The 116,911-nt window shown below is 51.8% G+C and overlaps 7 protein-coding genes across 12 annotated transcripts; 1 reads left to right on the forward strand and 6 right to left on the reverse strand.

Moving 5' to 3' along the window:
- Positions 1–2,025: 2,025 nt before the first annotated feature.
- Positions 2,026–5,646, reverse strand: LOC105941519 (cocaine esterase-like). Its single transcript, XM_058674837.1, has 8 exons — positions 5,556–5,646; positions 4,828–4,888; positions 4,487–4,745; positions 3,982–4,080; positions 3,575–3,715; positions 3,075–3,219; positions 2,582–2,702; positions 2,026–2,146 (listed from the first exon to the last, which is right to left on the reverse strand). Exons 1-8 carry the CDS (start codon positions 5,644–5,646, stop codon positions 2,026–2,028), a joined length of 1,038 nt encoding a protein of 345 aa, XP_058530820.1.
- A 6,843-nt stretch (positions 5,647–12,489) lies between these two features.
- LOC101516741 (cocaine esterase-like) lies at positions 12,490–35,773 on the forward strand. Of its 3 annotated transcripts, none has more exons than XM_058675066.1 (12): positions 12,490–12,607; positions 30,270–30,474; positions 31,344–31,482; positions 32,098–32,231; positions 32,314–32,572; positions 32,976–33,074; positions 33,341–33,481; positions 33,590–33,670; positions 33,837–33,981; positions 34,364–34,501; positions 34,809–34,881; positions 35,317–35,772. In XM_058675066.1, exons 1-12 carry the CDS (start codon positions 12,532–12,534, stop codon positions 35,501–35,503), a joined length of 1,677 nt encoding a protein of 558 aa, XP_058531049.1. In that variant the 5' UTR covers positions 12,490–12,531; the 3' UTR covers positions 35,504–35,772. The 3 variants fall into 3 exon arrangements, with proteins under 3 accessions (XP_058531049.1, XP_058531050.1, XP_004583976.2); XM_058675067.1 differs by lacking the exon at positions 30,270–30,474 and adding an exon at positions 15,864–16,068 and having other exon boundaries at positions 12,492–12,607; positions 35,317–35,773; XM_004583919.4 differs by lacking the exon at positions 12,490–12,607 and adding an exon at positions 27,384–27,524.
- Positions 35,774–45,683: 9,910 nt separating this feature from the next.
- On the reverse strand, positions 45,684–73,271 carry LOC101516256 (cocaine esterase-like). Of its 4 annotated transcripts, none has more exons than XM_058675058.1 (12): positions 73,114–73,271; positions 63,174–63,378; positions 51,411–51,546; positions 50,657–50,790; positions 50,314–50,572; positions 49,803–49,901; positions 49,407–49,547; positions 49,220–49,300; positions 48,875–49,013; positions 47,419–47,556; positions 46,903–46,975; positions 45,684–46,489 (listed from the first exon to the last, which is right to left on the reverse strand). In XM_058675058.1, the coding sequence occupies exons 1-12, from the start codon at positions 73,187–73,189 to the stop codon at positions 46,300–46,302; spliced, it is 1,671 nt and encodes a 556-aa protein (XP_058531041.1). In that variant the 5' UTR covers positions 73,190–73,271; the 3' UTR covers positions 45,684–46,299. The 4 variants fall into 4 exon arrangements, with proteins under 4 accessions (XP_058531041.1, XP_058531042.1, XP_058531040.1 ...); XM_058675059.1 differs by lacking the exons at positions 63,174–63,378; positions 73,114–73,271 and adding exons at positions 52,440–52,644; positions 64,200–64,304; XM_058675057.1 differs by lacking the exons at positions 45,684–46,489; positions 46,903–46,975; positions 47,419–47,556; ... (5 more) ...; positions 50,657–50,790; positions 51,411–51,546 and adding exons at positions 57,383–58,160; positions 58,549–58,621; positions 58,981–59,118; ... (5 more) ...; positions 61,683–61,816; positions 62,386–62,527.
- On the reverse strand, positions 65,755–69,587 carry LOC101531655 (cocaine esterase-like). The gene is made up of 10 exons (XM_058674796.1): positions 69,535–69,587; positions 69,277–69,432; positions 68,931–69,193; positions 68,427–68,521; positions 68,039–68,179; positions 67,852–67,932; positions 67,491–67,635; positions 66,874–67,009; positions 66,346–66,420; positions 65,755–65,959 (listed from the first exon to the last, which is right to left on the reverse strand). Exons 1-10 carry the CDS (start codon positions 69,585–69,587, stop codon positions 65,773–65,775), a joined length of 1,332 nt encoding a protein of 443 aa, XP_058530779.1. The 3' UTR covers positions 65,755–65,772.
- Positions 73,272–78,499: 5,228 nt separating the features above from the next.
- On the reverse strand, positions 78,500–85,682 carry LOC101531429 (cocaine esterase-like). Its single transcript, XM_058675060.1, has 12 exons — positions 85,551–85,682; positions 84,037–84,241; positions 83,078–83,216; positions 82,361–82,494; positions 82,020–82,278; positions 81,522–81,620; positions 81,123–81,263; positions 80,935–81,015; positions 80,592–80,736; positions 80,039–80,176; positions 79,498–79,570; positions 78,500–79,069 (listed from the first exon to the last, which is right to left on the reverse strand). Exons 1-12 carry the CDS (start codon positions 85,642–85,644, stop codon positions 78,883–78,885), a joined length of 1,695 nt encoding a protein of 564 aa, XP_058531043.1. The 5' UTR covers positions 85,645–85,682; the 3' UTR covers positions 78,500–78,882.
- Positions 85,683–87,134: 1,452 nt separating this feature from the next.
- Positions 87,135–98,438, reverse strand: LOC101531176 (cocaine esterase-like). Its single transcript, XM_058675061.1, has 12 exons — positions 98,349–98,438; positions 92,662–92,866; positions 91,640–91,778; positions 90,890–91,023; positions 90,549–90,807; positions 90,045–90,143; positions 89,655–89,792; positions 89,468–89,548; positions 89,121–89,265; positions 88,571–88,708; positions 87,932–88,004; positions 87,135–87,511 (listed from the first exon to the last, which is right to left on the reverse strand). The coding sequence occupies exons 1-12, from the start codon at positions 98,386–98,388 to the stop codon at positions 87,325–87,327; spliced, it is 1,638 nt and encodes a 545-aa protein (XP_058531044.1). The 5' UTR covers positions 98,389–98,438; the 3' UTR covers positions 87,135–87,324.
- A 6,739-nt stretch (positions 98,439–105,177) lies between these two features.
- Positions 105,178–112,694, reverse strand: LOC131482283 (cocaine esterase-like). Its single transcript, XM_058675068.1, has 12 exons — positions 112,555–112,694; positions 110,069–110,273; positions 109,077–109,206; positions 108,612–108,745; positions 108,272–108,530; positions 107,758–107,856; positions 107,383–107,523; positions 107,198–107,278; positions 106,835–106,979; positions 106,297–106,434; positions 105,804–105,876; positions 105,178–105,364 (listed from the first exon to the last, which is right to left on the reverse strand). The coding sequence occupies exons 1-12, from the start codon at positions 112,628–112,630 to the stop codon at positions 105,178–105,180; spliced, it is 1,668 nt and encodes a 555-aa protein (XP_058531051.1). The 5' UTR covers positions 112,631–112,694.
- Positions 112,695–116,911: the final 4,217 nt, after the last annotated feature.

Raw genomic sequence — 116,911 nt, forward strand, 5'->3', positions numbered from 1 at the left:
AGATACAGAAGGCTCAACTCCGCAAGCCATGCAGTAAGTGGGTAGATCACGGAATGTTTTGTGTTGGTGGCTAAGATGTGGGAGGATGACTATGTCCCATGTTCTTGTGCCTTTGTTGGCCCCCACGCTCTGATTCCTAGCCCTAGCTCCCTGCTGGGCAATGGAGATGGTTCAAATGATTGGGTTCCAGCTTCCCATGTGGGAGACCTGGATGGGGTTCACAGCTCCCTGCTTTGGTGTCCAGGCTTCCAGGTGCATGTGAGAAGTGTCTCAGAGGATGAGAGCTCTTGCTCCCTCTAGTTGTCTTTCTCTCCTTGCCTCTACCTCTCAAAAAGAATTGAAAAAAAAAAAAAGCCAAATGATCTGAATAAATATTTATAACACAATATGTATAGAAGGCTAACAAATATGTATGGATATATATATATGTATGTGTTTGTTTAAAGATTTATTTACTTATTTGAAAAGCAGAGTTGGAGAAGGAGGAAGAGACAGAATAAGAGATCTTGCATCAACTGGTTCATTCTCTAAATAGTCAAAATGCCCATGGCCAAGCCAGACTGAAGACAGGCCAAAGGCAGCAGCCAGGAGCTACTTCTGGGTCTCTCACATGGGTGCAGGAGGCCCAAGCACTTGAAAGACCATCTTCTGCTGCTTTCCCAGACACATTATCAGGGAGCTGGATCAGCAGTGGAGCATCCAGGAATAGAACCGAGACACTATATCTACAGGACAGCATGCCTCAGTACTGGTCCCCAACAAATATATTTAAAATGTACTCATATCACTAATCATTAGGAATATTAGGAAATCAATACAGGAAATCTGATAAAAGAGAAAGCCTGTCAATTGTGGCAGGGATAGGGAGAAAGTGGACACTTCTATAAGCTGTGAAATGTGATGTGACATTAGAGACCTCTTGGGAAACTCTGTAGAAGTTCCTCCAAAGCTGAAATTATATCCAGCATTGTGGTGTAATGTGCAAAGCCACTGATTGCAACATGGCCTTCTGATGAGTGATGGTCCTGTTCCTGCTGTTGCACTTCAGATCCAGCTAGCTCCCTGGTAACAGCCTGAGAGAAGTAACAAAAGATTTTCTATATATTTTCAATCCTGGTACCCCATGGTAACTGGACGAAGTGCTCGGTTTTGTTTAGGCTCATACATCATAGTTGAAGTTATCTGGGGAGTGAGCCAGTGGATGGAAGATCCTCTCTCTCTCTCTCTCTTTATCTCTATAAATGTCTTTAATTTTCAAATCAATCAACAAAGGTTTTTATAAAAGTGAAATTGAAGCTACCATAAACTCAAGAATTCTTTTCTGAGTAAATATAAAAAAACCACAAAAATGAAAATGCACTAGAACAGGTGTCAGCATTCCACCTTTATTGAGGTGAATAGTCTTGACCCAATCACTGCAAATCACCAGGTGCATGAGAGTGCATCAGGGTTACCAGGATGAGTATTTTTCAGCCATAAGGAAGAGGACCCTTTATCTATGGCAACAAGGAGGGAACAGGAGGAGGCCACTCATGGCAGCCTGAGGACATCAGGACACAGCAACTCCTGGTGCCCAGGTCCTATTTTGGTCACTTAGAGACCTGGGGTTGTAGGGTGTGCTTGGAGGAGGAATAGGGCTACTGCACCCATGGGTAGGCAACAACCCAAGAAGCTCCCACTGAGTGGGGAAGAACTAGGGCTGGGAGGATAGCAGACAGGTGGAGCAGGAGGTGTGAGGGCAGGAGCGGCCCAGGGCCAGTGTGAGATGAGGAAGGTAGGTTTCTGATGGGCGCAACCTCACAGGGGTGGTGTTGAGTACAACTGGCACAGGACACCCAGAGTATTCAGGGCAGGGAACTCTGGGCAGCAGATCTTACACAAAGATGTGCCAAAAGACATGGAGGGCAGCTGAGTGACAGCCCGTGTGTGGAGCCAGGGTCACCCATTAGACATGAGCAGCTACAGCTCTGTGTGCCCTTGCTCAGTCCCCATCAATTCCTGTATATCTGAGGGGAGATATTTGATCTAGAACTGACGCCTGTGGGCCTTCAGGGCCCGGCCCACTGCAGGCTGTGTGCTCAGTTGCAGATACTGCTCCTCCTGGTCCAAGACGGGCCAGTGTGGCAGGCCCTCGCCATTGGGGTTCCTATAGACAAGGAAGAATCAGGAAGAGGTTAAAATGGGGACTGTGAGCCTTTAAACTCTGAGAGCTGAGCGCCCTAGCTAAGTACAGGCCAGTCCACCATGAGGGTCAGGAGCTATGGGGGATGGGTTTCCAAGTTCGAGGAGAGCTGCTTCCTCCCCTGGTGTCAGCTCCACATGAGGACTTGCTAAGTGGACTCTGTAGTCCTTCATTCCCAAGGCAAGAGCCTGAGAACAAGAGCTCTTAGCCAAGTGCAAGACACAGGTATGGGTAGATGAGGAGAGTGTCCCTGGTTTCCAGGACTCCTGTGTGTGACAATGAGCCCTGCCACTGGGGAGAGTGCTGTTACCTGACTAAGTACACTTGGCTGCTGCTGAGTTCTCCAGAGGGAGGGTCCCAACAGCCCTAGGGAGGTGGGGATGGTGTAGGGCGACTCACCCAGTGCGAGCAAAGTTGGCCCAGTACTTCATCATTCTCCTGCTCAGCAGCTCCTCCTCAGTGAAAGTCATGAAATTGGGTGGATGCTGGAACTCATAGAAGTAGACAGGAGCATGGGAACCTGGGTGGCAGGTGCACAGGGTGACAGTTGGTTCCCCTCTCTGGGTTTGCACAACACAAGAGGACAGCAGAACGATGCCCAGTCTGTCTGACCCAGAGAGTGCTAGTGGAGTTCAGGGGAAAAAAGCAGAGCCAGGTTCCTGTGTTAAGCCTTGGTCTTGCACTTTGCAGCTGGGAAATATTGACACAGTGTATTTCCTCAGCCCTGCTTCCATCTCATGAACTAGCAGGAGTTGTCTATCTCATGAACTAGCAGGAGGCCTACTGAGATGAACGATATGGCAACCTGGTGTGGAGGAGACCAGCCATGTTAAAGACAATGACAGTTCTGGGCAGAACCCTGCCCTTGCGCCTTAGCCACAGATGAACTCACGCTGAAAATGTGTGACGTGGAGCGCAGGCATCACGAAGAGGGCATCAGTCATCATCTCCTGGTACTGAGCCATAAGGGTTTTTGGGTGCTTATTGTCCCCCAGGTACTCATTTACCAATGGCTCCTCTATGCCAGGAGGCAGCATCTAGCACAGGGGATAAGGACAGAGTCAGAGACAGCCAGATGCCAGGGACAGAGGCAGCTGATATAAGTCCCAGATAAAGACCAGGCCCGGTGGTCACCTCCTACCCAAGCCCAGAGGTATTTGCCTCGGTTACTAAGTTTTGAGGGCATGACCCTTGGGACCTCACCCATTCCTCAGAATTTTGATGTATTAGCATCTCCACTGCTGCTCTGTCCATTTCCTTCTGGAGGTCTCTGGTTTCCAAGAACTGAGTGGTGAGCAGAGGATCATGGGTTGTGGGTGATTGGGTCATGAGTTCTATCATCCTGAGGCCTGCCTGGGAGATGGGCTGATAGGGAACTCGGTCTGGGCTCACCTTGGGGAGGATCCAGCCATACTCATCATTGTTGACACCAATGATGCTGGGGACAGGTTGGAAGTCAGCAGAGGCCAGCAGCTCATAGGGGTGTCTGGGCAGGAAGATGCCATCCACCACCGCAGAGATGAACTTGAAGGCCTAGGGACAACCGGGGCAGTGGAGAAGGTTTGTGGGCCAAACGTTTTCTTGAACTACTCTCTCATACTTGGCTTACCACTGTGGGCTTAAATCACCAGCCCACACACACTCGCACTTTAGAGCTCCCGTGACTGGCTTACATGGAGTGTCATGCCTGCCCATCAAAGGCTGGGAGGACAGGAAGGCATGAACATGAGTTGGTAGCCCAGGGAGTTTGAAGGGCACCAGAACCAAATACCCCTTTGTACCAGTGAATGCGGTCCCACCTTGGTCATCTCCAGCATCTCCTCTTCACTCTTGGCTCTCAAGCAGCCCACCAGGGTCTCAGAGTCCACCTGGCCACAGCCAGACAGGTTGGCCACCACCTGGGAAGGGAGCACACATCGGTTCTGGAACTCCCCAGAGGAGAAAAAAGAGGGTGCCTAAGGCCCAGCCAGAGGCAGGAGAAGAGTTCATGGGTGCACAACAGCAGCCTGGCTGTCCACTAATCAACCTCCCTTCCTGACTTGGAGCATTTTGGCCTCAGTAAGCTGCACCTGCTTACCTGGCTGCAGACAAGGTGGACTTAGAAGGGCAGCCCAGAACAGTCTCAGACTCTACCAAGGCACAGGTATATGGGTTCTGACCCTAAACCCCTCAGCCATCCCTGGGGTAAGAATTGCTGAGGCACCTGATATTCAATGTGTGCCCAGTCAACAGAGACAAGGGCAGAGGCCCTGAGAGAGGCGATGATGGCTGTGGGCCTGGGCTGGGCCATTGGGGGACACTCACCGAGGAGATCATGTCAGATGAGCTGGTGATCATCCCAGGCAGCACGGCCACCCCACTCTGCATAATGGCTCTATGGAAGAGTCCTTGCGACATGGGTGACAATACATGTGAGGACACGCTTACACCACCAGCAGACTCTCCAAATATGGTGACCCGGTCAGGGTTGCCTCCAAAGTGGGCAATGTTCTGCTGCACCCAGCGCAGTGCAGCCACTTGGTCCAGGTAGCCCCAGTTGCCACTGGCGTGCTGGTCTCCAGTGCTGAGAAGTAGGCAGGGACAGGGATGGCAGGGCTATGCTGGGGCCACTCCTCCCTCAGCACCCAGCCCAGGCCCAGGCTCACCTGAAGAATCCCAGGATGCCGAGGCGGTACTGGATGGTGACCACCACCACGTCCTCAAAGGCTGCCAGGGCAGAGCCATCATATAGAGAACCCATGCCCGTAACTAGCCCACCTCCATGGATCCACACCATCACCTGGTAAGAGCAATATTATAAGGCTTCCCATCTTCTGAACTCCACTTTGCCAACACCTCTTCTAACATGTGCTTTGGATTGTGTGGGTTTCTGCACAGTCAGCAGTTTAGAGAATGCTAGTAACATCCTATTCATTAGCCAGGGACCCAGGTGTCAGGTGTGATCAGAGTGTTCAGACCTGCCATCTTTGTTTCCCACCATGTTCAATGCTTTCTCTGTCATCCCCAGAACCCACTGTGGGGTAGAAAGGAAAGGGTCGTCTCTCTGATCATTTACATGGATGCTCATTAAAGTGGCATTCGTTCGCATGGGCTGGATCTGTGGTGACGTTAAGTGCAGTCTTTATTCCCCTGATATTTCCTTCTGGGCCTGATGAGTTAGGTGTCCTGGGCCCACCATGCCCACACATTCTGACCGCACAGCAACCAGACCTCTAGGACCCAATGCCCAGGGCTCTCTGGCCAATCACTGAGAGGCACTTCCTGGACACCAAGTGAACGCCCTCTCACCAGGATCTATGACATCTGATTCCACAATCACTTTGTCTTCTCCGTCCTCCTGCAGCCAGGAAATATCCTCACTCCCTCCTCCTACCGCCACTGGCCTCCCAGGCACGGGCAGGTGTGTAGATGCTGAGGTACAGGCAGTCCTCGGACATGGGGATGGACATCAGGGTCAACGTCATGTTCAGTACCTTTTCCATTTCCTTTTCCATTACAGCAAGGTCCTGTGAACACCTGGGACCACCAAGGCAGATGCTCATGCAGGATCCATGCCATGGCCCAAGTCAGAGCCTGGGTCCAGATTTGCTTCTGGGTCACTCAGTACCTACCCCTCCACCTTGCTCACTCATGAGCCTGTCGTAATGTCCCTTCCAGCCTGGATGCAAGTCTGACTCTGTGGGAAGCTGGGTTGGCATTGATTTCCAGGGACCATCCAGGCAGGTGGGGCTGAGATAGCACACCTGACTCTCAGGGACTCTGTGGGAAGTCTTGCCTGCAGGTGTTGACCCCAGTGCTGTGTCCCTCTGCACAGTCAGGCCCAGAGCAAGGACCTCTCACACATGTGTTTTTTTTTTTTAAAGATTTATTCATTTTATTACAGCCGGATATACAGAGAGGAGGAGAGACAGAGAGGAAGATCTTCCATCCGATGATTCACTCCCCAAGTGAGCTGCAACGGGCCGATGCGCGCCGATCCGAAGCCGGGAACCAGGAACCTCTTCCGGGTCTCCCACGTGGGTGCAGTGTCCCAGTGCATTGGGCCGTCCTCGACTGCTTTCCCAGGCCACAAGCAGGGAGCTGGATGGGAAGTGGAGCTGCCGGGATTAGAACCGGCGCCCATATGGTATCCCGGGGCATTCAAGACGAGGACTTAAGCCGCTAGGCCACGCCACCGGGCCCATGTGTTGTTTTTGTGCATGCCTGTCCCTTCCCCAGGGAAGGCAGTGTGATGGCCCATGTCCTGGGATGCTTATCATTCCTACACATTTTCCTCCAGCTGTGATTAACACACATGTTCCTTGGTTTACTCAGTGTTGTGCTCAGCCTCCACTGGTGCCCATTTCTGGGACCTGCAGGACCTGGAGGAGCCAATCTAGGGAACTCACCCATGAGAGCACTCCCCCACCTTAACAGGGCAGCAGAGGAATGAGGTAGAAGCTGAACTTGGGGAGCTGATCTTTGCCTCCATCTTCAGCACCTGGGGCTAAAGGCCTCAGAGTCCTGAACCAAGTCCCAATCCAAGAGCATGACAGGAGCCTGACAAGCCCACTGGAAGTGTTGCTGTGGGAGTCCACAGCACAGTAGGGCTATCACCTGGTAGCTGTGGATGGAAGGATAGTCAGACCTGGTCAAGCACTCAGAGGCTCCCAAACACACCCCAGACCTGATGCTACCCTGGGTGGACCCCTGGGAAAGCTCACATGGTTGGATGGGAGGTGCCATCCCTCACTCCACTCCAAGCTTCGGCAGCTTCAGGAGGTGCAAGCGCAGTGGCCCCAGGAGGTGGTTTGGCAAAGGGAATGCTCAGGAAGGTGTGGACTCCCACGTCAGTGCCTTCCACGTGGACCAGGCTTCCTTGCACCTGCCCAGAGTGTGTGGTCCTGATGGGGCTTGTGGGGTCCTGGCCTGTGGGCAGAGAGATGTGATCATGAGTGCTCCATGACCACCTGCATCCCTTGATCCAATTGCTCCTGCAGCTACCTTCTTGCCATCCTCAGCTAGCCTTGTAAACGACCCGGGTGCACATAAACTTACTTTACGGATTTTTGGTTGTGCATTCCTGATTCCATCCTAATGAAGTGATTCAAAAGAGCTCATCTGTACTGACCAAAAACTCATGTTGGCTTCCATAGCTATGGCTGGGGTTGCACTGAATGTGTGAGAACTGAGGTGACCACCTCTGTGAATGCCATAGGAAGCCCAGGATATAGGAGCAGTGGACACTGTGTGTGAGGCCCTGAGAACCAGAAGGATCCCTGGGGAGGCATCCCAGACTGCGTGGGTGCCATTGTAGTCAGGAGAATTGTGAGGCATCTGGGAAAACATGATGCCACCTTGCAAAAAGAACTTGAGCATCCTCAGCTTTCTGGAACAGGTGCTCCTGGACTCACTGCTGCTATGGAGACTGCCAGAGGACCAGCACGGTGGCAGCCTATCTCAGAGACATCCAATTTTTGCAAGGTTAGAGACTTCATTATTTGTGTGGCTGTGCAAAGGAGGTAAGGGTTTTTCCTTCCCATTCTCCTTCCCTCAAGCTCAGGGAAAGGGCTGGAACACATACACAGAAGCAGAAGCTGGAGTCTGAGCTCTATTAATGTCCTTGGGATTTTTCCACCTGAGTTGGTAATGAACTTGTTTGTCTGTCCCCACGCCGATTCTTATCAAAGGGGCCCCTGCAAGGTAACTGGAGTGGGGACTACAGAAGCCCCAGTTGCCAATCCTAGAGCCCTTCTCAGATGCCTGGCCTTAACTCTTCATCTGCCCATTGAAAAGGTCCAGTACTGGAGCCAGCCTTCTAGAGTAGCAGGTTAAATCACTGCTAGCACCACTAAATCTCGTATAGGTGTGGATTCCAGTTCTGCCTGCTCAACTTCCAATCCAGCTCTCGCTCTGCTAACACACCAGGGAAAGCAGTAGTAGGTGGTCCCAGTGCTTGGGCCCAGGCACCCATGGGGGAGACTCAGATGGAGTTCAAATCTCCTGGCTTAGGACTGGCCCAGCCCTGGCTGTTGGGGCTGTTTGCAGAGGAACCAGCAGATGGAGCTCTGTCTCTCCCCCATCTCTCTGAAACTTGACCCTTCCAAAAAGTAAATAGATCTAAGAAAATATAAAACTAACCAAAGTCCCAGGACTCTGCCATTACCATTGCAAAATCCAACATGCCAGCAGCAGTCCACACTCTTGCTTCTTCTGGGCTCATCCAACAGGATCCCTTCCTCCTTGCCCTTGCTTGGTCTCTCCCAGGTGAACAGGACATTCTAGACAGAAAGATCAGCCCCACTCTGTGGCTCCCATTAAAACAATGTGTGGGGCAGGTTTCCCTCTCAGAAAGGACACAGTGTCCCTGGGCATCCCAGGAGTCTAGGACCACAGGTTGACATCTGCAGATGCTGCCATCCTGGGTACCAGCAGCAACACCTGCATAGAAGCTGCCCGTGTCCTCCATGTGATCTCATCCAGCTCCAACTCACCTATCACTAATGCAACATGAGTGTTGTTTTACCTGCTCTGGCACCCTGTGTTGAGGGTGCATGATGGAAACACATCAGTACCTATTCAGTATAGAGATCATTTTTTCTGTCTCTATTCAGTCTGCCCATTGGGTTCATTTAGTAACTACTGAGCCTGTGCTCCTGCACTTTGGTCAGCCATTGACAAGCCAACAGGAGGGCACTGTGGGTCACACACTCTGGTCCTACCCAGTCCCAGCTCCTCTACAGGAATCTGCAAGGTGACAGGCCCTCAGACACACGCCCACATCTTTACCAAAAGAGTCCAGGTGAACATTCAGCTTTGGCCTGCGCCTCAAGGTCACAAGGTTTCCCCTCCCTGGTGCCAAGCCTGAACTTCCTGACCAGGAGTCACCAAGCCTCTTCCTGACAGGCTTCCTCGACCATCAAATGGAAGGGTCCTCTTCCAGCAGAGTCAAGGTTTACACACCTGGAAGGTTTCTTCAATTGGTTTTTAAAGATCTGTTGTATTTATTGGAAAGGCAGAGTGACTGACAGAGAAACAGATCTTCCATTCGCTTGGTCATTCCCCAAGTGACTGTAACAACTAGGGCTGGGCCAGGCTGACCCAGGAGCCTGCAATTGCTCCTGGGTCTTCCACACAGTTGACAGGGACCCAAGCACTTGGCTTGTCCTCCACTCTTTATTACCAGGCACAGCAGCAGGAAGCTGAATTTGGAAGCAGAGCAGCCAGAGCTCATATTGGCTCTCTGATAGGGGATGCGAGCATCCCAAGCAACAGTTTAACTTACTGTGCCAGCAGTTGTCCCCAAGGATGGAAGACCTGCCTCTCTCTCTCTCTCTCTCTCTCTCTCTCTCTCTCCTTTTCAAATGTATTTAATTAAGTAAAGAAATGATTACAAGTTCACATGTGCCTCGGGTTTCAAATCAGATTCACACTTGGCAAGTTGATGTGTTTTTTAAGCTCATGGTTTGGGGATACAATTGGCTTCCTTACCATTTTTCTCCTTCAAGTGCAGACAGTGGTGATTCGAGTGCCTACACAAAGCTCACTGCTCCATTCCTAAACTTGCAATTCCCACATCCAGTCAGAAAAATTTCTTTTTTTAGCAAATGTTATATTCATTTACTTTTTATTTGAAAGGCAGAGTATCAGAGAGAGAAGAGACAGAGTGATGGGCAGACCTTTCATGCACTGAACACTTCCCAAATGCCCAGTCAGAGCTGAGCTGATCCAAAGCCAGAGCCAGGAGCTTCTTCCAGGTCTCCCACAGGGGTGCAGGAACCCCAGGCCTAGGGCCATCCTCTTCTGCCCTTTCAGGCCATAAGCAATTAACTGGATCAAAAAGAGGATCAGCTGACACCCAAATCGATGCCCATAAGTGATGCTGATGCTACAGTTTAAGCTTAGCCTATTGTGCCATGATTCATTCCCCAGAGAGAAATCATTTGTCTGCTGGCCTATTTCCCATTGCCTACAGCCATGGTGCTCTGAAGGAAGCTCAGACTCAGCTGGGACCTCCCACATGGGTGACAAGTGTGCCAGCATTGGAGCTGTCACCACATCTGCAGCCTCCTGCCACCTCATGAAATGGAGAAACACAGGGGCAGAGCTGGTACTCAGACACAGGCACTCTGCTGTGGGACACTGGCTGCCCAAGCAGCACCTTCACTGTGGGGCCACCTATGCACTGTGCTTTCAGTCCTGGAGTGGCTCATGTCTAGGGTTGCAACCACTTTTCCTATGATAATGACACCTGTAATGACTCCAAGAACAGTGCAGTTGGTTTCCAAAGCAGTTAGACCGTATCCCTTGCCACTTTCTTACCTTTACTCTTAATGACCTATTGCCATTTGTCTTTTTTTTGCGTGTGTGAGTTTTGATTTTCTTTCACCCTTCTTGCCACCTTCAATCCCTGCCTCTTTTTTCATTTTCTTCTAACATGCTACTCTACTGAAGAACCAAATGGACTTCCAGGTTTCTTTGGGGAGTGTGGCACCACGTGGGTTCTACTGATGGTGCTCCTGGGGGTAACTAGGAATCATTCTTCTGTCCCTCATGTGTGCTCTGTGCATTTGTAACTTTATTCTAGAGGCATCTTTGGGTTCTTGTTTTAGGTTTAAACTGCCTTTGTTGGCAAGTTTGCTACACAGTGTTGTGTATTCCCAATAAGAAATCTGTGGTGTTGCTTGTATCACTTCATATTACCAAATACATCCTGTAGCTGTGGCCATGTCAGCAATGTGGAAGCAGCTGCCAGGGCAGCCCCTTCCTGATCTTGCCTCTCAGACTACCGGTGCCTGTTGCAGACCAGGCATCTGCCACAGGAGATCCAGGAGCTGATGGGGGATGAGCAGGAGCACACAGAACTGCACCTGCAATCAAGGCTGTCCAGACTCAAGGGCCAGCGACCACTCATACCAGCAGAAGAACTGGTGGCTGCATTCTTCATTCGTGTGTTGCCCATTCATCTGTCTGTTCAACAGATGTGTGCCAGGGAACTACCACTTTATAAACATGTGTACCAAGGAGTGGCCATGACTTGTGACCACTCTAGGGTGAATCAGCACATGGGACTTCTTTCTCTCTGCCTTTCACAGATACAAAAAAGAAATCTTAAAAAAATATGTAAACCTGAGTGTGAATGTTCTCTGTGGCTGACTTCTTTCATTCAACATGAATACCTCCATGTAACCTCATAGCCACAGATGAGAGAATTTCATCTTGATGGGTGAATAACACTTCGTGGTGTGTCTGTGCCACAATCCCTTCCATATTCATCGCTCAGGAAGCTTGCCTACAGCTGGTGGTTCTAGAATAAACACTGCAGGACAGGTTTCTCCCTGATGTCCTGTTTGCACTTTCCTTGGATACTGCCCAGTACCAGGAGTGTGGATCACATGTTAGATGTAGATCTATTGCGTAAGGGTTGAGCTCCCAGCTTCTGGCCTTGCCCTGGCTCAGACCTAACCACTGGGGGCATCTGGGGACTCTCCTTCTCAGAATCCTAAGTTAAAAAGGGATAAAATACAGGCCCGGGCTGGTGACCTAGTGGCTAAAGTCCTTGCCACTAACATACCAGGATCACATATGGGCCCTGGTTCTACTACAGCAGCCCGACTTCCCATCCAGCTCCCTGCTTGTGGCCTGGGAAAGCAGTTGAGAATGGCCCAAAGCCTTGGGACCCTGGACGCACATGGGAGACCTGGAGAAAGTTCCCCCTTCCTGGCTTCAGATCGGTGCAGCACCAGTCGTTGCGGTCACTTTGGGGGATGAATTATCAGGGGGAAGATCTTCCTCTCTGTCTCTCCTCTCTGTCTCTCCTCTCTGTATATCTGACTTTGCAATAAAAATAAATAAATCTTTTAAAAAATGATGAAATACATTAAAAAGAGGAGATATGAGCAGGATTAGAGAGACTGTGAATGAGCAGTGACAAGCAAATTTGTCCTTAAGCCAGGGAGAAGCTCCAGAGTTTACTCCTGCACCCCCAGAGATCATCCCATGTTCCCATCTCTAGGGATTCTCACACCTCTGCTGTGAAGGTCTCTTGGCTTCTCCAAATCCAGTCATTTGCTCTCTCCTCTCTCTTGAGGACAGTGAGCTCAGCGGCTCCAGGACTGAGGGGAGGGTCACGGAGCAAGCAGGGACAGGGTTGGGGAGGCTATGTTCACATTTGCTGGCTTTTGGGTCTGCACCTGATCTCTGCCAGGTTAGACGGGTTTCTCTAAATCCTAATCAAAGTAACTCAAAGGTTGCCTCGCCCGCTCCCTGCCCAGTACAAACTCCAGCTTGGGAATTGCCATATTCCTCCCCTACAGCACTCAGGACAGCCTCTGGGGCACACAGCGGCACACACGGATCTGCCTGGGAACATGTGGCGGCACTGGCTGTGCTCCCGGCTTGGCAGCTTCGCCTGCGGACTCATGCTGCTCCTTCTTCCAAGCCAGGGTGAGGCTCCCACGGGTGTCCACAAGGACCTGGGTCAGATGGGCAGTTACAACTGGAGAGCACTTAGGATGGTGTGGACAAATGTGAGGGTGGGTGATGGTGGGATTCTCCTCCTTGTGTCCCTGTGTGCCCAGAGGCAGGGAGAGGATCATGATTTCCAGGGACCTGAGGGGCTGAGGCCGTTTCTGCCTGTGTTTGTGGCTGACCTGGGTGCTGCGTCAAGGTGCTGCCTGCAGGTGCTGTGAACATGTGGTTAGGGCTTCTCTCACTGCGGTTTGACTCTCAGGGGCTGCTGTTGGCCAGAAGCCCCCAGCGACCTCTAAGGGGCTCCAGGCAAGACCACTTGCCCTGGGAGCACAGGCAGCATGAGGCTGCAACTGGTCTGAGGGGCCACAGAGTTCCCCAGCCCATGACTTGTCCTGGGGCCAAAAGCTTTTTTCCTTAATTATTAGTTTTTAATTTGTTTGTATTCTCATATGAAAGGCAGATATAGAGAAAGAGGAGAGACAGGGAGAGATATGTTCCATTCTGTGATTCACTCCCCACAAGGCTGCAGCAACAGGAGCTGAGCTGTTCTGGAACGAGCAGCACAGGGATCATTGGGCTGCAGCTGGTCTGTGGGGCCACAAGTTTCCCCATACACCTTACCTGGGGAAAAAGGCTTTGTTAGTTGGTTTGTTGTTTTGCTTGCTTGCTTTCCTGTTTATTTAATTAGGCAGATTTAGAGAAACAGGGGAGGAGAAGTTAAATTTTGTGGTTCACTCCCCAAATGGCCAAGGGGCGAGAGCTGAGCCGATCGGGAGCCAGGAGCTTCCTCCGGACTTCCAGATGGGTTCAGGGCCCAAGGACTTGGGCCACCATTGACTGTTCTCTCAGATGCATTACCATCCAGCTGGATGGGAAGTGTGGCAGCCGGAGATGCTGGTACCACAGGGAGAAGCTTAGCCTATAACACCATGGCGTCAGCCCCACCCCCTCCCCACAGGCTTGTGTTTGAGGCAAAGCTGAAAGTGCCCTAGCTTTACCAGGGTTCTTGGATCTCTTATCAGAAGCTCAGGCTGTGTGGGCACCAGGCTTGCCTTTGTTTACAGCCTTAACGCTTTGGGTTAAAGGCCTAGTCTCCACCCTTTCAAGTTAATCTGCCAAAAGGGATCCATACTCCTCCCCTGTGTCACCTCAAGCCCCACCTCAATCCAAACCCCTTGCTGAAATTATGCCCTTACTTGCCATTTGCCCATACTCTCCAAGGTGACCCAGTCCTTCCTGAAGGAAGAGCTACCTGGCCTTCCACTTGGCTCCATCAGTCATTTATGTATCCATTTCTTTAAGGGTTCACTTACATGAAATATAGATACACAGAAGTGTGGGATGGTAGAAAGGGAAGGAGATCCTCCAGGGGCTGCTTTACTCTCCAAAGGGCCATGGCAATTGGAGATGGGCCACGTGGAAACCAGAAATCAGAAACTCCACATGAGTGACAGGGACCCAAACATTCAGGCTGTTCTCTGTTGCCTTCCCAGGTGCATTAGCAGGGAGCTGGATCAGCAGCACAGGAGCTGGAACATGGTAGGCACTCTGATGTGGGATGCTGCTGTCACAGGCCACAGTTAACTTGCCGGGCCACAGCCCGGGCTCCAGGACTCCAACATTACTTCATGTTGCTTCCACATTCAGGAACAATATGCCTGTGTCTTGGTACAGACATGGAGTCTCCAAGAGCTATGAAAAGGCACAGGTACTCCCTGGAGGACCCAACTTCCACTCCCCTGAGACCACACAAAATCACATCCTTGGCCCTATTATGAAGAGCATGTAAGATGTTTGTTTTTTTTTTCCTGGAAATTCTTATTCTTTAAAGAAGCAATGAAGAGACCAGTGTTGAAGGGCAGAGAATTAAACAGCAAACTGCCTGGACAACATTCATATGACTGCATGTTTCAGTCCTGGCTGCTCAACTTCTAATCCAGCTACCTGCTAATGGACCCATAAAAGCAGGAGAATGTTGCTTAAGTGCTTGGGTCGCTGCCAGCCACGTGGGGCACTGATTGGAGTTTAAGGCTCCTAGCTTCACCCTGGCCAGCCCCAGCTGTTGTGGCCATTTGGGGGATAAAGCAATGAATGGGAGATTCTCCTACATGGCTTTCGCTCTCTCTCTCTCTCGTGTGTGTGTGTGTGTGTGTGTGTGTGTGTGTGTGTGTGTGTCTGTAACTACTTATCAAACAAAGAAATCTTCAAAAATAAGAAGGAGCAATTGATCACTCATATATGACAGTAAGAGGATGCAATGCATAGGTGTGTCTGCCTCACACATAGACGAAAATCTATGTGCAAATCTGCATACTAAAACTCAGGTGGAAAAATCCCAAGGACATTAATAGAGCTCAGACTCCAGCTTCTGCTTCTGTGTATGTGTTCCAGCCCTTTCCCTGAGCTTGAGGGAAGGAGAATGGGAAGGAAAAACCCTTACCTCCTTTGCACAGCCACACAAATAATGAAGTCTCTAACCTTGCAAAAGTTGGATGTCTCTGAGATAGGCTGCCACCGTGCTGGTCCTCTGGCAGTCTCCATAGCAGCAGTGAGTCCAGGAGCACCTGTTCCAGAAAGCTGAGGATGCTCAAGTTCTTTATGCAAGGTGGCATCATGTTTTCCCAGATGCCTCACAATTCTCCTGCCTCTAATGGCAATACAATGGAAAATATTGGGAAACTGATATAGTGAATGAAAGCAATGTGTGAACACAGAGTACAGACATTGGGTATTTTCTAACTATTTCTGGTATGAAATGTTAGTTGACTCTGTAATTGCTGAAGCCACAGATAGGAAGTGATCAAATACTATGAGAGGGGAAAGGTGTCTAATACTGTGGCCTTCCATTTCATCCAGGCTGGGCGTTCCTCCCTAGGGACCATTCACAGTGGTTTCCAGGGCCTCACACACAGTGACCACTGCTCGTATATCCTGGGCTTCCTATGGCATACACAGAGGGGCCCACCTCAGTCCTCACCCACTCAGCACAACCCTGGCCCAGGCTCCAGATGTCCTCATGGTCTTGTAGTCACTAGGATAGGCTCTTTCTGATCATTTATTTAGGATGAAATGAAGAAGGCTCACACAGGAATGTGTAAAGTGAGTGTGTGCATCCAGTTCCTGGGAAAGACTAGGCTGAGGTCGGCAAGGAAGTGGTTGCACAAGCACTGGGCTCAGGAGATTGCAAGTGGAAGGGGAGCCCTACCTGATTGTATCTCTCTGCCCACAGGCCAGGACTCTGACAGCCCCATCAGGACCACACACTCTGGGCAGGTGCGAGGAAGCCTGGTCCATGTGGAAGGCACCAACGTGGGAGTCCACACCTTCCTGGGCATTCCCTTTGCCAAGCCACCTCTGGGACCACTGCGCTTTGCACCTCCTGAACCTGCCGAAGCTTGGAGTGGAGTGAGGGATGGCACCTCCCACCCAGCCATGTGAGTTTTCCCAGGGGCCCAGGGAAAAGCAGGTCTGGGGTGTGTTTGGGAGTCTCTGGATGCTGGGCTAGTCCTGGCTGGCCTTCCATCCACAGCTGACAGCTGACAGCCCTACTGTGCTGTGGACTCCCACACTTCCAGTGGGCTTGCCAGGCTCCTGTCAGGCTCTTGACTCAGCTCTTGGGACTTTGAGGCCTTTGGCTCCAGGTGCTGAAAATAGAGGCAGAGACTCAGCTCCCCAAGTCCAGCTTCTGCCACATTTCTGTGCTGCCCTGGTGAGGGGGCGTTGTTCTGCGTGAGCTCCCCAGGTGGGCTCCCCAAAGCTTATGGGAGTCCTTAATCCATTAGCAGGTCATGCAAGTCCTACAATGGAAACCAGTCAAGGCTGGCATGGACTGATCTAACACACAAGTCAAGGACATTCACCAAGGACATGTGTGTGCATCACAGCTGAGGGCTGTACAAGAGTGATAAAGCTCCCAGGACATGGGCCATCCCACTGCCTTCCCTAGGGAGGGGACTGGCATCCACACACCCAGCACAGGTGTGGGAGACCCCCGTGCTCTGGGCTTGACTATGCAGAGGGACACTGAGCTCAGCACCTATAAGACTTCCCACAGAGACCCTGAGAGTCAGGCGTGCTACTCAGCCCCCACTTGCCTGGAGGGTCCCTGGAAGTCGATGCCATCCCAGCTTCCCCACAGTCTCAGACCTGTATGTTGGTGTGAATGCCCAATGGCGCAGGCTCATGAGTGATCAGTGGTGTAGGGCAGAGAGTATGGAGAGGGCCAGGGGCAATTCTGTCGCAGGCTCTGGCTTCAGCCACTACATGCATCCTTCACTAATGTCTACCTTGGGTGGTCCCAGGTGTCCACAGGACCTTGCTATGGTGGAGCAGGAAGTTGTGAACATGACGTTGACCCTGATGTCCATCCCCATGTCCGAGGACTGCCTGTACCTCAGCATCTACGTACCTGCCCATGCCCGTGAGGGCTCCAAGCTGCCTGTGAGTGGGAGGCCAGGGACAGCAGGAGGAGGGATGATATCTTCCCGCTGCTAAGCCTAAGATGAGAAAGCCTAAGATGGCTGTGGCATCACATGCCATGGATCCTGCTGATAGGCTGTTACCTTGGTGTCGAGGAAGAGCCTGTTCCCTGGGTGGGCAGATGTGCACTGAGTTTGGGGTCCTAGAGGTCTGCTTACTGCCAAAGGTTAGAATGTGTGTGCCATTGTGGGCCCAGGATACCGGCAGTACCTTAGACCCAGAAGACACAATCAAGGGGCGAAGAGTTGCACTTAGATATCAATACAGACCAAACTATGGAAAGGGGGGCCACTTTGATGGACACCCATGTGAATGATCAGAGAGACATCCCTTTCCTTTCTACCCCACAATGGGTTCTGGGGCTGACAAAGGTAAACATTGAACATGGTGGGATACAAAGATGGCAGGCCTGTGCCCTCTGATTATACCTGGGTCCCTGGCTCAAGGCCAGATTATACCATCTCTCCAATCTGCTGGCTGAGTAGGAATCTGTACAAGCCAACATACAGGTTAGAAGAGGTGTTGCCAAAGTGGGGTTCAGAAGATGGAGAGACTTATGATATTGCTCTTGACTTAAAAGGTGATGGTATGGATCCACGGAGGCGGGCTGGTAATGGGCATGGCTTCCATGTACGATGGCTCTGCCCTGGCAGCCTTTGAGGATGTGGTGGTAGTCACCATCCAGTACCGCCTCGGCATCCTGGGATTCTTCAGGTGAGCCTGGGTCTGGGCCAGGTGCAGAGGGCACGGAGGGTGCAGTGACCTTGGCACAGCCCTGCCATCCCTGTCCTTCCTACTTCTCAGCACCGGAGACCATCACGCCAGCGGCAACTGGGGCTACCTGGACCAAGTGGCTGCACTGCGCTGGGTGCAGCAGAACATTGCCCACTTTGGAGGCAACCCTGACAGGGTCACCATATTTGGTGAGTCTGCAGGAGGCATAAGTGTGTCCTCACATGTGCTGTCACCCATGTCGCAAGGACTCTTCCATGGAGCCATCATGGAGAGTGGGGTGGCCGTGATGCCTGGTCTCATCACCAGCTCATCTGAGACAATCTCATCAGTGAGTATCCCCCAAAAGCCCAGACCAGGCCCAGTGCCATCGTTACACCTCTCAAGTCCCCTGCTACTGTCTCTGTTGTGTGGACGCATGTGGACCACTAGGCACCTCAGCACTGCCCACCCAAGTGACAGCAGAGGGAATCAGGGGTCAGAACCCATAAACCTGTGCCACAATAGAGTCTAACATAGTTGTTGGGCTCTATAAAGGTGCCCCTCTGAGTTGCAGCTTTGCTCAGCTAGCTAAGTAGGTCAGCTTAACTGAGACCGAGATGATCCAGTCAGGGAGTGAGAACTAGTGGGCACCCAGACAGCAACTGTGTGCCCAGAAGAGCCCGCTCTTACCTCTGGCTGGGCCTCAAACACCCTCCTCTCCTACATTGGTGTCCAGCCCATGTGCTCCCTTCCCAGGTGGTGGCCAACCTGTCTGGCTGTGGCCAGGTGGACTCTGAGACCCTGGTGAGCTGCTTGCGTGCCAAGAGTGAAGAGGAGATGCTGGAGATGACCAAGGTGGGACCGCATTCACTGGTACAAAGGGGTGATCAGCTCTGGTGTCCTTCAAATTCCCTGAACTCCCAGCTCATGTTCATGCCTTCCTGGCCTCCCAGCCATTGATAGGGAGCCTTGGCCAGTCATGTAAGCCAGTCATGGAACCCAAGAAGTGTGTGTGTGTGGGAGTTTGAGTCCACAGCTGTGAGCCACATGTGGGAGAGTGGTTCAAGAAAAAATTTGGCTCATAAACCGCCTTGGCCCTGGTTTCCCCTAGGCCTTCAAGATTATCTCCGGGGTGGTAGATGGCATCTTCCTGCCCAGACACCCCTATGAGTTGCTGGCCTCTGCTGATTTCCAACCTGTACCCAGCATCATAGGTGTCAACAGCGATGAGTATGGCTGGTTGATACCCAAGGTAAGCACAGGCCAAGCACATTGGGAAATTGTCTCCCAGGTAAGCCTCATGGTGCCAAAGTTACTGGCACCAATCATCCCTAACTTCAGTTTTTCTGCTTACTACTCAGATCTTGGCTGCTGGAAACCCACAGAGGGAAATGGACAGGGTAGCCATGGAGAAGCTAATACACCAAACATCTGAAGAATGGGTGAGGTCCCAAGAATCATGCCTACAGAAACTTAAAAACAGAGGCTTGGGTAAGGGGTGACCCCCAGGCCAGGTCTTGATATGAGAGCTATGTCAGCTGTCTGGCTCCTTGGCAGCTGGCCGGCCCTGATTCTGTCTGTGTCACCATTGCTAGATGCTTCCTTCTGGCATAGAGGAGCAGTTGGTGGATGAGTACCTAGGGGATAATGAGGACCCCAAGACCCTCATGGCTCAGTTCCAGGAGATGATGGCTGATGCCCTCTTCATGATGCCTTCACTCCATGTTGCACGTTGTCAGTGTAAGTGCATGCGTGGATAAGGCCTCACTGGGCTGGGGCTCTGTCCAGAACTGTCTTTGTCTTTAATTTGGCTGGTCCTCTCCACACAAGGTTCCCATGTCATTCATCACAGTCTAAATTCCTGCATGTTCAGGAAATGGACACATCCGTGAGAGGACAGAAGAGGAGCTTCCAGCTACAAAGTCCAACACTAGGACTTAACCCATGCACTCCCACAGCCCTCTCCCCGGGAATTTGCCAGCACTTCTAGATCAAGCACAGTGGGCCTTGCTCTTCTGTCCCCTTGGATAGTGTGGGAAACCCAGGGAAGGAGAAGCACATGTCTCCCTGTGCACCTGTCACACAGGTTCCCATGCCCCTGTCTACTTCTACGAGTTCCAGCATTCACCCAGCTTCATGAAGAACTTCCGCCCACACCACGTGAGGGCTGACCATGCTGATGAGCTTCTCTTTGTCTTCAGATGCATTTTCTTTGGGGGAAAAGGTGAGGATTCCTCAAGCTAGAGGCAGATGAGGAGCTTAGCTCTCCTCTGGGTGTACTGTGTCCACTGCACATATGTCAGGGCTGAGGCTCAGATGGGATCAAGCACCCCAAGTCTCACAGCTCCCAAGACTGAGCCAGGACTGCATTGTGAGTGCTCCAGACCTGGCTCCCTCCCCTCTGGTGGTTCGTGGATGAGTGTCTAACCTAGACCAGACACACTGGTGAGTGTGGTCATGGTAGGGCAGCAGGTCTGGGCTGGCGAGTTGGTCAAGGTGGGGCATCAGGCCTGCACTGGCCTGAGCTGACCCTGTGTCTTTCCCCGCTACAGTGACTTTCACTGAGGAGGAGGAGCTGCTGAGCAGGAGGATGATGAAATACTGGGCCAACTTTGCTCGCACCGGGTGAGACACCCCACCTCCCCCCCACCTCCCCAGTTCTGTGGGACCTCCCCCATGGAGACCTCAGCAGCAGCCAAGTGTCTTTAATCATGTGACAGTGCCTCCTTAGTGGCAGGGCCCACTGGCACTCCCAGGGCTCCTGGTGACCAGGAACAATCTCCCCATTCAACCCACCCCGTGCCCTGGACTTGGCCAAGACCTATTACTCTCAGACTCTTCCCTTTGGAGTGAAGGATCACAGTCCAGTTAGCAGGTCCCCACATGGAGATAACACCAGGGGAGGTGGCAGCTCTCCTATACCTGCAAACTCATACCCCACCGCTCTGGATCTGCGTGATAGCCTGGCCTGGCCCTACCTGGGCACTCAAGTAATGGGGGTAAGAGCTCAAAGGACCAATGGGCCCACCTTCCTGACCTCTCTTTTGCAGGAACCCCAATGGCAAGGGCTTGCCATACTGGCCTGTCTTGAACCAGGAGGAGCAGTACCTGCAGCTGAGCACACAGCCTGCAGTGGGCCGGGCCCTGAAGGCCCACAGGCGCCAGTTCTGGACCAAATATATGCCTCCAAAAATACAGGAATTGATGGGGGCTGAGCAGGAGCACACAGAGCTATAGCTGCTCAGGTCTACATGAGGACCATGTCCCACCCATGGGCTGTCACTCGGTACACCCTTGTGGAGGACCTGCTTCCCTAAGGCTCCCTGCCCTGTCTGCCCTGGGTGCCCACCAACAGATAAACTCAACAGCGCCCCTGAGGCTGTGTAGTAGGTTCCCTTGGAAGCACACCTTCATCTCCCACTGCCCCTGGGTCCCCTGCCCTCATCACATCCTTATCCTCCTCCTCCCTACTCCCTCTACTCCCCTCCCAGCCCAGTCCCTGACAACTCAGTGGGAGCTGCTTTGGGGGTTGTTGTCCACCCCTGGGTGTCAGAAGCCCTCATCCTCCTCCTACCACATCCTACGAACTCACATCAGTAAGCAGCCCATAGGGGACCTGGGACTGGAGCCACTGTGTCCTGATGTCCTCAGGCTGCCAAGAGTGGCTTCCTCCCATTCCCTCCATGTTGTCATAAATGCAGGCTCCTTTTCCTTACAACTGAGAAAAGATCATCCAGATAACCATGCTACACTCTCACGCAACTGGAGACTTGTGGTTCAGGTATCAGGAGCATTCACTGCGTTAAACACGGAGGTTCAGATACACCTTCCACTGTGTTTTTGTTTCCATGGTTTTGGATTTTTACCCAGAGGAGGAATTCTTGATAGTATGGTAGCTTCAATCTCATTTTTATAAACCTTCGTGAATTGATTTCAAAATTAAAGTAAGTTACACAAATGAAGAGAGAGAGAGAATCTTCCATCCACAGGCTCACTCCCCAGATAACTTCAACTATCATGTATGAGCCTAAACAAAACCGAGCACTTCGTCCAGTTACCATGGGGTACCAGGATCAAAAATACGTAGAAAATCTTTCGTTACTTCTCTCAGGCCATTACCAAGGAGCTGGATTTGAAGTGGAACAGCAGGAACAGGACCAACACCCATCAGAAGGCCATGTTGCAGCCAGTGGCTTTGCACACTATACCACAATGCTGGATATAATTTCAGCTTTGAAGGAACTTCCATAGAGCTTCCCATGAGGTGTCTACTATGTCCCATCCCATTTCACAGTATAGAAGTGTCCTTTTTTCTCCATATACCTGCCGGGATTGACAAGTTTTCTCTTCTATCAGAATGACTGTAATGATTTCAATAGCTCTAATAATTAGTGATATCGAGTACATTTTAAATATATTTGTTGGGGGCCAGTACTGAGACATACTGTCTTGTACATGTATCTTTGGTTGTATTCCTGGATGCTCCACTGCTGACCAGCTCCTTGATAACATGACTGGGAAAGCAGTAGAAGATGGTCTCAGGACTTGGGCCTCTTGCACCCATGTGAGAGACTTGGAATGAGCTCCTGGATGCTGCCTTTGGCCTGTCTTCAGTCTGACTTAGCCATGGTCTTCATGGCCATTTGGGAAGTGAAACAATTTATGTGAGATATTTTTCTGTCTTTCCCTCCCTCTTTCTATAGCTCTGGCTTTCTAATAAAATAAATGCTTAAGCACACTCATATACGTATATATAAGTTATTTGTTGGTCTTCTATATATTTTGCTGTTGTAAATATGTATCCATACATTTTGACCATTTAAAAAAAATCTATCCATTTGAGAGGTAGAGTCAAGGAGAGAAAGATGAATAGAGGGAATGAGAGCTCTCATCCTCTGAGTCTCTTCTCACATGTGCCTGGAAGCCTGGACACCAAAGCAGAGAGCTGTGAACTCCATGCAGGTCTCCCACGTGGGAAGCTGGGACCCAATCATTTGAACCATCTCCATTGCCCAGCAGGGCGCTAGGGCTAGGAATGAGAGTGTGGGGGCCAACAAAGACACAAGAACATGGAACATAAACTTCCTCCCTGCATCTTAGCCACCAACACAAAGGCACTCCATGATCTGCCCACTTCCTGCATGGCTTGCTGAGTTGAGCTTTCTGTATCTGGACAAGTCTTCTTTACCAGGGGAACAGTGTGATAATGAGCCTCTCTTCCCCCCTGCTGCTTGTGTCTTCACAGTGCCGATGATGTTCTTGTGGTGTGAGCCTTCTTAGTTAGATGGAGCCCCACTTGTGTATGAATGCTCTGATTGCTTGTGCTTTGGAGTTTTCCAAAAACATTTTGCCCTACTTGAGGACTTCAGGTGCTACGAATTTAAAAAGAAAACAAAAAAACCAAAAACAAGTTGCTGAATGTTGCCCTTATATTTACTGCTTGTAGTTTCATAGTTTCAAGTCATCCATTTCTCAGATAGAAAGAAAAAAAAAGTTTTGAGTGATTTTCCTGTGTGCTTAAAGATAGGGATCAAATTTCACTCTTGGCATGTGACTATCCAGGTTTCCCCAACACAGTGTATGTCGACAATGTACCATCTCTGAGATAAGTTCTTGGCATCTTTGTCAAAAATATGTTCCCTGGAAATATTAGGTAGCACGATACACGGCTTGCCCTACTGGGCACCAAGCCTGGGCACTGTCACAGGCCCAAGAGAATGAATCTTCAGCCAGGTTCCTGCCACCTCAGAGGGAAGAATGAAAACAGAAGGATCCTAGGGCACACAAGCAGGATTGACCAAACAAAAAAGAGGACAAAAGCTGAGTGAGGGCCACTCCACACAAAGAGGTACCCATCCTGACTGGCCAGAGAGTCCTCTGGGAGCAAATAGAGGAAGCAGCTGCCCAGGAAGGAGTCCCAGGCACTGTCATGGGCACATTGCCATCTTATATTCTTGTTCATGAAGAAAAGGTGGTGCCTCAGTAGAATAAACAAGCAGTAAGGGACCTGCACCTGTGGGACAATTCCTGGCATTTGTGGTGCTGCCCTTTTCCTGGGTCATCAAGGTGTCTCCTTCCTGATTGTGATGAGGCACACATGCATCTGGGCATGGTGGGTTAGACCGACTGACTGGAAAGGAATGGACTCACAGGGCAGGGCTCCCAGATCAGCTGTGTCTATTGAGTTCCCTGCTTGGATGACAAGCAGGCTTCCCTGTCAAGGGGAGAAAAGAACTGGTGTCAGTTCTTGTGTGGGGACACAAGAAACACTGGGTTCCATCAGCACCAGGCAAGGAAGGACCACAGGGAGTAGAACAGGGAGGACAGATATTCTCAGGGCCCAGAAGTAGGGAACACCAGTGTGGAACCTGAAGCCTCGAGGGTAGGAGCAGTCGCAGCTCCCAGCCTTAGCTCCGAGGCCTCCCTTTCACCCAAGTGAAACCTCAAGTCCAATTCTTGGTCAGTAGCTTGTTAAACCTCCTGCTTCCTCATAAGGCCATCTGGGTTGTCTAATCACAGCTCATGGCTGCTTGCAGTCTATTCTGACACTGCAATCGGCCGTGACTCCAGGACTGCTTTCATGTAAGATTTACCTTGCCCCACCCCAACGGAAACCTCGACCACTCCCTGCCTCTCTGCCCAGGACAAATTCTGCCTGGGCTACACCCTGCTCTGTCCTCTGAACTCTGGCGGAACTTCTGGGGGCACACATGAGCAGCACACACAGAGACCTGCCTGGGACCATGAGTCTGCACCGACTGTGCACACGGCTCAGCGCCATGGCCTGTGGGCTCCTGTTGCTCCTTGTCCCAGGCCAGGATGAGACTCTGGTGGGCAGCCATGGGGACCCTGGTAGGATCTGGAGTAAGAGCTCCAGTCAGTGGGAGGGCCAGTGCCTGTGAGGTGGTGGGAAAGGTTGGTGGGTGCAATAGAGACACCAAGGGGTGAGCCCAGCAGGAGGCTCTGAGTGAAGCTGGTCAGGGTCAGCCTTGGGACAGGTGCAGGGGTGGATTCTGAGGCATTTCCTTCCCGTGACTATGACCACACTAACGCTGACAGTCAAAGGAGAGTTGTAAACCTGGCTTTCAGTCTCTGCCTACCCCCATTCCTACCCACATGCCTCATCTACTCCTTCAGTGTAACTGGATCTGGGAACTACAGAAGCCTCAGGTTCCAATCCTAGAGCCCTTCTGAGACATGAAGGATCCCACTACCCCATGCTGCTGTCTCGGGCATAGGTGATGGCGCCCTATATGCCTAGCCTTGTTATCAAAAGCTCAGGCCATGTGTTTAAGACACCAGCGGTGTGTCCTTGATCCTTTATGTGCTCATTCAGAAGGCCCAGGACCAGAGCCAGCCTTCTAGATCAACAGGTTAAATCATTGCTTGTAGTGCTGCATCCCACATTTGTGTGCATTCCAGTTCTGCCTGCTCTTTTTCCAAACCAGCTCCCTCTGCTAATGCACCTGGGAAGGCAGATGGTCCCAGTGGTTGGGCCCAGGCACCCATGGGGGAGACACAGATGGAGTTCCAAGTTCCTGGCTTAGGACTGACCCAGCCTTGGCTGTTGGGGCTGTTTGGAAAGGAACCAGCAGACAACTCTCTGTCTCTTCCTCTCTTTGAATCTCGACATTTCAAAAAAGTCTAATGGAATCATGACTCCTTATGAAGGACTATACTATTGTAATAATATGTGAAAATCAGGGAATTTTGGGTGTAGGGGGAAGATCCCAGGACCTACAGAATTGTACCATAAAATTCAAAATAAATTCTAAAAAGTAAATAAATTTATAACAAACATTGTAAAAATAGCCAAAGGTCCCACACTCTGTCCCTGCCATTTCCCAATAACCTGTCAGCAGCAGTCCACACTCCTTCTTCTGGGCTCATCTGACAGGCTCCCTCCCTGCCTGCAGTTGCTTGGTCTCTCCCAGATGACCAGGATATTCTAGGCAGAAGGCTCAACCCCACTCTGTGTGGTTCCCATTAAAATCATGTGTGGGGCAGTTTCCCCTCTCAGAAAAAAACAGTGTCCCTGGGTATCCCGGGAGTCCATGACCTTATGCTGACATCTGCAGATGCTGCCATCCTGGGTACAAGTAGCACCTGTGTAAAAGCCATCTGTGTCCTCCATGTTTTCCCATTTCAGCTCTAGCTCACCTATCACTAATACAGCATTACATTGTTTCAGTTTCTGTGGCACCCTATGTGCCATTTTGCCTGTATGTATTTTTGCAACTGCAATCCAACCACTGTGTATTCTTCACCTCCTACCTTTCTTACACATTAGTGACCATTACTGTCCTCTCTACTGTATGGTACCAACTTGGTTAGCTTCTAAAGTGAGTGTAGACCCAGTGCTGTGTCGCAGTGAGTTAAGTCAGTGTCTGTGAAACCGGCATTCCATGTGGGCACCTGTTCAAGCTTGACTATTCCACCTCCGATCCAGATTCCTGCTAATGCTCCTGGGAAAGTAGCAGATGAGGGCCAAAGAGCTTGGACTCCTGCATTCATATGGGCTCCTGCCCAGCTTCAAACTGGCCCAGCCACGGCAGTTGTGGCCCCTCAGGGATGAATCAGCAGATGGAAGATCTCTCTCTCTCTTTCCCCCACTTTTTGTAATCTTGCTTTTCACATACATAAAAAACAAATAAGCAAACAAAAAGACACGTAAAAGTAAATGTGAATGTGCTGTTTGTCTTTCTGTGGCTGACTTCTCTCATTCAACAGGGAGCCTTCCATGTAACCCTGTTGCCACACATGATAGAATTTCATCTTGATGGATGAATAACACTCCATGGTGTGTCTATGCCACAATCCCTTCCATATTCATTGGTTAGTGAGCTTGACTTCACTTGCTGTTTCCACAAAAAAACGCTGCAGCACTGGTTTCTCCCAGAAGTCCACTTTGTACTTCCCTTGGATGCTGCCCAGTACCAGGAGTGTGGATCACATGGTAGATGTAGAGCCATTGCATAAGGGTTGAGTTTCCAGCTCCTGGCCTGCCTTGCCCTGGCACAGACCTAACCACTGGGGGTCTGTGGGGGCTCTCCTTCTCAGATACCTAAGCAAAAAAGAAAAAAGAGAGAAAATGAATAAAAAGGAGCCATGACTGTGGTAGAGAGGAGCTGTGAATTAGCAAGCACAAACAAACTGGATCCTGAGCCAGCAAGGAGCTCAGAGTACTCAGGGACAATCACTCCTCCTGGGGCTCACTCCTGAACCCCCAGAGAAAATCATCCCATGTCCCATCTCTGGGGATTCTCACACCTCTGCTGAGAAGGCTTCCTGGCTTTTCCAAAGCCAGCCTTTTGCTCTCTCCTCTCTGTGAGGACAGTGAGCTTAGTGGCTCCAGGCCTGATGGGAGAGTCTCACAGAGCAAACAGTGACAGGGACAGTGTGGTGGCCATGTCCACATTTGCTGGCTTTTGGGTCTGCACCTGAGTACTGCTGGGTCGGTCAGTTTCCCTTAAACCTCAAACTCCGCCTCTGTGATGTTCGCTCCACCCACTCCTTGCCCAAGCCAAACTTCAGTCTGGGCAATGATCAGCTCTGCCCAGGGGCACCCAGGGCAGCCTCTGGGTCACACAGCTGGGAGCACACACGGACCTGTCTGGGACCATGGGACCCTACCAGCTTTGTGTGAGGCTCAGCGCTATAGCTTGCTTCCTCCTGCTGCTTGTCATCCCAGGACTGGGTAAGGCTCCCGCGGGTGGCCTGGTGCTGGCAGGAAGGGCGTGGGATGATGGGATATTACCCTAGATCGCTGTGTGTGCCCAGAGGCTGAGAGAGGATCATGGCTCCACTGAGTCAGAGACAGAGAGAATGGAGACTAATAGAAGGGGAGCAGCTTGTGGAAGATATTCTGGGGGAGTTTCCTGCCTATGTTGGTGGCTGACACAGGTGCTGTCCCTAGGTGCTGCCTTCAGGTGCTGTGAGCATGCGGTTAAGGCTTTTCCCACTGTGGGTTGACCATCTAGGGCTGCTGTTGGCCCAGCTGAGATCCCCAGCTGCTTCTGAGGGGCCCAGGCAAGGTCACTGGCCCTGGGAGCACAGGCAACAGTGGACTGCCAGTGGTCTGAAAGCTCACAGGTTCCCACAGTCCATGCACATGCCCAGGGGGCCAAAGGCTTTTTAAAAAAATGTGCTTATATTCTTTGAAAGGCAGATTTAGAGAAACAGGAAAAAAGACAGGAACAGAAATCTTCTGTCCTGGGATTGATCCACAAATGGCCACAAAGGCAAGAGTTGTGTGATCTGGAGCCAGGAGCTTCCTCCAGACTCTCATGGGGACCAAGGATTTGGGCCACCACGTAACTCTTTCCCAAGCACATTAGCATCGAGCTGGATCAGAAGTGGAACAACCTGGCCTCAAACCTGCACATTTGGAATTCCGACACACTGATGGCAGCATAGCCTATATCACCCTAGTACTATCGCCCCCCCTCCCGTGCTTGTGTTTGAAGGCAAAACTGACAGTGTTCTGTGCCTGCCAGTGCGCTTGGATCTCTTATCAGAAGCTCAGGCTGTGTGGGCACCAGGCCTGGGTATGCTTTGACCCTTGTGCTCTGGGTCAAAAGGCCTACTCCCCACACTTTCCCAATCTAATCTGCCAAAAGAGATCCACACTCGTCCTCCCCTGAGACACCTCACTCCCCTATTCCCCTCAACATCTCACTGAAATTCCACCCTTACCTACTCTTGCCCTACTCTCCAAGGTGGTCTTTCTGGAGGATAAAGTACCTGGCCTTTCTGATGGCTCTGTTACTCATTTATGTATCAATTTCTTTAAGGATTTACTTACATGAAAGATTGACTTATGACAGTAAAGGAGAGGTAGAAGCAGGAGATCTTTCAGTGGCTGGTTCACTCCCCAGAAGGCCGTGGCAGGTGGAGATGTGCTACGTGGAAACCAGGAATGAGAAACTCCACTTGAGTGTCGGGGCCCAATCACTCAGGCTGTCCTCTGCTGCCTTCCCAGGTGCATGGGCAGGGAGCTGGATCAGAAGCAGAGGAGCTGGGACTCTTGTGGGTGCTCTGATGTGAGATGGTGGCATCACAGGTCACAGTATTTCATGCTCGTTCCACATTCAGGAAGAATACACCTGTTTCTTGGTGAGGGCACAGTCTCCAAAAGTCTCCAGATTTTCCCTGGAGGACCACACTTCCACTCACCTGAGAACAGCAAAAAATTGCTTACTTGATCCTATTATGATAAGCATATAGCTCTTTTTTTCTCCTAAGCACATTCTTATGCTTTAAAGAAGCAAAGGAGGCAACAGCATTACAGTGCAGAGCAAGCATTCCATATGAGTGCATGTTTGAGTCCCAGCTGTTCCACTTCTGATCTGGCTAGCTGCCTATGTACCTGTGACAGCAGCAGAAAATGATCCAAGTCTTGGGCCCCAGACTGATACCCATGTAGGACACCCAGATGGAGTTTCTGATTCCTGGCTCCACCCTTGCCAACCTCAGGTATTGTGACCATTTGGGGAGTGAACCAATGAATGGGAGATTCTCTTTCTCTTGCTTTTGTTCTCTCTGTGCATGTGTGTCCCTCTCTGTGTAATTGTGCCAATGAAATACACAAACAAATCTTCAAAAATAAGGAGCAATCGATTGCTCAAAATCAGCAAACCACCATGTATGACAATGATAGTATATAACATGTATGTGTACATATGCACGCACAGATGTACAAGCTCTAGATCCAAATCTGCACACTCACAGCTCAGGTGGAAAAAATCAAAAGAACATTAACTAATGCTCAGACCCCAGCTTCTACTTCTGTGTATGTGTTAGAGCCCCTTTCCCTGAGCCAGAGGGAAGGGCAATTGGAAACAAAATCTTTTGCCTCCTTTGCACAGCCACACAAAAAATAAAGTCTCTAACCTTGCAAAACTTGGGTGTCTCTGAGATAGGCTGCCACCGTGCTGGTCCTCTGGCAATCTCCATAGCAGCAGTGAGTCCAGGAGCACCTGTTCCAGAAAGCTGAGGATGCTTAAGTTCTTTATGTAAGATGGCATCATGTTTGCCCAGATGCCTCACAATTGTCCTGACTACAATGGCACTCAGCCTGGGGTTCCCTACCCAGGGACCATTCTGGTTCCCAGGACCTCATACAGAGTGCCCACTGTTCCAATGTCCAGGACTTTCAGTGGCATTCACAGAGGTGTTCACCTCAGTTCTCGCCATTCAGTGCAACCCTGGCCTCAACTACGGAAGCCAACATGGGATTGTGGTCATTAGGCTGGACTCTTTCTGATCATTTCATTAGCATGGAATTGGGAATACCCACTCAGGAATATGTAAAGTGAGTGTGTATACATCCGTGTCCTGGATAAGACTGGGCTGAGGACAGCAAGGAGACAGCTGCAGAGGCAGAATAGCTGGTGGGGCAGCAGCTGGGCATACTTCCTTAATCATACCTCTCTGCCCACAGGCCAGGACTCCACAAGCCCCATCAGGACCACGCACTCTGGGCAGGTGCGAGGAAGCCTGGTCCACGTGGAAGGCACCGACGTGGGAGTCCACACCTTCCTGGGCATTCCCTTTGCCAAGCCACCTCTGGGGCCACTGCGCTTTGCACCTCCTGAACCTGCCGAAGCTTGGAGTGGAGTGAGGGATGGCACCTCCCATCCAGCCATGTGAGCTTTCCCAGGGGCCCACCCAGGGTAGCATCAGGTCTGGGGTGGGCATGGGAGTCTTTGAGTGCTGACCCAGGTCCGGCTGCCCTTTCACCCACAGCTACCAGCTGACATCTGCCAGTCTTCTATGTGCTGTGGACTCTGATGTGAACACTTCCAGTGGGTTTGCCAAGGCTCTTGCCAAGATCTTGGTTCAGGTCTTAGGATTCCGAGGCCTTTAGCGCCAGGTGTTGAAGATAGAAGCAGAGACCCAGCTCCCCAAGTTCTGCTTTGCCACATCCCTGTGCTGTTAGGGCACTGTCCTGGGTGAGCTCCCCAAGTTGGATCCCCAAACGTGTAAGAGTTCCTGACTGCCACAGTAGTTCCTATGGTCGCTGAGATAGGCACCAGTGCAGGCTGGCACAGCACTGAGCTAACTCCCGTTCCAGAAACAGTGCCCAAGTTATGTGTTTACATCACGGGTGGAGGCTGTCAGGAGTGATAGGCTCCCAGGATGTGGGCTATCCCACTGCCTTCCCTTGGGAAGAGACGGACATCCACGCACTCGACACCTGTGTGGGTGGCCCCATGCTCTGAGCCTAACTGTGCAGAGAAACACAGCACTGAGGTCAGCATCTGCAGGTAAAACTTCCCACAGAGACCCTGGAAGTTGGTGCAAAAGTTCCCTCAGAGACCCTGAAGTTGGTGCCAACCCATCTGCCCTGCAGTCTCAGACCGGTATCCAAGTGGCTAGGGATGTAAGGGTGGACTCATGAGTGAGTGGGGTGCAGTGGGGGAGGGAAGACAAGGTCAGGGTCAAATATGGTTTCATGTTCCATCTTAGGCCACTGCATGGCCACTGCACTAACATCTGCCTTGGGTGGTCCCAGGTGTCCACAGGACCTTGCTATAATGGAAAAGGATGTAGTGGATACAACATCGACCCTGCTGTCCATGCCCATGTCCGAGGACTGCCTCTACCTCAGCATCTATGCACCTGCCCATGCCCATGAGGGCTCCAAGCTGCCTGTGAGTGGGAGGCCAGGGGCATCTTGGAGAGGGAAGACATCCCCCGCTGCTGGAGGATGGAAAGGAAGAGATGACTGTGGCATCACGTGCCATGAATCCTAGAGAGATGCTGCTCCCTGTGGGGTCTAGGAAGTGCCTCTTTCCAGGTGTGGGCAGCTGAGCCCTGGGTTTGGGGTTTCAGAGGTTGAGCTGCTGCCAGAGGTCAGAATGTGTGGGCCTGGTGGGCCCAGGACAGCTGCAGCACCTCGTGCCCAGGAGATGCCCTCAGATGACTGAGGGCTGCACTTGATGTCACCACACACCCAACCCATGGGAAGGGTTGCCACTTTCATTAGCATCCATGTGCAATGATCAGAGAGCATTTCTTTCCTTTCTACCCCTCAGCGAATTCTGGAGTTGTCAGAGCAAGTGTTTAACATGGAGTGGGATTCAAAGATTGCAGGCCTGGGCAGTTTGATCACACCTGGATCCTAGGCTCAGGGCCAGAATCCTGTCGTCTCTCCAAGCATCTAACTGCATGGGATTCTGCACAAGTTAAAGCATGGTTCAGAGGATATGTTGATAAATTGGGCTCAGGCTATGGGAAAGCTGATGATATTACTCTTAACTTACCAGGTGATGGTGTGGATCCACGGGGGTGGGCTGGTTATAGGCACGGCATCAAATTATGACGGCTCTGCCCTGGCAGCCTTTGAGGACGTGGTGGTGGTCACCATCCAGTACCGCCTCGGCATCCTGGGATTCTTCAGGTGAGCCTGGGCCTGGGCTGGGTGCTGAGGGAGGAGTGGCCCCAGCATAGCCCTACCATCCCTGTCCCTGCCTACTTCTCAGCACCGGAGACCAGCACGCCAGTGGCAACTGGGGCTACCTGGACCAAGTGGCTGCACTGCGCTGGGTGCAGCAGAACATTGCCCACTTTGGAGGCAACCCTGACCGGGTCACCATATTTGGAGAGTCTGCTGGTGGTGTAAGCGTGTCCTCACATGTATTGTCACCCATGTCGCAAGGACTCTTCCATGGAGCCATTATGCAGAGTGGGGCGGCCGTGATGCCTGGCTTCATTGCCAGCTCATCTGAGATGATCTCCTCGGTGAGTGTCCCCCAATGGCCCAGCCCAGGCCCACAGCCATCAGCGCCTCTCTCAGGGCCTCTGCTACTGTCTCTGTTGACTGGGCACACATTGAATATCAGGTGCCTCAGCAATTCTTACCCCAGGGATGGCTGAGGGGTTTAGGGTCAGAACCCATATACCTGTGCCTTGGTAGAGTCTGAGACTGTTCTGGGCTGCCCTTCTAAGTCCACCTTGTCTGCAGCCAGGTAAGCAGGTGCAGCTTACTGAGGCCAAGATGCTCAAGTCAGGAAGGGAGGTTGATTAGTGGACAGCCAGGCTGCTGTTGTGCACCCATGAACTCTTCTCCTGCCTCTGGCTGGGCCTTAGGTACCCTCCTTTTTCTCCTCTGTGGAGTTCCAGAACCTATGTGCTCCCTTCCCAGGTGGTGGCCAACCTGTCTGGCTGTGGCCAGGTGGACTCTGAGACCCTGGTGAGCTGCTTGCGTGCCAAGAGTGAAGAGGAGATGCTGGAGATGACCAAGGTGGGACCGCATTCACTGGGACAAAGGGGTGATTGGTTCTGGTGCCCTTCAAACTCCCTGGACTACCAACTCATGTTCATGCCTTCCTGTCCTCCCAGCCTTTGATGGGCAGGCATGACACTCCATGTAAGCCAGTCACGGGAGCTCTAAAGTGTGAGTGTGTGTGGGCTGGTGATTTGAGCCCACAGTGGTGAGCCAAGTGTGAGAGAGTAGTTCAAGAAAATGTTTGGCCCACAAACCTTCTCCACTGCCCCGGGTGTCCCTAGGCCTTCAAGGTCATCTCTGCGGTGGTGGATGGCATCTTCCTGCCCAGACACCCCTATGAACTGCTGGCCTCTGCTGACTTCCAACCTGTCCCCAGCATCATTGGTGTCAACAATGATGAGTACAGCTGGATCCTCCCCAAGGTGAGCCCAGACCGAGTTCCCTATCAGCCCATCTCCCAGGCAGGCCTCAGGATGATAGAACTCATGACCCAATCACCCACAACCCATGATCCTCTGCTCACCACTCAGTTCTTGGAAACCAGAGACCTCCAGAAGGAAATGGACAGAGCAGCAGTGGAGATGCTAATACATCAAAATTCTGAGGAATGGGTGAGGTCCCAAGGGTCATGCCCTTAAAACTTAGTAACCGAGGCAAATACCTCTGGGCTTGGGTAGGAGTTGACCACCGGGCCTGGTCTTTATCTGGGACTTATATCAGCTGCCTCTGTCCCTGGCATCTGGCTGTCTCTGACTCTGTCCTCATCCCCTGTGCTAGATGCTGCCTCCTGGCATAGAGGAGCCATTGGTAAATGAGTACCTGGGGGACAATAAGCACCCAAAAACCCTTATGGCTCAGTACCAGGAGATGATGACTGATGCCCTCTTCGTGATGCCTGCGCTCCACGTCACACATTTTCAGCGTAAGTTCATCTGTGTCTAAGGCGCAAGGGCAGGATTCTGCCCAGAACTGTCATTGTCTTTAACATGGCTGGTCTCCTCCACACCAGGTTGCCATATCGTTCATCTCAGTAGGCCTCTGCTAGTTCCTGAGATAGACAACTCCACCAGGGGACAGAAGAGGAGATGTGGTGGGAGCAGGGTTGAGGAAATACACTGTGTCAATATTTCCCAGCTGCAAAGTCCAAGACCATGGCTTAACACAGGAACCTGGCTCTGCTTTTTCCCCCTGAACTCCACTAGCACTCTCTGGGTCAGACAGAATGCGCATCTTTCTGCTGTCCTCTTGTGTTGTGCAAACCCAGAGAGGGGAACCAACTGTCACCCTGTGCACCTGCCACCCAGGTTCCCATGCTCCTGTCTACTTCTATGAGTTCCAGCATTCGCCCAACTTCATGAAGGACTTACGGCCGCCCTCCGTGAAGGCTGACCATGGCGATGAGCTTTTCTTTTTCTTCAGATCCATTTTCTTTGAGACAAAAGGTGAGGCTTCTTCCTTCCCCATCGTGGGGATGCAGAGCTTGGCTATCCTGAGGAGGTTATCTGCCCACTGCATGGATGACAGGGTTGAGACTCAGAAAGGATCAAGTACCCCCAGTCTCACAACTCCTGGGGCTGAGACACGACTGCAGCATGAGTGCTCTAAATCCTAGCCTCTGTCCATCACCCCAATGAATGTCTGGCTAGAGTGCAGAGCAGTGAGCCTGCACTGGTGAGTATGATCATGCGGTGGGCAGTGGGCCTGCCTTGCCCTGAGCTGACCCTGACCCTGTGTCCTTCCACGCTGCAGTGACTCTCACTGAGGAGGAGGAGCTGCTGAGCAGGAGAATGATGAAGTACTGGGCCAACTTTGCTCGCACTGGGTGAGTCGCCCCACACCATCCCCACCTCCCTAGGGCTGTTGGGACCCTCCCTCTGGAGAGCTCAGCAGCAGCCAAGTGTCCTTAGTCATGTAACAGCATTCTCCCCAGTGGCAGGGCTCATTGTCACACACAGGAGTCCTGGAAACCAGGGACACTCTCCTCATCTACCCATACCTGTGTCTTGCACTTGGCTAAGAGCTGTTGTTCTCAGGCTCTTGCCTTGGGAATGAAGGACTACAGAGTCCACTTAGCAAGTCCTCATGTGGAGCTGACACCAGGGGAGGAAGCAGCTCTCCTCGAACTTGGAAACCCATCCCCCATAGCTCCTGACCCTCATGGTGGACTGGCCTGTACTTAGCTAGGGCGCTCAGCTCTCAGAGTTTAAAGGCTCACAGTCCCCATTTTAACCTCTTCCTGATTCTTCCTTGTCTATAGGAACCCCAATGGCGAGGGCCTGCCACACTGGCCCGTCTTGGACCAGGAGGAGCAGTATCTGCAACTGAGCACACAGCCTGCAGTGGGCCGGGCCCTGAAGGCCCACAGGCGTCAGTTCTGGATCAAATATCTCCCCTCAGATATACAGGAATTGATGGGGACTGAGCAAGGGCACACAGAGCTGTAGCTGCTCATGTCTAATGGGTGACCCTGGCTCCACACACGGGCTGTCACTCAGCTGCCCTCCATGTCTTTTGGCACACCATTGTGTAAGACCTGCTGCCCAGAGTTCCCTGCCCTGAATACTCTGGATGTCCTGTGCCAGTTGTACTCAACACCACCCCTGTGAGGCTGCGCCCATCAGAAACCCACCTTCCTCATCTCGCACTGGCCCTGGGCCCCTCCTGCCCTCACACCTCCTGCTCCACCTGTCTGTTATCCTCCCAGCCCTAGTTCTTCTCCACTCAGTGGGAGCTTCTTGGGTTGTTGCCTACCCATGGGTGCGGTAGCCCTATTCCTCCTCCAAGCACACCCTACAACCCCAGGTCTCTAAGTGACCAAAATAGGACCTGGGCACCAGGAGTTGCTGTGTCCTGATGTCCTCAGGCTGCCATGAGTGGCCTCCTCCTGTTCCCTCCTTGTTGCCATAGATAAAGGGTCCTCTTCCTTATGGCTGAAAAATACTCATCCTGGTAACCCTGATGCATTCTCATGCACCTGGTGACTTGCAGTGATTGGGTCAAGACTATTCACCTCAATAAAGGTGGAATGCTAATACCTGTTCTAGTGCATTTTCATTTTTGTGGTTTTTGATATTTACTCAGAAAAAAATTCTTGAGATTATGGTAGCTTCAATTTTACTTTTATAAAAACCTTTGTTGATTGATTTGAAAACTAAAGACATTTATAGAGATAAAGAGAGAGAGAGAGGATCTTCCATCCACTGGCTCACTCCCCAGATAACTTCAACTATGATGTATGAGCCTAAACAAAACCCAGCACTTCGTCCAGTTACCATGGGGTACCAGGATTGAAAATATATAGAAAATCTTTTGTTACTTCTCTCAGGCTGTTACCAGGGAGCTAGCCGGATCTGAAGTGGAACAGCAGGAACAGGACCATGTTGCCATCAGTGGCTTTGCATACTACACCCTAATTTCAGCTTTGGAGGGACTTCTATAGAGTTTTCCAAGAGGTCTCTAATGTCATATCCCATTTCACAGTGTAAGTGTAGAAGTTTGCTCTTTTCTCCATATCCTACCAAGATTGACACATTTTCTCTTTAATCAGAATGGCTGTAATGATTTCAATGGCCCTAATAATCAATTTTAAGGAATACATGTTGATGTTTGTTAGGAGCCAGTACTGAGGTGGAGAGTCCCGTAGGGGTGTTGATTCTATTCTTGACTGCTTCACTGCTGATTCAGCTCCCTGCTAATGTGCTTGGGAAAGCAGCAGAAAATGGTCCAAGTACTTGGGCCTCCTGGACCCATATGAGAGACCTGGAAGAAATTCCTGGCTCCTGGCTTCAGCCTGGCTTCAGTCTGGCATAGCCCTGGCTGTTGTGACCATTTGGGGAGTGCATACTCCTTTTTTCTGCCTCTCCCTCTCTCTCCAGCTCATTGTTTCAAATAAGTAAATAAATCTTTAAACTCAGCACACATAAGATATTTGTTGGCCTTCTGTATATTATGTTATTGCAAATATTTGGCCATTTTTCAAAACAAACAAACAAACAAACAGACAGACAAAAAAACAGAAAAACTCTCCGTTTGAGAGGTAGAAGCAAGGAGAGAAAACAAATAGAGGAAAAACTAGCTCTCATTCTCTGAGTTACTTCCCACATATTCCCGGAGACCTGAATGCCAAAGCTGGGAGCAGCAAAAATGATCCAGGTCTCCCACATGGTGTCTAGGACCCCATCATCTGAACCATCTCCATTACCTAGCAGGAAGCTAGGCCTAGGAATCAGAGCGTGGGGGCCAACAAAGGCACTAGAACATGGCACATAGTCATCCTCCTCACACCTTAGCCACCAACACACAGGTCTACTGCGATCTGCCACTTCCAGCTTGGCTTGCTGAATTGAGACTTCACTCTAGACACACTTTCTTGCCAGGCGCACAGTCTGAATGCGTGTCCTCTTCTAGGCTGCTGCACCTGTGGGACACTTGCTGGGGTTTGTACAGCCCCTCTTCATGGAGTGGCAACTGCCTTTGGCCACCAAGGTGTCTTCTTCCTCATCCTGATGAGACACACGTGCATATTGGCATGGGCGAGTTAGACAGGTTGGAGAAGGGATGGACTCACGGGACAGGATTGCCAGCTCAGCTGTGTCTGTTGAGCTCCCCTGCCTGGCATGACCAGCAGGCTTCCTTGTCACTGGGAGAAAAGAACTAGTGTCAGAGCAGAGTGGGCATATGGGAAACACTGGGAAGGTAAGGGTGGAATTTCAGTGAGGAGTAGGGGGCACAGGGGGCCCATGTTGCCACAAATAAAGGCTCCCATTCCTTAAGCTGAGAAAAGATTATCCGAGTAATCATGTAACAATCTCATGTACCTGGTGACTTACATGGCTCAGGTACCAGCAACATCCACTGCATTAAACACGGAGGTTCAGATACACCTTCTATCGTTTTGTTGTTGTTGGTGGTTAAGATTTATTTATTTATTTATTCATCGGGTAGTCAGATATACAGAAAGGAGAGACAGAGAGGAAGATCATCCATCGCTGATTCACTCCCCAGGTGGCCACAAAGGTCGGAGCAATCAATCCAAAACCGGTAGTCTGGAACTTCCTCGGGGTCTCCCATGAGGGTACAGGTTCCCAAGGTCTTCGGGTTATCCTCGACTGCTTTCCCAGGCCACAAGCAGGGAGCTCGATAGGAAGCAGGACTGCTGGAACATGAACCAGTGTCCACATGGGATCCTGGCATGTGCAAGGTTAGGCTAGGCCACTAGGCTACCGTTCTGGGCCCATGTTTTTGTTTTTTATACTTAGTTATCAATTCTTGAGATTATGATAATATGCTACTTCATTTTTTTTAAAAAAATCTTTGTTTATTGATTTTAAGCTAGAGTTATCTATACAGACAAAGAGAGAGAAAATCTATTTACTGCTTCGTTCCCCAAATGACTTCAACTGTTTTAATGGGCCAGAGCAAAGTAACGAGCCAGGAGCTTCATCCACTTCCCACCAAGTACCGGGGCAGAAACTCCTCAGAATTCCATGTTGCAGCCAGTGGTTTTCCCCACCACACCATAATGCTGGCCCTAATTTCAGCTTTAGAGGAACTTCAACAGAGTTTCCCATGAGGTCTCTTCTATGTCACATCCCACTTCACAGCGTAGAAGTGTCAAAAGGTGCAGTCAGCGAGGGTTGCCTGCCAGCTGCTTTTCCTGTGCAGCTGATTGCTTCCTTTTCCTAGCTCAGCCTTGTCAAGGACCTGTATGCACACACACTGGCTTTACAGATTTATGGTGGGCCTTCCCCCATTAAATACTAACAAAATGATCAGAAAGAGCCCATTTGTAGTGACCACAGGCCCATGAGGACATCTGTAGCTTGGACCAGGTTTGCACTGAGTGGGAAGAACTGAGGTGGACACCTCTGTAAATGCCATAACAAGTCCAGGACATAGGAGCAGTGGACATTGTGCGTCAGGCCCTGGGAACCAGAATGGTCCCTGGGGAGGGATGCCCAGCCTGGGAGGGATAGGAGGCCACAGTACAGGACACCTTTCCCCACTCTTGGTTTTCAATCACTCCCTGTCTGTGACCTCAGCAATCATAGATTTAGCTAACTTCCCGTACCAGAAATCGTAGGAAGATACCATGTCTGTATTGAGTGATAAATTGCTCTTCCTTATTTTTGGAGATTTATTTGTCTGTTTAATATGCAGAGTTAAAGAGAGAGGGACACACAGGAGAGAACCAGAACAAGAGAAACAATTGTCCATTTGTTGGGTCACCCTCCAAACGGCCACAGCTGCTGGGGTTGGCAAGGGTGATGCCAGGAATCAGAAACTCCATCTGCGTGTCTCATGTGGGTGGCAAGGGCCGAAGCACTTGGGCCATTTTGTGCTGCTGTCATGGGTCCATTAGCAGTGAGCCAGATAGTAAGTGGAGCAGTCAGGTCTCTAACATGTACTCATATGGAGTACCAGCCCCACAGATGGCAGCTTGACCCTCTGCCCTTTAACAATGATTCCCCCATTGCTTCTTCAAAGGATAAGAATTTCCAGGAAAAAAAAAACTTACATGAGCATCATAATAGGACCAAGGATGTGATTTTGTGCGATTTTCTGGGAAGTGGAAGTAGGGCCCTCCAGGGAGCACCTGGGCTTCTTTATACCATGGGGAAGTTCTGTGCCTGTATCAAGAGACAGCTCTATTATTTCTGAATGTGGAACCTACACAAAACTCTGTTGGAGCCCTGGAGGCAGGGCTGTTGCCCAGCGGGTTAACTGTTTCCTGTAATGCCAACATCCCACATCAGAGCGCCCATGGGAGTCCCAGCTCCTCTGCTTCTGATCCAGCTCCCCGCCCATGCACCTGGGAAGGCAACAGAGGTGATTCTGAGTGCTTGGGCCGCTGTCACCCAGGAGGAGTTCCTGATTCCTGGTTTCCACGTAGCACATCTCCACCTGCCACGGCCTTCTGGGGAGTGAACCATCCCCTGGTAGATCTCCTTGTCCTTTTACCTCTCCCTCACTTTCATGGATCTATCTTCCAAGTAAGTAAATCCTTAAAGAAATTGATTATAAATGACTAACAGAACCATCTGTAAGGTCAGGTAGCTCTCCTTGTAGGAAGTATTGGGCCATCTTAGAGAGTATGGGCAAAGGGCAGGTAAGGGTAGAATTTCATTGGGGGCAAGTGGAGAAGTCAGGGAGAGGGCACGGTGGGTGTGAATTCTTCTTGGCAGATTAGATTGGGAAAGAGCGGGAAGTAGGCCTTTCACCTAGAGCATCAAAGGCAGGCCTGGTGTTACACAGCTTGAGCTTCTGATTTGAGACCCAAGAAACCTGGCTGTCAGCTTTGCCTTCAAATACAACACTCTGAGGTGCTAGCAGCATGGTGTTATAGGCCAAGGTTCTACTCTTGTTGCCAGGATCCTGTATGTGTTTGAGTCCTGGCTGCTCCACTTCCTGTCTAGCTAGATGCTTATGTTTCTAGGAAAGCAGTGGCTGGTGGGTTCCTGAACCCACATGGTTGTCTGGAGGAAGCTCCTGGCTCCTGATCGCCTCATTTCCTGCTGTTGTTGTCATTTTTGGAGTCAACTGCAGGATGGAACAAATCTCTCCCTGATTCTGTTCTTACTCTAAATCTGCCTTTTCAGTAAGAATAATAATTAAAAATAAGCAAATTTTAAACAAAAAACCTTTGCCCCTGGGAAAAAGATTCATGAACTAGGGTACTCTGTGGCCCCTCAGAACAGTTGAGCCTGATGCTGCCGGTGCTCGCAGGGCCAGTGACCTTCCCTGGAGCCCCTCAGAGGCAGCTGGGGACCTCTGGCCAAGAGTACCCAACTGAGAGTCAAACCACAGTGGGAGAAGCCCTAACTGCATGTTCACTGCACCTGCAGGCACCACCAAGGGGCAGCACCTGCGTCAGCCACAAACACAGGTAGGAAATTCTCCCAGCCCCTCCTCCACAAGCTGCCCCTGAACTCCCTCCTGTCTCTCTCCCTTCTCACTGTGTCAGGCCCAGGCAGACATGATCCTCAGGGCACATCCAGGATGCAAGGTTACCACCCCATTACCACCCTCCCCTCTTGTCTGCACCAGCCCATATACTCAAGCTCTAACTGCCAATTTGACCCGGGTCCCAGTTGCCACCTGTGGGAGCCTCATTCAGGCCCAAGATGACGAGCAGCAGAAATCCACAGACCAAGACGCCGAGCTGCGCACTCAGAAGGTGCGGTCCCATGGGCCCAGGCAGGTCCGTGTGCGTGCAGTGCTATCTGCCCCAGAGCCTGTCCCAGGTGCTATGGGAGTGGTGCAGGGCAACTCCCAACCTGGAGTTTGGCCTGGGCAGGGAATGGCGGGGCGACCTTTGCAGGGCGGGGATTGTGGTTCAAGAAGAACCTGACTCACCCACCAGAACTCTGCTGTGGACCCAAAAGCCAGCAAATGTGCTCATGCCCTCCCCACTTCCGTCCCTGTCCCTGCCCCTGCTTGCTCCGTGAGACCCTCCCCTCAGCGCTGCAGCCACTGAGCTCACTGTCCTCACAGAGAGGAGGGAGCAAAGGGCTGGCTTTGGAGAAACCGGGAGGCCTTCTCAGTGGAGGTGCAAAAATCCAGAGATGGGGATATAGGATGATCCCTGAGGGTGCAGGAGTGAACTCCAGGAGGTGTGATTGTCCCCAGCACTCAGAGCTGCCTAGCTCAGGACTCAGTTTGCTTGTCCCTGCTAATTCACAGACCTTCCGACCCTGGTCATGTCTCCTCTTTTTTTTTTTTTTTTTTTTTTTTTTTTTTTTTAGGATTTATTTATTTTATTGGAAACGCAGATGTAAAGAGAGGAGAGACAGAGAAGATCTTCCATCCGATGATTCACTCCCCAAGTGTCTGCAACGGCTGGAGCTGTGCCAATCTGAAGCCAAGAGCCAGGAACTTCTTTCCGGTCTCCCACGTGGGTGCAGGGTCCCAAGGCTTTGGGTCGTCCTCGACTGCTTTCCCAGGTCACAAGCAGGGAGCTGGATGGGAAGTGGAGCAGCTGGGATTAGAACTGGCGCTCATATGGGATCCTGGCACGTTCAAGGCGAGAACTTAACCACTATGCTATCGCACCAGGCCCCATCTCCACTTTTTGATGTGTTTCATCATTTCTTTACTTAGATATCTGAGAAAGAGAGTCCCCAAATGCCCCCAGTGGTTAGGTCTGTGCCAGGGCAAGGCAGGCCAGGAGCTGGAAACTCAACCTTTGTGCAATAGATCTACATCTAACATGTGATCCACACTCCTGGTACTGGGCAGCATCCAAGGAAAGCGCAAAGAGGACGTCAGGGAGAAACCTGTGCTGCAGTATTTATTTCTTGAACTATCAACAGTAGGTAGGCTCCCTTACTGATGAATATGGAAGGGATTGTGGCATAGACACACCATGGAGTGTTATTCATCCATCAAGATGAAATTCTCTCATGTGTGGCAACAGGGTTACATGGAGGACTTCATGTTGAATGAGAGAAGTCAGCCACAGAAAGACAAACAATGCATTCACACTCCATTTTACGTATTTTTGTTTGTTTTTTATGTATGTGAAAGAGTCACAAAAAGAGGGACGGAGGGAAGGAGAGAGAGAGCGAGAGAGAGATTTTCCATGTGCTGATTCACTCCAGAGTGGCCACAACAGGTGTGGCTGTGCCAGTTCGAAGCCAGGAGCCCACATAAATGCGGGGCCCAAGCTCTTTGGCCAACGTCTGCTACTTTCCCAAGCACATTAGCAAGAATATGGGTCAGAGGTGAAACAGCCAGGACTTGGACCGGTACCCACCTGGGATACCGGTTTAACAGACACTGCTGGTGTGGCCACCTCTCCAGGACATATTTTGTCACAAGAAGACAGACACCCAGCACCAAAGATTTCCTAATGAGAGTACACAACACTGTGCAGCAGGCTTCCCAATAAAGATAGCTGAAACTTAGAACAAGATCCTGAAGAAGCATCTGGAACAGAGTTACAAATGCACAGAGCACATGGGGAACATAGGAATGATTCATAGATACCTACAGGGGCACCATCAGTAGAGTCTACATTGTGACACCCACCTGCCCCACAGGAAAACCGAATGTCCACTGGTTTCTTCGGTAGAGCATCACAATTAGAAGAAAGTAAAAAAAGAGGCAGGGGCAACATGCAACATGAAGAGTGAAATAGATTCAAAACACAATGAAAAAGACAGCAAATAGCAACAGGTCATTAAGAGTTAGAATGTTAATAGGTTAGAACATGGGAAAACTGAAGCCTTTACACAGTGCAGGAGGCACTGCTCAGGAAAAAATCTGGGCAGTTCTTTGAGTCTTGCAGATGGTGTTATAGGAATAGCACAGGGCAGATGAGGCCCAGCAGTGTAGAGGCTGCTTGTGCACCCTGTGGCCCTCAGCAGAGTGCCTGTGCCCGAGCTCCAGCTCCACTCTGGGAATATGTACTCTGAGAGGTGGCATCGGGTGGCTGGAGATGGTGATGGCTCTGGGGCTGGGATCCCTGACACCCATGTTGGAGGCTCAGTGTCCAGCGAATTAACCCTTTGGGCACACTGAAAACAGGTAGAGAATGTGGCCTCTATGCTGAACAGGTGCTGACGTGTTTCCCATCTTGCACCCTAAACGTAGGGTGCCACAGCAAGCGAAACAGCATTCACACTGTATTAGTAATGGGTGAGCTGGATGAGATTACTTGGAGGACTCGGGCGGCTTCTACACAGGTGCTGCTGGTACCCAGGATGACGGCATCTGCAGATGTCAGCAAGGTGGTTTTGGACTTCTGGGATATGCAAGAATTACCTGCTATTCTGCAAGGTTGGCTCCAGTCCTGCACCTTTTGAATGAGCAGATAAAGGATCACAGACGCACCCCAAGAGCCTTGCACACATGGTCTGAGCTTTTGATAACAAGGCCAGGCATGTAGGGTGCCATCACTTTCGCCCTAGAGGGCTATGCTGCCAACCGCCATTGCTCAGTGCCTAAGGTGACAGTGGTCCCTGGCATCTCAGACGGGCCTTAGAACTGGAACCTTCTGTAGCACATGATTCAGTTACCTTGCAAAGGCCCAGTAGATGAGGGTGGGCACAGACAGGGAATGAGGAGGCAGGTTCATTACTACCCTTGGTCTGACAGCCACAAGCACAGGATGAAAGTAGCCTCAATCTCACCCCTGAACCTGTTCCAAAGCTGGTTCAGGGGAAAGCTCCACTCAGACCCTCCCGTTGGGCTCACTCCTCACTGTCTCTCAGTGGGAGAGGACCAGGCCCATCAGAACTGTGTCCCTGTGACTGTCCATGGGAGCCTCATCCTGGCACGGCACGAGGAGCAGCAGGAGTGCATCGACCACTGTGCCAAACCAGACACACATTTGGTGCAGCCCCATGGTCTGAGGCAGATCCGTGTATGTGGCACCCCTGTGTGACCCAGAGGCTGCCTTCGGTCCTCCAGGGACAGAGCTCATTATCACCTAGGCAAGAGTTTAGTCTGGGCAGGAAATGGGTGGGATTGGCCTTTGGGTGGAGCAAGATCTCACAGGAGATCGGGACACAGCTGTGAGGGAAGATGTCAGTGCGGGATCAGGGCTGGGGCTACCTCCCCTCTCTTCTGGCTTTCCAGTATCGTCCTTTTAGTCCTGAAGTTGTGGCCAACTGCAGTGTTAGCATACACAATAAGCAGCGATAGGATGTGAGTAGACAACTCAGAAGAGCTTCAATGAGGAGGATGAGGGTAAAATCCTCACAAACACAGCAGTTGACCCAGAATTTTTATCTGGGTGGAGTGGAGACCCCTGAGCTAATGCTGGGAGGTGTGACTGTCCCAATCCTGAAAGCTCCAGGTTCCTCCTGTTTCTGGGCCCTTCCCCTGAGAGCCTCTGCCTTCCCCACCCTACTCACTGTGGCCCTTCCCTCCTGGTGCTGGTGGTACCCAGTGTTTCCTGTGTCCCCACTCCTCTCTGATACCAGTTCTTTGCACCCCTTGACAAGGAAGGCTGCTGGTCATGCCAGGCAAGAGAGCCCAACAGACACAGCTGAGCTGGGAGCCCTGCCCTGTGGGGTCCATCCCTTCCTGAGCCAGTCTACCTAACCCACCACGCCCAGATGCACGTGTGCCTCATGATCAGGAAGGAGACATTTTTATGGTCCAGAAGTGCAGCTTCGTGAGAAGGGGCTGTAAAAACTCCAGCAAGCATCCCACAGGTGCAGCAGGCTAAAGGAGCACACACATACAAAGTATGTCCCTGGTAAGGAAGAGTGTTCAAAAGAAAGTCTCAACACAGCAAGCCATGCAGGAAGTGGGCAAATCATGGTAGGCCTTTTTCTTGGTGGCTAAGATGCGAGAAGGATAACTATGACCCATGTTCTAGTACCTTCGTTGGCTCCCACACTCTGATTCCTAGTCCTAGCTTCCTGCTAGGCAATAGAGATGGTTCAAATGATGGGTCCTAGTCACCCACAGGGGAGACCTGGATGGAGTTTGCAGCTCCCAGCTTTGGCGTCCAGGCCTCTGGTCACACGTAGGAAATGACTCAGAGGATGAGAGCTCTCGTTCTCTGTATTCATCTTTCTCTTCACAACTCAAACGGCTAATTTTTTTTTTGAAAAATAGTGAAATGATCTGAATAAGTGTTTTCAACAACATAATATACAGAAGGCTAAAATATCTAATATATGCTTATGTGTCTGTTTAAAGATTTATTTATTTTACTTGAAAGGCAGAGTTAGAGAGGGAGTGGAAGACAGGGAATTATAGTGTGTCACAGTTACCCAGATGAGTATTTCTCAGCTATAAGGAATGGGAGCTTTTTTATTTGTGGTAACATGCAGGGAATGGGAAGAGGCCACGTATGGCAGCCTGAGGGCACTAGGACACAGCGGCTCCCAGTGCTCAGGTACCCTGTGGACCACTTACAGACCTGAGGGCGTAGGGTGTGCCGTGACGAGGATGAGGGCTCTGATACCCAGAGCAACCTCAACCACTGAAGCAGCTCCCAATGAGTGGGGAGGAACTAGGGCTAGGAGTGGAGGAGAGAGAGGGTGGAGGAGGAGATGAGAAGGGCAGAGTGACCTTGGGCCAGTGGGAGATGTGAAAACTGGGCATCAGCCAGTGTGATGCCTTATGGGGGCGATGTTGAGAAAATATGGTGCAGGGCACCCAAGGCAGGCTGGGGAGGGAGCTCTGGGGAGTAGGTCCTTCACAAGGGTGGGCTGAGGAGCCAGAGGGCAGGTGAGTGACAGCCTGTGTGTTGGGCCAGGGTCATCCTTCCTGACACAGGCTGCTACAGCTCCACGTGCTTCTTCTGCTCAGCTCTGATCAATTCCTGCATCTTCTTGGGCAGAGTCTGCATCCAGAACTGGCGCCTGTGGGCCTTCAGGGCCCGGCCCACTGCAGGCTGTGTGCTCAACTGCAGGTACTGCTCCTCTTGGTCCAAGACGGGCCAGTGTGGCAGGCCCTCGCCATTGGGGTTCCTGCAGAAGAGAGGTCAGGAAGTGGGGATCAGCGGTCTCTGAGGCCTTAAGGCCTGAGTGCCCTAGCTAGGGCCAGGCCAGCTTGCCATCAAGACCAGGAGTGATGGGAGTGGACTGCAGCTACAGGAGAGCTGCCAACTCCCTCTGGTGTCAATCCACATGCACACCTGGCAGCCAGGACTGTGGTGTCCTCACTCCTAAGGGAAAACTAATGACAGCTCTTGGCCAGGTCCAGACAAGGGTGGGAGTGGATGGGGAGAGTATCCCTAGTCAAAAGGAACTTGTGTGTGCCACTTGGGGACGCTGCTGAAAAGGGCACTGTCACATGACTAAGACACTGGGCTGCTGTTGAGGTCCCCACAGATGAGGGTCCCACCGCTCTGAGGAGGTGGATGTAGGGTGGGGTGACTCACCCAGTGCGAGCAAAGTTGGCCCAGTACTTCATCATCCTCCTGTTCAGCAGCTCCTCCTCTTCAGTGAGAGTCACTGCAATTTGGCAGGACACAGGGTCAGCTCAGGCAGGTGCAGGCCCACTGCCTATTCCTGACCACATTCACCACCCCAGGCCCGCTGCTCCACCTTGACCACACTTGCCACGAAATGGAGCTTGGTCGGCTTTCCCTTTGCTAAACTCTGTATCTAAACCTGGTCTCAAGCTCATCTGCCGTTGGTCTCTTACTGATCCAGTAATGTTTCATCCTTATGATCTTGGGGGATCACTCAGGGGACAGCTCTGCAGCCAGGACAGACATCACAGGGCCAGACAGAGGAGGGAGCCGGGTCTGGAGCACTCACAGTGCAGTCCTGGCTCAGCCCTGGGAACCATGAGACTTGGGATGCTTGATCGCATTTGAGTCTCAACCCTGTCATCCATACAGTGTTCTGAGCCAAGTGCTACATCCCCGTGGTGGGGAAGGAGGAAGCTTTACCTTTTCTCACAAAGAAATTGCATCTGAAGAGAAAGATAATCTCATCACCATGGTCGGCCTTCACGTGTGATGGCCGGAAGTCCTTCATGAAGTTGGGTGGATGCTGGAACTCGTAGAAGTAGACAGGGGCGTGGGAACCTGGGTGACAGGTGTACAGGGTGACAGGTATTTCTTCTTTTCTGAATCTCTTGCACTACCCAAGAAGACTGCAGAGTGATGCCTACTGGGCCTGATCTGGGCACTGCTGGCAGAGTCCTGAGGTTGCAGGGTTGTGGCTAATGTCTAAGCTAGGTTTTGGCCTTGTGCTTTGTAGCTATGATGTCTTTTTTTTTTTTTTTTTTTTAAGAATAAAAGGCATGTTTATTTCAATGGGTATAGAGAAAGCATTTTCTAAAATGCAACATTTTTTTATGATAAAAGCTTTTTTTTATCTGTAACTTTCCTTTTTTTAATTATTTATTATTTAACTTCATTAATTACATTGTATTATGTGACACAGTTACATAGATACTTGGGTTCTCCCCCCTCCTCCCCATACCCTCCCACCATGGTGGATTCCTCCACCTTGTTGCATAACCACAGCTCAAGTTCAGTTGAGATTCCCCCATTGCAAGCGTATACCAAACATAGAGTCCAGCATCTTATTGTCCAGTCAAGTTCAACAGCATCTTAGGTATATCCTCTCTGGCCTGAAGACAGAGCCAGCAGAGTATCATCCCAGTCAATTGAAAGCTCCAACATACCATCAGCAAAAATTTACATCATTATGGAATTAATTGACATAGTAATGAGTAACCAATATGTTAAAAGTAAATGCGAGGGGCTAGGCAGCGTGGCCTAGTGGCTGGGGTCCTCGCCTTGATCCCATATGGCTGCTGGTTCTGGTCCCGGCGGCTCCACTTCCTCTCTGTCTCTCCTCCTCTCAGTATATCTGACTTTGTAATAAAAATAAAATAAATCTTTAAAAAAACATAAAAAAAAAAAAGTAAATGCGAGTTCCCAGCCACCTTCTGTGACCACCTCCCCTATACTTCAATTTTAGTTTATACACAACATATAACATTCAAAACATAACATGTTATACATAAGATCATATCATCTTAAATTAAGGCAAACATGTGGTATTTAACCTTTTGGGATTGGCTCATTTCCCTTATGTAGCTATGATGTCTTGACACAGCACAGCTGCCTGACTCATACACCCTTCCCCATCCTTATCCTATTACCTCTGTCACTTGGTGGAGATGTCTATTTCTTGAACTAGCCGGATGGATCTTGTGCCAGTGGACCCAGCCATGCATGGAAGGGATTGTGCACAGGACAAACCTCCCCAGAGACCCAATGCTGTGGGCAGAGCCCCGGCCAGCGAGGACAGAACGCTGGCCAGTGAGGGTGGAGCATCAATCAGTGAGGCCATAGCCCTAGGCAGTGAGGTCTTAGCCACAGATGCACTCACACTGAAAATGTGCAACATGGAGCGCAGGCATCACGAAGATGGCATCAGCCATCATGTCCCGGAACTGAGCCATGAGGGTCTTGGGATCCTCATTGTCACCCAGATACTCGTCCACCAACTCTTGTCCAGAAGGCATCATCTAGCCCGGGAGACAGGGACAGAGTCAGGGAGCCAGGCTGCCAGGGAGAGAAGCAACTGACAAACATCCTGGATAACGACAAGGAATGGGGCAAAGGAACAGTATTGGAAACACCCCATCCCCAAGCACATACTCTGTCAGTTAAACCTCATTTGCATGAGTTCCCATTGGGCAGAAGCTGTTTGGGGGAATCCTAGGGGTCTCACCCATTGCTCAGATGTCTGCTGTATTAGTGTCTCCATGGCTGCTCTGTCCATTTTCTTCTGTGGGTCTTCAACACCCATGAGCTACGAGGTAAACAGAGTGACTCAAGTTGGGGGTGGTTGGTCCAGGAACGCTGACACTGCGAGGCCTGCCTGCGAGTGGGATCACAGGAATCCACCCTGGGCTCACCTTGGGGAGGATCCAGCCACTTTCATCGTTGTTAACACCGATGATGCTGGGAACGGGTTGGAAGTCAGCAGAGGCCAGCAGCTCATAGGGATGTCTGGGCAGGAAGATGCCATCCACCACCGCGGAGATCATCTTGAAGGCCTAGCAACAGCCGAGGCCAAACACAAGATTTGTGGTTCAGACTTTTGCTTGAGACTCTCGTCTATATCTTGTCCATCCCAGCAAGCACATTATACTTCCTCACTCCATGGGGTCTGATTCGTGGTTAACAGGAGTTGGTCACCCATGTACATTGAGGGCTATGTGGGCAGGAATGCATGGACATGAGCTAGTAGCCCAGGGACTTTGAAGAGCAACGAAACCAATCATCCTTTTATCCCAGTGAATGGGTCCCACCTTTGAAATCTCCAGCATTTCCTCTTCACTCTTGGCACGCAAGCAGCCCACCAGGGTCTCAGAGTCCACCTGGCCACAGCCAGACAGGTTGGCCACCACCTGAGAAGGGAGTACACTGGCACTGGACACCCATGTATGAGAGGAAGGAGGGTGCCCAAGTCGCAGTGGGAGGCAGAAGCAGAGTTCATGGGCACACAGCTGGTGCATGGATGCTCCTTAGTCCTCCCTCCCTGACTTAGAGCATCTCAGCCTCAGTGAGCTGCACCTGCTTAGCTGGGTGCAGACAAGGTAGGCCTTTGAGGTTCAGCTTTTCAGGGCCCAGAACTGTGTCAGACTCTACCGAGGAACAGGTATGTGGGTTCTGACCCCTGAGCGTCTCAGCCTTCGCTGGGTTGGTCAGTGCTGAATCACCTGATGCTTCAGGTGTCCCATTCAACAGAGACACTAGCAGAGGCCTCAAGAAAGAGGACAATGGCTATAGGTCTAGACTGGGCCTTTGGGGGACACTTACCACAGAGACCATTTCAGATGAGTTGGTGATGAAGCCAGGCATCACGGCCACCCCACTCTGCATAATGGCTCCATGAAAGAGTCCTTGCGACATGGGTGACAATACATGTGAGGACACGCTTATGCCTCCCGCGGACTCACCAAATATGGTGACCCGGTCAGGGTTGCCTCCAAAGTGGGCAATGTTCTGCTGCACCCAGCGCAGTGCAGCCACTTGGTCCAGGTAGCCCCAGTTGCCACTGGCGTGCTGGTCTCCGGTGCTGGGAAGAAGCAGTAGGGAAAGGGATGGCAAAGCTGTGTCAGGGCCACTCCTCCCTCAGCACCCAGCCCAGGCCCAGGCTCACCTGAAGAATCCCAGGATGCCGAGGCGGTACTGGATGGTGACCACCACCACGTCCTCAAAGGCTGCCAGGGCAGAGCCGTCATATATGGAAGCCATGCCTGCAACCAGCCCACCCCCGTGGATCCACACCATCACCTAGGGAAGTCAAGACTGATTCCATTAGGCTCCTTGCAACCTGAATCCCACTTTGAAACCATCTCCTCTAACCCATGCTCTGGCTTGTGCAGAGTCCCATATAGCCAGACACTTGTTGAGACTACAGGATCTTGGTCATGAGCTGGCGACCCAGGCCTATTCATACACAGGCAGCCCAGGCCTGCCATCTTGTGTCCTACACCATTTTCAATGCTTGGCTCTGTCAGCCTCAGTACCTGCAGAGTGGAGTAAAGGAAAACAGTGTCTCTGAAGCTTTCAAAAGGATGCTAATCAAAGTGGTCTCCTTTCGCATGGACTGGGTCTGTAGTGACATTCAAGCCAACTCTCAGTCTTTTGAGTATATTTCAAGGACAGGAGGATGCTGTAGATGTCCTGGGCCCACCAGGGCCCACACGGTTTGACCTCTGGCAGTAAACAGGTCTCAGGGATCCCATGCCCAGCCCTCCCCTGCCCTCCCCAGGGAAGAGGCACTTGCTAGACCCCACAGAGAACAACCTTTCACCAGGATCCATCACATGTAAATCCACAGTCACCACATTCTTTCCCATCAGAGAGGGGGATGTCCTCCCACCCCCAGCTGCCCCTGGCCTCCCACTCACAGGCAGGTTGGAGCCCTCACTGGCATGGGCAGGTGCATAGATGCTGAGGTACAGGCAGTCCTCGGACATGGGGATGGACATCAGGGACGAGACATTCACAATATCCAGTGCTAGCACAGCAAGGTCCTGTGGACACCTGGGACCTCCCAAGGCAGACATTAGTGCAAGATCCATGCAATGACCAAAATCTGAGCCTGAGTCTAGACTTGCCCCTGATCCTCTCTTATACCCGTCCCTCTTGCACCCCAGCTCACTCATGTGTCTACCTTAACATCACTAACAACCCAATACAGGTTTGAAACTGGAGGGAAGCTGGGATGGCACTAACTTCCAGGGATCCTCCAGGCAGATGTGGGCCAGAGTTAGCACACCTGACTCTCAGGCTCTATGTGGGAAGTCTTGCCTATAGGTACTGACCTCAGTGCTGTGTCCCTCTGCACAGTTAGGCCCGGAGCATGGGGGCCACCCACACATGTACTGGGTATGTGGATGCCCATTGCTTCCCCCAGGAAGGCAATGGAATGGCCCATGTCCTGGTAGCCTTATTATCCCCGACAGCCTCCAGCTGTGATACACACTTGTCCTTTGGCCCTTGGACTTGGCCTGTGGGTTAGCTCAGTACTGTGCCAGCCACCACTGGTGCTCATGTCAGAGACCTGCAGGATTGGCTGATTGAGCCAAGGACTCCTACAAGCTTGGAGGAGCCAACTTGGGGAGCTCACGCAGGACAGCAACCCCCCACCAGGGCAGCACAGAAATGGGTTAGAAGCTGAACTTGGGGGAGCTGGGTCTCTGCCTCCATTTTTAGCACCTGGAGCCTAAAGGTTTCAGAGTCCCAAGTCCTGAGTCAAGAGCCTGGCAGGAGCCTGACAAGCCCACTGGAGTGTTGCTGAGGGAGTCCACAACACACTAGGGCTGTCAACTGTGAGCTGTGGATGGAAGGGCAGTCGGGCCTGAGTCAGCACTCAAAGACTCCCATGCCCACCCTAGACCTGTTGCTACCCTGGGTGGGCCCCTGGGAGAGCTTACATGGCTGGATGGGAGGTGCCATCCCTCACTCCACTCCAAGCTTCAGCAGCTTCAGGAGGTGCAAAGCGCAGTGGCCCCAGAGGTGGCTTGGCAAAGGGAATACCCAGGAAGATGTGGACACCTACATTGGTGCCTTCTACGTGGACCAGGCTCCCCTGCACCTGCCCAGAGTGTGTGGTCCTAATGGGGCTGGTGGAGTCCTGGCCTGTGGACAGAGAGGTGTGATCATGGAGGGTTCATACTGTGTCACACCCCACCTCCTTCTGCTGCTGTAGCCACCCCTGCAGGATGCATTTTTTGTCACAAGAAGTGAGATATCCAACCACAATTTTCCTACTGGGAGTACATCATACTGCAAAGCAGCCTTGTCAATAAAGGAGGCTGAAACCTAGAATTAAAACCTGATGAAGCCTCTAGAATAGAGTTACAAATGCACAAAGCATATGAGGCACAGAGGAACGATTCAAAGATACATTTGTGAGCACCATCAAGTAGAATCTGCATGGTGTCACCCTCCCAAAAGAAAACCAGAAGTTCAGTGATTCTTTAATACAGCAACACAAGAAAAAATGAAAAGACATCTAGGCCCAGGAGGTGGTGTGAAGACTGAAAGAGACTCAAAACACAATAACAACAACAACAACAACAACAACAACAAATGGCACCAGATCACCAAGAATGTAAGTCAAATGTGGGGAAATTGGAACATTCACATAGTGTGGATGACCAGGGAATATGGTGTAACTGCTCTGGAAACCAATTGGACAGTCCTTTGAGGCATTACAACCCCCAAACCTGAGAGCATAGGCAAATACAGTCACACACCCAAGTGCTTGGGTCCCTGTCACCTGTGTGAAAGATCCAGGAGCAATTCCAGCCTTCTGGCTTCAGCCTGGCCCAGCCCCAGCTGTTAAAATCACTTGGGGAATGAACCAGTGAATGAAAAATGTGTCTCTGTCACTCTACCTTTCAAATAAATATAATAAATATTAAACAAAATAAAATGAAAAAATCTTTCAGCTGCATAAACCGTGACTCATGCTGAAAGAGGAACCTTCTATTTAACGGCCAAGGAAGTCCCAGCAAGAGGAGGCTTGGCAAGTTCAGCCTTGACACCAGGGGGGAAGCTTGTGACCTTGAGGCAAAGGCCAAGGCTGAGTGCTCACCTGGACTCTTTGGTAAAGATATGGGTGCTGTGTCTGAGACCCTGGGCACCTTACAGCTCCCTGTAAAGGAGCCAGGACTGGGTAGGACCAGAGTGTGTGACCCACAGTGCCCTCCTGTTGGCTTGTCAATGGCTGACCAAAGTACAGGAGCACAGGCTCACAAGTCACTAAGTGAACCCATTTTGCCCACTAAAAACATGCAGAAAAAATGGCCTCTATAATGAATAGGTACTGATGTGTTTCCATCATACACCCTCAACACAGGGTGCCACAGCAGGTGAAAACAACACTCATGCTGCATTAGTGATAGGTGAGCTGGAGCTGGATGAGATCACATGGAGGACACAAGCAGCTTCTATGCAGGTGTTGCTGCTGGTACCCAGGATGGCAGCACTGTGGTGCTGGACTCCCAGGATACCCAGGGACACTGTGTCTTCTCTCAAAGGAGAGCCAGCCCCACACATGATTTTAATGGGAGCCATACAGAATGGGGCTGATCCTTCTGTCTGGAATGTCCTATTCACCTGGGAGAGACCAAGCAAGGGCAGGGAAGGAGGGAGCCTGCCGGGTGAGCCGTGGAAGCCAGCAAGAGTGTGGACTGCTGCTGACACGTTAGATTGGGCAATGGTCAAAGGGCACAGAGTCCTGTGCCCTTGATTATTTTTATACTTCCTTATAGATCTATTTATGTTTTTAAAGGCCAAGTATCTGAGAGAGAGAAACAGAGTTGTGTCCTGGTTCCTCTCTAAACATCCCCAGTAGCCACGGCTGGGCCAGTCCTAAGCCAACAACTTTGAAATCCGTCTGTGTCTCCCACGTGGTGCCTGGGCCCAAGCACTGGGGCCATCTTTCACTGCTTTCCCAGGCACATTAGCAGAGAGAGCTGGTTTGAAAGAAGAGCAGACTGACCTGGAATCAACACCCACATTAGATGCAGTGCTACGAGTGTGATTTAACCTGCTGCTCTAGAAGGTTGGCTCTAGTCCTGAGCCTTCTAATGAGAACATAAAGGATCAAGGACACACCCCAGGAGCCTGGCACACATGGCCTGGCTTTCGATAACAAGGCCAAGCATGTAAGGTGCCAACACCTAAGCCAGAGAAGCTGGTCTGCCAAAGGCTGCTGCTTAGTGCCTGGGATGACAGGGGACCCTCGTGTCACAGAAGTGCCCTAGGATTGGCACCTGAGGCTTCTGTAATTACCAGATCCAGTTACCTAGCAGGGGAAACCTAGATGAGAGGCTGGATGTGGACTGAAAGGCAGGTTCTTCTTTGACTGGCAGGCAGCATTCACACAGCCACAATCATGGGAAGCAAATGGCCTCAATCCTGCCCTTGCACCTGTCCCAAGTCTGATTGGGCTCACTCATCTCTGTCTCTGGGATAGCCACCACTCTTTCCTACCCTGAGTGCCCTCAATTCTCACTGGATCCCTCCAGATCCCACCGCTTCCAGATGCTGGCCCTCCCACCAACTCAAGCTGTAACTGCAGAACTGACCCAGGTCCCTGTGGGAGTCTCACCCTGCCCTGGGATGAGGAGCAGCAGGAGTCCGCAGGCCATGGTGCCTATCCATGCACACATCCAGTACAGCCCCATTGTCTTAGGCAGGTCTGCTTGTATGCTGTAGCTGTGTGCCCCAGAGGCTGCCCCAGGCAGTGCCAGGACAGAGCAGGGTGTAGTTCAGGCTGAAGTTTGACCTGAGCAGGGAGAGGATCTTACATAAGAGTAGGATCCAGCTGAACAGGTGGATGTCAGTGTGGGCCCAGGGCTGGGACTACCTCTCCTCTCTCCCAGCTTTCTAGTATTGTTCTCTCAGTTCTGGAGTCATGGCCAACTGCAGTGTTGGGATATACTACAAGCAGCTGTGAGCTGTGATTGCACAACCCAGAAGGCCCTCTCCGAAGAATCACAAGGTTAATACCACAAAAGGAGAATTTTCTTAGGGTTTTAACCGGGTGGAGGGGAGGTCCCAAGCTAAGGCTGGGAGCTGCGACTGTCCCAATTCTGGAAGCTCCAGGTTCCTCACTGGTATTCCCTGGGTTCCTGGGCCCTTCCCCTGAGAGCCTCTGCCTTCCCCGCCCTACTCACTGTGGCCCTTTCCTGCCTGGTGCTGGTAGAACCCAGTGTTTCCTGTGTCTCCACCTCGCTCTGACACCACTTCTTTTCTCCCCTTGACAAGGACGCCTGCTGGTCATGCCAGGCAGGGGAACTCAACAGACACAGCTGATCTGGGAGCCCTACCCTGTGAGTCCATTTCTTCCCTAGTTACTCTAACACAACCATGCCCAGATACACATGTGCCTCATCAGGATCAGGAAGGAGATGCTTTTATGGCCCAGAGAGTGCAGCTCCATGGGGGAAGTCATGTACAACCCCCAGAAAACGTCCCACAGGTGCAGCAAGCTGCAAGGAGAAAACACATTTAGACTGTGTACCTGGCAAAATACAGTGTCCAGAATAAAGTTTCAACTCAGGAAGCCATGAAGAAAGTGGACAGATCACTGTAGGCCTTTTCCTCAGTTGCTTAGATGCAGGGAGGATGACTATATACCATGTTCTAGTGCTTTTCTTGGCCCCCTGTGCTCTTATTCCTAGTCCTAGCTCCCTGCAAATGTGATGGAGATGGTGCAGACAACGTGGGACACCTGCATGAGTTGTGGCACCAGCTTTGGTGCCCAGGCCTCCGGACCATGTGGGAAGAGACTCAGAGAATGAGAGCTCTCACTCCCTCTATCCATCTTTCTCTCCTTGGCTCTACCTTTCAAATAGATAGCTTTTTTTTTTAATAGCCAAATGATCTGAATAAATATCTCCAATAATAATATATACAGAAGGTCAACAAATGTATTCTGTATATCGTATATATAAGTGTGTATGTTTAAAGATTTATTTTTTTATTTGAAAGACAGAGTTACAGAGAGAGGGATGGAGAGACAGAAAAAGAGATGTTGCATCTGTTGTTTTTTTTCTACAGACGGTCACAGTGGCCAGGGCTAAGCCATACTGAAGACAGGCCGGAGGCAGCAGCCAGGAGCTTCTTCTGGGTCTCTCACACGGGTGCAGGAGGCCAAAGTTTAGACCATCTTCTGCTGCTTTCCCAGGCTCATCAGTAAGCAGCTGGATCAGCTATGGAGCAGGCAGAAATAGAACCAATGCACCTACAGGACAGCATGCCTCTGTGCTGAGCACCAACAAATATATTTAAAATGTGCTCAATGTCACTAATTATTAGAGCTATTAAAATAATTGCAGCTTTTCTGATAAAAGAGAAAACTTGTCAATGTTGGCAGGGATTTGGAGAAAAGAGGATACTTCTAAGCTGTGAGATGGGATGTGACATAGTACAGATCTCATGGGAAACTCTAGGAAAGTTCCTCCAAAGCTGAAATTAGGGCCAGCACTGCAGTGTAATTGGCAAAACATTGGCCGCAACAGGGCCTTTTGATGGGTGTTGGTCCTGTCCCTGCTGTTCCCCTTCAAATCTAGCTCCCTGGTAATGGCTCGAGAGAAGGAGCTGAAGCAGGGTACAAGTATTTTGTACCCTGGTACCCAGGTAGAAACCTCATGCAGCTCTTGGCTTTGATGTGGCCCATACTATATGATAGTTGAAATTCTCTAGGGAGTCAACTGGTAGATGGAATGTTTTCTCTCTCTGTATCTGTATTTACAACTCTAATCTTCAAATCAATAAACATAGGATCTTTAAGGAGTGAAATTAAAACAATAATAATATCAAAAATTCCTATTTCTGGGTATAAATACAAAAACAAAAGGTGTATCTGCACCCTGTGTTTATTGCAACAAATGTTCTGATACCTGAGCCCTGCAACCCACCAGGTACATGAGCGTGTGGCATGGTTACCTGGATGAGTATTTCTCAGCTGAATGAATGGGAGCCTTTATTTATGGTAACATGGAGGGAACGGAAAAAGGGCAGTGATGGCAGCCTGAGGACACCAGAACATGGCGGCTCTGGTGCCCAGGTTCCGTAGGGTCACTGACAGAGGTGAATTCACAGGGCATGTTAGGAAGAGGAGGAGGAAGTCTTCCTACACCTTGTGGTGGGCAACAACCCCCAAAGCAGCTCACATTGAGTGGGGAGGTTCTGGGGTTGGGAGGATAGGAAACTCAGGACGAGAAAGTATTGGAGGAAGAGGTGAGGTGTGCAGGAGGGGCTAGGGACAAGAGAGATGAGGAAGGTGGGCATAACTTCATGGGGGCAGTGTTGAGTGCATCTAGTGCAAGGCACTCAGGGAAGGATGGACAGGGGGCCCCAGCAGGTCCTCCACAAGGGTGTGCCAACTGGATGAGGGCAGGTGAGTGACACTCCTTAGTAGGGCCAAGGTCGCCCTTCCTGACAGAGGCCACTACAGCTCCACGTGCTTCTGCTCAGCCCGCATCAGCTCCTGCATCTTCTCGGGCAGAGTCTGCATCCAGAACCGGTGCCTGTGGGCCTTCAGGGCCCGGCCCACCACAGGCTGTGTGTTCAGCTGCAGGTACTGCTCCTCCTGGTCCAACATGGGCCAGTGTGGCAGGCCTTTGCCATTGGGGTTCCTGCAGAAGAGAGGTCAGGAAGGTGGGACTGTGAGGACTTTGAGCAGCCTCCCTGGGGTTGGGCCACCAGGGGAGTGGTGGGGGATGAGTTGCAGGTGCAGGAGAGCTGCTTCCTCCCCTGGTGTCAGCTCCACATGGGGACCTGCCAACCCAGGTTATGGTGTCTCACACTCCACTGTGGAGCCTCTGAGGGTGACAGTTGATGGCCATGTCCAGATCTGCCCTGGATGGATAGAGTGTCCCTGGTCCCTACGACCCCTGTGTGTGTCACTGAGTTCTGAAACTTGGGAGGGAGCTGTCACGTGACTCAGGACACTGGGCTGCTGCGGTTCCCACAGGGGAGGGTCTCATGGCCCCGGGGAAGTGGGGGTAGGTTGGAGTAACCCACCCGGTGCGAGCAAAGTTGGCCCAGTATTTCATCATCCTCTTGCTCAGCAGCTTCTCCTCCTCCGTGAAAGTCACTGCAGTAGGGAAGGACACAGGGTCAGCTCAGGCAGACCCGCAGCCTATTCTTGACCACATTCACCAGCCCAGGCCCACTGCCCCACTTTGACCTCATTTGCCAGCTTAGGGCTGGTTCTCTGACCTCCCCACCATTTCTGGGGGGCAAACCTCATTTTCTCACTGGACACCAGCTCATTGTGGCTCAGAAATGGCATCTTTTGTGACTGGCAGACAAACACACCTTTGACATAGGCGCCCCTGCTGCCAGGCCAGATAGCCATTGCCAGGGCGGGTAGTGGGTGTAGGCTGATCTTGCCTAGACTTTGTAACTCCTCTTCTGCCCCTACATCCAAGTCCTGCCTCTAGGGGAACCCACCTCCACTGCTCACAAAGGGGAGTCCGAAGACAAAGGCAATCTCATCCCCATGGTCTGCCTTCACGTGGGGCGGCTTCTTGTCTTTCAGGAAGCTGGGCCGCTGCTGGAACTCGTAGAGGTAGACAGGGGCGCGGCTTTCTGGAGGGTTAGATGGTGGCTGAGTTTTTCAGAAGGGGAGTGGTTTCAGTTCCACAAGCTTTCAGGCCTGAGTCATGACCAAGTGCACCACAGCTGGGATCTGGAGTCTGGATGGTGGGGGCGTGGGGGGGGGTGGAATACAGTGCAGCCTCCAGAAGGGAGCAGGGGCAGTGGGGACCTCCTGAATGGAGTCATGACAGGGGACTTCCCAGCTGAGCAGCTTCATTTACCTCAATTTACACAATATAAAATAGGGGAAGTGTCTGTCTTGAGCTTCGAAATAGACTAGTTGGGGCTATTACGAGTTCTGGTCCCCAGGCACCGTGGAAAGAAGGCACAGGTGGGTGGGCATTTGATGCAATGGCTAAGATGCCACCTGGCCACCTCTTCTTATTCCAGTTTCTACCAATGTGTGAGAGAGGTGACAGGAAATGGCTCAGATCCTTGTCCCCCTGCTCCCACCACGGAGAGCTGGGTTGAGTTCTGGACTTCTGGGTTTGGCCCAGGCCAGCCCTGGCCACTGCAGGTACCTGGGGGAGTGAAGGAGTGGGTAGAGGACTTGGTGCATCTGTTTTTCAGAGTGTATCTCTACCATTCCAACACATCCCTGATAACTTTAGAAAGCTGTGGGAAGGACCTGGACCGGATAGACTTCTGGGCCCCATGGTTCTGAGCTCCTTCCTTGACTGTCAGAGCTCAGTCACAGGTGAACTCACGGTGTACATGTGCGACATGGAGCGCAGGCATCACAAAGAGGGCATCAGCCATCATCTCCTGGAATCCAGCCTGGAGAGTTGGGGGGTCCTCACTGTCCCCCATGTATTCCTCCATCAACAGGTCTCCAGACTCAGGGGGCAACATCTAACCCAGGTGATATGGAGAGAGGTGGGTTAGGTTAATTCCAGGGCAATGTGGAGATGAGACCCAAGGAATGGGAAAAGAGCCAAGCTCTGGGATGACCCACCCCCAGGCAAACACACAGATGCACACCCCATAGCGTTTGCTCCTGGAGCCCCTGTCTGAGCAGGATTCTGGGGGCTGGGTTCCTGAGGAACTAGAAGGGAGCCCCCTCTCCATGGGGGAGGGGCTCAGGAGCCTCACCATCTGGGCTGAAGATTTCTGCAGAGCGGCACGCATGTCCTCTCTGTCCATTTCCTTCTGAGTGTCTACAGTGTTCATGCCCTGGGTGGCAAGGAGTGAGTCTCATTGGGGCTGGGTGAGACGGGTGGCAGTATGTGAGCCTGGAGCTACAGAGTCCCTGAAATTCCTCCCCCACCAACCAATGAACTCCTGAGTCACCTAACCGCATTCAGCCCAGCCTCACCCTGGGGAGGAGCCAGCCATATTCATCATTGTTGACACCAATGATGCTGGGGACAGGTTGGAAGTCAGCAGAGGCCAGCAGCTCCTGGGGGTGCCTGGGCAGGAAGATGCCATCCACCACGCCTGGGATGATTCTGAAGGCCTGAGGAGGCAGGTGAGGCCAGGGAACCAGTCAGATCCCTGGCCTCTTCTGACACCTTCTGGCTTACGCCTGTAGTGTCCACAGGGGGTGCCATGCCTGACTTGGCCTCCATATCCTACCCAGGACTACAAAGACAGCTGGGTGTGGAGACAACATGGCTGACTCAGAGAGCAGGAAGGGCACCTGAACCCTTGACTCCATGCTCCTCCAGACTGTAGTGGATTGTCCTGACCTTGGTGATGGCCAGCATCTCCTCTTCACTCTTGTCCCGTAGGCAGGCCACAAAGCCCTTGGAGTTCACTGGATCACAGGCAGACAGATTGGCCACCAGCTAGAAAGGGACCACACAGGAACCGTATCAATAACCCAGGCAGGGTGAAGAGTTGGCCCAAAGTCTGGGCTGGAGTTATGGGTGTCTCAGTCTCAGGTCCACTGTATGGATCATTGCAGGTGTGAAATGGTCTGACTACAGTACACTTGGGGCGTTCAGCCAAAACGGTCTGCGCATCTGCTTGGAGGACTCTGCCCAGCAAGTGATCCCCAATACAGCATCATAACAGGACACAGAATCACTTTAATCTCTACTGAAGCACAGGAATGTGAATTCTGACCCCTGAACCCCTAAGCCATCCCCTGAGTGGACAATGCCAGGGCACCTGATGGTCCACATGTACCCACTCAACAGAGACACTGGCAGAGGCCTCAAGAAAGAGGACAATGGCTATAGGTTTGGACTGGGCCTTTGGGGGACACTTACCATGGAGACCATTTCAGATGAGCTGGTGATGAGACCAGGCAGCACTGCCACCCCACTCTCCATGATGGCTCCGTGGAAAAGTCCTTGCGACATGGGTGACAGCACATGTGAGGACACACTAGTGCCTCCTGCGGACTCACCAAATATGGTGACCCGGTCAGGGTTGCCTCCAAAGTAGGCGATGTTCTGCTGCACCCAGCGCAGTGCAGCCACTTGGTCCAGGTAGCCCCAGTTGCCACTGGCATGCTGGTCTCCAGTGCTGGGAGAAGTGTCAGGGACAGGGATGGCAGGGCTGTGTCAGGGCTACTCCTCCCTCAGCACCCAGCCCAGGCCCAGGCTCACCTGAAGAATCCCAGGACACCGAGGCGGTACTGGATGGTGACCACCACCACGTCCTCAAAGGCTGCCAGGGCAGAGCCATCGTACATGGAAGCCATGCCTACAGCCAGAGCACCGCCGTGGATCCACACCATGACCTGGAGACATCAGGTTCAATGCCAGGAGGGTCCTCCAAGCCCAATCTCACCAAGATAAGCCACTGCTTGATTCTGTGCACCTGCTCATGCAGAAAGAACTCCAACTCCAGCAGACTGTGGACCTGGATTCAATTCTCTCAGAAGCACCAGGCCATTCACACTTTGGGGTCCCCTCCCCAACTGCTAAACTCTTGTTTCTTTACTTCCAGGGCAGAAAAAGCATGCCTTCCTGGTTATTGTACTTGGGTAGTAATCCATCATTGTCTTCAGCATAAACAGTTCACAGCCAAAGGAGTGGGGTGACCCGTAGCATAGCACTTGGGCACCCAAGTGACTCTACTGGCCACAACTTGTTAGGTTAGTCCTGGGTCCATCACAGGGCCATGCTCAAGGGTCAGCTTCCCACTGAATGAAAGAAACATTGCTTGGACCTGACACTGAGAGGCCACAGTCAAGTGAGGTCTGGGCTAACCTTGACATTTCTAATTTTCTTGCCAAAGCTCATGTCCTTTCCTTCTCTCCTTCTTTCCATCTTCCCACCCACCCAATGACTTCAGTTTGTCACTCACAGGCAGGTTGGAGCCCTCACGGGCATGGGCAGGTGTGTAAACATTGAGGTATAGGCAGTCCTCAGACGTGGGGGAGGGAGGCAAGCGTATGTCAAAGAGATTCTCCATCAACGCACTCATTACAGCCACATCCTGTAGACACCTGGTGGTTGCCATGACAATAGTCAGTCCGGGGCTTCTTCATGTGATCATATTCACTGCAATATCCCAGTACCACTTCATCCAGGAACAGGGGAGCAGCCCGAGCATGTAGATGCCATTTTTCCAGGAAGGGAAGTGGGACAGGCCTCATCTTAATTCTAGACTCTCAGGGAACCTCATCACTCCCTTCCTATCAAGTTATAAAGATATGACAAGTTCCCTGTCAGTTGGTTTGGTGTCCATGGCTAGTTGGTCCCCTGGGAGACCCAGCTGATGCCCTGCTCAGAGACAAACAAAATCCACTTTTACATCACTGATCCCTATAAGCTTTACGGAGCCAACCTGATGCTCACTTGGAGAGCACGCCCCTGGTGGAATGTTGGAGTCGGCTTTTCTCTCGTGTCCCTGAGTTGACTGCCTGGATTCTGAGCTGGGAGCTCGAAATGCCTCCACATCCTCCTGAGCCTCAGCAGGCTCACGAGAAAATGCACATGCGAACCCACTCCCCGCCCCCATACACCCACCTGGCTGGGGCTTGGGGAGCTGATCAGGACAGGACACCTGTGACTGACTCAGAGCTCTCAGGCCCTCCCCATTCCTCCCCTTACCCTGGGTTCAGAGGTTCCCTGGGACCTGGAAGAGCTTACATGGCAGGGTGGGAGGTGCCATCCCTCACTCCACTCCAAGCTTCAGCAGGTTCAGGAGGTGCAAAGCGCAGTGGTCCCAGAGGTGGCTTGGCAAAGGGAATGCCCAGGAAGGTGTGGACTCCCACATCAGTGCCTTCCACATGGACCAGGCTCCCCCGCACCTGCCCAGAATGTGTGGTCCTGATGGGACTGTCAGAGTCCTGGCCTGTGGGCAGAGAAGTATGATCATGGATGGGCTGCCTGCAAGCTAACTTCCCCCTGGTTCCATATTGCAGGTGAAACAACATTCACGCCTTGTTAGTGATGGGTGAGCTGGAGCTGAATGAGATCACATGGAGGACACGGGCAGCTTCTACACAGGTGCTGCTGGTACCCAGGATGGCAGCATCTGCAGATGTCAGCAAGGTGGTTTTGGACTTCTGGGTTATCCAGGAAATACTTGCTGCTTACAAAGGTTGGCTCCAGTCCTGCGCCTTTTGAATGAGCAGATAAAGGATCACAGACACACCCCAAGAGCCTTGCACGCATGGTCTGAGCTTTTGATAACAAGGCCAGGCATGTAGGGTGCCATCACCTTCGCCCTAGAGGGCTATGCTGCCAACCGCCATTGCTCAGTGCCTAAGGTGACAGTGGCCCCTAGTGTCTCAGAAGGTACCTAGGATTGGCACCTCGGTCTTCTATAGTCCCCAGATCCAGTTACCACAAAAGGACCCACTAGATGAGATATGGGGGCAGGCAGGAGCAGGGAAGCAGATTCAATATAATCCCCTTGGGCTGGCAGCCACAAGCACAGGAAGGAAGTGGCCTCAAATCCAGCCCCTGCACTTGTCCCAAGGCTCACCCTGACTAGCTTCACTCATGCCTCTGTCTAGGACAGCTACCACTTTCTCCCACTCTGGGTTCAAGAACCCCACACCCTCAACCCTTGATGGCTCCCACCACCTCCGTGATGCAGGCCTTTCCGCTAACTTGGGCTCTAACCACCCATCACACCCGTGTTGCTGTGGCTGCCCGTGGGAGCCTCACCATGGCTGGGGACTAGAAGAAGCAGGAGCCCGCAGGCCATGATGCTGAGTCTCGCGCACAGCCGGTGCAGCCCCATGGTCTGAAGCAGGTCTGAGTGTGAGCTGCAGTTGTGTGCCCAGAGGCTGTCCTGGGTGCTCTGAGGGTGGAACTGGTTGTCACCCAGGCCAGAGTTCAGCCCGGGCAGGGAGTGGGCGGGGTGGCCCTTGGGGCGGAGCAAAGGGTGCTCTCAGGAGAGCATGACTGAACTAAGCAGACTGAGGTAAGTGCGGGCCAAGAGCCAGGGTTGCCTCTCCTCTCTCCCTGCTGTCTATGACCCTCCTGTCAGTCCTGAAGGCATGGCCAACTGCAGTGTCAGGATAGACAACAAGCAGCCATGGGCTGTGATTGGACAACAATAATGAGGCAAGTGATTAAAATCCCCACAAATGGAGAATTGGGCTCGGTTTTCAGCTGGCTGGAAGGGAGGCCCCTGTACAAACCCCAGCAAGCATTCCACAGGTACAATGGGCCAGAAGGAGGACACACAATCAGATTATGCACCTGGCAGAGAAGAGTATCCAGAAGACAGCAGGCTCAATTCAACAAGTCATGTAGGAAGTGGACAGATCATGGTGGGCCTTGGTGGGGGCTAAGATTCAAGGAAGATGACTCTGTCCGATATTCTAGAGCCTTTGTTGACCCCACACTCTCATTCCTAGTCCTGGCTTCCTGCTAGGCAATGGAGATGGTTCAAATAATCGGGTCCCAGCTATCCACGTATGAGAACTGCATGGAGTCATGGCTTCCTGCTTTGGTGTCCAGGCCTCTGGGCACACATAGCAAGTGACTCAGAGGATGAGAGCTCTTGCTCCCTCTATTTGTCTTTCTCTTCCTGGCTTTATCTCTCAAACAGATTGTCAAGTAGTATGAATTAATATTCTCAATAACACAATATACAGAAGACCAACAAATATATTATTTATATATGTATGTGTATGTGTTTAAATACATATTTATTTTCTTTGAAAGGCAGAATTGCAGAGAGAGGGAGGGAGAGACAGTCATAAATGTTTGTGGCATGGTTACCTGGATGATCTTTTCTCAGCTGAAGGAATGGGAGACTTTATTTGTGGCAACATGGAGGGAACAGGAGGAGGCCATTCATGGGTGCCTAAGGGCACCAGGACATGGCAGCTCGGGTAGACAAATCACCCATGGGCTGCTTACAGACATGAGTTTGCAGGGTGTGCTGGGAGGAAAAGCAGGGCTTCCTCAGGATTGGGCATCAACCCCTAAGCAGCTCCCAAGAGTGGGGAGGGTTTGTGGATGGGAGGTAGGAGGAAGAGGGGGAGGAGGACATATGGAGGCAGAAGGAGCCATGGGCCCCTGGGAAATGGGGAAGGTGGGCTATTGCAGGCATTGATAGGCACAGCGTCATGGAGGCAGTGTTGAGTACATCTGATTCAGGGCACAAGCTCAGGCTGAGCAAGGAGCCCTGGGCAGCAGGTCCTTCACAAGCGTGTGCCAACTGGATGAGGGCAGACAAGTGATGGGTGGGTGGGTGGGGTCAGGTCCCTCATCTAGACATGGGCAACTACAGCTCCACGTGCTTCTGCTCAGCCCCCATCAGCTCCTGCACCTTCTCGGGCAGAGTCTGCATCCAGAACCGGTGCCTGTGGGCCTTCAGGGCCCGGCCCACAACAGGCTGTGTGTTCAGCTGCAGGTACTGCTCCTCCTGGTCCAACATGGGCCAGTGTGGCAGGCCTTCGCCATTGGGGTTCCTGCAGAAGAGAGGTCAGGAAGGTGGGACTGTGAGGACTCTGAGCAGCCTCCCTGGGGCTGGGCACCAGGGGAGTGGTGGGGGATGAGTTGCAGGTGCAGGAGAGCTGCTTCCTCCCCTGGTGTCAGCTCCACATGGGGACCTGCCAACCCAGGTTATGGTGTCTCACACTCCACTGTGGAGCCTCTGAGGGTGATAGCTGATGGCCACGTCCAGATCATAGGGCAGGTGGGGAGAGTATCTGTAGTTCCCAGGAACCCTGTGTCCAGTGGGCCCTGTAGCTGGGCAAGACACTGTCACATGACTAAGGACACTGGGCTGCTGTGGTCTCCACAGACGAGAGTCTCAGGGCCCTGGGGGACATAAGGATAGGGTGGGGTGTCTCACCCAGTACGAGCAAAGTTGGCCCAGTACTTCATCATCCTCCTGTTCAGCAGCTCCTCCTCCTCAGTGAGAGTCACTGCAGTGGGGAAGGACACAGGGTCAGCTCAGGCAGGTGCAGGCCCACTGCCTATTCCTGACCACATTCACCAGCCCAGGCCTGTTGCTCCACCTTGACCACACTTGCCACAAAATGGAGCTTGATCGGCTTTCCCTTTGCTAAACTCCATATCTAAACTTGGTCTCAAGCTCATCTGCCATTGGTCTCTTACTGGCCCAGTGTAATGCACCCTCTTGATCTTGGGAGACAACTCTGCAGCAAGGACAGACACTCATCACAAGGCCAGGCAGAGGAGCAGGGATCCAGGTCTGGAGCACTCACAGTGTAGTCCTGGCTCAACCCTGGGAGCCATGAGACTTGGGGTGCTTGATCGCATCTGAGCCCCAGCCCTGTCACCAGTGTAGTTTGTACAATACCCCCTCAGGACTGCCAAGTGCTGCATCCCCATGCTGGGGAAGGAGGAAGCCTCATCTTTTGTCCCGAAAAAAACGGATCTGAAGAGAAAGGCAACTTCATCACCATGGTCTGCCCTCACATGGGGTGGCCGGAAGTCCTTCATGAAGCTGGGTGAATGTTGGAACTCACAGAAGTAGACAGGGGCATGGGAACCTGGGTGACAGGTGCACATGGCAACGTTTGAAGGCCCCTTCCAAAGGTTTCCCTTATTCCTGAGAAGACAACAAAGCAATGCCCACTTGGTCTGGGCAGGACAGTGCTGATGGAGTTCCGGGGAGAAGAGCAGTAGCAAGGGCCTGGGATGGGTCTTGGCCTTGGACTTTGTAGCTGAGAGGTTTTTATACTGTGTAGCTGCCTCACCCCTGCTTCCCCATTCTCTTTCCCAGATTTTTCTCATCCGTCACTTGGTGGAGATGTCCATCTCCTGAACTAGCAGGAGAGTGAACTGAGACAAAGGACATGTCTATCTGCCATCTGGTAGACATGTCTACCTGTCTACATACGTACATGTCTACCTGGTGCTGAGGCACCCAGCTATATGTGGATAAAAGCCTGAACAGTACAATCCTCCCCAGAGATCCAATGCTGTGGGCAGAACCCTGCCCAGTGAGGCCTTAGCCGCAGATGAACTCACGTTGTAAACGTGCTACATGGAGTGCAGGCATCACGAAGAGGGCATTGGCCATCATCTCCTGGAAATGAGCCATGAGGGTCTTGGGATTCTCATTGTCCCCTAGATACTGGTCCACCAGCTGCTCCCTTATGCCTGCAGGCAGCATCTAGCCCGAGGAATAAGGGTACAGTCAGAACAGCTTGCTGCCAGGGAGAGAAGCAACTGAGAAAGGTCCCTGATAAAGACAGGGAATGACAAACCAGGATTGGGGCCACCCCATCTCCAAACACACACAAAGGCAGTGTGCCTCTGTTCTTTGAGATCCATGGGACCATGAGCTGTTGGGTTACAGAGCTGTTGGGCAGGACCTTTGGAACCTCACCCACTGCTCAGATGACTGATGTATTAGTGTCTCCATGGCTATTCTGTCGATTTCATCCGAGGGGTCTCTGGCAGTGAAGAACTAGTGGGTGAACAGAGGACCTTGGATGGGTGGTAGTTGGTCTGGAGCTCTGACACGCTGAGGCCTAACTGCAAAATGAACTCCAGAGGACCTCACCTGGCCTCACCTTGGGGAGGATCCAGCCATACTCATCATTGGTGGCACCAATGATGCTGGGGACAGGTTGGAAGTCAGCAGAGGCCAACAGCTCATAGGGGTATCTGGGCAGGAAGATGCCATCCACCACTGCAGAGATGATCTTAAAGGGCTAGGGTATCCGGAAACAAGGAGAAAGTTTGTGGGCCAGATGTTGTTTGATCCGTTTCTCCTCTCCTAGCTAACCTGAGCAAGTTCAGGTCCCACCATGTGGGATCCAATCCCTGGCTTACACAACTGGGCATGCCTGACAATTGAGGGCAGGGAAGACAAGAAAGCATGGACATGAGTTGGCAGCCCAGGAACTTTGAATGGCATCAGAGCTGATTACCCATTTGACCCAGTGAATTGGGTCCTACCTTGGTTACTGCCAGCATCTCCTCTTCACTCTTGGCCCGCAAGCAACCCACCAGGGTCTCAGAGTCCACCTGGCCACAGCCAGATAGGTTGGCCACTACCTGGGAAGGGAATACATGGGTGCTGGATCTCCATATGGAGAAAAAGTAGGGTGTCTGAGACCCAGCAGGAGGCAGGAGCAGAGTCTTGTGGACCAATGGCTGTGGCCTGGATGCACACTAGTCCTTTCTCTCTGACTTGGAGAGTCTTGGCCTCAGTGAGCTGCACCTGCTTAGCTGGGTGCAGACAAGTTAGCCCTCACAAGGGCAGTTTTGCAGGACCCAGATTGTGTCAGAGTCTACGGAGGTATAATTATTAAGATTATGACTTCTGATCCCCTTAGCCATCCTTGAGGTGTGCAGTGCCAAGGCACCTGATGGCCCACATGTGCCCACTCAACAGATAGTAGGAGAAGCCTTGAGACAGAAAATGGAAGCTATGGGTCAAAGCTGGGCCAGTCAGAACACTCACCATGGAAACCATCTCAGATGATCTGGAGATGAGGCCAGGCAGCACAGCCACCCCACTCTCCATGATGGCTCCATGGAAGAGTCCTTGCGACATGGGTGACAGCACATGTGAGGACACACTAGTGCCTCCCGCGGACTCACCAAATATGGTGACCCGGTCAGGGTTGCCTCCAAAGTAGGCGATGTTCTGCTGCACCCAGCGCAGTGCAGCCACTTGGTCCAGGTAGCCCCAGTTGCCACTGGCATGCTGGTCTCCAGTGCTGGGAGAAGTGTCAGGGACAGGGATGGCAGGGCTGTGTCAGGGCTACTCCTCCCTCAGCACCCAGCCCAGACCCAGGCTCACCTGAAGAATCCCAGGACACCGAGGCGGTACTGGATGGTGACCACCACCACGTCCTCAAAGGCTGCGAGGGTGGAGCCATCATATACCGAAGCCTCAGAGTCCCAAGAGCTGAGCCAAGAGTCTGGCAGGAGCCTGGCAAGCCCACTGGAAGTGTTGCTGTGGGAGCCCACGGCACAGTAGGGCTGTCAGCTGTGAGCTGTGGATGAAAGGGCAGTCAGGCTTGACCCAGCACTCAGATGCTTCATACCCACCCCAGACCTGAAACTTCCAGTACCCTGGAAGAGCTTACATGGCTGGATGGGAGGTACCATCCCTCACTCCACTCCAAGCTTCGGCAGGTTCAGGAGGTGCAAAGCGCAGTGGCCCCAGAGGTGGCTTGGCAAAGGGAATGCCCAGGAAGGTGTGAACACCTACGTTGGTGCCTTCCACGTGGACCAGGCTCCCCCGCACTTGCCCAGAGTGTGTGGTCCTAATGGGACTGTCAGAGTTCTGGCCTCTGGGCAGAGATATACAATCAGGTAGAGCTGCCTGTGAGCTGCTTTGCCAGGAGCCTGCCTCTTTGTTTCTTTAGCCTAACCTTGTCCAGGACCTGGGCTTATACACTCACTTTATAGATTTCTGGCTGGTCCTTCTTGTTTCCATCCTAATGAAATGATCAGAAAGACCCATCCTAGTGACCATAAGCCCATGTAGACTTCTGCACCCAGGGCCAGGGTTGAAATGAGTGGGAAGGAGAACTGAGGTGGACACCTCTGTGAATACCAAAGGAAGTCCTGGACATAGGAGCAGTGGACACTGTGTGTGAGGTCCTGTGAACCAGAATGGTCCCTGGGGAGGGAACCCTAGCATGTGTGGGATGGGAGGCCACTGTACAGGACAGCTTTTCCCACTCACGGTTTTCAATCACTCCCTGTCTGTGGCTTCAGCAATGAGAGTGAACTCTCAAAACAGAAAGTTAGGACAATATGCTATGTTTGTACTCCGTGTTCACAGACTGCTTTCTGGTCCTATTCCCTACACCAGTGTACCAATTTTTCCCATTGCATTGCCATTGTCAGGCATCTGGGCCAATATGATGCCACCTTGCACAAAGCAGTTGAGCATCCTCAGCTTTCTGGAACAAATGTAGAGACTGCTGGATGTCCACCCTAGTGGCAGGCTATGTCGTAGACACCTAAACTTTTGCAAAATTAGTGACTGTATTATTTGTGTGGCTTTGCAAAGGAGATAAGAGTTTTTTCTTCTCATTCCCTTTCACTCTGGTGCAGGAAAGGGGCTGTAATACATACACAGATGCAGAAGCTGGAGCTCAGAAGCTTTAGGTAATGTTTTGGGATTTTTTTTTTCTACCTGAGCTGTGAAAATGCAGATTTGGTCCTAGATTTTTCTTTTCATCTGTGCGCGCGCACACACACATACACATTGCATCATTTCATTGTTATACAAGGTGGTGTGCTTGTCTTGAGTGATCAATTGTTCTTTCTTATTTTTGAAGATTTATCTGTGAGATAGTTAGAATTCCAGAGTGGAGGACACAACGTACACAGGAGAATGCGAAAATGATGAAAGAGTAACTTCCATCTGTTGGTTCCCCCCGCCCCGCAAAGGACCACAACAGCTGTGGCTAGCCAGGCTAAAGCCAGGAAGCTTAAACTCCATCTGGGTGTCCCACGTGGGTGTTAGGGGCCCAAGCACTGGGACCATTTTCTGCTGCTTTCATGTATGTGTTAACAGTGAGCTGTATAGGAAATGCAGCAGCCAGTACTCATGCTCTCAGATGGAATGCTGGCTCCACAAGGGCAGCTTAACCTTCTGCACTTTAACACTGATCTCTCCGTTCCTTCTTTTTTTAAGGATTTATTAATTTATTTTTTGTTTTTTTTTTTTAATTGGAAAGTCAGATATACACAGAGAAGGAGAAAGAGCGAGGAAGATCTTTCATCCACTGATTCACTCCCCAAGTGGCAGCAGCGGCTGGAGCTGAGCTGAGCTGAGCTGAAACCAGAGCCTGGAGAGCTTTCCTGGTCTCACATGTGCGTGCAGGATGCCAAGGCTTGGGCCGTTTTTTACTGCTTTCTCAGACCACAAGTAGGGAACTGGATGGGAAGCAGGGCCACTGTGATACGAACCAGCACCTATATGGGATCCAGGCGCATGCAAGGCAAGGACTTTAGCCAGGCCCCCTCCATTTGTTCCTGGAAGAAGAAGAATTTCCAGGAATAGAAAAATATTTACATGCTCATCATAATAGGGCCAAGAAAGTGATTTTGCATTGTTTCCAGGGGAGTGGAAATGGGATCCTATGAGGAGCACTTGGGCTTTCTTATAAAATTAGGAAACTCTGTGCCCACATCCAGAGACAAGCTCTATTATTTCTGAACATAGAATCAACATGAAATACTGTTGTGGCCCAGTGTGTTAATTGTGGCTTGTGACACCAGCATCTCACATCAGAGCACCCATGGGAGTCCCAGCTCTCTGCTTCTGATCCAGCTCCCTGCCCATGCACCTGGGAAGGCAGCAGAGGACAGCCTGAGTGCTTGGGCCCATGTCACTTGTGTGGTGTTCCTGATTCCTGGTTTCCACATGGCCCATCTCCACCTGCCACGGCTCTTTGGGGAGTGAACCAGCCCTTGGAAGATCTTCTTCTCCCTCTCTACGTCTCCCTACTTCCATGGATCTGTCTTTCAGGTAAGTAAATCCTGAAAGAAATGGATACATCAATGACTAACAGAGCATCTGGAAGGTAGTTCTTCATCCAGAAAGGTCTGGGACCACCTTGGAGAGTGGCAGTAAGGGCAGGTAAGGGTAGAGTCTCAGCAAAGAGGATCAGGACAGGTGAGGCAGGGGGCAGGGTGAGTGTGGATCTCCTTCGGCAGATTAGATTGAGAAAGGGTGGTGGAGGAGGCCTTTAGACCCAGAGCACCAAGAGTCAAAACACAGGCAGGCCTGGTGGGCACCAGTATGAACTTCTGATAAAAGACTCAAGAGTAATGGCAGGCAGAGGGCACTGCCAACTTTGCCCCGAACACAAGCCAATGGAGGGCTAGGAGCATGGTGTTGTAGGCTAAGCTTCTCCCTGTCATGCCATCCTCTCCAGCTGCCACTCTTGTCATCAAGCTTGACGCTGATGTGCCTGAGAAAAGAGCATCTGGTGGCCCAAGTTCTTGGAACCCTAAACACACCTGGGAGGCGGCTCTTGGCTCCAGATAGTCTTGGCCCCCTCCCTTCGGTGATTTAAGGAGTGAACCGCAGACTGCAAGATCTCCTCCCCTGTTTTTCTAAATGTGCCTAAATAAATAAATAAATAAATAAATAAATAAACAAACAAAAGAGCCTTTACACCTACGTAAGGTGCATGGGCTGGAAAACACTGTGGCCCCTCAGACCAGAGGGAGTCCAATGATCCCTGAGCTCCCAGGACCAGTGACCTTAGCCAGGGTCTCTCAGAGATGGCTGGGAGTCTCTGGCCAAGAGCAGCCAACTGAGAGTCAACCCGCAGTGGGAGGAGCCCTAACTGCGTGTTCACAGCATCTGCAGGCAGCACTTCGAGGCAGCACTCAGGTCAGCCACAAACACAGGCAGTAGGAAACACCCCCAGCCCCTCCTTCATAAGCTGCCCCCCCCCCTCCCCGAGTCTCTTGCTGTTCCTCGCCCTTCTCACTGGCTCAGGTCCCTGGAAGCCATGATCCTCTCTCAGCCTCTGGGCACACAGAGGCACAAGAAGACAGTCTCATTTCCATCCACCCCCACCTTTTGCCCCCCACCAGCCCACATGCTCTCTAGCTGGAACTGCCAATCTGACCCGGGTCCCTGTGGAGACCCACAGAGCCTTACCCTGGGCCAGGGTGAGGAGCAGCAGGAGGCCACAGGGAACAATGCCAAGCCAGGTGTACAGCTGGTAGGGTCCCATGGTTCCAGGCAGGTCTGTGTGTGTGTCACCACCGTGTGCTGGACTGTGTGCTCTGGGGACAGAACAGGACAACTCCCAACCTGAAGTTTGGCCTGGGCAGGGAATGGGCAGGGTGACTATCATGGGGCGGGGTTTGGGGTTTAAGAGGAACTGACCGACCCAGCAGAACTCAGGTGCAAATCCAAAAGCCAGCAAATGTGGACATGGCCTCCACACTGTCCCTGTCACTGCTTGCTCTGTGAGACCCTCCCATCAGTCCTGGAGCCACTGAGCTCACTGTCCTCACAGAGAGGAGGGAGCAAAGGGTTGGATTTGGAAAGCCAGGAGGCCTTCTCAGCAGAGGTGTGAGAATCCCCAGAGATAGGGAATGGGATGATCTGTGGGAGGAGTGATTGTCCCTGAGTGCTCTGAGCTCCTCCCTGGCTCAGGACTCAGTTTGCTTGTTCCTGCTAATTCATACCCCTACCAACCCTGGTCATGTCTCCTCTTTTTAACATATTTCATCATTTCTTTATTTGGATATCTGAGAAGTAGAGTCCCCAGATGACTGCAGAGGTTAGGCCTGTGCCAGGGCAAGGCCAGGAGCTGGTAGCTCAACCCGTAAGTAATAGATCTACATCTACCATGTGATCCACACTCCTGGTACTGGGCAGCATCCAAGGGAAGTGTAAAGAGGACGTCAGGGAGAAACCTGCTCTGCAGTGTTTATCCTGGAACCACCGACTGTAGGCAAGCTCCCTGAGCGATGAATATGGAAGGGGTTCTGGCATAGACACACCACGGAGTGTTAGTCACTCATCAAGATGAAATTCTCTCATTGTAACATTGTGGTTACATGCAAGATTTCATGTCGAGTGAAAGAAGTCAGCCATAGACGGAAAAACAACACAGTCATGCTGATTTTACATATTTGTATAAGATTTTTTTTTATTTATTTGAAAGGCAGAGTTACAGAGAGAGAGAAAGAGAGAGAGAAATCTCCCATGTGCTGATGTACCCCAGAGTGGCTACAACAGGCATGGCTGTGCCAGTTCAAAGTCAGGACCCCCACATGAATGCAGGGGCCCAAGCTCTTTGGCCGACATTTGCTACTTTCCTGGGTGCATTAGCAGGAATCTGGATTAGAGGTGGAGCAGCCAAGGCTTAAACTGGTACGCGCCATGGGATACTGGTTTCACAAACACTGGCTTAACTCACTATGCCACAGTGCTAGGCCTGCACTCACTTTTAGAAATTATCCAAATTGATGCCATAGAAGTAGAGAGAATAATAGTGGTTAGTAAAGAGTAAAAAAGTAAGAGGGGACAATCACATAGTGGTTGGATAATGGTTGCAAAAATACATATAGATGTGATGGTTCTAGTGTTCTAGACTGTGGAGGGTACCTAATGTTGAATGTATAATTAGATCTTAAAACAGCTCTCTGACAAGAATTCAGAGGGGCTAACAAAAGTGTTCATTGTTCAGCTTTGACCTTGGGACGTGGTAATTATGTTCACAGGGTAGTAAGCACCCCAGCACACATCTGTTGAATGGATGGCCATTTGAATAAAAGATACAGTCAACAACTCTTCAGTGGGTATGAGTGAGCACTGGGTCGTGGGTCTGACATGTCTGATGTGGTGGTTACAATTCTGCATGCTCGGGCTCAGCTCCCATTAGCCTCTGGATCTTCTGGGTCAGATATCTGGTCCAGAAACTGTCCCTTGCTCAAAGAGGCACAATCAGGGAGACGCTGTATCACCTATGCCCTCAACACTGCTGGTGCAGTCTCCTCCCCAGGACATATTTTGTCACATGAAGAAATACAACCAATATCACATATTTCTTATTGAGAGTACACACACTGTGTAGCAGCCTTACCAACAATGGAAGCTGAAACCAAAAACAAGAACCTGAGGAAGCTCTAGAATAGTTACAAATGCACAGAGCACACTGGAGCAGAGCAATGATTCGTAGATACCGCCAAGGGCAGCATCAGCAGAACCCACCAGGTGCCATCCTCCCCAGAGAAAACCAGAAGTCCAATGGATTCTTCAATAAACAGCACAGTATAAGAAAACGAAAAGAGAGACAAAGGCAGGAGGTGGCATGAAGAGCGAAAGAGACTCTAAACATAATAACAATGACAACAAACATAGCCAGGTCATCAACAATGTAGGTAGAATGTGAGAAAATTGGAGGCTTTGTACAGTGCAGGTGGCAAGGGAATATGGTCTAACTGTTCTGGAACCCAACTGTACAATTCTTGGAGTCATTACAGGTGTTGTTATCATAAGAACAGCAGTTGTAATCCTAGATATGAGCCACTCCAGAACTGAAAGCACAGTGCAGATGCACCCTGCAGTGAAGGTGCCGGTTGGGCAGCCAGTGTCCCCTAACACAGTGCCTGTGTCCAAGTTACAGCTCTGCTCTGGGATTTTACACTCTAGGAGGATGCAGGATGTGGTGGGAGATGGTGACGGCTCAGTGCTAGAATCCCTGTGACACATGTGGGAGGTTTAGCATCCAGCAAGTCAACCCACTGGGCTGACTAAAAGCAGGCAGAAAAAATGGCCTCTGTGGACAGGTGCTAACCCTAAATATAGGGTGCAATAGGAAGTGAAACAATATTACACGCTTGTTAGAAATAGGTGAGCTGGAGCTGGATGAGATCACATGGAGAACAAGGACAGCTTCTACACAGGTGCTCCTGGTACCCAGGATGGCAGCATCTGCAGTCAGCACGGTGGTGCTTCAGAGAGAGGGAGAGATGGAGTTGTCTGCTGGTTCCTCTCCAAACAGCCCCAGTAGCCAAGGCTGGGCCAATCCTAAGCCAGGAGCTTGGAACTCCATCTATGTCTCCCCCATGGGTGCCTGAGCCCATGCATTGGGGCCATCTTCTGCTGCTTTCCCAGGTGCATTAGCAGAGAGAGAAGGATTGGAAGCAGAGCAGGCTGACCTGGAATGTGCACCCATGTGGGGAACAGTGTTCCAAGTTATGATTTAACCTGGTGCTCTAACAGGCTGGCTCCAGTCCTGGGCCCTCTGATGAGTACATAAAGGATCAAGAACACACCCAGGAGCCTGACATGCATGGCCTAAGCTTTTGATAACAAGGCCAGGCATGTAAGGCATCAACACCTGCACTCTAGAGGGTGGATCTGCCAACACCTGCTGCTCAGTGCCTGGGGTGACAGGCGCTCCTGGCATCTCAGAAGGACCCTAGGATTGGCTTCTGCAGTTCCCAGATCCAGTTACCTGGCAAGGCATCACCAGATGAGAGGTGGGGGACGGAAAGGCAGGTACAATACTATCCTTTGACCAGCCGCATTAGCCCAGCAGAAGCACAGGAAGAAGTGGTGTGAAATCCTGTCCTTGCAGCTGTCACAAGACAGACCCTGGACAGCTCCACTCAGAACCTCCTGCTGGGGCTCACTTCTTGCCTCCCTCACCCTGGACACACAAGCACCTCGCTTTCACCGCCTCCAGTTCCCATTGCCTTCCAGGCGCCAGCCCTCCACCTACTGAGGCACTAACTCTACATAGGTCCTTGTGGCCACCTAAGGGAGCCACACCCTGGCCCGGGACAATTCACAGGCCACGATGTCCAGCTGATGTCCAGCTGGTGTGATCCCATGTTCTAAGGCATATGCACATGTGTGACGCCCTCGTGAGACCAGGAAGCTGCCCCAGGAGTTCCACAGGAGGAGAAGGGAGTAGCACAGGATAGACATCAGCCTGGATGGGAGCAGGCGAGGTTGCTGCCAGGGCGGGGCAAGGGGATCACACATGAGAGCAGGGCTGAGTTCAGCAGCACATCAGGACCCTCTCCAATCCCAGAGTCATAGACAACTTCAGTGTTGAGGTAGACTACAAGCAGCCATGGGCTGTGATTAGAAAACACAGAAGGCCTTCAACGAGGAGGCATGAGGTTAAAATCCCCACAAAGAACTGTGCCCTGGGTTTTCTGCTGGGTTTCATGGAGGCCTCTTAGCTAAGGCTGGGAGGTGCGACTTTTCCACTTCTGAAAGCTCCAGGTTCCACACAGGTGCTCCTTGGGTTCTCAAACACTTTCCCTGAGAGCCTCCGCCCTCCCCTCCCTAATCCTCCTTGCCCTTCCCTGCCCTGGTGCTGGTGGAACCCATTGTTTCCCGTGTCCCCACCTCACTCTGACATCAGTTCTTTTCTCCCCTTGACAAAGAAGCCTACTGATCATGCCAATTAGTGGAGCTCAACAGACAAAGCTGAACTGGGAGCCCTGCCCTGTGAGTCCATCCCTTCCCCAGTCAGTCTGTCTAACCTGCCATGCCCAGATGCACATGTGCCTCATCAAGGTCAGGAAGGAGAGCTTTTGAGGTCCAGGAGAAGTGTAGCTCAATGTAGAGAGTTGTACAAACCCCCAGCAAGCGTCCCACAAGTGCAGGTCCCTGGCTGCTTGTTTATTCAACTGAGGCCCCACCCTTTCCTCATGAATAAGAATATGAAGGGGACAAGAGGGACAGCCAGGAATAGAACCAGTGCCCCTACAGGACTTTATGCCTCAGCACTGGTCCCCAACAAATTTATTTAAATGTACTCAATATCACTAATTAATGCAGCTATTCTGATAAAAGAAAAAACTTGTCAATACTGGCAGGGATATGGAGAAAAGAGGACACTTCTAAACTGAAATGGAATGTGATAAGGTAGAGACCTCATGGGAAACTCTATGAAAGTTCCTCCAAAGCTGAATTTGGGGCCAGCATTGTGGTGTAGTGGGCAAAACACTGGCTGTAACATAGACTTCTGATAGGTGTTGGTCCTGTCCTTGAAGTTCACCTTCAAATCCATCTTCAGAGAAAAGCAACATGAGATAGTCCAAGTATTTTGAACCTTGGTACCCAAGGGGAAACTGGATGAAGCTCCTGGCTTTGTTGGGCCCATGTATAGCTGATGAAGTTAACTCGGGAGTGAACCTATGGCTGAAAGATTCTCTGTCTGTATATATAAAACTGATCTTCAAATCAAGACACAAAGTTTCTTAAAGAGTGAAATTAAAAATACCATAATATGAATAATTCCTGCTTCTGGGTATCAATCTAAAAAGATGAACATAAAACCAGTAAAAGGTATATCTGCAGTGAGTGTACTGAATGTTCTGATATCTGAGCCCTACAAAATGTCAGGTGCATGAGTGTGTGGCATGGTTACCCAAATGAGTATTTCTCAGCAGTAAGGAATGGGAGCCTTTATTTGTGGCAACACAGAGGGAAAAGGAGGAGCCACTCATGGCAGCCTGAGGGCACCAGGACACGGCAGCTTCCAATGCTCAGCTTCCCTAAAGGCAACTTAAAGACATGAGTTCACTCAGTATGCTGGGAGCAGGTGCAAGGCTTCTGACACTCAGGGTTAAACAACAACCCCCAAATAAGCTACCAACTATTTCCCAGGGCTTGGGGCTAAGAGATGGAAGAAACAGAGTGGAGTGAGGAGGAGGTGAGGCAGGCAGAAGGGGCCCAGTATCAGTGGGTGATGAGGAAGGTGGGCATCTGTAGCCACTGATGGGCACAGTTTCATGGGGGGGTGGTGAGTGCATTTAGCACAGGACACTCAGAGCAGGCTGGGCAGGGAGCCCAGCAACAGGTCCTTCACAAGGGTTTGCTGGGAGCAGGCTGGGCAGGTGAGTGACAGCTATGGCTGGGATCAGGGTTCCCTCATCTAGACACAGGCAGCTACAGCTCTGTGCGCTTCTGCTCAGCCCACATCAGCTCTTGCAACTTCTTGGGCAGGGTCTGGGCCCAGAACCGGTGCCTGTGGCCCTTCAGGGATTGGCCCACTGCAGGCTGTGTGCTCAGCTGTAGGTACTGCTCCTCTTGATCCATGACGGGCCAGTGCGGCAGGCCCTCGCCATTGGGGTTCCTGTATATGAGAGGTCAGGAAAGAGGGATCATGGGACCTCTGAGGCCTTAATGGTGAGACCTGAGTGCCCTAAGAACAGCTGAGCTTACCATGCAGGTCAAGAGGGGTGAGGGATGGTTTGCAGGTACAAGAGAGCTGCAACCTCCCTCTGATGTCAACTCCAAATCAGGACCTGCCAACCAGGTTTGTGGTGTCCCTCTCTCCCAAGGGAAGACACTGAGAATAACAGCTCTTAGCCAAAACCAGAATGCAGGGTGGGGATAGATGGGGAGAGTGCCTGTGGTCCCCAGGAACCCTCTGTGTGCCAGTGGATCATGCCACTGGGGAGGGCACTGTCACATGACTAAGGACACTTTGCTGCTGCTAAAGTCTTCACAGGCTAGGTTCCCCTCGCCTTGGGGAAATGGAGGTAGAGTGGAGTGTCTCACCCGGTGCGAGCAAAGTTGGCCCAGTACTTCATCATCCTCCTGCTCAGCAGCTCCTCCTCCTCAGTGAGAGTCACTGCAGTGGGTGAAGGACACAGGGTCAGCTCAGGCAGATGCAGGCCCGCTATCCCACCGTGATCACACTTGCCAGCCCAGGCCCATAACCCCACCATGACCACACTCACCAGCCTAGGCCCACTGCCCACCACGACCACACGCATCAGCTCAATGGGGCTTCACACTTGGTTTCCAGCTTGAAGCTTGCTTTCTCCTGAGTACACATTCCTGGTTTTTCCTTTTCCTATCTAAACCCGGTGTCAGGTTCACCTGCCACTGACCTCTTACTGGCCCAGTAGATTTCAGCCTTCTAATGGACAGATCCTCACACAGTGGCCAGGCAGAGGAGCACCCACAGCGCAGTCCTGGCTCAGCCCTGGGAGCTATGAGATCCCATCTGAGCCTCTGTCATCCAAGCATTGGGCACAGTGCACCCTCAGAAGAGCCAAGTGCTGCATCCTCATGCTGGGGAAGGAGGAAGCCTCACCTTTTGTCCCAAGGAAAGTGGATCTGAAGAGAAAGGCAACTTCATCGCCATGGTCGGCCCTCACGTGTGATGGCCGGAAGTCCTTCATGAAACTGGGTGAATGCTGGAACTCGTAGAAGTAGACAGGGGCGTGGGAACCTGGTTGGCAAGTGCACAGGGTGACAGGTGGAGGTATCTTCCACAAGCTTCCCACACTACCCAAGAGGACAGCAGAGAGAACCCACTGGTGTGACCTGGGAAGTGCTGGTGGAGCCCAGGTGAGAATGGCAGTGGTAAGGGCCTGGGTTAGGTCTTGGTCATGCACTTAGCAGCTGGGAGGTATTGACACAGTGGAGATAACTCAGTCCTGCTCCTACCCTGTCTCTTTTCCTGTCCACTGGTTGAGATGTCCATCTCCTAAACTAGCAGAAGAGTGAACTGAGACAAAGGACATGTCTACCTGGTGCCAAGGAACCCAGCCATCTGTGGCTAGGAGCCTGGACAGGGCACACCTCAGACCCAAAAGTGTGGGCAGAACCCTGGCCAGTGAGGCCTTAGTCATGGGTGAACTCACGCTGAAAATGGGCGACATGGAGCGCTGGCATCACGTAGAGGGCATCAGCCATCATCTCCTGGAACTGAGCCATGAGGGTCTTTGGGTCCTCATTGTCACCCAGGTACTCGTCCACCAACTGTTCCCCTATCCTTGGAGGCAGCATCTGGCCCGAGGGATAAGGGTACAGTCAGGGCCGCTTGCTACCAGGGAGAGAGGCAGCTGAAGAAGGTCCAGAATAAAGACAAGGAATGGGACAATAGAGCAGTATTGGGGCCAGCCCATTCCCAGGCACACACTGTCAGCTGTGTATCAGTTCTGGGAGTCCGCGCAGGGTTTGCAGGAGGTAGCCCCAGGGCCTCACCCATTGCTCAGATGTCTGATGTATTAGAGCCTCCATGGCCTCTCTGTGGATTTCATTCCTAGTGTCTCTGGAAGAGAACAACTGTGGATTAAGCAGTGAGTCTCAGGTTAGGGGTGGAAGGCTGGAAGCTCTGACACTATGAGGCCTGACTGTGAATCAGGCTCCGGGGGAACTCAGTCTGGGCTCACCTTGGGGAGGATCCAGCCATACTCATCGTTGTTGACACCAATGATGCTGGGGACCGGCTGGAAGTCAGCAGAGGCCAGCAGCTCATAGGGGTGTCTGGGCAAGAAGACGCCATCAACAACCCCGGAGATAGTCATAAAGGTCTGGGGTATCCAGGGCCAGAGAAAAGGTTCAGACTTATTTTGATGCCTTTGAGGCTCTACCCTAACCCAGTCTTATCCCAGGGGGTTTTCAAACAAATTCCCAACCCGTAAGCATCCCATGCCTGCCTCAAAGGACTATGTCACTTAACCCATCAATGGCTGGGAGGGCAGGAAGAGGTTGGCATGAGCTGATAGCCTAAGGACTGTTAATGGGCTGCAGAACCTATCACTTCTTTGTCACAGTGAATGAGCTCCCACCTTGGTCATCTCCAGCATCTCCTCTTCACTCTTGGCACGCAAGCAGCCCACCAGGGTCTCAGAGTCCACCTGGCCACAGCCAGACAGATTGGCCACCACCTGCGAAGGGAGCACACAGGTGCTGGAGGCCCATGCAGGAGAGGAAAGAGGGTGCCCAAGGCCCAGAGGGAAGCAGAAGCAGAGTCTTGTGGATGCACAGCTGTTGTCCTGGATGCACAGTAGTCCTCCCTCTCTGACATGGAGTATCTCAGCCTCAGTGAGCTGCACTTGCATAGCTGGCTACAGACAAGGTGGACTTGGAGTGCCACTGAACTGTGTCAGACTCTGTTGAGGCACAGACATGTGGGTTGTGACCCCTGAGCCTCTCAGCCACCCCCTGAGTGGGCAATGCTGAGACACCTGATGGTACACGTATCAGGACAAAAGAGACAGTAGCAGAGGCCCTGAGAAGGAAGCTGGCAGCTACAGGTCAAGGCTGCACGAGTGGAGAACACTTACCCTGGGGGTTGGCACAGATGAGCTGGTGATGAACTCAGGCCTCACGGCCACCCCACTCTCCATGATGGCTCCATGGAAGAGCCCTTGCGACATGGGTGACAGCACATGTGAGGACACACTCCTGCCCCCTGCAGACTCGCCAAATATGGTGACCCGGTCAGGGTTGCCTCCAAAATGGGCGATGTTCTGCTGCACCCAGCGCAGTGCAGCCACTTGGTCCAGATAGCCCCAGTTGCCACTGGCATGCTGGTCTCCAGTGCTGAGAAGTAGGCAGGGACAGGGATGGTAGGGCTGTGTCTGGGATGCTCCTCCCTCAGTGCCCGGTCCAAGCCCAGGCTCACCTGAAGAATCCCAGGATGCCGAGGCGGTACTGGATGGTGACCACCACCACATCCTCAAAGGCTGCCAGCGTGGAGCCGTCATATGCTGAAGCCATGCCTACAACCAATGCACCTCCATGGATCCACACCATCACCTGGAAAATCAAAACTGATACCATGAGTCTACTTTCAGCCTGAACCCAGTAGGCTACCACCTCTCTTTACTCCTAGGTGAGACTTCAGGAACCTGGCCACAAACTTGGGACCCAGTTATAACCAGGCAGTCTGGTCCTGTCTTTTGGGGTCCCATGCCATGATCAGTATTTGGTTCTATCAACAGCAGCACCAAGTGTTGGGTGGAAACTAAAGTGCTGTCTCTGATCATTAACATGGATGTTCAACAGAGTGGCCTCCCTTCCCATGGGCTGTCTATTGTGACAAGTGCAGCCCTCGATCAGCTATTGTAGCTCTGTAACAGGAGGGTGCTGCAGGTGTCCTCAGCCCACTTAGGGAACACACATTTTGACCTCTCACAGCAACCAGGTCCCTGAGAACCCATGCCCAGTGCTCATTTGCTCAACCCGGGAACACAGGCATTTTCTGGACCCAACAGGGTGTGATCTCCCACCAGAATCCACAGAACGGGAGGATAACGTTACCACATTCCTCCCCATCCTCCAGTTACTAGTGGAGGGGACTGTGTCCTCTCACCCCAGCTGCCCATGGCCTCCCACTTACAGGCAGCTTGGAGTCTTCATGGGCATGGGAAGGCACATAGATGTTGAGGTACAGGCAGTCCTCAGACATGGGGATGGACAGCAGGGACAATTGCATATTCAGAACGTCATCACCCATTATTGCGAGGTTCTGTGGACACCTAGGACCAGCCAAGTCAGATATTAGTGCAAAATCTATACAGGGACACAAGTCAGATTTGACCGTGACCCTTACTGTCCCTTCCCATTGCACCTCTGCTAAATCATTTGCCTGACCTAATGTCCCATCCAATCCAGATGCAAGTCTAAGACTCAGAGGAAACTGGTTTGGCACCAACTTGCAGGGACCCTCCAGGCAGGTGGGGGCTGAGATAACACACCTGACTCTCAGAGTCTGTGTGAGAAATCTGGTTTGCAGGTGCTGACCTCAGTGCTGACTCTCCGCACAGTCAGACCCGGAGCATGGGCTGTTCCATGCTTGGTGTGTAGATGCCTGTCCCTTCCCCAGGGAAGACAGTGGGATGGCCCATGTCCTGGATTCTAATCACTCCTGCACAGCCCCTAGCTATAATATGCACTTGTCCCTTGGCCATTATCCTTGGTTGTGGGTTAGCTAAGTGCTGTGCCAACCTCCACTGGTGCCCATCTCTGGGACTGGCAGTACCTGGAGGCGGCAACCTAGGGAGCTTATCCTGGCTGCACGGGAATGTGGCAGAAGCTGAACCTGGGTGCTGGGTCTCTATAGGCCTCCATATTCAGTACCTGGAACTAAAAGCCCCAGAGTGCCAAGTTCTGAGCCAACAGCCTGGCAGGAGCCTGACAAGCCCACTGGAAGTGCTCAGGTGGGAGCCCACAGCACACTAGGACTGTCAGCTGTCAGCTGTGGATGGAAGGCCAGCCAGGCCTGGCCTAGCACTTGGAGTCTCCTACACCCACCCCAGACCTGATGCTACGCTGGGTGGGGACCCTGGGAGAACTCACATGGCTGGGTAGGAGGTGCCATCCCTCACTCCACTCCAAGCTTCGGCAGGTTCAGGAGGTGCAAAGCGCAGTGGTCCCAGAGGTGGCTTGGCAAAGGGAATGCCCAGGAAGGTGTGGACGCCCACGTCGGTGCCTTTCACGTGGACCAGGCTTCCCCGCACCTGCCCGGAGTGTGTGATCCTGATGGGGCTTGTGGCGTCCTGGCCTGTGGACAGAGAGGTGTGATCAAGAAGGGCTGCCCCTCCAGCTGCCCCCGACACTGCTGCTGTGGCTGCCTAGTTGCCATCTCAGCTCAGCCTTGTCTAGGACATGGCTGGATGCACACACTCTCACTTTACAGAATCCTTAGTGGGCCTTGGGATGTGCATATTTCATCATAACAGTGTCAAGAATGTGATTTTGTGTTGCTTTCAGGGTGTTGAAATGAGGTCCTCAGATGTGTGTGGATTTGGGTCCTGGCTGTTCCACTCTTATCCAAGTCAATGCTAATGTGTCTAGGAAAGTAGAGATTGGCCCAAGTTCTTGGTCCCCTGAACCCACATGGGAGTCCAGAGGAAACTCCTGGCTCCAGATGGACTCAGCTCCCGCCCTTGTGGCCACTTGGAGACTGAACCACAGGTGAAAGATCTCTTTCCTGTTTCTCCTCTTTCTCTAAATCTGCCTTTCAATATGAATATAAGCAATTTTTTAAAGATTTATTTTTATTTTATTATTAGAAAGGCAGCCATACAGAGAGAAGGAGATAAAGAAAGATCTTCCATCTACTGGCTCACTCACCAAGTGGCTGCAGCTGCCAGAGCAGAGCCAATACAAGGTCAAGAGCCCAGAGCTTCCTCTGCATCTACCATATTGGTGCAGGGTCCCAAGCCCATACGCCATCCTCCACTGCTTTGTCAGGCCTCAAGTAGGGAGCTGGATGGGAAGTGGAGCAGCCAGGAGCTAAAATATGGGATTCCTGCAGATGCAAGGCAAGGATTCAGCTACTAGGCCATCGTACTGGGCCATATGAACAATTTTTAAAAGCCTTTGGTCCCAGGATAAGTGCATGGGCTAAAGGGCGCTGTGGCCCCTCAACCAGTTGCAGCCCAATGCTCCCTGTGCTCCCAGGGCCAGTGACCTTGCCCAGGGCCCACAGAGGTGCTGCAGGCTTCTGGCCAAGAGCAGCCACTAAGAATCAACCTGTAGTGAGAGAAGCTCTAACTGCTTATTCATAGAACCACTGGCACTCAGAATCAGCCACACACACACAGGTGGGTGAGATATGTAGCCTAGCCCCTCCTCCACAAGATGCCCACAAACAACTCCTGCTGTTGGCCTCCCTCCTCTCTCTCTCTCTGTGGTTCTGGGCAGCCACCACCTCTCACAGTGTCTGAGGCACATAGCCTCCAGTACTCTCACTACCACTACCCTTACCCCCACCAGCTCCCACTGCCTCCCAGATGCCAGTCCTCCAGCCTACAGGGCTCTAACCGCAAATCTGACCCTGGTTCCTGTGGCCAGTTGGGAAGCCTCACCCTCGCCTGGGACGAGAAGCAGCAGGAGCCCGCAAGCCATGGTGCCGAGCTGCAAACACAGTCCGTGTGGCCCCATGGTCTGAGGCAGGTCCATGTGTGTGCTGCCGCTGTGTGCCCCAGAGGCTGCCTGGGTGCCCTAGAGGTGGAGCCAGTCCTTGCCCAGGGTGGAGTTTGACCTCGGGAGGGAGCAGGCAGGTCGGTTGCCAGGAAGCAGCATGGGGATTGAGAACGATATCCAAACTGACCAGCAGGGGTCAAGTGCAGACTCAGAGACCAGTAGGTGCAGACATGGCCTCCTTCCTTCAGTCTCAGTTACTGCTTAGTTAGCCCTAGTAATTATAGAAATGAAAGCAATCAAATACTCCAACTAAAGAGAAGAAACAAGGAAAGAGCTGCTGTGTTCACATGACATGGTCTTGTATGTAGAAAGACCTTAAGAATCCACTGGAAAGAAATCTCATTAGAAATCACACATGAATTTAATAAAGTTACAAGAACTCCAAGAACACATTTTTAAGACGTTAATATGACTTTAAAGAGGGGAAGTGGTCTAAATAGATCACTCTCATAAAGATGCTATACAAACACTGCAAAGATTAAAAGAAAAATTCAACATCATTAATTATCAGAGAAATGCAAATCAAACTCACACAGAGAAATGGTCTCACCCACTCAGGATGGTTACCATGAACATTCCAAAATGATGAACTTTGGTGACAATGAACTCTTCTCCAGGAGTCGGTGGATTCCTGTAGCATCCATATGCCATGGATCTACATCTACCATGTGATCCACACTCCTGGTACTGGGCAGCATCCAAGGGAAGTGCAAAGAGGACATCAGGGAGAATCCTGCCCTGCAGTGTTTATTCTGGAACCACCGACTGTTGTGGGCTCATTCACTGATGAATATGGAAGGGGTTCTGGCATAGACACACCACGGAGTGTTATTCACCCATCAAGATGAAATTCTGTCATCTGTGGCAATTAATTTACATGGAGCCCTTCATGTTAAATGAAAGAAGTCAGCCATAGGCGGAAAAACAGCACATTCACACTTAATTTACATTTTTTTAATATTTTTTTATCTTTTTTAAATTTATGTGAAAGGCAGAATCAAAAAGAGGGAGAGAGAGAGACGTTCCATGTGCTGATTCACACCCGAGTGGCCACAACATGGCTATGTCAGTTTGAAGCCAGGAGCTCACATGAATGCAGGGGCCCAAGCTCTTTGGCCAACCTCTGTTACTTTCCCAGGTGCATTAGCAGGAAGCTGGATCAGAAGTGGAGCAACTGTGACTCAAAACAATACCCACCTTGGATGCTAGCATCAGATACAATGGCTTAGCTCGTTACACTATAGTGTTGGGCCTGCATTCACTTTTAGAAGAAAATCAAGTTGATACCATAGCAGTAAGGGAATAATAGTGGTCACTAAGAGTAAGAAAGCAGGTGGAAGAAGACTATGTAGGGGTCAGATAACTGCTGGAAAATTACAGACACAATGCTTCTAGTGTTCTAAACCATGGCAGGTTGCCACCACTGGCCATTCATTACAGATCATAAGAAAGTTAACAAACAATAGTTCAGAGGGGCTTAGAGAAATATTTATTGTCCTGATTTGATTTTGGTATGTGGTGCACATGTTTATCCATTAGTGGGGTTCCCAGCACATTTCTGCTGAATAGGATAGGAGGATGAGTGGGAGGCCATATGAATAAAGAATCGTGAGTGGGTGCTGGCCTGTGTGTCTATCATGTGGCTCCGTGTGATGACTACAACTCTGTGCGATTCTGCTCAGCCCCCATCAGTTCCTGCATCTTCTTGGGCAGAGTCTGTGCCCAGAACCGGCGCCTGTGAGCCTTCAGGGCCCGGCCCACTGTGGGCTGCGTGCTCAGCTGCAGATACTTCTCCTCCTGGTCCATGATGGGCCAGTGTGGCAGGCCCTCACCATTGGGGTTCCTGTATGAGAGGTCAGGAAGGAGGGATCATGGGACCTCTTAGGCTTTAAGCCCTGAATCCCTAGCTAGGGCCAGGCCAGACTGCCATATTGGTCAGGAAACATGGGGGATAGCGTGCAGCTGCAGGAGAACTGACCTTCACTGGTATCAGGTCCACATAGGGAACTGCCAACCCAGGCTATGGTGTTCCTCGCTCCCAAGGGAAGACACTGAGAATGATAGCTCATGGCCAAGTCCAGGACATAAAGTTGGGGGTAGATGGGCAGAGTGTCCCTGGTCCTCAGGAACCCTGTGTGCCAGGGGACCCTGCCACTGGGGAGGGCACTGTCACTTAACTAAGGATACTTGGCTGCTCCTGAAGTCCCCACAGGAGAGGGTCCCCTCGCCCTGGAGGACATAACGATGTGGTGGGGTGTCTCACCCAGTGTGAGCAAAGTTGGCCCAGTACTTCATCATCCTCTTGCTCAGCAGCTCCTCCTCCTCAGTGAGAGTCACTGCAGTGGGTGAAGGACACAGGGTCAGCTCAGGCAGGCACAGGCCCACTGTCCCACTTTCACCACACTCACCAGCCCAGCCCTGCTGCCCAACCATGACCACACTCACCAGCTCAGACCCGCTGCTCACCATGACCACACTCGCTAGCCCAGGCCACTGCTCCGCCATGACCACACTCACAGCCCAGTGGAGCTTGATCTTTGTCCATCATCCTGATACTTGCCTTCACCTGAGCACAAGTACTTTGCTTTTCCTTTGTCAACCTCGCTATTCAAACCTGATGAAGGCCACCTGGCACTCTCCTCTTACTGGCCCAGTAGACCTCACCCTTCTGACCTTGGACAGCTCTGCACCAGAACAGACACTAAATGTGGACAAACAGACAGAGGAGTATGGAGCCTTGGCCTGGAGACACACACTGTAATCCTGGTTCAGCCCTGAGAACCATGACACTTGGGGTGCTTGATGCCATCAGAACTCAGCCCTGTCATCTGTGCAGTGGGCATAGAGCCCCCTCAGAAGAGCCAAGTGTTACATTCAAATCCTGGGAAAGAAGATGGCTCACCATTTCCCCCAAAGAAAAAGGATCTGAAGAGAAAGGCGATTTCATCGCCGTGGTTGGCTTTCACGTGGGACGGCCGGAAGTCCTTCATGAAGTTCGGTGAATGCTGGAACTCGTAGAAGTAGACAGGGGCTTGGGAACCTGGGTGACAGGTGCACAGGGAGACAGGCCTGTCCCTGAGTTCATACAGTACCCAGGAAGACGGCAGAGTGATGACACTTGGTCTGACTTGAGCAGAGCTGGTGGAGTCCCAGGGAATAGGATACTGGCAAGGGCCTGGGTTAGGTTTTGATCTTAGACTTTCTAACTGGTAGATCTTTACACAATGTAGCTGCCTCACCCCTGTTCCCACCCTATCTCTTGCTCTGTCCCCTGGTGGAGATGTCCATCTCCTAAACTAGCAGGTAGGTGGACTGAGATAAAGGACACAAGTGCCTGCAGCTGAGGAACCCAGCCATATGTGGCTAGGTGCCTAGATAAGAAAGATTCCCCCAGAGACCCAATACTGTAGTTGGAACCCAGACTTTTTATGCCAAACTAAGGGTGAACTCACGCTGAAAATGTGCCACATGGAGTGCTGGCATCACGAAGAGGACATCAGCCATCATCTCCTGGAATTGAGTCATGAGGGTCTTGGGGTCTTTGTTGTCCCCCAGGTACTCATCCACCATTGGCTCCACTATGTCAACAGGCAGCATCTGGCCCGAGGGACAGGGACTGAGTCAAGGGATGTAGACTGCCAGGGAGGGAAGCAGCTTTGGTTCTGGATAAACATGGGGAATGGGGCAAAGGAGCAGGCTCTGGGATACCCCATTCCAAGAACACAAACACTGCCAACTGTGTTTCAGTTCTGAATCCCCACGGGGCAGAAAGCTCTTGAGTAGGATCCTGGGGCCTCACCCACAGCTTAGAAGTCTGATGTATTAATGTCTCCATGGCCGCTCTGTCAATTTCCTTCTGGTAGTGTCCCAAAGCAGTGATCTGAGAGGTGAGCAGAGGGTGTTGCATTGGGGGTGGTTGCCTCAGAGCTCTGATGCCCTGAGGGTTGCCCATGAGACAGGCTCGTGGATACTCAGCCTGGGCTCACCTTGGGGATCCAGCCATACTCATCATTGTTGACACCAATGATGCTGGGAACAGGGTGGAAGTCAGCAGAGGCCAGTAGCTCATAGGGATGCCTGGGCAGGAAGATGCCATCCACCACCGCAGAGATAATTATGAAGGCCTAGGCACCCAGGGTATGAGAGAAGCTTTGTGGTATAGACTGTTTCATGAGAGTCTCCCCCATACATGGCTCATCCCTGTGGCCATACCATACCTCCCCCCTTGCAGGTGTCCCATGCTTCCCTTACGTTGTGGCCAACCTAGCTGATTGAGATATGGGCGGATAGGAAGGAATGGACATGAGCTGGTAGCCCAGGGACTTTGAAGGGCATTGGAACTCATTGCCCCTTTGTACTTGTGAATGGAGTCCCACCTTGGTCATTGCCAGCATCTCCTCTTCACTCTTGGCCCGCAAGCAGTCCACCAGGGTCTCAGAGTCCACCTGGCCACAGCCAGACAAGTTGGCCACCACCTGGGAAGGGATTATATGGGAGACCCATGCAGGAGAGGAAGGAGGGTGTCTGAGGCCCAGCAGAGGCAGGGGCAGAGTTTTGTGGGTACACAGCTGTGGCCTGGTTGCACACTAGTCCTCCCTCTCTGACTTGAAGCATCTCAGCCTCAGTGAGCTGACCTGTTTGTCTGACTACAGACAAGGTAGACCTCAGAGGGCCACCCTTCAGGGCCCAGAACTGTGTCAGACTCTACTGAGGCACAGGCATGAGGATTCTGACCACTGAATTTCTCAGCCATCCCTAGTTTGGGCAGTGCTGGGGCACCTGTTGGACCTTGCATACCAAATAAGAAGACATAGCAGCAGACGCCGCGAGAGGGAAAATGGCCTCTGTGGGCCAAGGCTGTACCAGTAGGAAACACTTACCATGGAGACTGGCTCAGATGAGTTGGTGATGAGGCCAGGCATCATGGCCACCCCACTCTGCATAATGGCTCCATGGAAGAGTCCTTGCGACATGGGTGACAGCACATGTGAAGACACACTTGTGCCCCCTGCGGACTCACCAAATATGGTGACCTGGTCAGGGTTGCCTCCAAAATGGGCGATGTTCTGCTGCACCCAGCGCAGTGCAGCCACTTGGTCCAGGTAGCCCCAGTTGCCACTGGCATGCTGGTCTCCAGTGCTGAGAAGTAGGCAGGGACAGGAATGGTAGGGCTGTGTCAGGGCCACTCCTCCCTCAGTGCCCGACCCAGGCCCAGGCTCACCTGAAGAATCCCAGGATGCCAAGGCGGTACTGGATGGTAACCACCACCACATCCTCAAAGGCTGCCAGGATGGAGCCATCGAACACAGAAGCCATGCCTACAGTCAGTGCACCCCCGTGAATCCACACCATCACCTAGGAATGTCAGGGTTAATGCCAGAATGCTCCTTCCAGCCTGAGCCCCACTAGACCACAACTCCCTAACCCGTGCTCTGGCCCTGTGCAGATTTCCTTGCAGTCAGAAACTTGGTGAGGCTTAAGGAACCTAGCCATGAGCCAAAGACCCAGGCATAACCGGGCAGCCCAGGCCTGCTGTCTTTCAGTCCCACACCATGTTCAATGCTTGGCTCTGTCAGCCCCATAACCTGCTGTTGGGTGGAAAAGAAAGGGATGTCTTTTTGATCAATCACATGGATGCTATCGAAAAGGCCTCCCTTCCCATAGAATGGGTGTATTGTGATATCCAAGCACAGCCTCGGTCAGCTGTGTGTCTCATAGACACGATGTGCTACCAGTGCCTCAGACCACCTGGGCCCACACATTCTGATGTCTCACAGCAAACAGGCCTCTGGGACCTCATGTCCCGTGCTCAGCTGCCCACCTCGGAAAAAGGCACTTCCTGGACCCTATAAAAAAGTGGCCTCCCACAGAATCCAGAGCACTAGAAGAGACAATCACCTCCTCCATTCCCATCCTCCAGCAGTGGGCCAGATGTCCCCTCACCCCCAGCTGCCCATGGCCTCCCACTTACAGGCAGCTTGGAGCCCTCACGGGCATGGGCAGGCGCATAGATGTTGAGGTACAGGCAGTCCTCGGACATGGGGATGGACAGCAGGGTCAATGTCACATTCAGAGCATCATAATCCATTATTGCGAGGTTCTGTGGACACCTAGGACCAGCCAAGGCAGGTGTTAGTGCAGAATCCATGTGGTGGCCCAAGACACAGCCTGGGCCCAGACTTGCCCCTGACTCTCTCTGTCTCCTCCCTCTTTCATCTTGTTCACTCATTTGCCTGCCCTAATGTCCCTTCTGACCCAGATACTGCTGGGAGACTGTGGGGAAACTGTGATGGCACTAACTTCCAAGGATCCTCCAGGCAGGTAGGGGCTGAGTCAGTGCACCTGACTCTCAGAGTCTCTGTGATAAGTATGGCCTGCTGGTGCTGACCTCAGTACTATGTCCCTCTGCACAGTCAGGCCCAAAGCATGGAGACTTCCCACACATGTGCTGGGTACATGAATGTCTGTCCCTTCCTCAGGGAAGGCAGTGGGATGGCCCATATCCTGGGATCCTCATCACACTTGCACAGCCTCCAGCTGTGATACACATATCTTCCTTGGTGAATCTTTGAGTGCTTTGGCTCGGTGCTTTGCCCAGCCTCCACTGGTGCTTATCTTGGGACCTGCAGGATCTGCTGATGGAGCAGGAACTCCTACATCTTTAGGAGCCAACCTGGGGAGCTCACCCAGGACAGTGCTCCCTTTTTGCACAGGAATGTGATGGAAGTTATATTTGGGAGCTAGCTCTATGCCTCCATCTTCAGAACCTAGAACTAAAGGCCTCAGAGTCCCAAGTTCTGAGCCAACAGCCTGGCAGGAGCCTGACAAGCCCACTGGAAGTGCTCAGGTGGGAGCCCACAGCACACTAGGACTGTCAGCTGTCAGCTGTGAGCTGTGGATGGAAGGCCAGCCAGGCCTGGCCTAGCACTTGGAGTCTCCTACACCCACCCCAGACCTGATGCTACGCTGGGTGGGGACCCTGGGTGAACTCACATGGCTGGGTAGGAGGTGCCATCCCTCACTCCACTCCAAGCTTCGGCAGGTTCAGGAGGTGCAAAGCGCAGTGGTCCCAGAGGTGGCTTGGCAAAGGGAATGCCCAGGAATGTGTGGACGCCCACGTCGGTGCCTTTCACGTGGACCAGGCTTCCCCGCACCTGCCCAGAGTGCGTGGTCCTGATGGGGCTGGTGGCGTCCTGGCCTGTGGACAGAGAGGTGTGATCAAGAAGGGTTGCCCTACCAGCTGCCCCTTAACATTGCTGATATAGTCACCTCCTTGCTATTCTCATCTCAGGACCTGGATATATACACACTCACTTTGCAGAAGCCTTGGTGTTCCTTCCCGATTCCATCCTAATGAAATGATGAAAGAGCCCATTTGTAGCAACCAAAAGCCCATGCGAACTTCCGCAGCTGGGACCAGGGTTGTACTGAGTGGGCGAAAACTGAGATGGATGCCTCTGGAAATGCCAAGCAAGCCCAGGACATAGGAGCAGCAGACACTTGTGTGAGGCCCTGGGAGCCAGAATGGTCTTTGGGGAGGAAATTCCAGCCTGGAAGCGATAGGAGGCCACAGTGCTGGACACCTTTCCCCACTCACAGTTTTCAATCACTCCCTCTTTGTGACCTCAGCAATCACAGATTCACCTAACTTCCCATACCAGAAATAGGATAATACACAAAGTCTGTACTCTGTGTTCACAGGCTACTTTCTGGTCCTATTCCCTACACCAGTGTACCAATAGTTGTCATCACATTGGCATTCTATAAGGTGAGTTGTGAGGCATCTGGGCAAAACCTGATGCCACCTTGCGTAAAGAATTATAGCACCCTCAGCTTTCTGGGACAGGTGCTACTGGACTCAGTGCTGCTATGGAGACTGCAAAATGACCAGCATGTTGATGACCTCAGAGACTACCACTCTTTGAAAAATTAGAGACTTAATATTTTTTGGCTGGGTGAAGAAGGTAAGAATTTTTCCCTCCCATTTCCCCTTCACTCTGGCTCAGTGAGGGAGTTGTAATATACACACAGAAGCAAAAACTGGGGTCTCAGCTTTAGTTAACATCCTTTGGATTTTTTCCACCTGGGTTGTTAGTATGCAGATTTCATCCTAAATTTTGTACCCCTGTGCACATACTAACACACACACACACACACACATTACATCCTTTGTCATACAGGGTGGATTACTTGTGTTGAGCGATTAATTGCTCCTTCTTATTTTTGAAGATTTATTTGTCCATTTGATAGGCAGAATTAAAGAGAGATGGACACACACACACACACACAGGAGAGAATGAGAGTGAAAGGCTCTTTTCTTTTTTTTTTTTATATTACATTGAATTTTTTTAATATTCATTTATTCATTAATTACATTGCATTACATGACACCATTTCATAGGTACTGGGATTCGCCCCCTTCACCCCAAACCCTTCCCCCATCATGAATTCCTTCACCTTGATGCATAACCACAGCTCAAGTTCCGTTGAGATTCCCTAATTAAAAGTTTACACCATACAGAGTCCAGCATCCCCCTTGTCCAGTTCAAGTTCAACGGCCTCTTAGGGAGGCCCTTTCAGGTTTGTAGGCAGAGCCAGCAGAGCGTCACCTCGATCAATTAGAAGCTCCAACATATCATCAGCAACAGTCCAGGTATGATGAGGCTGGTGCAGAGTCCACTGATTGACATAGTCCGTCTTAGGGTTTCCCCTTGTCCAGTTTTCGGCTGGAAGCATATAGCTGAGGTGGTAGGTTGATCTACTCCATCTTCTATCTTTTCTTGGTTAATGTTTTGATTCCTCCATTTTGTTCAGGGGAATCCCCAAAGAAACTTTGAGGTGTTCCCAGTCCAGGCTCCTACATGTACTACTAGTAAGCACAGTGCTCGCCACCGTCCATCACTCCGATCAGCTGATGGTTTTAACCCCTGGGTTGGTTCTCTTCTGAGCCCCGACCTCTATTGGAACCAATGAGTATCGCATCTCTCCCCGGCTCTGCCCATCACACTCTCGTCCCTCACCTAAACCAGTGGGAGGAGTGCTGATCGGGTGTTGCATTCCCTACTAGCACAGGCCATTTCACCTTGGTATTTTGTGTTTTGTACTGTTTTGTTGTTTTTTTTTTTTTATCGCAACCAAACCCGGCCAGGCCCCCACACAGTTTCAGCACTTGGGCTTGCCAGTGGATGACGTGAACCGACTCAGCCTGGTCTGCCCCAACCCGAGCCAAGTGTATTCCAGTGGGTCACATTCCGAAGCCTCTTCTGGGTTATTTACCTCCATGCTTGCTGGGTTTATTTGTAGAGTCAGTGTCCTATCAGAGGAACTGTTCAGGTTCCTCCCTCCGACTCCTTCCTGGTGTCGGGTTTCACGCATTCCAGCAGGTCCTTCGGCCAGCTCAGCTCTTCAATCCATTCTGGTTCCTGCTGTTGAGAGTTTCAGCCCAGCCACGGCTCGTCCATACCCACGCATATCTCATATATGGCTCAGATGGGGTTGAGGCCTAGCCGAGCCCGTCCAACATCTATCCTGGTCCTCCGGAGCACCAAACTGTGCTGTGGTCTAATCCGGCATGGTGCGTCAAAGCCGAATAGATATTTGTGCCAAGGGATTACAACTGTGACCCGACCAGAACTCAGCCTCCCTCCAGTTCCTGTGTCCCTTAGTAGTAGGCTCCAGGCAGCCAAGGCCTCCCCCACGCTCTCCAACCAGGCCTGTTGCCAGCCAGTGTTAAGTATGCCAGAGGTTGCTCTGGTCAGCCCAGAGCGCCCTATAGACTGTCATGCCTCCTGCATAGACTCCACCGGCCCTTCTAAACTGTCCAATGGGATCAGAGTTTCAGGGGATTGGTCCACGCATGCCTCACACATTCTAGCCCCGAGTATGGTTCTTGAATGCCAGTCAGTGTCATAGTCCTGCCTTCTGTGACCCCTCTGCTGATCCCTCATCCTATCAGGTAATGGGGCATCCTGCTGGACAAGCCCGGAATTTTGCCTTTTAAGTGAGCTGATGTTGGCTATCGGCACTATAAAGTGACTACAGGTTTCTTCAGAGGAAGATTAAATGCCTTTGAAAAGCTTAAGGACTAATACATATTCTCAGAGTACTGTGGGTTCAGTGCGGAGCGTCTCATGCAGCATATCAGAGAAACCAAATTCCAGAACTTCCTGGCCGGGCACGTACGTGGTGGAAAGCTTGGCTGTGTTAGGCTGGAATCGTGGCAGGGACCCGTGCCGCTTGGGCCCCCGCCTGGATCCTGCTAGCTCCTCCCCCACTCCAGCCCATGGCATGGCGCGCTCAGAGGCGTTCCCAATCCGCTTCTCAGGGTCCTAGGACAACCTTCCCACCCCAAAAGGAGGCCATCAGACCAGGACCCCGGCAAATCGAAAAGCTGCCCGAGAGCCTCGCACCCCATGTACGCACGTATTGTTATTGGAAAGCCGGATATACAGAGAGGAGGAGAGACAGAGAGGAAGATCTTCCATCCGATGTTTCACTCCCCAAGTGAGTCACAACGGGCCAGTACGCGCCAATCCGATGCCGGGAACCAGGAACCTCTTCCAGGTCTCCCACGCGGGTACAGGGTCCCAAAGCTTTGGGCCGTCCTCTCCTGCTTTCCCAGGCCACAAGCAGGGAGCTGGATGGGAAGTGGAGCTGCCGGGATTAGAACCGGCGCCCATATGGGATTCCGGGGCGTTCAAGGCGAGGACTTTAGCCGCTAGGCCACGCCGCCGGGCCCAAAAGGCTCTTTTCGTCTCTTGATTCAAATGACTACAATAGCTGTCACTGGTCAGGGTGACGCCAGGAGCCATAAGCTGCATCTGGGTGTCCCACATGGTTTGAAGCGGTCTGAGCACTAGACCGTCTTCTGCTGTTTTCATTGTGTAAGAAGGAATAGGACAGGAAGTGGAGCAACTGGGACTCAAACATGCATGCACGTGGAATGCTGGCCCCACAAGGGCAGCTTAACCCTCTGCACTCCATTGCTTCTTTAAAGATTAAGAATTTTCAGGAAAAACAAACAAACAAACAGAAAACATTTACATGCTCATCATATAGGGTCAAGAAAGTGATTTTTTAATGGTTTTCAGTGGAGTGAAACTGTGATCCTCCAGGAAGCACTTGGGCCATCTTACGGATTTGGGAAACTGTGCCCACACCAAGAAACAACTACAGTCTTTCTGAACATAGAATCAACACGAAACTGTGGGAGCCCTGGAGCCAGGGCTTGGCCCAGCGGGTTAACTGTTTCCTGTAATGCCAGCATCTCACATCAGAGAGCGCATGGGAGTTCCAGCTCTCTGCTTCTGATCCAGCTCCCTGCCCATGCACCTGGGAAGGCAGCAGAGGACAGCCTGAGTGCTTAGGCCATGTCACTCGTGTGGAGTTCCTGATTCCTGGTTTCCACATGGCCCATCTCCACCTGCCACGGCTCTTTGGAGAGTGAACCAGCCCTTGGAAGATCTCCTTCTCCCTCTCTACCTCTTCCTACTTCCATGGATCTGTCTTTCAGGTAAGTAAACCCTGAAAGAAATGGATACATCAATGACTAACAGAGCATCTGGAAGGTAGTTCTTCATCCAGAAAGGTCTGGGACCACCTTGGAGAGTGGCGGTAAGGCTAGGTAAGGGTAGAATTTCAGTGAAGGGGATGAGGGCAGGTGAAGAAGAGGGCAGGGTGAGTGTGGATCTCCTTCGGCAGATTAGATTGAGAAAGGGTGAGGGAGGAGGCCTTTGACCTAGAGCATCAAGGGTCAAAATACACCCAGGCCTGGTGCCCACATAGGCGGAACTTCTGATACCCAAGAACCCTGAACCCTGACCCAAGACCCAAGAACCCTGGTCAGACACAGGGCACTTTCCAGCTTTGCCTTCAAACACAATCCTGTGGGGAGTTAGCAGCATGGTGTTGTAGGCTAAGCTTCTGTCTATGGTGCCAGCATCTTATATAGTTTGAGTCCTGGCTATTCCAATTCCTATTCAGGTTGATGCTATTATTCCAAGGAGAGCAAAAGCTGATGGCCCAAGTCCTTGGTCCCTGAACCCTCATGGGAGTCCAGAGAAAGCTCCTGGCTCCAGATCAGCTCAGCTCCTGCCTTTGTAGCCATTGGGGAATGAAACCCAGGAAAGAAGAATTTCTCTCTCTCACTCTTCTCTTTCTCCAAATTTGCTTTTCAATAAGAATATAAACAATTAAAGAGGAAAAATAGCCATTTGTTTTTGCATGGGCTGAAGGACCCTGTGGCCCCTCAGACCAGTTGCAGCCCTATGCTGCCTGAACTGCCAGGACCAGTGACCTTGCCTTGGGACCCTCATAGGCAGCTGGGGCCTCTGTCCAAGAGCAGCGCCTGAGAGTCAACCCACAGAGGGAGAAGCCCTAAGCACATGTCGAAAGCACCTGTAGACAGCACCTAGGGCAGCACCCAAATTAGGCACAAACACAGGCAGAAAATGCTCCCAACCCCTCCTCCACAAGCTGCCCCCTTGACTGCCCTCCTGTTGGTTTTCTTTCTCAGTGGCTCAGGTCCCTGGCAGCCATGATTCTCTCAGCCTCTGGGTGCATCCAGGGCATGGGGAAAGTACCCATTCACCCCCTCCCTCTGTACCACACCAGTCCACCTGCTCTGGTGCTCTAACTGTCAGTCTGACCCAGGTCCTTGTGGTCGCCCCCGGAAACCTCACCCTGACTCGGAACAAGGAGCAGCAGGAGACTGCAGACCATGGTGCCAAGCTGCACGCACAGCCTGTGAGGTCCCAAGGTCGCAGGCAGGTCCATCTGTGTGCTACCCTGTGTGTCTCAGAGGCTGCCCCACTTGCTGGGGGCAGAACAATGTGTCACCCAGCCTGGAGTTTGACCTGGGCAGGAAGTGGGTGGGGCGACCATTGTGGGGCTGGGATTGGGATTCAAGATGAACTCCATTGACTCAGCAGAGAGCAGCTGCGGAGGACACCAAAGCCAACAAATATGCTCATGGCCTCCCCACTTCCATCCCTATACTTGCTTGCTCTGTGAGACCCTCCCCTCAGTCCTGAAACTACTGAGCTCACTATCCTCACAGAGAGGAGGGAGCAAAGGACTGGATTTGGAGAGCCAGAAGGCCTTCTCAGCACAGATGTGAGAATCCCCAGAGATGGGGACATGGGATGATCCCTGGGGGTGTGGGGCTGAACCCCAACATGAGAGATTGTCCCTGAGCACTCAGAGCTCCTCCCTGGCTCAGGACTCATTTTGCTTCTCCCTGCTAATTCACAGTCCCTCCTGACTCAGTATGCTTTTTTCTTTTCTTTTCTTTTCTTTTTTCTTTTTAAAAATTTACTTAGGAATCTGAGAAGAAGAGTCCCCAAATGCTTGCAGTGATTAGGCCTGTGCCAGGACAAGAACAGGAGCTGGGAGCTCAATCCACATGCCATGGATCTGCATCTACCTTGTGATCCACACTCCTGGTACTGGGCAGCATCCAAGAGAAACCTGCACTGCAGTGTTTATTCTAGAACCATCAACAGTAGGTAGGCTCCCTGATTGATGCATATGGAAGGGGTTCTGGCATAGACACTCCATGGAGTATTATTCACCCATCTAGATGAAATTCTCTCATCTGTGGAAATATAGTTATTAGAGGACTTCACGTTGAATGAAAGAAGACAGCCACAGAAAGACAAACAGCATATTCGCACTCATTTTACATATTTTTAAAGATTGGTTAATTTACGTGAAAGACAAAGTCACAAAAAGAGGGAAAGAGATGTGTGTCTGTTGTTCCATATGCTGATTCACCCCATAGTGGCCACAAAAGTCATGGCTGTGCCAGTTCAAAGCCAGGAGACCATGTGAATGCAGGGGCCCAAGCTCTTTTGCCAACCTCTGCTACTTTCCCAGATGCATTGGCAGGAATCTGGAACAGAGGTGAAGCAGGACTCAAGCCAGTGTCTATGTTAAATGCTAGTTTCACAGACACTGGCTTAACTCACTGCACCACAGTGCTGGTCCTGCACTCACTTTAGAATTTAACGAAGGCAATGTCATAGCTGTAAATAGAACAGTAGTGATCTAACAAGGTAAGAAAAGTAGGAGGGGACATGGCAGGTGGATAACTTTTGCAAAAATACGTATAAGCAAAAATGGTTTTAGTGTTCTAGGCTCTGGAGGGTCCCTAATGTCAACCCTTTATTAATTTATCTTAAAACAGCTAGCAGGCAAGAATTCAGAGAGGGCTTAGAGAGATGTTAGTTATCCAGATATGACCTTGGGACACGGCACACATGTTCATAGGGTGGTAGGTCCCCAGCACATCTCTGTTGAATGGAGGGACAGAATGATATGTGGGCGGCCACATGGATGAAGAATCCAGTCACAGCTCCTCTTTGGGTATGAGTGGGTCCTGGCCTGTGAGTCTGTGGTACAGCTCCGCGTGTTCCTCCTGCTCAGCTCCCATCAGCTCCTGGATCTTTTAGGGCAGATACCTGGTCCAGATCTGGCACTCATGGGCAGAAAGACACGATCAGGAGAGGTGCAGGCCCCTCTCCAGGAAATACTTTGTCACATGAAGCGATACAACCAACAGCACAGATTTTCTATTGGGAGTACACAACGCTGCACAGTCGACTTCATAAAGGTGTGAATGGTACCTTCCTCCTCCTGATCTCATAAGCTGAAATCTCAGGCACTATCTCCGACAGTATCTCAGAGATGGGGGTTACTTTAAGCTATGTCTCCCTGCTTTTGTCATTCTAAGAGATGAGAAGGGATATGTTGAATCTGTGTCTTTGCTCTCCCTCAATAGGACCTTGCGTGAGCCTGGGGAGAATGTACTCTTGAAAGGGTAAAGGGGAAAAGCAATGTTTTATATTTTACAAGGTAACTTCATCAGGGACCAGAGACCCTAACTGTGTATTATCCTGTCTAACTCCTTGCAGTATTAGTGATAAGTGAGCTGGAACTGGATCAGATCACATGGAGGACAGGGCAGCTTCTACACAGGTGCTCCTGATACCCAGGATGTCAGCATCTGCAGGTGTCAACACTGTGGTCCTGGACTCCCAGGATGCCCAGAGACAATGTGTCCTTTCTGAGATGGGAACCAGCTCCACACTTGATTTTAATGAGAGCCACCAGTATGGGACTGAGTCTTCTGCTTAGATTGTCCTGGTCACCTGGGAGAGACCAAGCAAGGGCAGGGAGAGAGGGAGCCTGCCAGATGAGCCCCAGAAGAAGCAGAAGTGTGGACTGCTCCTAATAGGTTGGATTGGGAAAAGGCTGGAACAGAGTCTTGAGGCTTTGGTTATTTTTGTGTTTTCTTACAGATTTATTTAGTTTTTGAATGGTGGAATTTCAGAGAGAGTCTATCTGCTGGTTCCTCTCCAAACAGCCCCAACAGCCAGGACTGGGTCAGTCATAAGCCAGGAGCTTTGAATCCCATTTGAGTCTCCCACAAGGGTGTAGAGGCCAAGCACTAGGGCCATCTTCTGCTGCTTTCTCAGGTGCTTTAGCAGAGAGAGAAGAATTGGAGCAGAGCAGGTAGAACTGGAATGTGCACTCATCTTGGATGCAGCGTACAAGTAGCAATCTAACCTGTTAGTCTTAAGCGCTGACTCCAGTCCTGGGCCTTCTGAATGAGCACATAAAGAATCAAGGACATACCCCAGGACTCCCACGCATAGCCTGAACTTTTGATAACAAAGCCAGGCATGTAGGGCATCAAGCTGCATCCTAGAAGGTAGCTCTGCCAATGGCCACTGCACAGTGGCTGGGATAACAGGCATCCCTGGTATCTTAGAAGGGCCATAGAACTGGCACCTGGGCTTCTGTAGTCCCCAGATCCAGTTACCTTGCAGGGAACCACTAGATGAGGGGTAGGGGCAGGTGGGGATGGAAAGGCAGGTTCATAACTATCCTTTGGACAACAATATTAGCCCAGTACACACAGGAAGAAATTGGTGTCAAATCCTGCCCCTATACTTGTCTCATGGCTGACCCCAAGCAGCTCTACTCAGAGCCTCCTGCTGGGCTCAACTCCTTGCTGTCTCTTGGGCAGCCACTATTGTCTTCCACAGCCTCCAAGGTCCTGGCCATTCTACCAACTCGGGCTCTAACTGCAGATCCTACCCAGGTTCCTATGGCTGTCTTCAGGAGCCTCACCCTAGCCAGGGACTAGGAGCAGCAGGAGTTCCCAGATCAAGGTGCTGTGTGCAGACCCAGTGCTGCCTCTTGGTCCCAGGCAGTGAGCACGTGCACCTTTGCTGTGTGCTCCAGAAGCTATCCTGGGTTCCCTAATGCAGATTAGGGTGCTCCCCAGGCCAGAGCTTGGTCTAGGCAGGGAGTGGGTGGGGCAGGCTTTTGTGCGGATCATGGGTATCTCACAGGAGGGCAGAACTGAGCTGAGCCAGTGGAGGTCAGTGTGGACCTGGTGCCAGGGCTACCTAACCTCTCTCCTGGCTGTCCATGACTCTCCTGACAGTCCTGGAGTCATGGCCAACTATAGTGTTGAGATAGACAGCAAACAGCCATGAGCTGTGATTGGATAATCTGGAAGGTCTTCAATGAGGAGGCACAAGGTTCAAATCCACACAAGAGGAGAATTGGGCTTGGGGTTTTCAACTAAGCTAAGGCTGGGAGGCGCAACTGTCCAGATCCTGGAAGATCACATATGTGTATGTTTCAACATTTGTTTATTTTATTTGAAAGGCAGAGTCACAGACAGAAGGGGGGAGAGTCAGAAGAAGAGATCTTGTATCCGCTGGTTCCCTCCCCAAATGGTCGCATTGGCCGGGACCAAGCCAGACTGAAGACAGGGCAAAGCCAAGAACCAGGAGCCAGGAGCTTCTTCTGGGTCTCTCACATGGGTGCAGGAGGCCCAATGTTGGACCATCTTCTGCTGCTTTCCCAGGCACGTTAGCAGGGAGCTGGGTCAGAAGTGGAGCAGCCAAGAATAGAACCAGTGTATGCGCATAAGTTGACAATGGGAGAGGCTCAGAGGGAAGTGCCAGGGCAACTCCTCTGGCAAGATACAGACCCTCCAGGTTAGCGCAAGAAGCACAATAGGAAACAGCCCAGAAGAGGCCATGGAAAATTTCCCACGGGCATACATTTGGCACGGGACAGGGGCAGACCAGGCTGAATCAGTGCATGTTGTCCACTGGCAAATCCAAACACCGGAACAGAGTGTGCGTTGGGCTGGATTTGGTTGCGACAAAACCAGCGTACAATGTGGAATGTCAGGGCAAGGTTACCGGTACTAGATTTGACTGCAGCGCCCAACCAGCACATGTGAGAACCAGGAGTGGCAGAGCCGGCATGGGAATTTAGGAGCTGGTCCCCTCACCGGACTGCTACTCCCACAGGAGAGCGTGGGCTGGTCTGGGGACAGACCACACTAAGCAGGACTACAACACCTGTGCGCCGCATGGGTACAAGACCAGGGAAAAGCCAGGCTGAGCAAATTATCCCCTGCTGGGGCAAGCCTAAATTAGAATGGATGAGGGGTGTAAGGACTTAGTTGCAACACCAGCTGGCAGAAGCTGGCTCTGGGGACTAATTCTGTTAAGTCAAATCGCGGAACCACCCGATAAGTGCATAAACCGGGATGGTGAGTGACCCAGGAGGGAAACCATGGGTTCCCCCCTTCTGGGTCACTGCTCCCGCGGGAGGACATGAAAACTTGGAAGGGGGCTGGGGTGGCTAGACAGAGAGGAACACAACAACATCTGTGGGGGCAGGATGGCTGAGCTGGTTAGTTAGAACTAAGTTTTAAAACCCAAGGACAAATACAAGAGCTAAATGGGATGTGGGACAGACTGGACTAGTCTGCTATACACACAGGCAAACCAGGATAGGGGGCAGGCCTAGTGGGGGTTATTGTGGGTCGCCCCGACTAGGCTCCAGCCCCCACTGGTTGATACAAGTGCCGAGTACGTGCTAGGCAAAACCAACCTAGTCTGCAACACCCACTGGTTCCAGAGCAACTCCAGTCCGAAAACAAAATCAGCCCAGGAATTGCACCTACAAACTGATTGTGGCGATGACCAGCTGGACTCAGAACGCTAGCCAAGATAAGACGGAGGACGGAACGGGTCAATCAACCATCCCGGATATATGTTGGCAGTGAAAACTGGGCGAATGAAGTCTCTATGATGGACAGTGTCAACCAGTGAACTCTACAACGACCTCATCGAGCTGGGAGAGGCGAGACTAGCAGTGATTCATAACTAGAGAAATATTAAAACCACTAGGGGTTGATCGCAGCTAAATAGTCTCCCCAAGAAGCTGTTCAATCCATCTGGACAATGAGCAGCTGGACTATATGCTTGGCATCTGTTTGCAGGGGAAGAATCTTGATTGAATTTGAACTGTAACGATGCAACGGGGTGGGGGGGTTCACCGTGGGGGAGGGAGAGGGGGAGGGGTCGGGGGGATCCCCAGAGCCTATGAAACTGTCACATAATGCAAAATAAAAAAGTAAATAAATAAGAATAAAAAAATAAAATGCTGAATCAGCATCCCCACTTCAAAAAAAAAAAAAAAAAAAAAAAAAAGAATAGAACCAGTGCCCCTACAGGACTCTACACTTCAGCACTGGCCTCCAACAAATATATTTGAAATGTACTCAGTATCACTAATCATTACACCTATTGAAATCATTATAGCCATTCTGACTTTAAAAAAATTGTCAGTGTTGGTAGGGATATGGAGAAAAGAGCACACTTTTAAGCTGTGAGATGGGATGTGACATAGTAGAGACCTCATGGGAAACTCTATGGAAGTGCCTCGAAAGTTGATTTGGGGGCCAGCATTTGAAACAGAGGTTTTATTAAAAAAAAAAAAAAAAAGTGAAAGGAAAACTACCATAATCTCAAGAATTCCTATCTGGTGAAAATGCAAACACACAAAAACAAAAGCACAGTAGGAGGAATATCTGCACCCTGTGTTTACTGCAGCAAATGTTCTGAATTCCAAGCCCTGCAAGCTGCCAGGTGCATGGAATGTGGCACAGTTACCAGATGAGTATTTCTCAGCCATAAAGAATGGAAGCTTTTATTTGTGGAATGAGGACAATCATGGCAGTCTGAAATCACATGGCGGCTCCTGGTGCCCAGTTCCCATATGGGCCGCTTACAGACATAAATCCACAGGGCATGCTGGAAGGAAAAGGTGGGCTTCTGATATGCAATGGTGGGCAACTACCCCAAAGCAGTTCCCACTGGCTTTCCAGGGCCTGAGGCTAGAAGAATAGGAGAGACAAGGTGGGGAGGAGGAGGTAAGAGCAGGTGAGGCAGGCAGGATGGGCCCAGGGTAAATGAGAGATGAAGAAGTTGGAATCCTGGTCATTGAAAGGCCAGCCTCATGTGGGCAGTGTTGAATGCATCTGGTGCAGGGCTCCCAGGGCAGGCTATGCAGACAGGGCAGAGAGCCCTGAGTGAACAGCAGCAGGTCCTCCACAAGGGTGTGCGAGGGCAGGCTGGTCAGGTGAGTGACAGTTCTTAATGGGACCAGGGTCCTCCTTCTTGACACAGGTGGTTACAGCTCCATGTGCTTCTGCTGAGCCCCTGTTAGCTCCTGCATCTTCTCGGGCAGAGTCTGCGTCCAGAACTGGTGCCTGTGGGCTTTCAGGGCTTGGTCCACTGTAGGATGCACCCTCAGCTGTAGGTACTGCTCCTCCTGGTCCATGACGGGCCAGTGTGGCACGCCCTCGCCATTAGGGTTCCTATGTATGAGAGGTCAGGAAGAGGAACCATGGGGACCCTTGAGCCCCTAACCCCTGAGACCTGAGTGCCCTGGCTAAGGCCAGGCCATGCTGCCACACAGGCCAGAAGGTGTGGGGGATGGTTTGCAGGCGCAGGAGAGCTGCCACCTCCCTCTGGTGTCAGATCCACATGGGGACATCCCAACCCGGGCTGTGTTGCCCTCTCTCCCATGGGGAGCCTCTGAGGTTAAAACCTGATGTCGAGATCATGAGCTGGATGGGTAGAGTGTCCCTGGTCCCTAGGACCCATGTGTGTGCCACTGGATCCTGAAACTGGGGAGGGAGCTGAAATGTGACGCAGGACACTGGGCTGCCACTGTGGTTCCCGTGCTGTTGGGGAGGTGGGAATGGGGAGGGTCCCATGGCCCCGGGGAGGTGGGGTTGGGGTGGGGCATCTCACCCTGTGCGAGCAAAGTTGGCCCAGTACTTCATCATCCTCCTGCTCAGCAGCTCCTCCTCCTCAGTGAGAGTCACTGCAGCGGGGAAGGACATAGAGTCAGCTCAGGCAGGTGCAGGCCCACTGACCCACCATGACCACACTTGCCAGCACAGTGGAGCTTGGCCTTTGGCCGTCAATATGAAGCGTACCTGCTCCTGATCACAAGGACTTGCTTTTCCTTTACCAAACTCCCTGTCCAAACCAATTCTCAAGTTCACTTGCCACAGGCCAGGAGACAGGTCTGCACCCACGCCACTCATCAAGGGGCCAAGAAGAAGAGGAGGGAGCTGGGTCTGGAGTACTCACAGTGCAATCCTGGCTCAGCCCTGGGAGCTATGAGACTTAGGGTGCTTGATCCCATCTGAGCCTCAGCCTTGTCATCTGTGCAGTGGGCATAGCGCCCCCTCAAGAGAGCCAAGCGCTGCTTCCCCTGCTGTGAAGGAGGAAGCCTCACCTTTTGTCCCAACGAAAGTAGTTCTGAACAGAAAGGGAAGCTCATCAGCATGGTCGGCCTTCACGTGGGGTGGCCGTAAGTTCTTCATGAAGCTGGGTGAATGCTGGAACTCGTAGAAGTAGACAGGGGCTTGGGAACCTGGGTGACAGGTGTGCAGGGCAACAGGTGGCGACCCCTTCTCTGGGTTTTCATACTACCAGTGAGGACAGTAGAATGATGCCCTTTTGGTCTGACCTTGGTCAGTGCTGGCAGATTCCCAGGGGAGAATGGCAGTGCCAATGGCTTGGGTTAGGTCTTTCCAGGACTTTCTAAGTGGGAGGTCTTGATACAGTGAAGATAACTCAGCCCTATCCCACCCTGTCTCCTCCTATCAGTATCTAGCTCCTAAACTAGCAGGTAGGTAGACTGAGACAAAGGACATGTCTACCTGACACCAAGATACCCAGCCAAGATGTGGCTGAGACAGGACACACTTCCCAGAGATCTAATACTGTGGGCTAAGTGCAGACCTTGAGGCCATGACCACAGATGCACTCACGTTGAAAATGTGCCACTTGGAGCGCAGGCATCACAAAAATTGCATCGGTCATCATCTCTTGGAACTGAGCCATGAGGGTTTTGGGGTTCTCATTGTCCCCTAAGTACTCATCCACCAACTGTTGCTCCATGCTAGGAGGCAGCATCTAGACCGGGGGATAGGAACTGACTCAGGCGAAGCAGGTTTCCAGTGAGAGAAGCAGTAGAAAAATTTCAGATAAAGACAGAGAATGGGACAAACACCAGGCTCAGAGCCATTCCTCCACAAGCAACCCAATGTCACCAGTGCCTAGGTTCAATGAGGCCCTACAGGGCAGCAAACTATTGGAAAGCGATCTGTTGGCTGGGAGCCCAGGGACCTCACCCACTGCTTGAATGTTTGATGTATTAGTGTCTCCATGGCATCTCTGTTGATTTCATCCCCGGAGTCTCTGGCAGCTAAGGACTGCAGGATGAGCAGAGTCACAGTTTGGGGGTGGGTGGGCCAGGAGTTCTGATGTCCAGACAGGTTCCCAAGGCTGATGTCCAAGGTTCCCAACCTGAGCTCACCTTGAGGATGACCCAGCCATACTCATCATTGGTGACACCAATGATGCTAGGGATGGGTTGGAAGTCAGCAGAGGCCAGTAGCTCATACGGGTGTCTGGGCAGGAAGATGCCATCTACCACCCCGGAGATGAGCTTGAAGGGCTAGAGGCACCAGGAACCGAGAGAAAGTTTGGCCTTAAGATGATTCCCCAAGGTGGGCTCACCAAGCAGGATCAAAACCTAGCAAATAGGGTCCCGTGTCTGCCTTATAGGCCTACATCAACACTGCCCTATTGAGGGCTGGGAGGGCAGTATCCATAGACATGAGCTCATAGCCAGGAACTTTAAAGGGCAACAGAGTCTATCAAACCTTTGTCTCAGTGAATGCGGTCCCACCTTGGTTATCTCCAGCATCTCCTCTTCACTCTTGGCACGCAAGCAGCCCACCAGGGTCTCAGAGTCCACCTGGCCACAGCCAGACAGGTTGGCCACCACCTGCAAAGGGAGCACATGGGAGCTGGAGGCCCATGCAGGAGAGGAAGGAGGGTGCCCGAGGCCCAGAGGGAAGCAGAAGCAGAGTCTTGTGGATGCACAGCTGTGGCCCGGAAGACCAATATTCCCTCCTCTCTGACATGGAGTATCTCAGCCTCAGTGAGCTGTGCCTGCTTAGCTGGCTACAGACAAATTCAGCCTCAGAGGGGCAGCTTTTCAGGGCCCAGAACGGTGTCAGACTCTACTGAGGCACAGGCATGAGGATTCTGACCACTGAGTTTCTCAGGCATGTGGGCAGGGTGGGCAGTGCTGAGACATCCGATGGGCCTTGCGTACCAACACAATCGAGATTATAACAAATGTTCAAAGAAGGAAGATGGATTCAAGGGTTGGGTTATGGCCTTTGGGGGACACTCACTGTGGATATCATCTCAGATGAGCTGGTGATAATTCCAGGCAGCACAGCCACCCCACTCTGCATGATGGCTCCGTGGAAGAGTCCTTGTGACATGGGTGACAGCACATGTGAGGACACGCTTACACCGCCAGCAGACTCGCCAAAAATGGTGACCCGGTCAGGGTTGCCTCCAAAGTGGGCGATGTTCTGCTGCACCCAGCGCAGTGCAGCCACTTGGTCCAGATAGCCCCAGTTGCCACTGGCGTGCTGGTCTCCGGTGCTGAGAAGTGTCAGGGACAGGGATGGTAGGGCTGTGTCTGGGATGCTCCTCCCTCAGTGCCCGACCCAGGTCCAGGCTCACCTGAAGAATCCCAGGACGCCCAGGCGGTACTGGATGATGACCACCACCACATCCTCAAAGGCTGCCAGCGTGGAGCCATCATATACCGAAGCCATGCCCATAGTCAGCCCACCTCCGTGGATCCACACCATCACCTGGGGAAAGCCAAGACCAACACTGTGAGGTTTCCCTAGCCTGAACTCTGCTGCTCTCTTGTCTCTAGTACATCTCCTGGGTCTCAGGGTGCTACAGATGTCCCCGTCCACCAGGGTCCACACATTCTGACTTCTGGCAGCAACCAGGCCCATGGGACCCCATACCCATCATTCAAATACCCACAGGGAAAAGGGTGCTTCCTGGACCCCACAGGGAGGAGCTTCTACCAGGATCTATGATATGGAAAGACACAATCACCTCTTTCCTCCCCATCCTCCAGTCACGGCCAGATGTCCTCCCACTCTCAGCTGCCCCTGACCTCCCACTCACAGGCAGCTTGGAGCCCTCATGGGCATGGGCAGGTGTGTAGATGTTGAGGTACAGGCAGTCCTCGGACATGGGCATGGACAGCAGGGACAGCACAGCAGCATCACCCATTATAGCGAAGTTCTGTGGACACCTGGGCCCACCCAAGGAAGATGTTAGTGCAGGATACATGTGGTGACCCTAGTTAAAGCCCGGGCCCCGAATTGTCTTCACTCTCTCCTTCACTCCTCACTGTACCCGTGTTGATTCATTAGCCTGTCCTAATGTCCCTATTAACCTGTATATAGATATGAGACTCAGAGGAAGTTGGGATTGCACCAACTCTCAGGGACCCTCTAGGTAAGTGGGGACTGAGAAAGCACACCTGACTCTCAGGGTCTCTGTGGCAAGTTTTCCCTACAGGTGCTTGCCTTAATGCTACAGTCCTCCTACACAGTCAGGCATGAAGTACAGGGCTTTCCTACTACACATGTGCTGGGTGTGCGGATGCCCATCCCTTCTCCAGGGAAGGCAGTGAGAGTGCCTTCCTGGGAGATGTCCTGGGACCCTTATCACTCCTGTCAGCCTCCAGCAGTGATACACACTTCTCCCTTGGCCCGTGTCCTTGGCCTGTTGGCTATCTCATTGTTGTGCCCAGTCTCCAGTGGTGCCCATCTCGGGGACCTGCAGGACTGGCTGATAGAGCTGGGCACTCTTATAAGCACTGAGGAACCCACCTGGGGAGGTCACCCAGAACAGTGTCCCTGACAGCACAGAAATGTGGCAGAAGCTGAACTTGGGGAGCTAGGTCCCTGCCTCTATCTTCAGCACCTGGAGCTAAAAGTCTCAGAGTCCCAAGTCCTGAGCCAAGAGCCTGGAAAGACCCAATGGAAGTGTTCACATGGATGTCTATGGCACACTAAGGCTGTCAGCTGTGGGTGGAAGGACAACCGGGCCTGGCCTAGCACTTGGAGGCTCCCAGACCTGATGCTCCCTGGGACCCTAGAAGAGCTCACATGGCTGGATGGGAGGTACCATCCCTCACTCCACTCCAAGCTTCGGCAGGTTCAGGAGGTGCAAAGCGCAGTGGCCCCAGAGGTGGCTTGGCAAAGGGAATGCCCAGGAAGGTGTGGACTCCCACGTCGGTGCCTTCCACGTGGACCAGGCTTCCTCGCACCTGCCCAGAATGTGTGGTCCTGATGGGGCTGGTGGAGTCCTGGCCTGTGGACAGAGAGGTACGATCAGGGAGGGCTGCCACACCAGCTACCCCCGATACTACTCATGCAGTTTCCTCTTTGCAGTCCTCAGCTCAGCCTTGTCCTGTACCCGGATGCGTGCAAACACACACACACACACACACACATACACACACCAGCTTTATGGAGTAGCTGTGTGTAGTCCTTCCTGATTCCATTAATGAAATGAGCTAGAAGAGCCAATGGATTGACCAAAAGCCGTTGAGTGCTTCTGTTGCTGGGTTTTGGTTTGGATTGGGTGGGAAGCAGGAAAGAGAGAAAGAGACAGCAAGGAGAATCTTCTATCCATCCATTGGTTCACTCTGCAATGGCCATAACAGCTTGAAATGCCACAGTCTAAATTCAGGAGACAGAAATGCCTTCTGTGTCTCAAACATGACTGACAGGGGCCCAAGATTTGGGCCATCTTTTGCTGCTTTCACAGGGTGTTAGCAGGGAGCTGAATCAAGTGGAGCATCCACAGCCAAACCCAAGATCTTCTGGCCTCCTGGCGCCGCAGTTGATGGCCTAACCATTTCCACTTTAGCTCTGATCCCTACATTGCTTCTTTAAAGAATAAGAATTATTCCAGAAAAAAGAGCTTGCAGACTAATCATAATAGCGTCAAAGATGGTATTAAAAGCAGAGGACATCGAGGAGGCATTTGTGCCTTGTTATAACTTTGGGAAGACTTCGTGCCAGCACAAAGAGAAGGCTGTAGTGTTTTTTTGAATGTGAGACCAATATGAAATACTGTTGGAGCTCTGGAGACAGGGCTGTGGCCCAGCAGGCTAACTGCTGCCTGTGACGCCAACATCCTACATCAGAGCACCCATGGGAGTCCCAGCTCTCTGCTTCTGATCCAGCTCCCTGCTAATGCACCTGGGAAGGCAGCAGAGAACACATGAGTGCTTGGGTCCATGCCACCCGGATAGAGTTCCTGATTCCTGGTTTCCATGTAGCCCATCTCCACCTGCCATGGCTCTTTGGGGAGTGAGTCAACCCCTCAAGATCTCATTCCCTTTCTACCTCTCTCTCACTCCCATAAATCTATCTTTCCTGTAAGTGAACCTTAAAGAACCTGATACACCAATGACTAACAGAGCCATTTGGAAGGCCAGGTAGCTCTCCCTTCTGTAAGGACTCGGTCACCCTGAGCGTATGGGCAAAGGGCAGGTAAGGCTGGAATTTCAGAGAGAAGGGGGGCAGAGGGAGAGGAAGAGGGAGGATAGGCAGAGGGCAGGGTGAGTGTATATCCCTTTTGGCAGATTAGATTGCAAAAGGGTGGGGGAGAAGGCCTTTGACCTAGAAAAGCAAAGATCAAAACACACCCAGACCTGGTGCCCACAGAGGCAGAACTTCTGATGAGAGACCCAAGAGCACTGGCAGCCACAGGGCACTGTCAGCTTTGCCTTCAAACGCAAGCCTATGGGGCGCTAGCACGTGATGTTACAGGCTAAGCTTCTGCCTGTGGCACCACCAGCCCATATTGCTTCAAGTCCTGGTTGCTCCACTTCCTATCCAGCTCAGTAATAAAGTGCTTAGGAAAGCAGTTGTTAGTAGCCCAAGTCCTTGGTCACTGAACTACCTCCACCTCCAACACCCGCCCCCCCTCCCCACGAGTCCAGAGGAAGCTCCTGGCTCCAGATCCTTGGCTCCTGCCTTTGTGGCCATTTGGGGTATGAACTCCAGGATGGAAGATTTCTCTCCCTGACTCTCCTCTTTCACTAAATCTGCCTTCCCAACAAGAATACAAACAATTAAACAATTAAAAAAAAACCCTTTTGCCTCCAAGAAAGGTGCATGAACTGGGGGAGCCTGTGGCCCCTCAGACCAGTTGCAGCCTCATGCTGCCTGTGCTCCCAGGGTCAGTGGCCTTGCCTGGGGCCCCTCAAGTGTGGCTGGGGGCCTCTGGCCAAGAACAGCCAACTGTGGGAGAAGCTGCAGTGGGAGAAGCCCTAACTGCATGTTCACAGCACCTGCAGGCAGCACCTGCAGGCACCACCAACATCAGACAAAAACACAGGCAGCAGGAAACTGCCTCAGCTCCTCCTCAAGCTGCCCCCTTGAACTCCCTCCTGTTGGTCTCCCTTCTCACTGCCTCAGGTCCCCGGAAACCATGATCCTCTCTCAGCCTCTGGGCACACGGGGACACAAGAGAATCCCAGCATCACCCACCCTCACATTTGTCCACACCATCCCACGTGCTCTCCAGTTGTAACTGCCCATCTGACCCAGGTCCTTGTGGACACCCGTGGGAGCCTCACCCTGGCTTGGAAGAAGGAGCAGCATGAGTCCGCAGGCCAAGCTGCCAAGACGGGTGCACAGCCAGTGCCGCCACATGTTCCCAGGCAGATCCGTGTGTGCCGCTGTGTGCCCCAGAGGCTGTCCTGAGTGCTGTAGGGGAGGAACACCGCAATTGCCAAGCTGGAGTTTGTACTGGGCAGGGACTGGGCAGAGTGAGCTTACTGGGCGGGGATTGGGATGCAAGGGGAACCTAACCTGGCAGCTATCAGAAGTGGACCCAAAGCCAACAAATGTGACCAAGGCCTCCCCATTTCGGTCCCTGTCACTGCTTGCCCCATGACACCCTCCCCTCAATCCTGGAGCCACTGAGATCACTGTCCTCACAGAGCAGGACAAGTGGGCGCTGGCCCATGAGTCCTTCCAAGGATCTTTTGTGGTAGCTACGTCTGCACGTGCACCTGCTCAGCCCTCATCTGCTCCCGGATCTGCTGAGAGCAGATGCCAGGTCCAGAACTGGCACCTATGATCAGAGTGGCATGGTCAGGTAGGGACTTCCCACCACTTGACCCCATACTGGTGGTACAGTCCCCTCTCTAGGACATATTTTGACACATGAAGCAATAGAACCAAACACCACAGATTTCCTATTGGGAATTACAGCACTGCATAGCAACCTTGCCAATAAAGGAAGCTGAAATCTAGAACCTGAACCTGAAGTCACCTCTAGAATAGAGTTACAAATGCACAGAGCACATGGCAGACAGCAGAATGATTCATTGATACCCCCAGGGCACCATCAGTAGAACCCAGGTGGTGCTACCAGTCCTAGCAAAACCAGAAGGAAGTCCTTGGGTTCTTTAAAATCAGCACAATTAGAAGCAAATGAGAAGAGAGGCAGAGGCAAGAGGTGGCATGCAGAGTGAAAGAGTCTCAAAACACAGTAAAACCAACAAGCACCGGCAACAGGTCATCAAGAGTATAGGTCAGGATGTGGGGAAATTGGAGCCTTCACACAGTGCAAGTGTCAAGGGAATATGGTGCAACTGCTCTGGAAGCCAACTGGGGAGTTTTTTGGGTGACTGCAGTTGGCACTGCCGTAGGACCAGAGGCCGCATCCCTAGATATCAGCCCCCAAAGAACTGAAAGCACTGCCAAACGCAGTCCTCCAGTGAAGGAGCAGCTTGGGTAGCCTTCACCCTGCCACAGAGAGCCTGGGTTTAGCCTCCAGATTTGCCGCTGGAAGTCTGCATTCAGAACATGGTAGGAGAGAGTAGGAGGAGGTGACTGCTCCGGTGCTGGAAGCCCTGTCACCCGTGTTGCAGACTCAATAAGTAGCAACTCAACCCACTGGACTGGCTGAAAATTGAAAAAAAAAAAAATGGCCTCTGTGCTGATCAGGTGCTGTTTCCCATCATGCACCCTAAACATAGGGTAAAATAGGGTGCAATAACACATGAAAGACTGTTCATGCTGTATTAGTGATAGATGAGCTGGAGCTGGATGAGATCACACGGAGGACACGGGCAGCTTCTACACAAGTGCTCCTGGTACCCAGGATGGCAGCATCTGCAGTTGTCAGTATGGTGGTCCTGGACTCCCGGGATTCAGAGACTCCATGTCCTTTATGAGAGGAGACTCAGCCCAACACATGATTTTAATGGGCACCACTAAGTGTGAGGCTGATCCTTCTGTCTAGAATGTGCTGGTCACATGGGGGAGTACATGCAATGGCAAGGAATGAGGGAGCCTCCGGTTGTGTCCAGGAAGAAGCTGAGTGTGAACTGCTGCTCGTAGGTTAGATTGGGAGAGTGCGGAGGAAGAATCATGGCGCCATTTTTGTATTTTCTTATAGATCTACTTATTTTTTGAAAGGTGGAGTTTCAGAGAGAGGGAGAAACAGCGAGTCCATCTGCTAGTTCCTTTCCAAACAGCCCCAACAGCCAAGGCTGGGCCAATCCTAAGCCAGGAGCTTGGAACTCCATCTGTGTCTCCCCATGGGTGCTTGAGCCCATGCACTGGGGCACCTTCTGCTGCTTTCTCAGGTGCATTAGCAGAGAGAGAAGGATTGGAAGCAGAGCAGGCTGACCTGGAATGTGCACCCATGTGGGGAACAGTGTTCCAAGTTATGATTTAACCTGGTGCTCTAACAGGCTGGCTCCAGTCCTGGGCCCTCTGATGAGTACATAAAGGATCAAGAACACACCCAGGAGCCTGTCACGCAAGCCTGAGCTTTTGATAACAAAGCCAGGCATTAATGGCACCATCACCTTTGCCCTTGAGGGCAGCCCAGCTAATGGTCGCTGTTCAGTGCCTGGGGTACTGGAGTCTCTTATGTCTCAGAAGGGAACCTATGATTGGTACCTGAGGAATCTGTAGTCCCCAGATCCAGTTACCCTGCAGGGCCCTCTTAAATGGAAGTTGAGTTGGCCACCAGCATTAACACATCCACAAACATGGGAAGGAAGTGGCCTCAAATCCTGTCCCCTTACTTGTCCCATGGATGACCCTGAAAAAAAGCTGTACTCAGAACCTTCTGCTGGGCTCAACTCCTTGCTGTCTCTTGGGCAGCCACCTCAGCCCCCCAGGTCCTGGCCATCCCACCAACTTGCACTCTAACTGTAGATCTTACCCAGGTCCCTAGGGCTGCCTTCACGAGCCTCATCCTGGCCAGGGATTAGGAGCAGCAGGAGCTCTCAGACCAAGGGACCTAACCACAAGCACATCCAGTGCATTCTCATGATCCTTGGCAGGTCTCTTTGTGTCATCACTGTGTGCCCCAGAGGCTGTCGTGGGCTCCTTGTGGTACGGAATAGAGTGTGGCCCAGGCCAGAGTTTGGTGTGGGCAGGAAGTGGGCAGGGCCACCCTTGGGGCAGGGAACAAGAAATCATGGGAGAGTAGGTCACATCTGAGAAGGTTGAGGTAATGCAGGCCCAGGGACAAGTCTGCCTCTTCTCACTGCTGCTGTTCATGACCCTCCGGTCAGAGTCATGGCCAAATGCAGTGTCAGGATAGATCACAAGCAACCCTGGGCTGTGACTGGACAATCCAGGGGAACTTCAGTGATGAGACAGGAGGCTCAAATCCACAGATATGGAGAACTGGACTCGGGGTTTTCTACTGGTTGTGATGGAGTCCTTGGATTCCCAGACCCTTCCCCTGAGAGCTTCCATACTCCCCGCCCTACTCCATGGGGCCCTTCCCTGCCCTAGTGCTGGTGTTTTTCATGTCCCCACCCTGCTCTGACACAGTTCTTTTATCTCCTTGATGAAGAAGCCTGCTGGTAATGCAGGCAGGGGAGCTCAACAAAGCTGAGCTGGGAGCCCTGCCCTGTGAGTCCATCCCTTCCCCAGTCAGTCTGTCTAACCCGTCATGGCAAGATACCCTGTGCCTCCTCAGGTTCAGGAAGTGGAAGCTGTGGTGGCCAAGAGAAAGTGTCCCTATTTGGGGAAGGGCTGTAAAAAGTGTCCCACAGGTACAAGTCCCTACATGCTGGTTTATTCAATTGAGGCACCACCCTTGCCTCATGAATAAGAATATACTATGGGAATTGGGGAGAGGCCCTCTTCTTGCCCTTGACCATGCTTGGGACTTCTTCCTGGGCGGCTGCTGCTTCCTTTCTGCTCCCAGGATACTCTGGCCAGTCAGGATGGGTACCTCTCTGTGCAGGCTAGCACTCACTCAGCGTGAGTCTCTCTTTCTCTCTTGGTCAGTCCTGCTTGTGTGCCCTAGGATGCTTCTGCTTTGACCTTTTACCTCTGAAGTGGCAGGAATCTGGCTGAAGCATCAGACTCTTGGGCCTGTGACAGTGCACAGACCATAACACATTTTTCTATCTTTTTGACAAAGATGCTGAGATCATACCTCAGACAGGACCCGTTCTCTGCACACTGTGCTGCGGAAACCTGGATAGCTGCTTGCCAAGAATGAAACTCAATGCCCATCTCTAGCATACAGGAAAATCACGCTGAACAAAATTATTTTTTATCTGCATAATGGATGATTTCAAACTATGAAACTCTAAGCAGAAAAACATAAGGGTAATACTTCAACACTTTTTCTTAATTGAGTAACACTTGACCTCATGTAGGGCTAAAATGTTTTTGGAGAAGAATCCAAAGCACATGGAACCAGAGCATCCATAGACAATTGAAGCTTCATCTAACTCAGAAGGCTCCTGCCACAGGAACACAATCAGCAGAGTGAAGAGACAAGCAGTGGGCTGGCAGGAAGACACACATCCACACTGTGTCCCCCCACAAGGAAGACCATCCAGAGACAGAAAGCTCAACTCAGCAAGCCATGCAGGAAGTGGGCAGATCATGGTGGGCCTTTGCCTTGCTGGCTAAGATGCAGGGAGGATAACTGTGTCTCACGGT

The sequence above is a fragment of the Ochotona princeps genome, chromosome 16 (assembly GCF_030435755.1).
Source record: "Ochotona princeps isolate mOchPri1 chromosome 16, mOchPri1.hap1, whole genome shotgun sequence".
Taxonomy (NCBI): Eukaryota; Metazoa; Chordata; class Mammalia; order Lagomorpha; family Ochotonidae; genus Ochotona; species Ochotona princeps.

Coding starts and splice junctions, on each gene's coding strand:
- LOC105941519 (XM_058674837.1), bottom strand. CDS start 5,646: ATGACGTTGACCCTGATGTCCATCCCCATGTCCGAGGACTGCCTGTAC. Junction 4,746..4,827: donor GGCATCCTGGGATTCTTCAG/GTGAGCCTGGGC, acceptor CCTACTTCTCAG/CACTGGAGACCAGCACGCCA. Junction 2,703..3,074: donor CCACGTCACACATTTTCAGC/GTGAGTTCATCT, acceptor CCTGCCACCCAG/GTTCCCATGCTCCTGTCTAC.
- LOC101516256 (XM_058675057.1), bottom strand. CDS start 73,189: ATGGGACCCTACCAGCTGTACACCTGGCTTGGCATTGTTCCCTGTGGC. Junction 60,915..61,340: donor CATCTGAAATGGTCTCCATG/GTAAGTGTCCCC, acceptor GTCCCTTTCTAG/CTGGTGGCCAATCTGTCTGC. Junction 58,161..58,548: donor GCCAACTTTGCTCGCACCGG/GTGGGTTACTCC, acceptor TCTCTTCTGCAG/GAACCCCAATGGCAAAGGCC.
- LOC101531176 (XM_058675061.1), bottom strand. CDS start 98,388: ATGGTCTGCAGTCTCCTGCTGCTCCTTGTTCCGAGTCAGG. Junction 89,793..90,044: donor AGATGCTGGCAATGACCAAG/GTGGGACTCCAT, acceptor CTGGGTGCCTAG/GCCTTCATAATTATCTCTGC. Junction 88,709..89,120: donor CCATGTGGCACATTTTCAGC/GTGAGTTCACCC, acceptor CCTGTCACCCAG/GTTCCCAAGCCCCTGTCTAC.
- LOC101516741 (XM_058675066.1), top strand. CDS start 12,532: ATGTGGCGGCACTGGCTGTGCTCCCGGCTTGGCAGCTTCGCCTGCGGA. Junction 30,475..31,343: donor GGCACCTCCCATCCAGCCAT/GTGAGCTTTCCC, acceptor GGGTGGTCCCAG/GTGTCCACAGGACCTTGCTA. Junction 32,573..32,975: donor CATCTGAGATGATCTCCTCG/GTGAGTGTCCCC, acceptor CTCCCTTCCCAG/GTGGTGGCCAACCTGTCTGG.
- LOC131482283 (XM_058675068.1), bottom strand. CDS start 112,630: ATGTGGCGGCACTGGCTGTGCACCCGTCTTGGCAGCTTGGCCTGCGGA. Junction 109,207..110,068: donor GGTACCTCCCATCCAGCCAT/GTGAGCTCTTCT, acceptor GGGTGGGCCCAG/GTGTCCACAGAACTTCGCTA. Junction 106,435..106,834: donor CCAAGTGGCACATTTTCAAC/GTGAGTGCATCT, acceptor CCTGTCACCCAG/GTTCCCAAGCCCCTGTCTAC.
- LOC101531429 (XM_058675060.1), bottom strand. CDS start 85,644: ATGGACCTGCCTCAGACCATGGGGCCACACGGACTGTGTTTGCAGCTC. Junction 83,217..84,036: donor GGCACCTCCTACCCAGCCAT/GTGAGTTCTCCC, acceptor GGCTGGTCCTAG/GTGTCCACAGAACCTCGCAA. Junction 82,495..83,077: donor ATGAAGACTCCAAGCTGCCT/GTAAGTGGGAGG, acceptor TTGATTTTCCAG/GTGATGGTGTGGATCCATGG.
- LOC101531655 (XM_058674796.1), bottom strand. CDS start 69,587: ATGGTACCTCCCATCCAGCCATGTAAGCTCTTCCAGGGTACTGGAAGT. Junction 68,180..68,426: donor AGATGCTGGCAGTAACCAAG/GTAGGACCCAAT, acceptor CGGATACCCTAG/CCCTTTAAGATCATCTCTGC. Junction 67,933..68,038: donor ATGGCTGGATCCTCCCCAAG/GTGAGGCCAGGT, acceptor TTCACCCACTAG/TTCTTCACTGCCAGAGACCC.